The following is a 144,179-nucleotide window of genomic DNA, read 5'->3' on the forward strand; positions in this document are numbered from 1 at the left end:
CGTTGGGAAATGGTCAATGTGTTAAAAAAAAAAAAAAAAAAAAAAAGTAAAAGTATTAGGATAACATGTAATAATAATTATTATAATCAAGGGGGAAGCACTAAACCCGTAGGATTATACAGTGCCTGTGGGGGGGATGGAAGGTATTCAGAGTTAATTCAGGGAACTGGAGCACAGATGTAATAAGGTGTAATATTATAATCAGAATGATGTGCCAAACCCTTAAGGATCATACAGTGCTGAGAGAAGTGTAATAGAGTATGACCTGAGAAAGGAGAGGGCAATGCCTTTCACCAGCACCAAGATACCCTCTTTAACCCTTAAACAGTCCAAAGAGATCGACGTTCAAACTCGTAGTGCTACAAAAGTAATCTTTTTTTTACATATTTTCAAATATAACAAAAAAAAATGTAGATAAAAGTTTTTTTACACGTTTTCAAATGTAAAACAAAAAAGATGATCTACATTCTTTTACATACTTTCAGATGTTGAAAAAACGTATATGTACGTTTGGACTATTTAAGGGTTAAAGGGAGAGATTAAAATATAATAGTGTTCCATTTATTTTATTTTAGTCTCAATATTCCATTAAATAAAGTTTTGATTATCTGAGTAATTGATTCTACCTTTCCCTTCCTCAGGTCATACTCTATTGCACCTCTCCCTCCCCACTAGAGCTAGTGTGTTCTTGCTAGACACACTATCAATAGAACCTTGAACATTCAAAAAGGTGTTGAGAGAACCTCCCAAACTATTGCTCAGCTACATTTGTTTAAAGATGGATTAACTTTACCTATTTCAGTAATGAAATTACAGTATTCTTTACCATTCACTTTATTTACCTAAATATATGATTTATACACATTTTGAAGCAGCTAACTAAATTGCCAGTCAAATATCACAGCAATTTAATACAGAAGCATAGACTCTTTGTGCATTTAACCCCTATGGGTTTAGCCCTTTTTCCTTATACATAATAATATAACAGACACTTAGCAAGATTTTTAATGCTGCCGTCAGTTATGCACATAATTTATATTTTTATTTTGAGCAAACATTTGTACATTAATTGGGAAGCCCTATGAAATGTCTTATAGACTGGGCAACTCAATATTTACCAGTGATTTACCTTAGGAATTTATGAAAATATCAAAATTCCTGCATGCAGTGTAAATGGTGGATAATTTATTCACAAACAGAACCAATTATTATAATAGGAATAATAATTTATAAGAAATTGTCATAGTAGAAAACAAGCTCTTAACATGTATAGGTCATAGTGCACAATAGAACTTAAATATATACTAAAAAATATCAGCATATAATCAAACTACAGCTGTACCTGCAGTTATTATAACCATGTAACCTAATCACATTTCTGATGCATGCATGACTAAAAAATTCAGATTTTAATTGTATAGCTGTTAGATTTTCCCATATAATGTTTCAAACCTATGTTCTGATACTTAGCTACTAGTAATATTAGCATTTAAAGAATGTGACATGGTTTTATAATAGTTTCTCCAGCCTTGCCTGAAATATGTATACTATATTATGGTTTAAGCAATTGTACATTTTCATTATGCTATCCTGATATTGTGAAGTAAATTTTTTGCTTTGAATACGTGGTTCAAGGAATTTATTTTACATAACCAATTATTATACATAACACTAACATCAATAATTTTGTACAAAACAATTATTGAAATTGTGTATCTACATTCATACTAAAACTATTTATTGAAATTTATAATGAAGCTTGTTTTGATATACTGAAACTTGACTGAAATTTATATTTAAACTTTACTAATTTTTAATGTACACACATGGTAATTTGACCATTATCCTGAAAATAATATTTTGCAATAAACTTTATTTTATTTCAGTTAGATAAAAAATTATATGCAGGACTAACATATAATACATAACAGTCGTAGTCTAAAAAGAACAGGGCATAGTGACGAATAAGAAAATACTCAGTATTGTCTGGAACTTGAGTGAGAATAGGAATTTGGAGGTGGATATGATGAGGATGGACCCGCTGTTGGATAGCTAGTTGGATTAGTAGAAGCAGGTGGTGGTGCATAATATGAAGAGGAGGTAGACCCATGAGGAGGAGGAGGGTAGTGACTCTGAGGAGGTGGTTGATTTGTGGGTGGGGTGGGGTAATGTGTTGTGGTGGATGCTTGATGGTAAGAAGCAGGAGGATGATTTGTTGTAGAATAATGAGACGGTGGAGGTTGTGAAGTATAATGTGGAGGAGCAGCAGCAGCTTGGCATGTAGATGCAGCAGGTGGGGGGTAGTGTCTTTGAGGTGGTTGATATGCTGGAGGGGGTGCCTGAGGAGGAGCCTGTGGAGGTGGCCCTTGAGTAGTAGATGGAGGGTAAGAATATGGGTACCGCTGGGTAGCAGCAGTAGAAGTTCCCTGAGATGAACTTTGGGAAGGATAAGATGAAGGATAATTTGAATACTGGTAGGGGTACTGGAAGGATTGTGAGGGAGTAGTATTTTCTGTCTTGGCAGGAGAGGATTTCACTTCTTCTTTCTTAACCTTCTTGGCAGGAGGTGGAGCTGCACTGCTTGCCTGTGTTGGTGTTGATGGTCGTCGAGGAGTAGCTCCAGGCATGACGAGAGCAGTGTCACCAGAAGTTGATCCTGTTTCTGATCTATTTGGTGAGTAGAGATCAAGAACTTGGTGACATATATCTGAAAACATAAAAATAAATTATTTCATCTCCTAATAAACAAATACTGGATACAGCATCTGAAAAGGAATTATGTTGCTTAATAATAAGTAAATTCTTTCTAACTGTCGACACATACCAAACTACTGCATTTCTTCCAAGCCTCTTCCAAACTAGTCAGTGGCGATATTCCTGCTAAGATCAGCAAGACCTTCCCTTACCCATTTCCTACCTACAAGCCAAAATATGGCTGAAAAATAATATACCGTACAGCAGGTCCTCGAATAATGTTGTTTTGTTATAACATGGATGAGAAAAAATCCAATACAAATTACTGTAAAATAAAAATTCAAAGTATACAACACTCATACAAATGCATGACAAACAATGTGGTACAAAAACACTCAGCGAGCCCATCATATTTATTATTGTTTTTGAACTGCGTGATGGTAGGAAGTGCTCCTTACAATTTTAGCTTTACAAACATTTATTCCTTGATTTAACCCTGTTGTAATGAGTGCTAAAGATGCACTGTGCACCTGTCTGTGACCACAAAAAACAGAGAAAAAGTGTGACATTAGAAACAAAGCAAGAAGTTTCAATTAGCCTATGGTAAAACTGGTTTCATTATACTTCATTTGTTGTAGTTTCCAAGACCCTATTGATGATATTAAGAGAGGACTTGCTATACTTTACTTCCATTGTGAACTCCTTTCTGGCAAATCTACTTTTAAGATAAATCAAATGTTATTTCAGTAAAGGCCAAACAATAATTATGATATACAGTAGACTGTCCTTTAACATGAGTTTATTTGGCACAATTCGGTTATAGCACGACTGAAGAATTGCGGCACAATTTTATTCAACACTTCGTAAAATTTAACATGGTTCAGTTTGCGAGTGGAAAAAAAAAAATTTTGAGTGCGCAGTCACCCGCAGGATTGGCTGTGAGTTATACCACTGCTTCAACAAGGAAGACCTACTGCCACCCTCTGCAACCACCACCACCACCCTCCCAGCCTTCAATTCAGTTCATACGTGTGTAGGGCGATCCTCTGGGAGTTCGCTGTGTTTGTTTAGACACATATTTTAATTGCTATATCTAAAATCTGCCAAGCAATCATGGCACCCAGTAGGCATACAAGTATTCTGAAAGTGGCAAGAAAACGTATAAATGTTTAAGTCTTAGAATTAACAAAGAAAATAGAGATATTAGACAAGAGATAGCCAGTGGCCATAATGAAGCTCACTTTGTGCACAAAAGAATGAGGTAAATATATGACTGTACATGATGACTGACTTCACTGATTTACTGACTGAATTACTTACTGGCTTGACTGACTTTAAAATAGAACAGAAATCTATTACAGAATTTATGCACACTCCAGTACAACCGTTGACTTCAGTACCAGAACCTCTACCATCCACCTCAGCCCAGTAGGGCCACAGCATAACTCTCCACAATTATCCACAATTTAAGGTAAGAAATACTATTATTTCTATTGCATTTGTAATCTTAAGCAGTAAAAACAACATAATACATCACGACAATGAACTACAATTACATATTCACTTTTATTTTTGAAAGATGTGGCGGCCTAAAAAAAAGTTTTGGCTTTTGGGGCTCCAAGGAATGTAACCCTATTTTTCCTATAAATTCTTCAGTTCATCTAACACAGTTTTACCTAACACGACGTTTTCAGGAACATAACTACTGTGTTAACCCTTTGAGGGTTTTCGTCGTACTAGTACGTCTTACGCGTAGGGGTTTTTGACGTACTAGTACGCATAAATTCTAGCGGCCTCAAATCTCGCGCGAAAAGGCTGATAGGCCTAGGTGTGAGAGAATGGGTCTGCGTGGTCAGTGTGCGCGGTAGAAAAAAAATCTGGGACCCAGTGGTGCATTGTGGGAATGCCCTCTTAGTAAACAATGTCCACCATGCCTCGCGGTAAGAAGCTCCTCACTCCTCGGCGAATTGGGACACTTTTGTTCCCCAGTGACAGTTCTAATAGTGATGGAAGTGCCAGTGAAGATGAGTTTCGTGGTTTTAGTGAGGTTTTGACCGAAACTAATGACCATAATATCGGTAATAGTGAAGAAAACCCAGACGACCCTCAGCCTTCCACCTCTGGTGCTGGGCCCTCGTGTTCACGTTCAGTTGTTCCAGAACCCAAGAGGAAACTTCTATTTTCCCAAATCCCAGACTCAGATGAGAGCATGGGTGATGATAGTGATAGTGAATATGAACTACAAGCTCTTCAAACTAGTTCCAGTAGTGATAGTGAAGTGCAATATTCCCCAGTGAAGCGTCAGTATATACGACGATATATGCGCTCTGGAAGTGTGCCATATGTTATACCAAGGGGAAGGAGTGTATCTCGGAGTACATCCCGTGGCTGTACAACAGGAACAGACAGTGAAAATGACGAAGATACTGTTGCAATTGGGATGGAAAATGTGCGTGGTGGTAGTGGTGCCGGCGGTGAGGCACCAGCAGTGGGCCATGCTGCCACCCACGCTGCCAGCCACGCCGCTGCCTCAGCTGATCTAGAACAAAGGCCACCATCCCCCACTCCCCCACCACACCAGCCTCCACAACCACAACTTCCACAACCACAACCTCCACAACCACAACCACCTGTCATTGTCCAGTACCCACCAGCAGACCGCACCTGGGATTGGCAGGAAGCTGTCAATTTTGTTCCAAATCCCCACCAGTTTGATGGCAGCCAAAGTGGAATACGGCCATCTTGTGCACTTGGGAACAATGCCACTGAACTGGAATGTTTCGAGTTATTCTTTGACGAACCACTGATGAAAAGTATTGTCATGGAAAGCAACACATACTACGAGTACACCATGGCAAACACAATACTTTCACCAAAATCACGTCTACACCAATGGAAGGAGGCAACTGTGGCTGAGATGTATCTTTTCTTTGCCACAATAATGCTTATGCCACATGTGTATAAGCACAAAGTGAAATCATACTGGTCAACAGACCCCCTGATTGCAACACCAGGTTTCAGTGATATAATGCCAGTGAATTGATTTGTGCTAATGTTACGTATGCTTCACTTCTCAGATAAAACCAGGCCTGACAGAACTGACAGGTTATATAAGATTAGGAATGTGTTTGTGTATCTGAAACAGAAATTCAGTACTCATTTTTATCCCTTCAGGAAGCTTGTAATTGACGAGTCTTTGATTCTGTTCAAAGGAAGACTCTCTTTCAAGCAGTACATACCAAGCAAGAGGAAACGCTTTGGTATAAAGTTGTTTGTGCTTTGTGATTGTTACAGTGGTCTGGTATTGGATATTATTGTGTACACTGGAAGTTATACATTGCAAAATACCAGGAAGTTATTGGGCATCTCAGGTGATGTGGTTCGAACAATGATAGAACCATACCTTGGTAAGGGGCATATATTATATACAGATAACTGGTACACAAGCCCCTCACTCAGTGATTTTTTGCGAGTGAACATGACAGATGTGTGTGGCACAGTGCGTGCAAATCGAAAACGTATGCCCAGGTTTGATGCTGGCACTCGCAGAGGTGAGGTGCAGGCGTTTGCTGCCAATGACATCATGGCATTTCGGTGGCATGACAAACGAGATGTCACACTGTTGTCATCAATTCACCCTAATGAAATGGCAGACAGTGGCAGGCAGCATAGAGAGAGAAATGAACCCATTCTAAAACCTGCAGCTGTGATTGATTACACCTTCAACATGCGTTCAGTGGACAAATGTGACATGCAGATTGGGTTTGCTGATTGTGTTCGCAAGAGTTATAAGTGGTACATCAAACTGTTTTTCCATCTTCTGGACATTTCCATGCTCAATGCTTATAATATGTATAAGATGAGCACCAGAAACAAACCACAGTACGGCGAATTCTGTTTGTCTGTCATCAGACAAATAGTATTCAAGTACCAAGGAAATGCACCTGCAATTGACCGCCCACCAAATTATCAACAACTACCTGCTCGTCTGAAGCATGGTGATCACTTCCTGGTAAAACTGCCTGCTACTGCTTTGAAGAAAAAGGCTCAGAAGAGGTGTTACGTCTGTTCACATACAAAAAAACGCCCACGACAACGCAGAGACACTCGTTTTATGTGTGAGGAGTGCAAAACTCCACTGTGCATGACACCATGTTTCAAAGAGTTCCACAGGCTGCAGAACTTCTAGAAACATGTCCTGTGACTGTATATGTGTATATATTATTATAATCAAAAAGAAGCGCTAAGCCACAAGGGCTATACAGCGTATGTGTATATAAAATATAGAAAAATAGTAATAAACAACATTTCATATTGTTTGTTTGTGTAAATATTTTCTGTAAACAAAATAATGACAACAGTGTTTACGCCCTTATTGTGTAGTATTGAAAAAGAAATAACTTACAAAATACTGATCATGTTGGCCTCAGAGGCCATAAAAGTTACTCAGAAAAAGAAAAATTGAAAAAAAATTGAAAATAGTACATAAAAAAGTAAATAGAAAAATACCGGGTGACGGCAGTCGGCGATGTTACCATATGTTGTTCAATTTTGGCAAATTTCACACCTCCATATCTCGGTAAGTATTGACGTTAAAATTTTTTTGTTTAGCCTATAATGTTTAGAAAAAATACTATTTTTTCATAAGAAAAAATAATTTTTTTTTTTTTTGAAATTTGGCCGACCCTGAGAACGAGTTTCGGAGAGGGCCTGTCGACCCTCAAAGGGTTAAATGACGGTCTACTGTAGTAACAGAAAATTTCTTATTTGTACAGATATTCTTTGTTACAATTGTGACAGCAAATCTGCTGGCCTCTACAGTGACACTGTAGCTAAAATATACTAAATTATTACTACGAGGATCTATTCAAGGACTTTATTAATAAGAAGACTGGAGTAAGAGCCAGGCTACAATTGTGAAGGTATTTAAGGAAACTGGTTAGTTGGGCTTGAGATACAAAGATGGGAAAGAGAGTACTTGCCCTCTGATGAATGGGAAGTAATGTTGCAATTCAGTGGAGTAGTCCCCTCAAGGAAGGTTCCTTGATGTTGGTGAGGGGCTCTTGATTTAGGGAATTGGATCTGTGCTCCAGTTCCCCGAATTAAGCCTGAATGCCTTCCACATCCCCCCCCCCCCAGGTGCTGTATAATCCTCCGGGTTTAGCGCTTCCCCCTTGATTATAATAATAATCAGTGGAGCAGTTAAAATGTGGTGAATTTGTACTTCTTGCAAGGCAACTACTGAATCAGCAAAAATTAGTGTTTTTATTTCTTTGGGTTTCTGTACCATTGTGCATAAAAAAAAAAAAATGAAACCTCAAGCAGAGGTCTTCTTTCAACAAACCAGCTGTATCCCACTGAGGCAGGGTGGCCCATTAAGAAAAACAAAAGTTTCTCTTCATAGCTTTAGTAATGTATGCAGGAGAAGGGGTTACTAGCCTTGCTCCTGACATTTTAGTTGCCTCTTACAACACGCATAGCTTATAAAGAAAATTCTGTTCCACTTTCCCCATGGAGATCTAGCAAGAAAATAGAAAACCCAGAGGGATATATATATATTTATATATATGATTGTACATGTATGTGCAGTGTGACCTAAGTGTAAGGAGAAGTAGCAAGACGTACTTGAAATCTTGCAGGTTTTGAGATAGAAAGATACCACCAATCCCACCATCATGTAAAACAATTACAGGTTTCCATTTTACATTCGTTTAGTAAGGACAGTAGTACCTCCCTGGGTGAGTTGCTGTCTACCAACCTACTACTTATCTCAAATAGAATTATATACAGCAATATAATGTGGTATGAACTCACTTGTTGATTACAAGAGTCAACACAGCTTCAAGTCACTCATTCCAGGTTACTACAGTGTCAAAGTGGCACCTGAGATTTAGCTACATGCTTCTGCTGAGTGTTACACCCGTTTGTTCATTTTAAGTAGACTGTTTATCACAATGATATACTTTTATATGTTATTTTTGCTATTTCACTTAATATTATATTCAGGAGTAATTCCATTAGTAGCTAAAATGGATTTACTCTATAATATTATCTGGTCGTATTACTTAGCTTTGTATTTAGGTAGGTCGTTTAATTAGTGTCAACTGCTGGTGACCTGGCCAAGCACCAGTAGGTGTTTTGAGCTGCTCAACCCCTGTTCCGACCGAGACAAAGTGGGCTGGTAAAGCCTCACAGAGTTCAGTTCATACCTTCCTTTGGACCAGGAAGGGTCGAGGGAAGTATCCACCTCTAAACCACCATTCGCCTCCCTAGAAAATCCCAGGAATTTTCAGGAGCTTACTGCTAAGACTTATCTCGGTTGGAGAAGGCGGTCGAGAAGCTCTTAGAGAAAGTGAAGCCAAGTGAGCAAGCCTCTGTAGTGTATGAGGACTTATTGTAAAGTGAACCCTATCATAAGAAATCTATTAATGTGTTCGAGTTTTTAGGCAACGCCTGTGCATGTGCATATACTAATATTTCGTGACTCACTCAGAGCCATTTGTAAATACTAAACCCAGTACTGTGTTGTTTTAATGAGGAATGGTAAAAGTATTCTACTCATAGTGCAAAATATGAGAAGGTGAATTTAAGTGATTATTATGATTATTAATAAATTAAATAGAAACTAAGAAAATTCCTTTTCCTCTGAAGTGAGTACCTAGACGTACTAAGTTTATTTTGTTACGAAAAGCACTATAACCCAGGGACCAACTGACTATGTTCGTAACACCGAGTTATTCAACAATATTCACATCATTTTAGGCACTGTTAAATATATTTGTATTTACGTCTTGTTTACACTGGAAACAACACGTTCTGCAATTAGGGCTGTAGGATAATTATTCAGTGATGTTCAAATTTCATTGTTTAAAATACTCATTTGTACTTCATGTTGTAATTTGTTTACTGTAATTTTTACCACTGAATATATCATTGCTTAGTTAATCTTAAGTTAATTTTTAGCCTGCCCATAATGCTCTGCATACAAGGGGCTTTTGGCATGTACACCCAAATACCATAATTCCTTGTACAACTATGTATCAGGTCCAAATAAAAATTATTATTACAAGACTGCTATCCCAGCAACCCAATCTCTGACCAGGTCTCATAAATTAGAAAGGAAATATTACAAGAGTAAGAATAGTTAATAATCACTCAGGAAAGTAATGTTCTAAAGCCTTATCTGTCATTTTACAAATCTGAGACAAAAATAAGAGACCAGCATTCCTGCCAGACTGCAAAATACTGAATGAGCTTTTACTCTACACACACAACAGGATGGAAGTACAGGAGGGCCCCGCTTTACAGCGTTTTGCTAATACAGTGGTTTCCAATTACAGTAGTCTCCCCAAATTCATGGGGGTTACGTTCTAAGACCACCCCTAAATATGCCCCCAAAACACTTTAATTTCAAATTCAGCTTCACACATCACCCTAAAAAAAAAAAAATGAATGTAAAGATAAACCTGTATACAGCACTACACTGCTATGTCTCCCACAGTGCTAGAATGTAAAATACTGTTACTCCCATATGTACTGTAATTCATGCAAGCCCACTTTCTTTGGTATACTGTAATTCATGAAACCCCATTTTCTTTGGTATATGTACTGTAAATAAATGGTAATAATTTAATTTAGTAAAAGTAAATTTAAATGTAGGGGTACTTACCGATATATGGAAATTTTGCTGAATTTACGTTAATAATTGTTACAAAATTACTAAATTATATTTTTCTGATTATTTAGCATTTTTAAAAAGCATAAAATTTTTTTTTTTTTTTTTTCAACAAGTCGGTCGTCTCCCACCGAGGCAGGGTGACCCAAAAAAAAGAAAGAAAATCCCCAAAAAGAAAATACTTTCATCATCATTCAACACTTTCACCACACTCACACATTATCACTGCTTTTGCAGAGGTGCTCAGAATACAACAGTTTAGAAGCATATACGTATAGAGATACACAACATATCCCTCCAAACTGCCAATATCCCAAACCCCTCCTTTAAAGTGCAGGCATTGTACTTCCCATTTCCAGGACTCAAGTCCGACTATATGAAAATAACCGGTTTCCCTGAATCCCTTCACTAAATATTACCCTGCTCACACTCCAACAGATCGTCAGGTCCCAAGTATCATTCGTCTCCATTCACTCCTATCTAACACGCTCATGCACGCTTGCTGGAAGTCCAAGCCCCTCACCCACAAAACCTCCTTTACCCCCTCTTTCCAACCCTTTCGAGGACGACCCCTACCCCTCTTTCCTTCCCCTATAGATTTATATGCTTTCCATGTCATTCTACTTTGATCCATTCTCTCTAAATGACCAAACCACCTCAACAACTCCTCTTCTGCCCTCTGACTAATGCTTTTATTAACTCCACACCTTCTCCTAATTTTCACACTCCGAATTTTCTGCATAATATTTACACCACACATTGCCCTTAGACAGGACATCTCCACTGCCTCCAACCGTCTCCTCGCTGCTGCATTTACCACCCAAGCTTCACATCCATATAAGAGTGTTGGTACTACTATACTTATATATATTACTTATATATATTACCATAAAAAAAGGAGGGGTGTAAATGTTGCAGTTTAAAAACTGTGTAAAGCACCCTTCTGGCAAGACAATGATGGTGAAAGTTATTCTTTTTCAGGCCACCCTGCCTTGGTGGGAATCAGCCAGTGTGATAATAATAATAAAAAAAAATTCTGCAAATATACGGGGATTTCCGCGAGCAATTATTAGTTAGGTTTTAAGAAAAAAATCTGCAAATTACTGAAGCCCCAAATTCACGAGGGTTTACCATATACCCATTCTTCCTTTATTCAAACTTCCTACAATAAATATATTCACCACTCGCTATAAGCTAAGGATGAAAATATTTTAAGGTAAGTAATGTGTGTGTGCTGTATATCCACTTTTTAGGTCTAGCTATATTGCTCACTTAATATATGATAGCATAAACATATTTATCAGGCCTTTATATTTATTTGAAAGTTAAAAAAAGCTATGATTCATTTTACAGTGATTTCTGCTTTACAGTGGTAGCCTGGAACCTAACCTGCTGTACAAGCAGAGCCTGCCTGTACTTCCTTGGATAGTTACTGGTTACTAATCTACAAAAAACTGTACTAGCAATTCACTACCTACCTTATGCAATAAAAAATAGCAAGGTACTGAATAAAACATTTTTAGAAATGGGTTTTCATACTCCTTACAGACTAGATAATTTAGTTTTTCTTACCCTTGCAACAAAACTCTTTTTGACTGCTAATAAATACTCAGGGTGCATTACCTTCTAGAAGATCCATGGAGATGCCTTCCACATACATGTCCCACCAACGCTGGTGCCTGGCTGTCCTTCCATTCCAATCCGTTACTTCAAATTTACTTAATTTTCCTGCCAGATACATCAGTGCAATGGCAATGATCTCTGGTTCCCACTGGAGGCATAGTGTTGTGCACAGGCTTAAAAATAAAAAGTTATAAAAATACAGATTGTAATATATAAATTTAAATTCATTACAATATTCAGAGACAAGGTAAATGTAAATATTAATGCTAGATAAGACTTCTACAGTATTTATCTCTTGCTACCCCTCCTTCCTTTTCATTTATGCAAATGGGATATGAAATATTAATATTTACTAAAGGTGCTAAACTTGTCCATACACAACTCCAGAACCTTATTTCCAAAATGTGGCATTTACAAAACCTACAAAATACCATAAGTATTTAGTGTTCTTTGGAGACAGAACAAATTCAGGAGAAAACCTAGAAACCTTAAAAAGAGCAGACATTACTTTTTTTTCAGAGGCAGCAGCAGAGAAATTAAAAAAAAAAAAAAAAATTAGACATGTAGCAATATCACAAGTCTTTCAAACAGTTTATGAAAGCACTACCTGCAGCAAGCTCATGCCCATCACAACTACTGGTAATCACTTTATATATAAGGATTCATTTATGCTGCCTTTTGTGCTCAAGTGTCATTTATTGTTTTTTTTTTCTTGCTGTAATGATAGATACTTTGGAAGTATATATAGAAACTTCCAAAACAGAATATGTGGCTACAGGACCCTCACTAGATTAGCTAAACCTTTGTCAACTACAAGATTACATTCCGAAACTAAAGATCATCTGTTAAGTACCAGTAACTTTAAAGTTAGTTAGAGCACAAGATAACTGGATTTGAGAATTTTAGGGAGCTCAAACTTGAGCTCAGTGACTACACTTCAGTATTTGAATTGTTTACTTTGATAAGGTTGTGTCCCCCTGTACAGGTCTCCCTCAACATTCACGAGGGTTAGGGGATCAAGAGCCTCGCGAATGTTGAAAAACCGTGAATGTTTGGTGCCCCAAAATATTGTAGGGAAATATAATACAATACTGCTTCCTTAACTTGTTGAACCATGAACAATCATAAAATACATGAAAACATCGTAAATTGTACTAAATACATACGTTATGCCTTAACAACATGTATGTTATTAAATACCACTGCCTCCACCACTGCAAGTCCCTACTACCCTCCCTCTGACCCCCACAACTGGCAGCCAGCCCTCCCACCACTGTGTGGTGAGTGTTTTGTTTGTTCATTATTTGCTATTAAACTACAGTATAAATAATGTCAACCCATTTATGACTGCATATTGGAATGGCTATTCGGACAGGTATTGGAAGGTGACATCATGTGTTTACTCTTGAACACAGCAAAGAATCAAACATTTCTGCTACTGCTAATAATAATAATAATAATAATAATAATAATAATAATAATAATAATAATAAATACGATAGAATTGAAGAAGGAAATTGTACAAAAATACGAGGGTTGAAGCAGTGGTGGAGGAAGTGGTTGACGTAGCGTCAGTGTGGCTTTGTTTATGCTGGAGTGAGTATTAGTCTCCGTGCTCTTCCAAACATTTCACAATAATTCATTGTATTTGGTGCTTGTAGATTGAGTGTGACTGGAGTGGTTGAGGCAGTGGTAGAGGCAGTGGTAGAGGCAGTGGGTGAGGCAGCAGTTGAGGCAGTGGTAGAGGCAGTGGGTGAGGCAGTGGGTGAGGCAGTGGGTGAGGCAATGGTAGAGGCAGTGATATAGGCAGTGATAGAGGCAGTGGGTGAGGCAGTGATAGAGGCAGTGATAGAGGCAGGGAGGGAGGCAGTGATAGGGGCAGTGATAGAGGCAGTGGTATTTACTAACATATATGTTATAAATAATAATAGTACATGTTAATATTAATAACATTTATAATAATAATAATAATAATAATAATAATAATAATAATAAATGTTATTCATAATGTACTATTATTATTTATAATATATATGTTAGTAAATATCACTGCCTCTACCACTGTCTCACCCACTGCCTCTACCACTGCCTCTACCACTGCCTCTACCACTGCCTCACCCACTGCCTCTACCACTGCCTTTATCACTGCCTCTACCACTGCCTCTACCACTGCCTCACCCACTGCCTCTACCACTGCCTTTATCACTGCCTCAACCACTGCCTCTTCCACTGCCTCAACTGCTGCCTCACCCAATGCCTCTATCACTGCCTCTATCACTGCTTCACCCACTGCCTTTACCACTGCCTCTATCACTGCCTCAACCACTCCAGTCACACTCGATCTACAAGCACCAAATACAATGAATTATTGTGAAATGTTTGGAAGAGCACGGAGACTAATACTCACTCCAGCATAAACAAAGCCACACTGACGCTGCGTCAACCACTTCCTCCACCACTGCTTCAACCCTCGTATTTTTGTACAATTTCCTTCTTCAATTCTATCGTATTTATTATTATTATTATTATTATTATTATTATTATTATTATTATTATTATTATTATTATATTAATATTATTATTATTAGCAGTAGCAGAAATGTTTGATTCTTTGCTGTGTTCAAGAGTAAACACACGATGTCACCTTCCAATACCTGTCCGAATAGCCATTCTAATATGCAGTCATGGATGGGTTTACATTATTTATACTGTAGTTTAATAGCAAATAATGAACAAACAAAACACTCACCACACAGTGGTGGGAGGGCTGGCTGCCAGTTGCAGGGGTCGGAGGGAGGGTAGTAAGGACTCGTGGCGGTAACCTTAAATATGATTTGGCAGCTGGGAATTTGGCGGTTGGGAATTCACGAATGTGTGAAGCCCGCGAAAGTTGAAAACGCGAATGTTGAGGGAGACCTGTAGAAGTTTTCTCTCTGTGTTGACTTTGATCCACCCACTGTCCAGTTTAGTCAGTTTTGGCTTGCCCTCATTCATTTTATACATCTCTACTTCTTTAGTCTTTAATATTTTAACTTAGTGTTTGAATTATTCACAATTTTTATCTTGCATCATTGTTCAAGAATTACTATTAGATAATTATGGCAAAAATCACAGAGGCTTAAGAAGGAAAGCAAAATAAAGATGTAGTGTACATTATAAAGTTTTGATCCCCAAGTCTGACAGGCTAAACTTTGGAGAGAAAAAAAAAAAAAAGGGCAAAAATATCCATGGTAATAACAGTAATGAAGTTATGTTAAGTCTGAGGTCTAACGTATAAAAACACGTGCTGATGGTGCGTTCTGCATTTTTTATCACCGACGCAGGTGACTGGCAGGTTTGGGAGTCAGCTAAAACAAATTATCATACATAATAAAATGTGTATAAATTACCCAGGATAACTCAAAAAAGAGTCAGACAAGTGACTTATTTCCATTGGGGTCCTTCCTTGATTTTCACTTAATGATTCTTCAGTTTTCTTGTGCTTAGCAGTATTTTTGTGTCTTTCACTGTCACTTAATTTAGCTGCAACTGAACATTTGCAGGACACACTCAATTGAGTCACGTACAATACGTAAACTTCACCTGACTGACCGTGTTTTCTTTCTACTCTCTGTCTGGATGCATGCAAGTGGATGTGTCTATGGCTAGGACTGCATATTGATTTGTGATGGAGTTTTCATGCATTTTAAAAATATTTTGTTTTTAAGTTTACTGATTTTACTGTTTAATAAGATTACATTTTTACTGCAACATGACCAAAACAAACCTATGGCGTGCAAATGGCAGCTTCTGTGTATTACTGCCGTATCGTACTTTAACTAAGTGCCGTATCTCACTACTGTTTTTTAATGTATCTTACTGCCATATTTTACCATATCTTACTATCATTTGATGGTAAACAAGTGAACTGGCCTACCAATACTACTGTAGTTCATTCAACTCCATCACCTGGTTTACCTCGCCCTACTGCTGCTAAGTACCAACAAATTTTTTATGAATATTTTTGTTATTTATTCATAGTTTACACGATTCATTATTGGGTCATATACAGGAGCTTAGTTTACTGTTTAGTATCAAAAAATTTTTCTAGGTTTAGGTCGAGACTTCTGAGCAAAGCAGGTGTGACTTGGACCTGCCAGTATGGACCAGTAGGCCTGCTGCAGTACTCCTTCTTTCTCATATTTTTATGTAACCTTTGGGCTCCAAGATGCTGGGTAAGTGTATTTGACTTCTCTTAGAAGAAAAAATAGCATCTTTAATGTCATAAAATATAGTAATACATGAAGGTGAAAGCATTTTTTCTTGTAAAATATATTCATTATCAATGTTTCAGTGAAACAATCGCCATCAAGATCTGTGAAAAAATCATAACTCTTGAACAATGATGCAAGATAAAAAACTGTGAATAATTCAAACACTAAAATAAGTTAAAATATGAATGACTAAAAAACTAGATGTATTAAATGAATATGAGGGCAAGCCAAAACTGACTAAACTATACAGTGGGTGGATCGAGGTCGACACTGAGAGAAAACTTATACAGGGGGGGGGGGAGGACAACCATATCAAAGTAAACAATCCCAATATTGAAGTGTAGTCACTGAGCTCAAGTTTGAGCTCCTTAAAATTCTCAAATCCAGTTATCTTGTGCTCTAACTAACTTTAAAGTTACTGGTACTTAACAGATGATCTTTAGTTTTAGAATGTAGTGTAATCAACAGATTCTGCCCATTACTTCTGAATCGGGTGACCCAGCAGATTTAGTCTTGTATTTTTGAAGTCCATTAAGTCAAAGATTTCTTGCATGTTCCTAGCTATACACATGACTGGTTCCAATGGTTTTTTTACTCTCTCAGCTTAGCCTTAAACCAGAGTTTCCTGTTAGCTGCCTGATCAACCAGGCTGTTGATACCAATGCTCCAAGGACCTACAGGGCTATCACAACCTGGCAAATAAGGCACTCTGAGCATATAATGTTCCAGTTTCTTCATGAAAACTTCAACCTTTATTTTAACAATATTTTTTATATCTGCTGGTAGTAATCTAAAAATTCCTGGACTACAAATAACCTATAGGTGATGGAACATGGGTTGGATCATTGAAGATAATAGCAAGTGTGCATTCATGATTTGGTTAAAGCTGTAATTAAGCCCCACAATTACCCTTCATTCAACTGGTCCTCCACCACAAAAATGAGGAGATACAGTGCCTGCAAACGAAATCATTGAAAACATAGTTAACATTTTATTATACATGAAAAGCAATAAAAGAATTGAAATAATCTGAAAATTAACTTACTTTAATCTGTTAATCTAATGCTGGGTTATTCCGTCTATTGGTTTAATTCCTGAAGGCATACTATTAAGAGATTCTTGAAATAATCAGTCCACTGTGATCCAAGTTTCCTACATTTTGAGGGGAAAAAAAAAAAAAAGCCTTCTCTTTGACATTTAGCTTACAGGGCTGTCAAATAATCCAACAGGAAATTTCAAAATGGAATGGGAGGGGGGGGGGAGGAAGGGCACACAAAGATGCTGCCTCCTACAGCAATTCCAAAGTAACTGAAGGCAAAAGATGGATGGAAGTTGCTGCTGGCATGTGTATGAGCTGTCTGACAAACCATCAATTTATTTTTTTTTTTATTATCACACCGGCCGATTCCCACCAAGGCAGGGTGGCCCGAAAAAGAAAAACTTCCACCATAATTCACTCCATCACTGTCTTGCCAGAAGGGTGCTTTACACTACAGTTTTTAAACTGCAACATTAACACCCCTCCTTCAGAGTGCAGGCACTGTACTTCCCATCTCCAGGACTCAAGTCCGGCCTGCCGGTTTCCCTGAATCCCTTCATAAATGTTACTTTGCTCACACTCCAACAGCACGTCAAGTATTAAAAACCATTTGTCTCCATTCACTCCTATCAAACACGCTCACGCATGCCTGCTGGAAGTCCAAGCCCCTCGCACACAAAACCTCCTTTACCCCCTCCCTCCAACCCTTCCTAGGCCGACCCCTACCCCGCCTTCCTTCCACTACAGACTGATACACTCTTGAAGTCATTCTGTTTCGCTCCATTCTCTCTACATGTCCGAACCACCTCAACAACCCTTCCTCAGCCCTCTGGACAACAGTTTTGGTAATCCCGCACCTCCTCCTAACTTCCAAACTACGAATTCTCTGCATTATATTCACACCACACATTGCCCTCAGACATGACATCTCCACTGCCTCCAGCCTTCTCCTCGCTGCAACATTCATCACCCACGCTTCACACCCATATAAGAGCGTTGGTAAAACTATACTCTCATACATTCCCCTCTTTGCCTCCAAGGACAAAGTTCTTTGTCTCCACAGACTCCTAAGTGCACCACTCACTCTTTTTCCCTCATCAATTCTATGATTCACCTCATCTTTCATAGACCCATCCGCTGACACGTCCACTCCCAAATATCTGAATACGTTCACCTCCTCCATACTCTCTCCCTCCAATCTGATATTCAATCTTTCATCACCTAATCTTTTTGTTATCCTCATAACCTTACTCTTTCCTGTATTCACCTTTAATTTTCTTCTTTTGCACACCCTACCAAATTCATCCACCAATCTCTGCAACTTCTCTTCAGAATCTCCCAAGAGCACAGTGTCATCAGCAAAGAGCAGCTGTGACAACTCCCACTTTGTGTGTGATTCTTTATCTTTTAACTCCACGCCTCTTGCCAAGACCCTCGCATTTACTTCTCTTACAACCCCATCTATAAATATATTAAACAACCACGGTGACATCACACATCCTTGTCTAAGGCCTACTTTTACTGGGAAAAAATTTCCCTCTTTCCTACATACTCTAACTTGAGCCTCACTATCCTCGTAAAAACTCTTCACTGCTTTCAGTAACCTACCTCCTACACCATACACTTGCAACATCTGCCACATTGCCCCCCTATCCACCCTGTCATACGCCTTTTCCAAATCCATAAATGCCACAAAGACCTCTTTAGCCTTATCTAAATACTGTTCACTTATATGTTTCACTGTAAACACCTGGTCCACACACCCCCTACCTTTCCTAAAGCCTCCTTGTTCATCTGCTATCCTATTCTCCGTCTTACTCTTAATTCTTTCAATTATAACTCTACCATACACTTTACCAGGTACACTCAACAGACTTATCCCCCTATAATTTTTGCACTCTCTTTTATCCCCTTTGCCTTTATACAAAGGAACTATGCATGCTCTCTGCCAATCCCTAGGTACCTTACCCTCTTCCATACATTTATTAAATAATTGCACCAACCACTCCAAAACTATATCCCCACCTGCTTTTAACATTTCTATCTTTATCCCATCAATCCCGGCTGCCTTACCCCCTTTCATTTTACCTACTGCCTCACGAACTTCCCCCACACTCACAACTGGCTCTTCCTCACTCCTACAAGATGTTATTCCTCCTTGCCCTATACACGAAATCACAGCTTCCCTATCTTCATCAACATTTAACAATTCCTCAAAATATTCCTTCCATCTTCCCAATACCTCTAACTCTCCATTTAATAACTCTCCTCTCCTATTTTTAACTGACAAATCCATTTGTTCTCTAGGCTTTCTTAACTTGTTAATCTCACTCCAAAACTTTTTCTTATTTTCAACAAAATTTGTTGATAACATCTCACCCACTCTCTCATTTGCTCTCTTTTTACATTGCTTCACCACTCTCTTAACTTCTCTCTTTTTCTCCATATACTCTTCCCTCCTTGCATCACTTCTACTTTGTAAAAACTTCTCATATGCTAACTTTTTCTCCCTTACTACTCTCTTTACATCATCATTCCACCAATCGCTCCTCTTCCCTCCTGCACCCACTTTCCTGTAACCACAAACTTCTGCTGAACACTCTAACACTACATTTTTAAACCTACCCCATACCTCTTCGACCCCATTGCCTATGCTCTCATTAGCCCATCTATCCTCCAATAGCTGTTTATATCTTACCCTAACTGCCTCCTCTTTTAGTTTATAAACCTTCACCTCTCTCTTCCCTGATGCTTCTATTCTCCTTGTATCCCATCTACCTTTTACTCTCAGTGTAGCTACAACTAGAAAGTGATCTGATATATCTGTGGCCCCTCTATAAACATGTACATCCTGAAGTCTACTCAACAGTCTTTTATCTACCAATACATAATCCAACAAACTACTGTCATTTCGCCCTACATCATATCGTGTATACTTATTTATCCTCTTTTTCTTAAAATATGTATTACCTATAACTAAACCCCTTTCTATACAAAGTTCAATCAAAGGGCTCCCATTATCATTTACACCTGGCACCCCAAACTTACCTACCACACCCTCTCTAAAAGTTTCTCCTACTTTAGCATTCAAGTCCCCTACCACAATTACTCTCTCACTTGGTTCAAAGGCTCCTATACATTCACTTAACATCTCCCAAAATCTCTCTCTCTCCTCTGCATTCCTCTCTTCTCCAGGTGCATACACGCTTATTATGACCCACTTCTCGCATCCAACCTTTACTTTAATCCACATAATTCTTGAATTTACACATTCATATTCTCTTTTCTCCTTCCATAACTGATCATTTAACATTACTGCTACCCCTTCCTTTGCTCTAACTCTCTCAGATACTCCAGATTTAATCCCATTTATTTTCCCCCACTGAAACTCTCCTACCCCCTTCAGCTTTGTTTCGCTTAGGGCCAGGACATCCAACTTCTTTTCATTCATAACATCAGCAATCATCTGTTTCTTGTCATCCGCACTACATCCACGCACATTTAAGCAACCCAGTTTTATAAAGTTTTTCTTCTTCTCTTTTTTAGTAATTGTATACAGGAGAAGGGGTTACTAGCCCATTGCTCCCGGCATTTTAGTCGCCTCATACGACACGCATGGCTTACGGAGGAAAGATTCTTTTCCACTTCCCCATGGACAATAGAAGAAATAAAAAAGAACAAGAGCTATTTAGAAAAAGGAGAAAAACCTAGATGTATGTATATATATATATGCATGTGCGTGTCTGTGAAGTGTGACCAAAGTGTAAGTAGGAGTAGCAAGATATCCCTGTTATCTTAGCGTGTTTATGAGACAGAAAAAGAAACCAGCAATCCTACCATCATGCAAAACAGTTACAGGTTTTTGTTTCACAGTCATCTGGCAGGACGGTAGTACTTCCCTGGGTGGTTGCTGTCAAACCATCAACCTCAGTAAAATTGCCCTTAGGCTGTCTAGTGAGGCTGTTTAGTGTAAGGGAAAATATAGAAACCTTGAAAATGTCAATTTATTTAGCATTTTTGGACAGACTATTTCTTTTTGCAGGCACTGTACTTAATGTAGTTTTGAGTATAAGGGGTGGTGCATCCAGCATGCATGTATGAATATATTAGATCAAAGTGAGTGGAGACAAGTGATTTTTTGAGATTTGACATACTGCTGAAATGTGAGCAAGGTGACATCTATTTGAGGAATTCAGGGAACCCAGAAAGATGGCCTACAAGGTCTGGAGGTGGAAAGTACATTGCCTATACTCTGAAAGATGGGAGTTTGGATTTTTTTTTTAACACACTGATCATCTCCCACCAAAGTGAAGTGACTCCTCCCCCCCTCCCTAAAAAAAAAAAAAAAAAAACACATTTACCATAATTCCTTCAATCATTGTCTTACCAGAAGTGTAATGACATTACTATTAGCAGGACCTGCCAAACTCCAACATCCTCACCCCTCCTTTAGAGTGCAGGCATTGTACTTACCACCTCCACGACTAAAGTCCAGCAACCCAGTTTTCCTGAATCCCTTCATAAATGTTAGTGTGCTTACACTTCAACAGCATGGCAAGCCATAAAACCACTTGTCCCTATTTACTCCAATTTAATATGTTCATACAATATTCAAGACCTTGTTGACCCCTCTCTCCAACCCTTACCAGGATGACCTCTGCCCCCTCCTTAATTGTACCCCAAATTTATATCCTCTTAGTCATCTACTCTTATTATATATAAAAACTTTTAAACTTACAGACAAAAATTTCATAATACTATAGTATAACATACCTGTCATTGACAAATGTCCAGGCCATCTGTACCATATTGGGTAGTTTCTTTTTGTCTCCTGTTAAAACAAATATAATTGTGATTCACTGCAATGATGATCATAATAAACAATACAGGTCTCCAACTTACAAAATACACACATCCACAATTAAACACCATAAAATACACACATTTGCACTTGCATATGCCACAAGATACACACATCTACACTTACAAATGCAACAAGATGTACATATCCTCATTTACAAATGTCACAAGATGCACACATACATCAGCACTTACAAACACTATTAGTTAGAAAACAATTTAAAGTTGTACAACTGCCAAGTCCTGTTACTAATGTGTGAAACATAACCATACTTGGAACTCCTGTTCTCTATATAATTAACTCATTTTATATCAAAAACAAGAAATAAAACTCATTTGCATTTTGTGGACCTCCTGTACTTAATATCCTTTAATATTTTCTGTAGAATTACAATGCTTTATTGCCCCACTTTGCACTTTTAATTTATTTTAGAAACATTTCAGCAAATAACAAAGGTTATCAAAGAAGAATACTTTCATAATAATTTCCAACTAGTAACATTTCAGAAAACTATTATCACAACAATCTATCCCAATATTCAAAGCAATATCTGTTCACTTTAATATACAGGAGAGCCCCGCATATACAGCCCCTCTTTTTGGTGTTCCAGGTTTTCATTGGCTTTCAAATGAGCCACTGTTTATCATGTTCGGTGCTTTTACTGCTTTTCTGCCATTTTCCTACAACAGTTGCATTAGGGGAGGTGACTAGTGATGTATTTTAAGGTAAGCATTGTATGTACTGTGTATTTATTTTACGTTTTTATGTTTTTTTTACTCCTGGCTATATTGAGAACTTAATGTATTATAATGTGAACAAGTTAACAAGCATTATAGATGCATTCAATAATGAAAAAACTGCTCTTTTTCCACAAGCTGGCAATTTTCGTTTACCATACAGGGTTGGGAACCTAAGAGCTGTACAAATGGGACCCTCCTGTACAAGGAATAAAGTGCCTCGTGCAAATGTTCACAAAAAACATGTCAATCATTCTTAACCAACTGTTGCCATTCACTCCAGTTTGCTGTCAATTCTTGTGCTCATGCACCCTATATGTTCATCTTCTCAGTCTTCTCCTCCTAACCTCAAATCACTTTAACCCTTAAACGGTCCAAACAGATCGACGTTCAAATTCGTAGTGCTACAAAAGTAGATCTACTTTTTTTTGCATATTTTCAAATATAACAAAAAAAATGTAGATATAAGTTTTTTTTACACGTTTTCAAATGTAAAACAAAAAAGAAGATCTACATTTTTTTACATACTTTCAGATGTTGAAAAAACATATATATACGTTTGGACCATTTAAGGGTTAATATACCTGAGCTTCCTTTATTTCTTTAGCATCATCCTTTCTATCACAGAAGTTTCTTTAATCTTCCTCTCAGATGTTAGCATGACTTCCCAATAACTAACTCCAAATATTTATCCACAACTCTATGGATTAATACCATGTACTACTCTGGAGTAGATCATTCATTCAGCAATAAAAACATATGAACAATATATGTACAGTGCCAGCACTCTGAAGGAGGGGTCTGGGATATCTGCTGATTAGAAGGACATCTAAAGTGTAGTATCTGCATGCCTCTGGTAAGACAGTGATAGTGTGAATAATGGCGAAAGTGTTCCTATTTCAGGTCACCCTGCATCAGTGTGAGATGGCCAACATATTAAAAAGAAATAAAATTCTATCCTAAGTATTCTATAAATTTACACATTTTTCATTTATTAAGCTCACCCTAACTGATTCCCTACTTTTTTCATTATTATCATAATCAAAACCAAGCACTAAAGCCCACTAGTGTCATACAGCACTGCAGGGCATGGGGTGCTGCTGGAGCAGAGTAGCAAGGGTGGAGAGGATAAGAGAGGTAGAATTAGAGTATGTCAAATCTACTTCTAATAAGTAGATGAGGCAGGAAAATGACCCAGGATAAAATCTACTCAGAGCACAGAGGAACACTGCAGTAAGCCTAATGGCCATGCTAGGCAGGCAATCTACACCAATTAGCCAAATCCTAATCTACTCAGGTTCATCAGAGAGGCAGTAATCTAATCCAGTTAGGAAAAAATCTAGCCCAGTAGGTTGAAGACATTCAGAAATATATATGTATATCTTAATATTTGTGGCTTCATAAATGACTTGCATATTTTTGTTCTTTAAAAATCATTGCATAATTGGAAAGTTCACAGAACTTCCAGAACACTAAACCCTTATCTCAGGATGATCTTTGAACTGACCGGCGAGAGAAGCGTCATGGTCCCGCCAGGAAGAGTCACGATGAAGAGCGGGAACTTCTGACAAGAACGTGGAGAAAATAGTGTTCAAGGATGTCTTCTTTAGACAGGCAATAACAAATCTAGTGGAAAATACTAGAAACATCAGCTTATATACTCCAGCAGGGAAGGAGAAATTTTCTGAGGAGAGTATGAAGTGGGATGCTAGGGTGCAGAGTTGCTGGGGTGAAGTGGGTTGCTGGGGTGCAATGGGCTGCTGGGGTGAGGTGTACTGCAGGAATGCAGTGGACTGCTTAGGTGAGGTAACAGTAAATTACATTAAAGTCGTTTAAAGTCCAGCTTTTGTCAATGTCATTGTGGTTACCAACAGTACTATATTTTGTGACAAATACATTAAGATCAACAGACAAAAAAATGAATGAAGAAACTACATGCTAGGGTCACTGTCTAAATAAATAAGATATTTTGTAACACTTGCTATTCTAATCATGAAAATGAAATAAATCTACTAATGTACTTAAACCAATGAAACAAAAGGATACATAAATAGGACTTGGGAAAACACTTTCTAATAATCTACAACTAAACAAAAGACTTAAGAGCCACATAAATCTTTTCAATGAAGATATACTCTCAGCCTCAGCTACTAACAATGTAAACATGCAATACCTGCTTGTCCTTGCACTTGTACTAAACAAGGTAATGGTATAGCAAGGACCCAAACCTTAATTGTCTATACTTGTCATCAGCCACATCTCTGGAGGAAATTAAATTATGATATAAAAAATTTACAATAATCAAGCTGAAATTATCATTATGTGCAATAAAGCTGCACAAGAATAAGCATCAACTACTTAATACTATTACAACAAGCCCCTTTTAACATACCTTCCTAGACATCCTCAAAATAGCAAACCTTCCAACATTAAAAATCTTGGACAAAAAAATACAAGATTAACCTTTTCAAGGTCGCCAGGTCCTCTCCGAGACTTGTTCTCAGGGTCGCCCAAATTTAAAAAAAAAAAAAATTTTCTTATGAAAAGATAGAGAATCTTTTCCCAATCATAATGACACCAAAAGTATGAAATTTGATGGAAAACTTATGGAATTATGCTCTCGTGAAGTTAGCGGTCTCGACGATGTTTATGCATTGGCGATTTTGCCCACTTTGAGCTCTATTTCCGGCCAATTCCAGTGTACTAGTCATAACTATTTCGCTAGAACTCCATTTTTTCTATCGAATGAATGCAAGAAACCACCCATTTACCAATTTCAACTATCCAATAAGGTGGTCAGAATTTAGCAATTTTGCCAATTTCACACAAATTTCAAAAGATGCCAATTTCCGAATAGGGTCCAGAATAAACAAAGACATTCCTGGCACTAAAATAATAAGTTCTCTGTTTGTTAGCTACATCCCCAGGCCCCTCTTATGTTTCTTTGGCTTTCCACTTTGAATTTTTATTCTTACAAAAAATAGAAGATTTACTGTTATGCAGACTACTGCATTAGTGTAGAAATGGTATAAATAATATCAGTGCACTTGTGAAAGAATATTAAACTCACCAGTTGACGTGTATTGGAAGCTTGGCATGATTTGTTTACTTTTGAACTTTGGTAAAAATCGAACATTTCTGCTACTTTGAGCTCAATTTCAAGGTACTTTTCATTGTAAAACCAGTCAAAATCATCTCAATTTCTGTAATATGTCTTCCATTCTATAAAATGAGACCAGGAAAACTAGAATACAACCATAAATTCCATACGAAAATGCAGTGCAAAGTTGCTGTTTTAATCCAAAAACACGGTCAAAGTTTTTTTTCCCATTACGCACAGTGTGCTGCAGGATTTTTTTTATACTGCGCACACTGACCACATAGACCCATTCTTTCATATGTACGCCTACCAGCTTTCTCTCACTAGATTTGAGGGCACTAGAATTTAGGCGTACTAGTACGTCAAAAACCCTGGGGCGTAAGCCGTACTAGTACAGCCGAAACCCTGAAAAGGTTAACCAATATACCCCACAGTCGAAAGACTACCCAGTCGAGCACCACCATGCCAGAGATTGCTGCTACTGTAACTGGATTAACACTTAATTACTATCCTATGATTGCATCTGTGGCCATAGACATTACTGGAATCTGTGTCCAAAGATACCACCAGCCCCAACACCACACAAAAGCATTTACATTTTACCGCACCCTGCCATTATTCCAGCAAGTCATTTTATTTGACAAAGACCAATGACAGGTGATTCTTTCCTGATTAATAAAGACTTAATAAATAATCACAAAATGTTCTATCCCTATTGTAAGAAAATGTAAACAAACTACATAAAATGTGACAAGAATAATATAAAGATGAACTATTTATTAACCTGTTCAAAATCTTTAACCCTTTGACTGTCGCAAGCCCCTTTCTGAAACTGTCATTTTATGTCGCAAAATTTTTGGAAAAAAAAAAAAGTTTTCTCATGAAATGATAGAGAATCTTTTTCCGATGGTAATGACACCAAAAGTACGAAATTAGGTCAAAAACTCATGGAATTACGCTCCCGCAAAGTTAGCGGTCTTGGCGACATATACGCATCAGCAATTTCGCCAACTTTGAGCCCTGTTTTTGGTCAATTCCTTTGTTCCAGTTTACCAAACTCATAGCTATTTCATTAGAACTCCATTTTTTCTATCAGTTGAGTACAAGAAACCGCCCATTTACCGATTTGAACTACCCAATAGTGGTCAGAAATTGGCAATTTGGCCAATTTCACGCAAATTAAAAAAGATGCCAATTTCAAAATAGGGTCCAGAATAAATGATGTAGACATTCTTGGCACTAAAATAACATATCCTCTATTCATTAGTCACGTCTCTAGGCCCCTCTTATATTACTATTGCTTTCTATTTTGATTTTTTATTCATACAAAAAATACAAAATTTACTGTTATGCAGACTACTCCATTATTGTAAAAATGGTATAAATAATATCAGTGCACTAGTGAAAGAATATCAGACTCCCCAGTTGACATGTATTGGACGTGTGGTGTGATCTGCTTACTCCTGAACATTGGTAAAAATCGAACATTTCCACTACTTTGAGCTCAACTTCAAGGTCGTTTTCATCGTGAAACTAATCAAAACCATCTCTATTTCTGTAATATGTTTTCCATTTTATCACACGAGACCATGAAAACGAGAATATAACGATAAACACTATACGAAAATACACCTCAAATTCGGAGTTTTAATAAAAAAAAAAAAGTCAGTTTTTTTTTCTCATTATGCAGTGCGCGCTGCAGGATTTTTTTTATGTGGTGCACACTGACCACACAGACCCATTCTCTCACATGTGGGCCTACCAGCTTTCTCCTGCTTGATTTGAAGCCGCTAGAATTATTGAGTATATATACGTCCGAAACACTGGCTCATAAGACGTATATATACGACCAAAACAGTCAAAGGGTTAATACAACTTCTACTTAAAATTAATGAATTATGGACTATTTTATTCAATCTTAACGCCAGTGAAAGGCACCAACAGGTAACCCCTACAAATGACTATATTACACAAATCTTTTCACATCAAATGAATAGTATATGTGTACTGTACAGGGATCAACAGTTTTACAATGCATCAAACCAATAACAGCAAATCAACAGAATCAAATGATACAGTACTATATTCACAGAGACACATGAATATTATATGGCCATATAGCACCTGGGAAATGGGAGGTAAGAAAGTTTGATCTAGGAAGGAGATAGTTACCCTTCACCAGGTATCAAAGCACTTCCCTTGAAGGGAAAGCAAACTATATTAAATAGAAGAGTAGCAGCACACTGCTGATACATCAAATTTTGCTAAAAAGAAAAAACTAGTTATAGGCAATTAGACTTGCTACACATACGAATCATTCATTTGTTCTACTTCAGAACCATCGACTGTAGTTCAGAATTTTACTAATCAAGACTTGCAAACATTTCCTTTGAAAACTCCAGCAGAACCTACGAAGAACACCACAAAAATATTACTTCTTTGATATTCCATGCATATGACAAAATCTATGTAGAAATGCCATGCAAATTAAGGGATCAAAAATTTTCAATAGAATACTAGAGGAAACAAAAGCTGTACAAAATTAAAAAAGTTTAAAAGAAATCACAAAAAAACAGTATGAACATGTAATTGTGTTCATATATATAGTACAGAATAATAAATATATAGAATAATAATACTATTATTATTCTATATATTAATCATAGTTTGTTAATGTATAATTATCATTGCTATAGTATGAATAAATTTCAACTGCATCAACATATTATGGACTAAATATCTATCCAATCAGTGCCAAATTCATTACTGTTAATTATAATATAGTGCTATACATGTATATATCAAATGCATATCAGATTAATCCTTATACATACTGTTACCTCACTGCAAATTTCATCCTATGACATACATATTAAATTTGTGGCCAGCTCACCAATATAAATGATAGTGTTGCATTTTCATGTTTATTGGAATTCATTATTATTATGATAAGTGTTTTTTTACTGTTAATACTAGGTAAACCTTATCTTAATGTTACACATTATCTATACTATGAATACTGTACTGTAAAAACATGAAATTCAAGTTCTTGACTTAGCTTAAATTCTACAGTCCAACCATCAAACTGCTGTATCTTTTTTCAAATTGTTGTTTATTAACCCTTTGAGGGTTCAAAGGCCAAATCTCAGAGTGACAACTAGGGTCCAAGAATTTTCAAAACAAAAATTTCTTATTTTTTTTCTTATGAAATGGTAGAGAATCTTCTTCTGAAGGTAATAAAACAAAAAGTATGAAATTTGATGGAAAATTGACAAAATTAATCTCGCGAATTTTGCTGTGTAAGCGATATTTATGCATCAGCGATATTGGCAATTTTGACTCCCATTTTAAGCCAATTACATTAATCCAGTCAACCAAATTCTTATCTATTTCGCTAGTATTACTTCTATTTTATCGGTTGAGCATAAGAAATCACCCAATAAAGTGATCGGAAATCGGTAATTTGGCCAATTTAAAACAAACTTCAAAATATTCCAATTTCAAAATAGGGTCCAGAATAAACAATGCAGGCATTCCTGGTACTAAATTAACATTTCCTCTGTTTATTAGTTATGTTTTCAGGCTTGACAAATGAATTCCATTTTGATTTCTTATTCACACGAAATTTTATTCGCACCAAAAACAGAAGATTTACTGTTATGCAATATTGTAATAATTGTATAAATAATACCAGCACATTCGGGAATGTATATCAGACCCATCAGCTGACATGTATTAGACACGTGACATCATTTGTTTACTCTTGAACATCGGCAAAAAATTGAACATTTCTGCTACTTTGAGCTCAGTTTCAAGCCATTTTCAGTACTACCAATCAAAATCATCTCTATTCCTGTAACATATCTTCCATTCTATCAAATAAGACCAAGAAATCACGAATACAACTGTAAAAAACATACGAAAAAACACCGCAAAGTCGCTGCCTAAATCCAAAAATATGGTAGCAGTTTTTTTTCTCATTATGCACTGCCTGCTGCAGTATTTGTTTTATATGATGCACACTTACCACACAGACGTATTCTCTCATATCTAGGCCCAAATTTACCACTTACAGCTTATCTGAGTGAGCTGAGCTCACGCCGTAGTTCTACGGCTTGGACCCAGGCTTCAAAGCCAAAGAACTACGGGACGGACCCTCAAAGGGTTAACTTTTACCATATTTCTGCAAATAAAATTTTATTATTATAATTTATCATCATCTTGAAGGATCATTTCAGGATGACTTCACTATAGGAGATGCATGTCATTATCATGGCACATGGTGTTGGTACTACTGTTATTGTGCACTGTCTGCATTTTTGTATTTATCTAACCAAATATTTAGGGTGCATAAAGCTTTGACTTTATAAATTGTTACATCAGCCAAACAAGATCATGCAGATGTCAACTTTTGTATTCTTGGAATTTTGTAATCCTAGCAAAGAAGTACTAGGTATGGTAATTTGACATGTGACTTCCATTTTGCAGCTTCTCAGTGAATGAGTGATGAAGGAAGTGTTGCAGGTGGGCAGGATGATCCCTGTGTCAAATTCAATGAATATTTAGACAATTTCTAATGTCTGTAACTATATTTTATCCATCCTGGATAACATGGAAGGGAAATCCTAGCATATATCCCACTGATATATTGACTAAGGATTTTGCAAGAGAGATTTCATATGCTCTATGAAAGAAGTCAAAGATGAAACTGCATTTAGTTCAGTTAGTGGTGGACAAGGTTGTTCTTTTTCATGGGACTATGCTTGTTTAATGGGTAGTGTGTCCAAGAAGGAAAGGTGTCTTTTTTCCAAGGTGAATGGGATAGGTGGCTACAATGAATTCAGTCCCTGAAACTTCATAGACATAGGTAGTAGGTTGGTAGACAGCAGCTGCTCAGGGAGGCACTACCGTCTTGCTAAGTGAGTGTAAAACGGAAACCTGTAATTGTTTTACATGATGGTAGGATTACTGGTGTCTTTTTTCTGTTTCATAAATATGCAGGGTTTCAGGTACATCTTGCTACTTCTACTTACACTTAGGTCACACTATACATGCATTATTTTTGTTTTTCTTATTAACACATCGGCCGTCTCTCACCAAGGCAGGGTGGCCCGAAAAAGAAAAATTTTCATCATCATTCACTCCATCACTGTCTTGCCAGAGGTGCACTCCCACTAGTTAAAAAACTGCAACATTAACATCCCTCCTTCAGAGTGCAGGCACTGTACTTCCCATCTCCAGGACTCAAGTCCAGCCTGCCGGTTTCCCTGAATCCCTTCATAAATGTTACCTTGCTCACACTCCAACAGACGTCGAGTCCTAAAAACCATTTATCTCTGTTTGCTCCTATCTAAGAAGCTCATGAATGCTTGCTGGAAGTCCAAGCCCCTCACACACAAAACCTCCTTTACCCCCTCCCTCCAACCTTTCCTAGACCGACCCCTACCCCGCCTTCCCTCCACTACAGATTTATACACTCTCGAAGTCATTCTATTTTGTTCCATCCTCTCTACATGTCCAAACCACCTCAATAACCCCTCCTCAGCCCTGTGGATAATAGTTTTAGTAATCCCGCACCTCCTCCTAATTTCCAAACTACAAATTCTCTGCATTATATTCACACCACACATTGCCCTCAGACATGACATCTCCACTGCCTCCAGCCTTCTCCTTGTTGCAACATTCACCACCCATATTTCACACCCATATAAGAGCATTGGTATAACTATACTCTCATACATTCCACTCTTTGCTTCCATGGACAACGTTCTTTGTCTCCACAGACTCCTAATTTCACCACTCACCTTTTTCCCCTCATCAATTCTATGATTAACTTCATCTTTCATAGACCCATCTGCTGACAAATCCACTCTTAAATATCTGAATACATTCACCTCCATACTCTTTCCCTTCAATCTGATATCCAATCTTTCGCCACCTAATTTTTTATCCTCATCACCTTACTCTTTCCTATATTCCCTTTTAATTTTCTTCTTTTACATACCCTACTAAACTCATCCACCAACCTCTACAAGCATATATGTATACACACCCCTCTGGGTTATCTATTTCCTTACTAGTTCTTCTTCTTGTTTATTTCCTCTTATCTCCATCAGGAAGTGGAACAGAATTCTTCCTCTGTAAGCCATGCATATTGTGAGAGGCGACTAAAATGCCCGGAGCAAGGGGCTAGTAACCCCCTCTGTATAAATTACTAAATTTAAAAAGAGAAACGTTTGTTTTTCTTTTTAGGTCACCCTGCATCAGTGGGATATGGCCAGTTTGTTGGATAAAAAAAATTAATTGATTTAACTATATAGAGGGGAGAATAAATATATTGTTAATTTAACACTGTCAATGCAGAGTACTGTACAGGGGAAAATTTTAGCGAAGAGTCCAGTTTCAAGTGACTCAATGAAGAGACGGGCAAGGATAGCACAGAGTTAGGAGCTCACAACCATGGCAAATCTGTGTATTGAAAAGGTAATCAAAACTGAAGTAAATGAAGTTTATACATATGTCAGCTAAGTTGATAAGTTGTTGTGGGTAATGAATAGTAAAGTATTTTTGGAAGGAAGTCATTCTTTGAAGTCTTTTGGGATTGACCGTCAGGATCTCAGTAAATAAGCTAACAAACTGTGCAAGAATCAATGAGGACAATACAGCTCTGAGCTTGCAGCTGAAAGGACTGCAGTTCAGTCCCCAGTGCTCCCTACATAATTTCTTAATTTCATGATACTGTAGAGAAATTCTCATTTCAAGTCACATCAACCCAGGAATTGTTTTTTTACTCACTGGCCATTTCCCACAAAGGTAGAGTGACCTAAAAAAGGAAACAGTTCCATCACTCAATCAATAGCTGTCTTGGCAGAAGTGTGCAAACATCACAATTCATGTGACCCTTTCAGCTGCAACATTCCCACCCCTTCTTCAGAAAACAGGCACTGTACTTCCCACCTTCAGGACTTAAATCTGACTGACTGGTTTCCCAGAATCCAACAACACATCAAACCATAAAACCCCCTAGTCTGTACCTAAAATGGGCCACCTCTCTCAATGCCTAAACACCCTCAACAACCCTTCTTCAGTCCCCATTTATTAACCCTACCCTGTCTCCTAATTTCTACACTCTGAATTCTCTGCATAATATTCACACCACACACTGCTCTCATATATGACATTTCTACTCCTTCTAGCTTCTGAAATTATCTGTTTCTCTTGACCTGCTCTGATGTCACATCTGATCATTGCAAAGACTGTTTATTTTGTACGTGAATATGACTGCATCTATTATGAGCTTTATGTTGTTCTCCTATCATGTTTTCCAGGAAAGCAGAAATAAAGCTTCATGTGTATTAAGAAATACTGTAGTTAGCAGTGAACCTTACATGAGGAACATCCTGCCAATGGCAGCACTATGTACCTGCACATCACCCATACACTAAGTAGTAAAAATGTAAGATGATTGTTAAATGTAAGATGCTTGTCACACCAATAAGAAAATTTGAAACTTCACTAGGCCTACCCTCATTTCCCCCTTTCGTTATACCTTTTCTTTGGTAAATGTGACAAAATTTATATTTTCAAGACTTTTTGTAATCTAAAAACACTGCTGAACATAAACATGCATGCACTGTCACAACACAAGCAATGCTTATAGAATCATCATTATAACTGCATGCACCTGATTGTATAGGAAGACCCAAAAATTATCTTCAAAGTTGATTTGAAAACCCTGAGAAAATGTTTCAAGAGGCAAGTGTCATAAAATGCAGCAGCACCATCGAGGAAAATCAGAGAACATTCAGTAATCATCAGTCACTGGTCACTAAAATGTTGATAAAGGCATTGTTGAAAATGTATGTGATGTAAGCTTCCAGGAGCAATCCGCCAAACTTAATACAAAATGTTCCTCCACTGCTTTGATGAGGTATATGAACTCGTGTATCTTGAAGAATAAATTTAGTGTTTGTAACAATTCATAAAAACCATACAGATGGTGAATGAAGACTGGGCAATGTTTAAGTCTATCCTGAATCATTACATCTCTTGACTTTATAATGGTAGAGGACTGACCATAAAAGTCATCCAGTTGTTTTGTTTTCCAATTTATTTGTTTCTTGAAAACTGACCTTCCTTATAGCTTCCACTGACGTGTTAAAGCCTGTACCAAGCAAAATGTTGTGTAAGTAATGCCTCATCCTTGAACCATATTTTTTTTTTCAGTGGCCACTGAACTAAGTGGCCAATCAGTAGACATTCATCTAACATCAAGTTACCAGTTTTTCACATGATTTGCAGGGGATGGGTGTTCAATTTCTGGTAGTAAATATCTGTTTCCTTTAATAGGCTTCTGAATCTGAGAAAAGCAAATAAAGTTGGCAGAAGTCTAGAGTATAACTGCTATAATTAAAACTGTAGCTTCCTGTTCTTATTCTTGAGGGGCAGTTTGTCAAGAGGAGGTTATTCTAAAATACCACTAATAGTCAAACATTACATCAATTTCTGCCTTTTTGGTGTCATCACCTTTCAAAAAGATTATCATTTTAGGAAATATTTTTTAAAAATGCTAACACAGAAGGGGATTTTAATCTGGGAGGTCCCAACAGCTTAACCCACTAGTGTGTTACAGAATGGCCCATTTTAAGACTTTTTACTTTTGTGACTTTTGCTATATTTTTGATAATTTATTTATGAATTTTTGAAAAAAGGAGTTCAAACAGTCATTCTTTACACTTATGAGCAATTGTAAATGACTAGGTAACACATACTCCCAGGTCTAAAACTATACTGCTTCACATCTTTACTTGTCGCTCTGCTTGAAAAAGAATTAGGGGCTATTTGAGTTGTTACTAGAGGATGACAAAGAGTTGCTCTATTGGTGCGTAGCAATCTTAATTTCCTGTGCACTGATTAAGTTCTGCAAGGGCTCAAAGTAGGCCTAAAAATGTACCCTATTTGTTGTAAACAAACACTAAAGGGTTAAGGGTTAATTCAAGTTAGTTCCCTACCTGTCACTCAGGAATGTCTCCAGCTAATGTAGTACTTTCCTGTGTTTGTTAAAGCTTTCGTGTGGTTTGGGAACATGGAGTTTGCCCATCCCTCTATTTCCTACCTAGTCTCCATCAGCCTGTAGCAAGTCCATTAGGTTTGCAAGACATGACTTCTCATTCTTGAAACTGCACTGTTGTTCTGTGATGAAGTCTGTATTCTCAACAAATTCAACCCATTTTCTCTATTCTTTCCATTAATTACTACATCATAATCATTGCAAATACTGGTTTGTAGTTTAGTGCCTCCTATCTGTTAGCCCTTAATAAATATTTAGAGACAACTTCGCAGTCTTCCAGGAGTGTGGCAAATTCCCTCTATCTTGTGATTTGTTGATTTGAGCAGGTAACCTGTTCAGAGCTTTGACAAAGACTCTACATATCTATGGCAGTATTTTTGTCAGGTCCTGTTGACCTTGATATGTTGAAAACTTTAAAGATTCCCATTGCTTTCTGGTTCAATGTGTTAATATTTGCCAGCTCCACATGGTATGTTATTCTTTTCACTTATGACACTAGCTCATGTTTGACTGTGATGACTGAAATCTTTTAAAAGTTATTTTACATACTGTATATTCCTAATGTTGTCTTATCACCTCAACTTTCAATGACAAGTCTCCTATGTGGATATGGAGTAACTTTGACTGTTTTTGCATTAACTTCCATATTACAAATTTTAACTGCCTCTCTACTTGCCTCCTTTGAAATACTGTAGTTCTTTTTTTACTTTCCCATTTAGCTCTATTTTCTGCCATAGTGTGTTCTGTTCTAGATTCAATTGCTTCAATCATGTATCATGAAATGTTTGCTTTAGGCTATGCTCATTCCTTGCAATACAAAATTTGTAAATAACTTTATATTCTTCAACACTACCTAGTTTTTCTTGGATAAAAAAGCATAAACACTTGGCTTCATATTTAGGAATCAATGCTTCTTACCGTATTATAATTAAGGAAAATAGCCCAACCTCTTAAAGAGGTGTACAGCACCAGAGAAATGAAAGGAAATCAGCTTTGATCCAAGGAAGGTAGCTCTAATTTCTTGGGTCAAGAACCCTTCATCATCAAGGCAACCCCACTGAAGTGTGTTACAAGATGAAGTGTGTTACCAGATGTTGCTGCAACAAACACTAGAGCAACCTATCATCTAAGTATGCTACTGCTGATCAATAAGTATGACTGAGCCATATCCTAGAGCTTTTAATAATAACAATACTTATTAACAGAATAAATCTCTGAGGGTCATTCACCACTGAGAGAGTTAATAATACTCACCTTTGAGACATTTTGCATATTTCAATAAATAGGTGTATGGATGTTCAACAATAAAATCAAACTTAATAGTTTGCAAGAGGATTCTCTCCAAAGTCATAACCTGAAAAACAGTTAGACTTGAGTACATCATATATTAATGTAAAAAACTTCAAATACTCATTTAGTATACTTGGTTAAAAATGCTACAATCATCAATGTTAATAAACATTAGAATGTATACTGTATTTACAGACAGTGGACCCCCGAGTTTCGGCAGCCTCGACTTTCGTGAAATTCGACCTTTGGCGAGTTTTTTGGGAAAAATTTGGCCTCGAGTTTCGTGAAAAGACTCGTGTCTCGGCGACCGTCCGGTACCCGTCCACCCGTCACCGCACACACCAAGCCAGTCTCCCACGCCATTCACGCTCAGTGTGCTATTGTTTACCAACACGTGACCATCACCCCGCGGATTCATACAATACATTTCATAATAATCCATTGTTTTTTGTGCTTGCAACTGCTAAATAAGTCATCATGGATCCAAGGAAAGATAGTGCAAGCCCTTTGGTAAATAAAGTGAGTGACGGGGATGTGGAAGAGTTGGTGGAGGACCACAGGGAAGAGCTAACCACTGACGAACTGCAAGAGCTTCAACTGGAACAGCATCAGACCACAGCCGAGGAACTTGCTTCAGAGGAGGAGGAAGAGTGGATGAGGTGCCTTCTTCAGTGATTAAGGACATGTGTGGAATGTGGAATGAGTTGCAAAGTATTGTTGAAAAGTATCACCCTGACCAAGCTGAAACAAGCCATATCTGCAACATGTATAATGACAGTGTTGTGTCCCACTTCAGGCAGGGAAATCTTAAAGAAAAGCCAGAAAAAGACCTCTCTGGACAGATATTTTGTGCGACAGGGGTCCAGTGACTCTCAAGTTGTTCCCAGTGGCATTAAAAGAAGAAGGGAAGTAACCCCAGATAAGGACTTGCTACCGAAAGTCCTAATCGAAGCAGATTCTCCTTCCAAACAATAGTGTACACCTTCCTCCTATCCCCTCCTCCCGTCTTCCATCCACGCAGAAGTCTTCAGTAAAGGTAAGTGTAATGTTATTATTTTTTTTTAAATGCATGTACTTGATTTCTGATTGTTTTCATTATGTAAATCTTTATTTAATTTGAAAAAAAAAAAAATTATTTTAATATTTTTGTGTGTCTGGAAAGGATTAATTTTATTTCCATTACAGTGTAACCTCAAATTTCGAACGTATCACATATCGAACGTTTCAAAAATAGAACCCTTTTTTCTGAACCAACTTTGTCCCCATTATCGAACTCGCCCCTATTTTTGGACCGCCGGGTACTGACCTGTCCGCCAGCCCGCTCTGTCCGCGTCCCCGCGCAGGCGCCGTGAGCCAGTCTGGCTTTGTTGATGCTTGAATGAACACTAACCTGCACTCTCATTCAAACATTTTACGATTATTAAAAGACAGAAGGGAAGTAACTCCAGAGAGGGCTTTACCTGAAGTCCTCATGGAGAGGGATTCTCCTTCCAAACACTAACCCCAACTCCCTCTCTCCTCCTCCCTATCTTCTAGATGCCATCACCAATCTTCAATAAAGGTAAGTAAAAATGTTATTTTATATTTATATACATAATTGAACACTATAGTATTTGTTGTGTATATGTTAAACTGTAATTAACCTCTATAAAATGTATTTTTTTGTGAATATTTTTGGGTTTCTGAAACGGATTAATTGTATTTCCATTATTTCTTATGGGAATTATTGCTTCGATTTTCAGACTTTTCAAATTTAGAACTAGCTCCTGGAACGGATTAAGTTCGATATTTGAGGTTCCACTGTATTTCTTATGGGGAAAATGGTTTCGAGTTTCCTGAATTTCGACCTTCGGCGGGCTCTCTGGAACGGGTTAATCATGAAACTCAGGGGTCAACTGTACATCCAAACTTCTATTCTAAAATTAAATACACACTGCAGTATTATTATTATTGTTAATTTTATTACAGTATTATTCTTTCAACAAACTGGCTATATTCCACCAAGGCAGAATGGCCCTATAGGAAAAACGAAAATTTCTCCTTTTAAATTTAGTAATACATGTATATGCAGGAGAAGGGGTTACTAGTCCCTTGCTCCCGGTATTTTAGTCACCTCTTACGACTCGCATGGCTTACGGAGGAAGAACTCTGTTCCAATTCCCCAAGGAGAATTATTACACAATAATCATAAAAATGTGCCAAACTTATGCAGACTATACAATGATATTCTGTAGTAGATTACTGCATATTAATGTGTTAATATATTAATACATATTCTTCTCTTTACTCTAGACATTTCCTTACAAAACACACCTCACTCAAACTTCCCTTTGGTCTTCCCATTAATAAAACACATGGAAAGTAGTATCATTCAAAGGAATTTTCCTCTTTCTTAATATTAATACTCTTCCTACCCATTATATTTTTTAATTTTATTTTCCACTCTAGTGGTATACCTACAACAGCACACTTTTTTTCTTTTTTTTTTAACATATTGGTTATCTCCCACCGAGGTCCGGTAACACAAAGAGAAAACACATTCACCATCATGCACTCCAATCACTATCTTGCTAAAAGTGTGTCAACATCACTGTTCAGGTGACCCTTCGAACTGCAACATTTTCACCTTTCCTTTGAAGTGCAGGCACTGTATTTCCCATCTTCATGACTAAAGTTTGGCTAACCAATTTACCTAAATTTCTGCATAAATGTTATCTTGCTCACATTCCAAAAGCAGGTCAAGTCAGGAAAAACCACTTGCCTCCACTTTACTGCACTTACACAAGCCTGTCACTGAATTAGTTGACGGCTGACTTGTTGGGAAAAAAAAAAATCCTAAGGGTCTCCACTAGATATTTTGAAAAATTTAAGTTTTTTCCAGGGAAGAAAAATGTGAAGAAAAATCAAATTTGATTTTTCATTTTATCTATGTACAAATGATATTTCACTGGTTTAAAGTAAAAATTTTAAAGGAACATGAGCAGTGTTGATGTGTTTGCTACATGAGCCTACAATGTTTCAACTCTTTCCAGCTGTAATTATGTCGATTTCCTCTCATACCCACAAGACTGATTTTTTCCTGTATTCATATAGTATTTGTGCATTATGACTGTGTTCTAGCACTGATCACAGCTCCTGAACTCAGCAAGAGTGGAGAAAGTAAATCGTGTCCTAAGAGAAAGATCATGATGCAATTCAATAGGAAATTGGGGTTATCAGACATGCCAGCTGGTAGGAGGGATGGGGGGGAGCACAGTGCCACTACTCTTGGCAGACATTATAGTGCAGCTCATCTACCACAGTCACCACCACCAGTACATCAGTCACCATAACCAACAAGTAAGGAACAAACGATTCTTCTGAGGAATCATCTAAATGCCCTCCCATGGAACATCATCATCATTATCAAAGTAAAGTTATAAAGCAATACCTGTACTTATATTAGTTTGCATAACATGCACTGTAATAACTGTAAAAAGTGTAATTATACAGACAGAATTTAGTGTTACTGTATTCATGGTTCCTGGATTCTCTAAGCCCAATAAGAATGTAGGCCCATGTGAAATTGTAGGAAGCACTGTATAAGTCAACTATAATTGGATAAATGGACAATGCAACTTACATGATCTTTCTTCTCACTCACTGTCTACCTGCAAGTACTACATGCCATGGGATTGCTTATTGTTAAATATTATTTACATACATCCTTGTTTTAAATGGAAGTGGACTAAAGACTAATAACCCCCTCAAGTGCAATATAATTTTATTTAACTTTCCATTCAAAGGATTAACATATTTCCTTACGATAATTTTTAGGAATAATAACCAGAGCACCTCACCTCCTCCCGAGGGTCTGTGCCAAATTCGGCCCAAGTCAGGTCATCCATTAGGCTTTTAGCAGTTTTCATAATGTCTCGACACTTTTTGGGAGTTTCTTCAACCTTGCCAGCAAGAAAAAGGCAACAACAAGCAGTTACCTGAAAAAAAAATAGCAGGATTAGTGTTGCAAATAGGTGAAAGTCATATGAAATCAAGTCTTAAAATTATTTAGAGCACAGTACAGTGGACCCTCGACCAGCGATGGCATCGATTAACGATAAATCTGACTAGCGATACATTTTATCGCAAAAATTTTGCCTCGATTAGCGCTAAAAAACTCAACCAACACTATTCGTTCCGTCTGAGACGCGTCCACTTCTGGCCAGTGTTTACAAGCCAGCCAGCCACCGCGGTCGCTTCCAAGCATACAATCGGAACATTTCATATTATCACAGCCTTTTTAGTGATTGCACCTGCAAAATAAGTCACCATGGGCCCCAAGAAAGCTTCTAGTGCCAACCCTACAGCAAAAAGGGTGAGAATTACTATGGATATGAAGAAAGAGATCATTGCTAAGTATGAAAATGGAGTGCATGTCTCCGAGCTGGCCAGGCTGTACACAAAACCCCAATCAACCATCGCTACTATTGTGGCCAAGAAAACGGCAATCAAGGAAGCTGTTCTTGCCAAAGGTGCAACTATGTTTTTGAAACTGAGATTGCAAGTGATAGAAGATGTTGAGAGACTGTTATTGGTATGGATAAACGAAAAACAGATAGCATCTCTCAAGCAATCATATGTGAAAAGGCTAGGAAGTTGCATGACGATTTAATTAGAAAAATGCCAGCAACTAGTGGTGATGTGAGTGAATTTAAGGCCAGCAAAGGTTGGTTTGAGAGATTTAAGAATCGTAGTGGCATACATAGTGTGATAAGGCATGGTGAGGCGTGTGATAAGGCATGGTGAGGCTGCCAGTTTGGACCAAAAAGCAGCTGAAAAATATGTGCAGGAATTCAAGGAGTACATAGACAGTGAAGGACTGAAACCTGAACAAGTGTTTAATGGTGACACTGACAATGTTGTGAAACACTTTAGGAATGTCATAAAGGAACGGGAGGCACAGGCCTCTATGGGCAGATATGTTGTGCGACAGAGGTCCAGTGACTCTCAAGCTGGTCCTAGTGGCATTAAAAGAAGAAGGGAAGTAACCCCGAAAAAGGACTTGCCACCTCAAGTCCTAATGGAAGGGGATTCCCCTTCTAAACACTAAAACCATCAACACACTCCCCTCTTCCCATCCCATCAATCATCACCAGATCTTCAATAAAGGTAAGTGTTATGTAACTGTGCATGTCTTCTTCAATTTGTGTGTATTAAAATTAATATTTCATGTGTTAAATTTTTTTTTTTTCAATACTTTTGGGTGTCTTGCACGGATTAATTTAATTTCCATTATTTCTTATGGGGAAAATTAACTTGACTAACGATTATTCTGACTAACGATGAGCTCTCAGGAACGGATTAATAGCGTTAGTCGAGGGCCCACTGTATTAGAATATATGACCTAAGTAAACATGTAGATTCAACAAAAAAGATGCTAATTAACTAATTCTGAATTGAACACAGTGGAGCTTCAGGATGATTCACAAGATTTAATGGCATAGCTTGAAAAAGGCAGATGCAGTTCAATATAGGGAAATTTAAGGTCCAAACCTGGAAAAAAAAAAACAGACACCTATAAAATACTGTAATACAGAATAAAACTAAAACTGGAGGTTAAAAAAAAAAAATTCTGGTTACAGTAAACTAAAACCATGGCAACATAGAACAAATGCTTGCAATAAAGCAAGGAGAATACTTAATGTCAGATCAAGAAATACTGAACAGTACAGTATAAGTAACAAATCTCAAAGCTTACCCTACATGTTAGAGTACTAAAACTTTATATATTGCTGGAAAGGGCTCATTTAGATTATGGAATACAGTTCTATTCCTTTTTTTTTTTTTAACACATTGGCCGTTTCCCACCGAGGCAAAGTGACCCAAAAAGAAAGAAAAACCCAAAAAGAAAGAAAAAACTTTTATCATCATTCAACACTTTCACCATCACTCACACATAACCACTGTCTTTGCAGAGGCGCTCAGATACAACAGTTGAGACGTCCCTCCAAACTATCAATATCCTAAACCCCTCCTTTAAAGTGCAGGCATTGTACTTCCTATTTCCAGGACTCAGTCCGACTAACTGGTTTCCCTGAATCCCTTCACAAAATATTAACCAGTTCACACTCCAACAGCTCATCAGTTTCCAAAAACCATTCGCCTCCATTCACTCCTATCTAACAAGCTCACTCACGCTTCCTGGAAGTCCAAGCCTCTCGCCCACACAACCTCCTTTACCCCCTCCCTGAAACCTTGTCAAGGACAACCCCTACCCCGCCTTCCTTACTCAATAGATTTATACGCTCTCCAAGTCATTCTACTTTGTTCCATTCTCTCTAAATGACCAAACCACCTCAACAGCCCCTCTTCAGCCCTCTAATACTTTTAGTAAGTCCACACTTCCTCCTAATTTCCACAGTACGAATTCTCTGCATATTTACACCACACACTGCCCTTCAACACGACATTTCCAGTGCATCCAGCCGCCTCCTCGCTGCAGCATTTGCAACTCATGCTTCACACCCATATAAGAGTGTTGGTACCACTATGCCTTCATACATTCCCTTCTTTCCCTCCATGAATAACATTCTTTGTCTCCACAAATACCTCAACACACAACTCACCTTTTTTCATCAATTCTATGGTTTACCTGATCCTTCATAAACCCATCCGCTGACAAGTCAACTCCCAAATATAGTAAGGCCCCACTTATACGGGAGGTTCGGTTCCAGGTTACTGCCGGAAAGCAGACATTGCAGGAAAGCAGAACACCATTTTTTTCCACTTATAAATGCATATAAATGCCAGATAACAAGTTTACGCTAACATATATTATGTTAGCAATAGAACTAGGCATTAAAAACAATAAAAAGAAAAATACACACAAAGTACAACCATTACTTATCTCAATATATTTGTAGTCTTAATGTAGGGTGAGAGGTGAGTTTAATTTGTAGGAAGTCAGGTTTGGGAAGTATGGTAGCCAGCCAGGGAAATCCTCCCCACCCCACCCACACATAATATACTATGATATTTAATTAAAGCTCCCCAGAGCGATAAAATACATATACAGTACATTCATTAACTACCTTAAAATATCTGTAGTCTTAATGTAGGATGAGAGGTGAGTTATTTGTAGGAAGTCAGGTTTGGGAAGCATGGAATCCACCCAGGGAAGTCCTCCCCACCCCACCCACACGTAATGTAAACAAACCAAGCGAACGCGTCTGGTTTGCGTCACTTTACATTGTGTACAAGTTGTCTCCACATTGATACAGTAGAATAAATAAAGAGAAACACTCCCATTCTCATGTAACACCATTTTTAGAAGAAATGATGCCCTGAGTGAAGGCATACAAAAGGAATAATTTTCTAGTTACCCCCAGTAATATTGTAGTGTACACATCGTCTCTGATGTTGGACTACAAGTCGCCTGGCTACCACATCTCATATTTAAGTAAGTTTATTCGGGTATACACAAATACAGTTACATAGATTATCATACATAGCAGCATATGTGTAAAGTACCTAGGATAACCCAAAAAAATTAGACAGTGACTTATTTCCATTGTGGTCCTTTGATAATTATGTTAATCTATTCTACTGTGGGGTGTATTTAGATGGATTAAGCAAAAATGTCTATACAGTGGACCCCCGGTGTTCAATGGCATTGGTATTCAATAAATCCGGTATTCGATGCATTACATAAAGGAACGGGAGGTACAGGCCACTAAAGGACAGATATGTTGTGCAACAGAAGTCCAGTGACTCTCAAGCTGGTCCTAGTGGCATTAAAAGAAGAAGGGAAGTAACCCCAGAAAAGGACTTTTACCTCAAGTCCTAATGGAAGGGGATTCCCCTTCTAAACACTAACACCTCTTCCCTCCTCCCATCCCATCAATCATCACCAGATCTTCATTAAAGGTAAGTGTCAATTATTCTATTGTTATTGTTGTTATTGTAATTATTCTATTGCATTAAACTTAGTATTTCATGTAGTAAAATTTTTTTTTTTTCATACTTTTGGGTGTCTTGCACGGATTAATCTGATTTCCATTATTTCTTATGAGGAAAATTGATTCGCTTTTCGATATTTTCGGTATTCGATGAGCTCTCAGGAACGGATTAATATCGAATACAGGGGGTCCGCTGTAGTATTAATGTTTTATACGATATTTATTGCTCATCAGAGTGATTATTATTAAGTGTTATTATTATTATTAATATGGTGTCTTCAAGACTAATAAGACACTCTTAGTGATTTTAATGTGTACCTGCATGCCAGCACAGTGTGTAAATTTACTTAGGTACAGGTACACATAAGTATAATTATCAGTTATAACAATAATATAGGTGTATAGTCCACCTGGGCTACATAGCTACACCTACCTACATAGTTACACGATATTTAATGTGGCCCAGAGCCGTAGTATTACCATCGACATACCATGTTCACTGAGTTTAATCATTTCTAACAACTACCTTTAGATGCCATCATAAACAAAGGGAGAAGTAATGAATAATTCATGCCAAGAATTGTAAACAAAAGTGTTATGTATTAAGGGGAGCGACGTAATGTTTTCCATCCGCCCAACTACCACACAACCATAGTATATAAACATAAAATGTTTATATGCTATGCAACATGTTTCTTATATAATTTTGAAGTAAATGTCGTAGTTGGATTAATGAAAATGTCTATATTGGCATAAAATAAGACATTTAACCCTTACTCTCTAAACGTAGATCTACGTCCACGTGCGGGGGGGAACTCCGAATGTAGATCTACAATTTTTTTACATGCTTTCAAATGGGGAAAATCAAGGACGGAGTGCTACGCATGTGAACCTAGATCTACGTTTAGACAATTTAAGGGTTAATGTGCCCAAGAGTGATTATTATTAGTACAGTAGGGCCCCACTTATTCAGCAGGTTAGGTTCAAAGCTACTGCCGGAAAGCAGACTTCGCTGGAAAGCAGAGCTCTATTTTTCCATTTATAAATGGAAACTTTTATAACTTAATATAGATTTACACTAACCTATATTAAGTTAGCAATAGAACTAGGCATTAAAAAGTAAAATACATACACAGTACACTCATTATTTACCTCAAAATATTTGTAGTCTTAATGTAGGGTGAGAGGTGAGTTTTATTTGTATGAAGTAAAGTTATGAAGTATGGGTAGCCAAGAAGGGCAGCCCTCACTGCCCCACCCCACCTACACAAAATGTAAACAAACCAAATGAACGTGTCTGGTTTTAGTCGCTTTACATTGTGTACAAGTTGTCTCCACGTTGATACAGTAGAATAAATAGAGAGAAACACTCCCATTCTCACGTAACACCATTTTTAGAAGAAATGACACCCTGAGTGAAGGCATACAAAAGGAATAATTTTCTAGTTACCCCCCAGTAATATTATAGTGACACATTTCTGATGTTGGACTACAAGTTGCATGGCTGCCACAAGTCCTACAAGTTGCCTGGCTACCACAAGTCCTACAAGTTGCCTGGCTACCACAAGTCCTACAAGTTGCCTGGCTACCACAAGTCCTACAAGTTGCCTGGCTACCACAAGTTCTACAAGTTGCCTGGCTACCACAAGTTCTACAAGTCGCCTGGCTACCATAAGTTCTACAAGTCGCCTGGCTACCACAAGTTCTACAAGTCGCCTGGCTACCACAAGTTCTACAAGTCGCCTGGCTACCCCAAGTTCTACAAGTCACCTGGCTACCACATCTCATATTTATGCTAATTTATTCTACTGTGGGGTGTATTTAGATGGATTAAGCAAAGTGTCTATACATGTATTAACGTTTTATACGATATTTCATGCTCCTTAGAGTGATTATTATAATCATTAGTAATACGGCATCTTCAAGACAGTGTGTAAGTTTACTTAGGTACAGGTACACATACATATAATTATCAATTATAATAATAATGTAGGTATGTAGTCCGCCTGAGCTACGTACTTACCCATACCTATATAGCTACACGATATTTAATGTGGCCCAGAGCCATATTACCATCGATACCATGTTCACTGAGTGTAATCATTTCTAACAACTACCTTTAGATGCCATCATAAACAAAGAGAGAAGTAATGAATAATTCATGCCAAGAATTGTAAACAAAAGCGTTATGTATTAAGGTAAGTGACGTAATGTTTTCCCTCCACCCGGCTACTACACCTCCATAGTATATAAACAGCACGTTTATATGCTATGTAACATGTTTATAAATAATTTTGAAGAAAATATCATAGACGAATTAATGAAAATGTCTATATTGACAAAATTAGATATTTAACCCATTGGGGGTTGACAGGTCCTCTCAGAGACTTATTCTCAGGGTCGCCCAAATTTAAAAAAAAAAATTAAGTTTTTCTTGTGAAAAGATAGAGAATCTTTTCCCGATCATAATGACACCAAAAGTATGAAATTTGATGGAAAACTTATGGAATTATGCTCTCGCGAAGTTAGCGGTCTAGACGATGTTTACGCATCGGCAATTTTGCCCACTTTGAGCCCTATTTTCGGCCAATTCCAGTGTACTAGTCGACAAAAATCATAACTATTTCGCTAAAACTCCATTTTTTCTATCGAATGAGTACAAGAAACCACCCATTTACCGATTTCAACTGTCCAATAAAGTGGTCAGAATTTAGCAATTTTGCCAATTTCACACAAATTTCAAAAGATGCCAATTTCTGAATAGGGTCCAGAATAAACAAGAAAGACATTCCTGGCACTAAAATAACAAGTTCTCTGTTCGTTTGTCACATCCCCAGGCCCCTCTTATATTTCTTTGGCTTTCCACTTTGAATTTTTATTCTTGCCCAAAAAATAAGATTTACTGTTATGCAGACTACTGTATTAGTGTAGAAATGGTATAAATAATATCAGCGCACTTGTGAAAGAATATTAGACTCACCAGTTGATGTGTATTGGACACCTGGCATGATTTGTTTACTTTTGAGCTTTGGTAAAAATCGAACATTTCTGCTACTTTGAGCTCAATTTCAAGGTACTTTTCATTGTAAAACCAGTCAAAATCATCTCAATTTCTGTAATATGTCTTCCATTCTATAAAATGAGACCAAGAAAACTAGAATACAACAATAAATACCATACAAAAATACAGTGCAAAGTTGCTGTTTTAATCCAAAAACAGGGTCAAAGTTTTTTTTTCTCATTACGCACTGTGTGCTGCAGGATTTTTTTTATACTGCGCACACTGACCACATAGACCCATTCTTACATATGTAGGCCTACCAACTTTCTCTCACTAGATTTGAGGGTGCTAGAATTTAGGCGTACTAGTACGTCCGAAACCCCCAAAGGGTTAATGTGCCCAAGAGTGATTATTACATAATAGAGAGATGTGCTCATGGAGAATGTAAACAAACTGGGTGGCGCATGCCATATTTGAAAGACCGCGTGCAGTATAGAAAGTTTTGGTCATAATTTGAGATCGCCGTATTAGCGGAACGCTGTAATGCATAACTCCAAAAAGCGGGGCCCTACTGTATCTGAAAACATTAATTTCTTCCATACTCCCTCCCTCCAATGTGATATCCAATTTTTCTTTATCTAAATCATTTGATACGCTCATCACCTACTTTTAGCTATATTCACTTTCAACTTTCTACCTTTACATACCCTCCCAAACTCATCCACTAACTTTTGCAACTTTTCTTTAGAATCCCCCAAAAGTACAGTATCATCAGCAAAAAGTAACTGTGTTAACTCCCATTTTGTATTTGATTCCTCATAATTTAATCCCACCCCTCTCCCCAACTATTTATAAATATGTCAAACAACCATGGTGACATTACACGTCCCTGTACATAAATGAGGTGAAACCTACACAGAAGGATGACAGGGTTAATCCCCTGTATCACAAGTCATTCATAAAAAAATAGATCAGTAATATTTATAAGAAATAACTAATTTAGTATGGGAGCAAGAGGCTAGTAATCCCATCTCCTGTATAAATTACTAAATTTAAAAAGAAAAACCTTGGTTTTTTCTTTTTAGGTTACCCTGCCTCGGTGGGATACGGCCGGTTTGTTGAAAATAAAAAACTAGTTTAGTAAACGCCTATGCTTGGAACAAACTGTCAGACACATTGGTGTAAATACCTTAAGAAGTTTTAGAGAAAAATTAAACATACATGAGTGAGAAGGTTGGTATTGGGTAGAAACTGCCTAGCATAAAACTTTACACACCTGCTTGATAGAACAGCCAAGTAGTAATAATGAAATGTAGTGATAGGAAATACTGTTCACTCTGACTTACTTTACTATATGTTCATTATAAACATATCTGGGATAAGGGGACTGCTGTCTTCTTATCAGGAAGGTGGTGAAATAACAAAATATGGTACAGTGGAACCTCATTTTTCGGTCGCTCTGTTTATCGGCCGATTCGTTTTTAGGATGGTTTTTCAGCGGAAATTTTGCTCCGTACTTCGGCCATTGCCTCATATATCGGCCATATTAGATGCGTTAGCCCGTCTCTCCCGCTGGGACGCCAGGCTTTGGTAAGTCTGTCTCCCTTTGTCTGTCGGCGAGTGAGCATATACTCTGTGCATTCATCCAAACTTTTCCTTAAAATACACTGTTTTTCATGGTTTTTATTAAGTGCAACTGTGAAATAAGTCACCATGAGCCCCAAGAAAGTTCCTAGTAAAGTTCCTTTGGTAAAGAAAGTGAGAAACACGATGGAATTTAAGAAGGAAGTAGTAATAGAAAAATATGAGAGTGGTGTACGGGTGCTGGAGCTTGCCAGGATGTATGGCAAAAACAAATCAACAATCACTTCTATCACGGCAAAGAAAGAACAAATCAAGGAAGCTGATGTGGCAAAAGGGGTTAACCCGTTAACAAAAAGGAGATCACAAACTAATGAAGATGTAGAGAAGCTGTTGTTGTTGTGGATCAGGAAAAAACAGTTAGCAGGAGATAGTGTGTCAGAGACGATCATTTGTGAAAAGACAAGGCAATTGCATGTGGATTTCGTAAAGAAAATGCCTGGTACAAGTGATGATGTTAGTGAATTTAAGGCCAGCAGAGGCTGCTTTGAGATTTAAGAAGTGTAGTGGCATACACAGTGTTGTAAGGCATGGGGGGGCTGCAAGTTCTGACAAATGTGAAGCTGAAAAATTTGTGCATGAATTCAAGGAGTACATACAGACTAAAGAATTCCAACCCCAACAAGTGTTCAATTGTGATGAAACAGGCCTCTTTTTGGAAGAAAATGCCAAAGAGGACCTATATCATGGATGAAAAGGCACTGCCATGACACAAGTCTATGAAAGACAGGCTAACTCTTTTGTTCTGTGCTAATGCTAGTGGGGATTTCAATGTGAAGCCTTGACTCGTACATCACTCTCAAAATCCCCGAGTGTTCAAGAAAAACAATGTCATCAAGAGTAGACTGTGTGTGATGTGGAGGGCTAACAATAAGGCATGGGTCACAAGGCAAATTTTCTTTGACTGGGTCCATGAAGTGTTTGGCCCAAGTGTGAAAAAATACTTCCTGGAAAAGAAATTGCCACTCAAGTGCCTCCTAGTAATCAACAATGCTCCTACTCATCCTCCAAACTTGGTAGACCAATTGTCCAGGAATTTCAGTTTTATAACACCACTCCTCTCATCCAGCCCATGGACCAGCAGGTCATTTCTAACTTCAAAAAGCTCTACACAAAAGCAGTGTTTCAAAAGTGCTTTGAAGTGACCTCGGACACTGAAATGACCCTTATAGGTAAAATTTGGCAGGGAGTGACTTCCAGGACTTTGAACTCTTCTTGGAGACAACTGTGGCCAGACTGTGTCCTCAAGAAGGATTTTGAAAGGTTTGAGGCTGACCTTGACCCTGTCGACCCTCTGCCTGTTGTGGAATCTATTGTGGCATTGGGGAAGTCCATGAGGTTGGATGTGAGTGGCAAGGATGTGGAAGAGTTGGAGGAGGACCACAGGGAAGAGCTAACCACTGAAAAGCTGCAACACCTTCAACAGGAACAGCAACAGACCACAGCTGAGGAACTTGCTTCAGAGGAGGAGGAGGAAGAGGGAGAGGGAAGGATGTGCCTTCTTCAGTGATTAAGAACATTTGTGCAAAGTGGAATGAGGTTCAAAATTCTGTGGAGAAATATCACCCTGACCAAGCTGAAACAAGCCAAATCTGCAACATGTTCATTGACAAAACTTTGTCCCATTTTAGGGAAATCTTAAGGAAACACCAGAAATAGAGCACTCTGCACAGTTATTTTGTGCGACAGGGGTCCAGTGACTCAAGCTGATCCTAGTGGCATTAAAAGACAAAGAAGGGAAGTAACCCCAGAGAGGGACTTGCTACCTAAAGTCCTTATGGAGGGGGATTCCCCTTCCAAACAATAATCTGCCCTCCCTATTTCCTCCTCCTTGTCTTCCATAAGCCAACAAGTCTTCAATAAAGGTACGTAATAGTGATTTAACCCTTAAACGGTCCAAACAGATCAACGTTCAAATTCGTAGTGCTACAAAAGTAGATCTACTTTTTTTTTACATATTTTCAATAACAAAAAAAAATGTAGATAAAAGTTTTTTACACGTTTTCACATGTAAAACAAAAAAAAAAAAGATCTACATTTTTTACATACTTTCAGATGTTGAAAAAACGTGTATATATGTTTGGACGATTTAAGGGTTAAATATTCCTAATTTATTTTATTTAGTTCTCATTGTTTTATGTATGTAAAACTATAATTAATCGTGAAAAAATGTATTTTTTGTGAATATTTTTGGGTGTCTGGAACGGATTAATTGTATTTACATTAATTCTTATAGGAAATATTGCTTCGAATTTCAGCTTTTTCGAATTTAGGCCAACTTTCTGGAACAGATTACGGTCAATAAACGAGGTTCCACTGTACGTGAAATTACAACAGTTTATAGTCAATAAACATATCAATAAAACAACGTCACCAAATCAGGTTTGGAACAATTCACAACTAATCCATGTCATATATTTCCTCTCAACACTGCGAGTATCTACTGTGTAAACTATTCAAGAGAGGAAAGGTAATACCAAAGATACACTCCATCAATAAAATTATCCACAAATTTCTCCATTAAATTAAAGTTTTGAAGATATTAAAATAAATAAGACATTGATCTTTTCTAAATTATAGTATCAAGAAAGCCTGGAAAATTTCATTTAAGTTTCCTTTTCAAGAAATTTTAAAACACAACAGAACCTTACGTGTCTGGGAAAGGACTGAAATGTATGAACCATATAGAATCGGTGGAAGTAAACAACACCAGTCGCCATTGTCTCGTAGCGGAGTCCCATTTTGTTTCCAACCTGGAGAATGAAGCGAGCACCTTCACGACGATACTGAACTTCCTGTTCGACACTGAGGCCTGCAGCAATACTAGGTGTGTGTCGTAACTCCCGCTTCTCATAGTACCAACCTGACAACTAGTAAAAAATAAAACATGATTAGCATCTCTGTAAAGAAGAATAAAAGTCACAATTCTTTGTCTGGAACAATTCATAACCCACAAACTAGAGATAAACCTTTAGATGATACATTATTTTAATGTTTATTGGAGGTGCCAGATCAACCAAGCTGTGATGAATATGTGGGGCAGTGGGCCTCCAGCATCAACAGCCTGATTGACCAGGGAAGCATCAGACAAGCCTGGCCCGTGGCCAGGCTCCGAGAGCAGTGAAACTCTCGAAACTCTTCAAAGGTATATCAAAGGTACTGGACCCTAATGCAGTCACTATTTTAACCCTTAAATGGTCCAAACGTATATATACGTTTTTTCAACATCTGAAAGTATGTAAAAAAATGTAGATCTTCTTTTTTGTTTTACATTTGAAAACGTGTAAAAAAAACTTTTATCTACATTTTTTTTTGTTATACAGTGGACCCCCGCATAACGATCACCTCCGAATGCGACCAATTATGTAAGTGTATTTATGTAAGTGCATTTGTACGTGTATGTTTGGGGGTCTGAAATGGACTAATCTACTTCACAATATTCCTTATGGGAACAAATTCGGTCAGTACTGGCACCTGAACATACTTCTGGAGTGAAAAAATATCGTTAACCGGGGGTCCACTGTATTTGAAAATATGTAAAAAAAAGTAGATCTACTTTTGTAGCACTACGAATTTGAACGTCAATCTCTTTGGGCCGTTTAAGGGTTAATACTAATATATAATGTTAGATAACAAGTGCAGGTACTCCTTAACTTAAGATGGTTCGACTTACAATATTTCAACTTTACGATGGTGCAAAATCAATTACAGTGGACCCCCGCATAACGGACGCCTTGCATAGCGGACAATCCGCATAGCGGACGCTTTGATCGCTAAAATTTTGCCCCGCATAGTGGACAAAAACCCGCTCAGCGGCCTTCGTCCGAGACGCGTCCAATGTGCGCTTGAGCCACGCTCACATGTTCCGCGGGTGGCATTGTTTACCAGCCAGCCTCCGCGGTAACATCCAAGCATACAATCAGAACATTTTGTATTATTACAGTGTTTTTGGTGATTTTTTTCTGGAAAATAAGTGACCATGGGCCCCAAGAAAGCTTCTAGTGCCAACCCTACAGCAATAAGGGTGAGAATTACTATGGAGATGAAGAAAAAGATCATTGATAAGTATGAAAGTGGAGTGCGTGTCTCCGAGCTGGCCAGGTTGTATAATAAACCCCAATCAACCATCGCTACTATTGGTGGTACAGCTGCTGCTGCTGCTGTATCACCGTCAGCTGCTGCTGCACTGTCAGCTGCTGCTGCTGTACCACCGTCAGCTGCTCCTGCTGCTGTAGTACCGTCTGCTGCTGCTGTAGCATCGTCTGTTGCTGCTGTAGCATCGTCTGTTGCTGCTATACCACCGTCAGCTGCTGCTGCTGCTGTAGCATCGTCTGCTGCTGCTGCTGCTGTAGCATCGTCTGCTGCTGCTGTAGCATCGTCTGTTGCTGCTGTAGCATCGTCTGCTGCTGCTGCTGCTGTAGCATCGTCTGCTGCTGCTGTAACATCGTCAGCTGCTGCTGCTGCTGCTGTAGCACCGTTGTTGGTGTGGCTTATTGAGAATACCAAGAAACAATTAACCCCAGAGGATTTGCCACCCAGGATAGCCCAAAAAAGTCAGTGTCATCGAAGACTGTCTAACTTATTTCCATTGGGGTCCTTAATCTTGTCTCCCAGGATGCAACCCACACCAGTCGACTAACACCCAGGTGAACAGGGAAAATGCCTGGAACTAGTGCTCATATTGGTGAATTTAGAGCCAGCAAAGGTTGGTTTGAGAGATTTAAGAATCGTAGTGACATACACAGTGTGATAAGGCCTGTTCTGGAAGAAAATACCAAACAGGACCTACAGTACTCAGGAGGAAAAGGCACTCCCAGGACACAGTGTCTCATCAGTCATTGCTGCATCTTCAATAAAGGTAAGTGTCATTTATTCTTCATTTAGTAGAGTAGTACATGCACAATATATATTGTGCATGTACTACTCTACTATTGTGCATGTATCCTTCTCTTTGTGTGTAGGAAAATGTATATTTCATGTGGTAAAATTTTTTTTTTCAAACTTTTGGGTGTCTTGCACGGATTAATTTGATTTCCATTATTTCTTATGGGGAAAATTCATTCACATAGCGAACATTTCGCATAACAGCCAGCCCTCTTGCACGGATTAAGGTCGCTATGCGGGGGTCCACTGTACTTTGGAGATGAAACACAAGATACTGTAATTACCCAGCCTGAAGGCAGCAAGACCGAAACTTGTATTCATTTATTTACTTTTTAATACTGGTATGTACTTACACTAATTATTTATTTATTTACTTATTCAGTGACAGTAGTTGTTCATTTAACTATCTAGCATATCATAATCATATTCAACTTACGATATTTTTGACTTACGATGGGTCTGTCAGGACATAGCCCCATCGTAAGCCAAGGAGCACCTGTAGACAGTATACATGTATATACAGCCTCTCCTCACTTAATGACTGAGGTCCGTTCCTAAGACCATGTCATTAAGCGAATTCGTCGCTAAGTGAGGAGCATACTATAATGGTAGCGGATTTGTGTCAACCATCTTTGATACTGTTTTAATGTCACCTCTGCACCATTTATAGCATTTCTGATATATTTTTAAATGTTTATATAGTAGTGTACTGTACAGTGGACCCCCGGTTAACGAACTTTTTTCATTCCAGTAGTATGTTCAGGTGCCAGTACTGACCGAATTTTTTCCCATAAGGAATATTGTGAAGTAGATTAGTCCATTTCAGACCCCCAAACATACACGTACAAACACACTTACATAAATACACTTACATAATTGGTCGCATTTGGAGGTGATCGTTAAGCGGGGGTCCACTGTATATTGAAATAAACAGAATAGACGAAATCAGCTATAATATACATTATTTAGATATAAATACTGGTCAGAGAGCCCGTCGTAAGTCCAAGGCATCTGTAAACGAGTGCAGTAGGGCCCCGCTTTAAGGTGTTTCACCTTACGGTGTTCCGCTAATACGGCAATTTCAAGTTATGACCAAAACTCGCTATGAGGCGAGTGGTCTTTAAAATATGGCGTGCCCCACTCAGTTTATTTACTTTCTCCGTGAGCACATATAGTGGTACCCCAAGCTTCGTACTGCTCCCAACTCAATCAATTATGTAAGTGTATTATTGTAAGTGTTTTTGTAATTATATTTTTGGGGGTCTGAAACAAACTCATCTAATTTACATTATTCCTTATGGGAACAAATTCATTCGGTAACGGCACTCGAACAGCCTTCTGGAATGAAGAAAGTTCAAAACTCGGGGTATCACTGTTTTAAAGTTATTGCGTATTTTATATATACATGTACAGTGGTACCTCGCTATACGAATTTATTTCGTTCCAGGAGGCTGTTCGAGTGCCGATACCGAACAAATTTGTTCCTATAAGGAATAATGTAAATTAGATTAATCCATTTCAAACCCACAAAAATACACTTACAAAAGCACTTACATAAGTACACTTACAAAATTGTTTGAGTTTTGAGCTGTTCGTATCCCGAGGTACCACTGTACAGTGGACCCCCGCATAACGGACGCCTTGCATAGCGGACAATCCGCATAGCGGACGCTTTGTTCGCTAAAATTTTCCCCCGCATAGTGGACAAAAACCCGCTCAGCGGCCTTCGTCCGAGACGCGTCCAATGTGCGGCCTGAGCCACGCTCACATGTTCCGCGGGTGGCATTGTTTACCAGCCAGCCACCGCGGTAACATCCAATCATACAATCGGAACATTTTGTATTATTACAGTGTTTTTGGTGATTTTTTCTGGAAAATAAGTGACCATGGGCCCCAAGAAAGCTTCTAGTGCCAACCCTACAGCAATAAGGGTGAGAATTACTATGGAGATGAAGAAAAAGATCATTGATAAGTATGAAAGTGGAGTGCGTGTCTCCGAGCTGGCCAGGTTGTATAATAAACCCCAATCAACCATTGCTACTATTGGTGGTACAGCTGCTGCTGCTGCTGTACCACCGTCAGCTGCTGCTGCACTGTCAGCTGCTGCTGCTGTACCACCATCAGCTGCTGCTGCTGCTGTAGTACCGTCTGCTGCTGCTGTAGCATCGTCTGCTGCTGCTGTAGCATCGTCTGCTGCTGCTGCTGCTGTAGCATCGTCTGCTGCTGCTGCTGCTGTAGCATCGTCTGCTGCTGCTGCTGCTGTAGCATCGTCTGCTGCTGCTGTAACATCGTCAGTTGCTGCTGTAGCATCGTCTGCTGCTGCTGTAGCATCGTCTGTTGCTGCTGTAGCATCGTCTGTTGCTGCTGTACCACCGTCAGCTGCTGCTGCTGCTGTACCACCGTTGTTGGTGTGGCTTATTGAGAATACCAAGAAACAATTAACCCCAGAGGGTTAGCTACCCAGGATAACCCAAGAAAGTCAGTGTCATCGAAGACTGTCTAACTTATTTCCATTGGAGTCCTTAATCTTGTCTCCCAGGATGCAACCCACACCAGTTGACTAACACCCAGGTGAACAGGGAAAATGCCTGGAACTAGTGCTCATATTGGTGAATTTAGAGCCAGCAAAGGTTGGTTTGAGAGATTTAAGAATCGTAGTGGCATACACAGTGTGATAAGGCCTGTTCTGGAAGAAAATACTAAACAGGACCTACAGTACTCAGGAGGAAAAGGCACTCCCAGGACACAGTGTCTCATCAGTCATTGCTGCATCTTCAATAAAGGTAAGTGTCATTTATTCTTCATTTAGTAGAGTAGTACATGCACAATATATATTGAGCATGTACTACTCTATTATTGTGCATGTATCCTTCTCTTTGTGTGTAGGAAAATGTATATTTCATGTGGTAAAAATTTTTTTTTCATACTTTTGGGTGTCTTGCACGGATTAATTTGATTTCCATTATTTCTTATGGGGAAAATTCATTCGCATAGCGAACATTTCGCATAACAGCCAGCCCTCTTGCACGGATTAAGGTCGCTATGCGGGGGTCCACTGTACTCTGATAATTATACTTGTGTGTGCCTGTACCTAAATATACAGTGGACCCCCGAGTTTCAGCAGCCTCGACTTTTGTGAAATTTGACCTTATTTTTTGGAAAAATTTGGCCTCGAGTTTCGTGAAAAGACTCGTGTTTCGGCGACCGTCCGGTACCCGTCCGCCCGTCACCGCGCACACCAAGCCAGTCTCCCACGTCATTCACGCTCAGTGTGCCACTATTTACCAACACGTGACCATCACCCCGCGGGTTCATACAATACATTTCATAATAATCCATTGTTTTTTGTGCTTGCAACTGCTAAATAAGTCATCATGGACCCAAGGAAAGCTAGTGCAAGCCCTTTGGTAAATCAAGTGAGTGATGGGGATGTGGAAGAGTTGGTGGAGGACCACAGGGAAGAGCTAACCACTGACGAACTGCAAGAACTTCAATGGAACAGCATCAGACCACAGCCGAGGAACTTGCTTCAGAGGAGGAGGAAGAGGGAGTGGATGAGGTGCCTTCTTCAGTGATTAAGGACATGTGTGGAATGTGGAATGAGTTGCAAAGTTTTGTTGAAAGGTATCACCCTGACCAAGCTGAAACAAGCCAGATGTGCAACATGTACAATGACAGTGTTGTGTCCCACTTCAGGGAAATCTTAAAGAAATCCCAGAAAAAGACCTCTCTGGACAAATATTTTGTGCGACAGGGGTCCAGTGACTCTCAAGTTGTTCCCAGTGGCATTAAAAGAAGAAGGGAAGAAACCCCAGATAAGGACTTGCTACCTAAAGTCCTAATCGAAGGAGATTCTCCTTCCAAACAATAGTGTACACCTTCCTCCTATCCCCTCCTCCCGTCTTCCATCCACGCAGAAGTCTTCAGTAAAGGTAAGTGTAATGTTATTATCATTTTTTTAAATGCATGTATACTTGATTTCTGATTGTTTTCATTATGTAAATCTTTATTTAATTTGAAAAAAAAATAAAGTGTCTGGAACGGATTAATTTTATTTCCATTATTTCTAATGGGGTAAATGGTTTCGAGTTTCGTGAATTTCAACCTTCGGCAGGCTCTCTGGAATGGATTAATCACGAAACTCGGGGGTCCACTGTACTTACACACTGTGCTGGTGTGCAGGTACACATTAAAATCACTAAGTCTCTCTCTACTCTTGACATCATATAATCTCTTGGGCGTATTAAATGTCTTATATTATGTTAATACAGACATTTCCATTAAACCATCTATGATATTTTTTTCAAAATTATATAATAAATACGCTACATAACATATAAACATGATATATACACCCACAGCATAAAAATTGACATAAATATGAGATATGTTTACCAAACGGTTTGTATGGGTGCCGAAAGAATTACGTTTTCTCTAGTCAAACACCAGTTACTTAATTGTAGAAAAATATTCCTTTCGTATGCCTTCACTCTATCTATAGCTATTCCTGACCCTTGTGGGTTTAGTGCTTCTTTTTTATGATTATATAATAATAATTTGTAATAATAATAATTTGTAGTAATAATAATTTGTAGTAATACAATTTGTAATAATAATAATTTGCAATAATAATAATAATAATTTGTCAAAGCATCATTCCTTCTAAAAATTACATGAGAATGGAAGTGTTGGTCTTTACTTATTCTACTGTACCACTATGGAGATAACCTGTACACAATGTATGGTGTTTGTATGAATGTGTATCAACCATAACCAGATTGTAGAAAAATATTCCTTTCATATGCCTTCACTCTATAGCTATTCCTGACCCTTGTGGGTTTAGTGCTTCTTTTTATGATTATATAACAATTTGTAATAATAATAATTTGTAGTAATAATAATTTGTAATAATAATAACTTGCAATAATAATAATAATAATTTGTCAAAGCATCATTCCTTCTAAAAATTACATGAGAATGGAAGTGTTGGTCTTTATTTATTCTACTGTACCACTGTGGAGACAACCTGTACACAATGTAAGGTGTTTGTATGAATGTGTATCAACCATAAACCAGATGGTTTGTTTACATAAGTACTCTGCGGTTGTCACCTTACTCATTCTCTCTCTCTCTCTCTCTCTCTCTCTCTCTCTCGTTTATTCGTTTTTATCTCGCTTACTCACCTCTCACCCTACATTAAGACTACAAATATTTTAAGGTAAGTAATGAGTGTACTGTATGTGTATTTTATCACTCTAGGGCACTTTAAATGTCATAGTAGGTGGGGTGGCCAGGCGGGCTACCATACCCTACCTCCCACATGACTTCCTGCAAATCAATACTTTTCACCTCTCACCCTACATTAAGACCATTAAGATTACAAATATTTTAAGGTAAATAATGAGTGTACTGTATATACATTTTATCATTCTAGGGTGCTTTTAAGCATTGTAGTATATTATGTGGGTGGGGTGGCCAGGTGGGCTACCACACCTGACTTCTTACAGTACATACTCCTCACCTTTTGCCCTACATTAAGACTACAAATATTTTGAGGTAAATAATGACTGTACTGTGTGTGTATTTTACTTTTTATTGTTTTTAATGCCTAGTTCTATTGCTAACTTAATATATGTTAGTGTAAACTTGTTTTCTGGCATTTATAAGTGGAAAAAATGGCATTCTGCTTTCCGTCGATGTCTGCTTTGTGGTAGTAGCCTGGAACCCTGCCATATAAGTGGGCCCCTACTGTACGTCACTAAGGGAGGAGAGGCTGTACTGGTGAATGTGCCAAACAAGAAATGTGTGTCCCATACTTAACTGTAATAGATTTCAAAAGGAATATTGAAATATTAACAATGAACCCCTCTGTTTAATGAGCTTCAATTTACCCGACTTTAGAAATACAGAACAAAATCCACAGGGTCAACCAATTCGGAAACAACGAAGTCCACTAGCTGTAGAACTGTCCAGTATTGATACGATCATGGCAAAACAATTTTATCTCTAACCAACACATTCACTATTAATCTCCACTCACTTTCCCCTGTTAGTCTGTTAAATGGAGGATTTACTAAAGGTAGATTTCATCCACTATTTATAGTTTTAAAGTTAGTTTTACAGCTGAGATATTATTTCATTGTGCAAATGGTACAAAATGTAACTTAACAAAAATCCATTTAAACTAACCCAAAATAACCTGGTTTAATCTGACTCTGCCACCAGCAGAGTGACACCACTCAATACAAACTCTGGTTCAGACATGCTGCACAACCAAAATTAAAGTATTATTTTTGATATCTCTCAAAACAGCCATTTGAACAAGAATAACTTAACTTATTCTGTTGTGTACATTCGTTGAATGTTTTGTAAAGTGTAAACTAATGCCCATGTTCTGCCTAGTAGTAATTGTGAACTATAGCACATTATCATTATCATCTCTTTTTTTTTATATGCAAGTGCTCAATCTTTAGGAAGACATACAGCACCTCAAACAATGGAATACAATCAATCTGATCCAAGAAAAAGGGAGTGTAGCTCAAAATCCTTAAATCAAGATTCCTTCACTGACATCAGTTGCATTATTATATTATTATTATTATTATTATTATTATTATTATTAATGCCTCTGGGGTCATGCAGCACATGAGGGAGTTATTAAAGGCAATGGTTGGTTGGTTAAAACCTATCAACTACATGAGGGTCATTATTCACGTTTGATCAAAGAATGGGGAGGATAGGTCCACTTCCTTGGATGAAGGATACACTTTGACTGTAACCTGAAATTCAACACACATCTAACACTAAGAAAATTTACAAAACTCTGGGTATTTAGTAGAAAAAAAACCTACTTTATTTACCAAATAACACTGCTCACTTTATACTATTTTCTAATCTATCCTTACCTCACTTACAGTATTTGTACTCGGCGATCTACTAGAGCAAATCACCTAATACCCAGAGTTACTCACCAAAAATTGGCTAGATAAAGATTTTCTTCGGATTTTTAACCCTGGAGGGTTTGCCACCCAGGGCCCAGGTTCGATTCTTGGCGGGTGGAAACATTTCGACATGTTTCCTTACACATATTGTCCTGTTCACCTAGCAGCAAATAGGTACCTGGGTGTTAGTCGACTGGTGTGAGTCGCAACCTGGGGGACAAGATTGAGGACCCCAATGAAAATAAGTTATACAGTCCTCGATGACATACTGACTTTCTTGGGTTATCCTGGGTTACTAACCCTCCAGGGTTAAAAATCCGAACAAAATCTTACGCTATCTTGTCTTAGGTATAATTGTACCTACCTGTACTTGTACCTAAATAAACTTACTTATTATACTTGTCTCATTTCCTAGTAGTTATTATTACAATCAAAATTAAGAGCTAAATCCACAAGGGTCATAAAGCGATTCTCTAATAAGTTAATTTTAATTAAGGCTGCCTGAAGCGCCCTCGTAAGGAGGGGTACTAAAAAAATCAGTTTACACATTTCAGTTACTCCGATATCAATCTGTATACCACATTCCACTTTACCGAAACAAAAGTTGTTTATTTGTTTTGCTTTGTTTTTGTTTGTTACAAGACCAATAGATACTGCCAGCAACGTACCTTGGATGCCTTGGTCATGCTGCTCCAGGCACCAAAACCTGTGATAATTCAAGAAATATCTTGTTCCTGGTTATGTTTGAGTACTTCTCCTCCTCCCCGGTGATAACACGAGCTGTAGGGCTCCCCCAGAACGACTATAATTGCTATAATTACTACAATTACTGCGATAATAAGAGAGAAAGAGAGACAGTGTGTGAAGGCAGCGTTGTTGTGTTGACAACAGCTGGAACCTCAGGCACAACCAGCTTATCTTTTATTGAAAAACAAAATATTAAATCAAATCAATGCATATTACACATTGTGAACATCAAAATGGTATACAATACCGACAGGTTGTTAGGTAAGACACATATGCAACAGTTAGACAACTTTATTCCGAAACGTTTCGCCTACACAGTAGGCTTCTTCAGTCGAATACAGAAAGTAGGCAGGAACAGTAGAGATGTGAAGACGATGTAATCAGTCCATCACCCTTAAAGTCGTAGAATTTGAGGTTGTCAGTCCCTCGGCCTGGAGAAGTTCAGTTCCATAGTCAGGAACTATCTGATAGTTCCTGACTATGGAACTGAACTTCTCCAGGCCGAGGGACTGACAACCTCAAATTCTACGACTTTAAGGGTGATGGACTGATTACATCGTCTTCACATCTCTACTGTTCCTGCCTACTTTCTGTATTCGACTGAAGAAGCCTACTGTGTAGGCGAAACGTTTCGGAATAAAGTTGTCTAACTGTTGCATATGTGTCTTACCTAACATATTACACATTGTTTATTTATATAATATTTATGAGGGCGCAGAGATGACGTTAGCAGTTAGCCAGTTAGGTTAGTAATAGGTTATTACAAGAATTCCAGTCGAAATAAGTCACATAGTTAAGTAGATTAGTTGTTTTAACTTTTAAGGTTTAAGTAAGATATTACAAGGATCCCAATGGAAATAGGTCACTTTGACTTTCGTGGGTTATATTAGGTAATCTACACGTGCTGCTATGTATGATAATTTATGTAATTGTATTGATGTGTCCCTGTACCTGAATAAACTTACTCTGTTAAGACGTTTTTTGGGTTATCATAGATCAAATCAAATCAATCAAAGTTTATTCTCTATAAGGATTACAATGCGGGGTTTACAGATTTTGGTTACTGTGTGGTTTACATGTAATAAAATACTAATTACAGAGGGGGCCACTAGAACACCTAGCAAGGCTAGGCATTTCGGGCAAACTTTGATTAATTCTTAATCCTAAATTATTACAAATTGTGGAGTAAGTTGACTAAATACTAAGTGACTAAATACTAAGTGACTAAATACTAAATGACTAAATACTAAGTGACTAAATACTAGTTTGTGAGTTTAGCAATGTGAATGCTTTTGTTTTGGCACAATACATAGTTTCTATATTGGAGTATCGCAGGCAAAATTGTGACTAGTTAGGAATCATTATTTTAAGATTAAGATACATATTTCTGTGCTTATAGACAAATGGGTGAGTGAGTGAGTGTGTAAACCACCAGGTGGTTTTTATGTAGTTAGTTGACGGGGTGTATCAGGGAGATATGTTTTCTAACGGTAGTTTTGAAGGTGATGAATGTGTCTGCAGTTCTAGAGTTTTCAGGTAGGGTGTTCCAGATTTTAGGTACCTGGGTGTTAGTCGATTGGTGTGGGTCGCATCCTGGGGGACAGGAATTGAAAAACAAACAAAATGGCAAAAAGGCATAGTCCTCGATAACGCACCAACTTTCTTGGCTTATCCTGGGTGGCTAACCCTTCCCGGGTTAAAAATCCGAACAAATCTTATATTATCTTTACTAACCATACCACGGGTGGAGATAGAACCCATGATCAGAGAGTCTCAAAACTCCAGACCGTCGCATTAGCCACTGGACCAGCTAGCCACAATAAGTGTGGAAAATACTGTATATATTTTCCAGAAATTCAGTATTTATATGTAAATAGATGGCCATACTGTATTTAATAATATTTATGTCATAGAAAACGGAAAGCCTGCGTCTGCGCAGACGAGACTCGCCATCTTGGTTTTGAATTTTGTACAACGTTAATATAATGGGAAGAATTTTTCGTGCTCTAGAGGTTAAACTGGGACTGACACCTCTCAAATAGGAGGCGAAATTGTTGGATGTGCATTCCTGCATAACTTGAGATATCAGACGACTGGACAAGACAGCTCCATGAACCTCAGATAAGCTCTATAGATTTGTGTATAATTCTGGCCAGTGTTTTCATAAATTTAGTTAGTGAGGTTTTTCTGAGCATGATACAACTTAATATCCAGTCAAATTGGTGAGTGATATTAAGATATATTTTCCTTTTATGTATATGTGAATTTATATATAGTCATTTTTTAATATTCAGTCCACAAATTTATATATTTACGAGAATTCCTGATGTATAATTCATTTAATAATAGGTCCAGAGCAACTTGAGGATATGACAGTGGTAGGTATCGAAGGGGGACATTTTTGCGACCTAGGTGTCCCAAATTCCTACTTGTCTAAGTGATAAATAATAATTATCTATGTTTATTTACTGTCATGTACATAATTATACATACAGATAAATGTAATTTTCCACAATAAGATTCGCTATGGAAATATAAACGCATATGCAGTATAATGTGATCCTTTATTAACGTTTCGCCCACACAATGGGCTTTTTTAAGTCACAAACAGATCTGTTTGTGACTTGAAAAAGCCCACTATGTGGGCGAAACGTTGTCAATAAAGGATTACATTATACTGCATATGTGTTTATATTTCCATTGTGTCGGTATTTTATACCATTTATTTCCAAGATTCGCTAGCTGGAGATTCGTCTGTAAAAATTTGCATTTGTGGTCACAGTGGTGCCTATGCTAACATGGCGTAGAAATATACCTAGTTGGCAAATCTCATTGTGGCTAGCTGGTCCAGTGGCTAACGCGACGGTCTGGAGTTTTGAGACTCGGATCGCGGGTTCAAACCCCGCCCGTGGTATGGTTTGTTTGCAGTCGTGTCATTATGATTTCGTGAGTCATTATATTTACTTTACTTACTTGCTTACTTACAAAATATATTTAAAAACAATGTGGCAAGATGTAACCATAATTAAATACTTTAAAATTTTAAAGCATAACAATTTTCACTTTCATAATACATTAGGAAACAGGAGATAATAAAAAAATATGTTATTTAAGAACACTGGAGTTCTTGTAGTGTTAATGAAGAACAACGCATTTCAAAGAAATACTGAGGCCTATTTTTATTATTATTATTATTGTTGGTGGTGGTGGTGGTGTTGTTGCAGGAATTTTGAGATGCCTGCACTCTGAAGGGTAATTAATATATTTTGTGATGCCAGCACACTGCAGACAGAGCAGCAATTGAATGAATGATGGTGAAAGTTGTTTTCTTCTTCGGGTCACCCTGCCTTGGTGGGAGACGGCTCTTGAAGGAGACATAAAAGATGATATACTTTTTTGAGGACACTAAAAATCGAGAGAGTCATATGTACAGTGTAGAAGGATAAACTTGACTGGTATAATTAACAAAGTCCCTTCAGCTTCATCATACTTGGCAAGAGATTTAAATAAACGAGGTTAATTATTACCTGAAGATTATAAAAGCATAAGAGAGTGATTTATTATGAAATGAGAGCTATCTGAATTATGAATGACATTAAAAAAATTGATGGTTTATAGCAACTGGAAGGAGCACTGCCAGAAAGGTACAATGAATATATCAAGGAAAATAATTAATAAGACCAAACAGGGCAAAATATGCTAGTTCTTGCTATATAGCCATGGTAATTTATCAGTCTCTGAAACGACCCACTCTTCTACCTCAAAAGAATAATGTAATCAATTGTAATGAGAAAGTTTTATATCATCTTTCATCCAGCAAACACAAACTGGCTTATAATGAAGTGAACCCGCGCTGCTACTTGAGAATATTCCTATGGAAATATAAACACAAATGCAGTATAATGTGATCCTTTATTGACAACGTTTCACCCACACAGTGGGCTTTTTCAAGTCACACACGGATCTACCTGGGGTTGGAAGGTGTGTGACTTGAAAAAGCCCACTGTGTGGGTGAAACGTTGTCAATAAAGGATCACATTATACTGCATTTGTGTTTATATTTCCATTGTGTCGGTATTTTATACCATTTATTTCCAGAATATTCCTATGTTCAAGATACGATTTATTACGAACACAGTGAAAATAAATCTAAGAATCAGAAGATTTCAATGTAAGCTAGTGTAGAAATGAAGCGATGTTGTATTGTGTAGATGTATCAATGTAGAGACTGTGCAACAGATGTGACAGTTGCAGGTACACAGCTGCAGCAGGCAATTATTACTATTATTATATTGAACAAAACTGCTGACAGTGAAGGGAAAGAGAGATACGATAGATAAATGTGGAACTGAAAATCGTGGTAAAAAAAAAATGTGGGTTTGTTAAAGATTTTTTTAGAAGACTTAAATGATTCAAGTTTATCGAATGATCAATGTAAGCAATCAAAAGATGTGTTCGGAAAAGGTGGAGAAACAACTGGCGAGTCATTGTGAATTAATTTTGGAGGGAATAGAAAGGAAGCATGTAAATAAGGAGTGCTAATAAAAGTAGGTTAATTGTGTGATTTACTAAGCACTTGATCAAAAGAATGTTAACAAGCCTTAACCTGTAAAACTGACGTGAAAAAAAAAAACTCCATTTTCTTGGATCGAAGCTGAATAATTGCAGATTAAATATGCTACAAAGTAATTCACTGCTTAGATCTATTATTATTCTATTCAGATTTGAGCCACGGAAGGGTAGCTCCAAGTCCTTGGATCAAAAACCTTTCAGCAGTATCAAAGGGACGAGATCTATTAGTTAAGAATGAGAGACAATGGTGGGATGGTGAAGGCAGGTAGAGTGTTGGATTTATTATTATAAGAAAGAAGCGCTAAACTTACAAGGGTCGGGGAGTGTTAGACTGGTTGTTGTATGACAGCAGTGAATGTGGATTATTATTATAATCATTTTATTATTATTATTATAATCAAGTGAATGTGGAAAAAGTCCACATAGCAAGAACTCACCTAATTGTGGTTGCAGGGGTCAATTCCTAGCTCCTGGCCCCGCCTCTTTACTGGTCGCAAGTGTAGGATGGTTGGTGTAACTGTGGGAATAAGACATTCAGTTGAGAGTTATTGGAGGCCTTTCGTCACAGGTGGCTTTTTCATTCCTAATACTGTACTTTTCTGGAACTTGGAGTCCCCGAAACAGTAATGATTCTTGATCACCACTGTTTATTTTAGGGCAAAAGCCACCAGAGACGAAACGTCTTTTCTAATAAATGTCTTATTCCCATAATGTGTCGGTATTACCATACCTGTGCTTGTACAAGCTGTTAACACAGCACAAGAATAGATGTTTTATATGGAAACTGTCTTTATCTCTCACTATCATCTTAAAGCCTTCACGACCACTCTGCCTTTCTTCCCAACTATAAACCCAAACTATAGTCAAACATTTCGAGGAGGTTGAAATTATTGCTATATTCATGGACGGGAGCAAGACAGCTAGCAAATGAACAATGGTGAATGTTTTCTTGTTTGGGTCATTCTTCCTATTGCCTTTTTTTTTATTTTAATCTAGAAGTACTATATCGTAGGGGATATTATATCGACTTGGGAATGCGAAGCATTCAGGTTCAATCTAAATTATCAAAACTAAGCGCTGAACCCGCAGGGGTTATAAAGAGCTGCAGGGTACGGTGTGCTGTTTAATATAATTGATTTTATCTCTTATCTGAGACTAATAAGGGTGGCCTGGTCACAGACCGGTCCGCGGGGACGTTGACCCCCGACACCCTCTCCAGGTATAACAGAGGTAGAGTTAATAAGGGCATTGAGGTTCAATCTAAAAAAAATAGTGAGTATAGGGAGAGTATAATTCCCATTTCTTGGATTAAGAGCTCTGAATGGAATCAAGGTACTTGAGGAGGTTTTGGATGTATAATTCGAGTGGCATCATGCTTTCAATGCTGATATGTCTGAAATAGCTTTGAAGTATGCTAGACTGTATTGAAATCAATTTGCAACCCCTTCGCCTGGACATACCTCCCATGGCATAGGTTTGAAAGATGTGTTTCTTAAAAATCTCAGACTTTTTCTCCTATAGGATTGTATATGTATAGATTTTGTTATATTCGTTGTGGGAGAAGGGGTTGAGAGCATTAAACACGCACAAGTCAAACAGCGCCTGAGTATAATGGGAGGCATTTAGGCTTGATTCAAGGAATTGGATAACGGAACAAATTCCTCCCCCGAGGGAATATAACATGACGAAAGAAACACTTATTAAAAACTAAGTTTTTATAGTTTCATATTTTCATAAAACTATTCCCAAGCTGGCACCTACGCTCTGGTACATAATTATTACATTTATTAGTGATGAACCCATAGAGGTCATACAGCAGCAAGGGATGATAGTAGGTATTAAGATTCAATCAAAATTATTATAACCATGGGGAGCACTAAACCCGTAGGATTTTGCAGTGCCTGTGGGAGGATGATGGAAGGCATTCAGGCATAATTCAGGGAACTAGAGCACAGATCCAATTCCCTAGATCAAGAGCCCCTCACCAGTATGAAGGAACCTCCCTTGGGGATGCTCGGGTAAAGTATTCTTCCAAAAAGATTTTCATTTATCACTCATTTAGCCATTATCAATATAAATTTGCCAGTTAACCAACATAGTTAATAAAACTAATTGTTGGATTCTGGGCAATATCTCAATTATTATTTATTATAATCAAGGGGGAAGCGCTAAACCCGGAGGATTATACAGCGCCTGGGGGGGGATGTGGAAGGCATTCAGGCTTAATTCGGGGAACTGGAGCACAGATCCAATTCCCTAAATCAAGAGCCCCTCACCAACATCAAGGAACCTTCCTTGAGGGGCAATATCTCAAGAATGCTTCTTCTGATTAGATTACAATTTATATAACTGATTTTGAGTCATGTTTTCAGAGAAATAATTGGAGAACATCTCTTCTGACAAGCTTCAAACCTAAGCACTGGTGTATCACACTTAAGATAAATAAATACTGAACAGCGTTATAAATTTATAATGCACTGTCCTTATCTTTTTTTGTATGCATCTCAGTAGATAGGGTTGGGCTTATGGGATATGAGGATGCCTGTCATGTATCGTGCAGGACGCAAAATGTACCTTCCCTATATTCATAGAGAAGAACTAAATGCATGTCATACAATGCCTGTAGAGCAAAAAGTAAAGGTACGACCCACAGAACAAGAGAGTAACTCCAGTTCTTTGAGCCTTTCACCAGCATTTGATATTTAAGAGTTGTGTAGTGTTCCGTAACTTCTTACAATCACCAAGAGCACATACAAGTCAGTTATAAACTTTTACAATAAATTCAGTAATCCATGGGCATTTCCAAGCTTTTGACTAGTATGTAGAAATGGCAGTGGTTGTGGGTTTGAAAAAATATCACTTGACATTTTTTTATTTTTTAAAATAGTACAAAAAGTATCTTGATTGTCACCCTATATGACACTGATAGCAATGTCAGGTACACCATCTTGCTCTGAGCAAGACACTTTTATTGAGTTTAACAAATTATCTGGCAATGAGGGTTGAGCTATTCAATTCTCATTTTCATTCTCATTCTCACTCTCACTCTCTCTCTCTCATCAGAATAAAACAATTTATGAGTACTTTAAAAAAATTAAATCTAATAGATTTCAGAAAACATACGATCTTCAAAAATCTCAAATGCATAAATATTTTAAAACATCCAAGCAAAACTAGCAAATGCATTAACAGTGGGCATGACTGATCGGCACCAACACACTAATGACAACACTCATTTAGTCCGTGTTATTTAAACCATCAGGTAATATGCCACAATCTGCTTTAAAAGCATTCATCACATTCAAACTGCATTGCAGCAATAAATCTTAGTAAAAAATATAAAATTGTTTCCTATCAAAAAGACTTATAAATAGCTTTTCATTAAGAAATTAAAATATGAACACATACAGTACATCACACCTGAAGTCATCACACTATCATTCATGAATTGGTTAACTAATAATTTTGGCAATGTTAAGCCAACAACTATCAGACGAAGTAGGCAAACGATTAAAAAATACCACAGTCAAATGTTTGTATCACTAATGAGCCTTACACTACGAGGGAGAGGCAGCATGGGCATCCCAGTCAACAGATCTAATATTCAGATCATCACTGAAGCGAGTGTGTGTGCTTTCCCCGAGCGGCACTATAAATAAGTACTTGTGAGCCTACTGCCAACACCTATGTAGACTTTAATTACTCCACCAGGATGCTGGTGTTTGGTCTTCCATAATCCTGGTTAATGTAGAGATCGTTCGGTGTGTTAAATTTGCCCTTGGGTCCCATACTGATGTTAGGTTTTCTGTTACGAAGGTTGTCCTGATTTCTAGCATGAACGGCTCTATCAGCTGGGTCCTCTAGCATAGTCTTTATAAGTTCTGGGTCTGAGAGTCGTGTTAAGAGCTCGTAGAACCGTGCATGGCTCAAGTGTTGCTTCAGACGGTATAGTAAATAAACATCACCAATTTTGCAACAATTGACAACAGAAACTATAGTGTTGCTCACTGTGTCTTTGGCATTGAGAGGCTTGGCCACCTTAAGCATCATCAGACGGAAATACGGAAGCCACATAAAGCCTAAGAATATCAAGTATGCACATGTGATTGTAGTCAGCAAGATGAGCCATACCCATACACCAAGAAAAACTTTTTCATACAACTCCATCACTGTTAAATGACAACCAAATTTCTCTGTCCTTTGGCCAACTAGCTTGTTTACAACACCCAATTCACACTTGGCAAAAGGAGGAAAAGTCCTGGACATGTAATCCGAAAAATTAACAGGGTCACGGTCATAAGGATAGGCCATCCACCCATAATGGAGAAAGCGCCCTTGAAATACAAAATCTAAAAACTGGAAACTGATAATATCTACAATCAATGCTATAACATTACAGGTGACAAATTTGTAATAAAGTCCATTGTGAGTTTTAAGATTACAAGCAATATAGCGAGCTGCTCTGTCTACTAACTCTTTCTCGATCTGATCGTATCGATGAGAGTTCACGGCAAGGTCCTCAATAAGCTTCTTTACCTTGGGATTTTCTGAATTCTTGGAGATTTTGCGGGGGATGTAGTAAATGCCAGCTAGCACCAGTAGAGTCCAATGTATCCATCTGTAGAAGAGAAGGAATCTACGGTCTGAGCTGCCTTCCTCAACATATGGGTAGGAGAGGCATATATTTATGTAATCCAGACGGACCTGGGTTTCAGCATTGAAATGAGATACACACGTGATCACGTCACGATGGTACCAGGAATACCAAACGGCAGAAAACCCAGCCAGTAATAGCCAGAAGGTCCACTGGTAGTGCATCTTGAGAATAAGTCCATCGCAAGGGGAGGTGCATGGAGCACGTTTCTTCTTGAAGATATTCACTACATTGCCCACCAATTGGCGGATAATGTCGGTGCCACCGTGACCTATGATAGCCATCTTTCAGTTCCTGAAAAATCAATTCATTGAAATTAGGCTCCTAATCTCTTCCTACTTGATTATATCTGAAACAAAAGAGATGTTAATAGCCTTTCATAGTGTACCATATCAGTGCCCACAACCATGCCACTGTGCATCTGTCAAAAGCGGAGCCCATGCTTAAGAGGGGAGAAAATGAAAAAACAAATACTGTTCACATTTTATTAAAAACTGACTGAAGCAGAATTGTCTCAACTTGCAGATCCTTCCCTTCCCTTCCCTCCCCTCCCCTCTCTCCCTTCCCCTGAGTCTTGAGAATAAAAATGTCAACATCAAGTCTCTTAACAGAAAAGCTTAAATGCAACAACTACAATAAAATGCCAAAGACATAAATGCATAACCTGGATGTCAGCTGTTTTCTACATAAAACAAACCTTAAGTACAATAAGCATTGCTAACTATAGATTCATACATAATTACAACTTAACAATCTCCAACATTAAAACAAATTCTGTTATTCTCAATCACTTCTAATTTACACATACATACACTCTAAAAAATGTTCCCTAAATTATCATCACAATGTTCAAAATTTGAGAAAAATTCCACCAAGAGCTTTTTAAAAGCCAGCCAGCTGGTTTCACTGAACATTCTCCATTTGTACTATCCACTGATAAGTACCAAAGAATTAACTGGGCTGAAGATGTAGTTTTAAATTACAGGCTTCTAGGCTTTTTTCCCCTAATTTATTCAACTAAGATACTGGAGTTGGGTAGATATCCCCCTTCACCAGGTGTGTTAAAGAGGACATCCTGAAACTTGCCTGGGGTTTTCGGGTTGTTCTTGCGTTGACGGAGGTCCTGTCCCCCAACACCTTTGTTGTGGCCATGGTGGTCGATGGATACACTGTCAAGCATTGTGCGGAGGAAGTCAGGGTCTGAGAGACGTGTTAACAGTTCATAGTACCGAGCATGACTAAAATGCTGTTTCAGGCGATACAGAAGATATACATCTCCAATTTTACAAGTACTCACTATGTTGCAGATTGTATTCCGAATGGTGTCTTTTGCACTAACTGGTTTTGCAATCCTTAGCATTAGTAGTCTTGCCCAAGGAACCCACATTAGTGCCAAGAAGACTAAGTAAAATGCAGTCATTGTTGTCATAACTATAAGCCAGAGCCATAAAACCAAGAACACCTTCTCGTACAGCTCCATCACAGTTAGGTGACAACCCAGTCGTTCAATACGTTTATTAGTCAGCTGTACTTCATTGTGCAGTTCACAGTTGGCAAAAGGCGGGAACATTTCAGACATATAGTCTGTAAAATGCTGTGGGTCACGATTGAAGGGGTATGCCTGAAAACCATATCTCAGAAATCGCCCTTGGAATAGAAAATCAAGAAACTGGAAGCTAAAAATATCAACCAACAGAGCAACCAAGTTACATGTAACGTATTTGTAATAGAGACCATTGTGAGTCTTCAAGTTAAATGCTATGTATTTAGCAGTTCTTTCAACAAGCTCTCGTTCCAGACCATCATAGCGATGAGCATTAACAGCAAGATCTTCAATGAGCTTCTTTACTTTGGAATTCTCTGAAGTCTTGGAGATCTTCCGTGGTATGTAGTAGATGCCAGCCAGTAGCAGTAGTGCCCAGTGGATCCAGCGGTAAAAGAGGAGATAGCGTCTCTGGCCACCTTCAGCTTCCCCAGCATCTTCCCCTGCCCCCTCAACAAAGGGGTATGAGAGGCATATGTTGATGTAATCTAATCTAACCTGTGTCTCAGCATTAAAGTGAGAAGCACATGTGATGACATCTCTGTGGTACCATGAATACCAAATGGCAGAGAAGCCTCCTAGAAGGACCCAAAAAGTCCATTGGTAGTGCATCTTAAGCACCATGCCATCACATGGTGCTGTACAGGGCGATGCCCGCTTATTGAAGATATTGACAACATTGCCGACAATTTGCCGGATAATGTCAAAGGACCTCCCACTCTGGCCTGGCATTACCATTCCTCTATCTCTGTAAAGGGAGAACTACATTACTGGTTCGATCGCATCTTCCTCCATCTTCTGTATTTCACAGTATGTCAATTTCTCAATAAGCTATTTACCATTAAAATGAAAGTCTGAAAACAAATCTACTTTTATTTATCATAAATAAAAATGCTGAAAACAATTCTACTACCAGCAATATTGTCAACATAAAACTTTATCCCTTAAATAAATATATAAATATTTATATATAAACAGATGAAGAAATGAAATTAGCACATGCAAGTGAGCTGAACTGAGAAGATACACCCAATACTACAACATGCAGAACATAAAATTGACATTTACCTATTTAATTTATTTAATTCTGGTTTCTAGTGAACCTCGTTAAAGGTTCTTAAAGCCAACTGTAAAAATGAAAGGTGCATATATTAGCATTAGATTATAATTCTAGCCTAAAAAGCATCAGCTTTAAGGTTTTTGAAGATTATTTTTATCCCCTATCTGTAAGTTGAATTGTCAGCTACAGCAGATCTCTTGACTAAAGCTTTAAAAAATGGCATAGCAGCCAGCATAACAAGACAAGAAACCCTGCATGGAGCAAGACTAACATTTAGCACTATGAAGTGGGCACTAATGTGGTAACTATGGAGCTTTGCTGACACCACCCTAGCTTCAATAAAAAGCAACTTTTAAATGGGGTGACTGCATTCTAAATGACTTGTTTATTCTTGCCCCTATATTAAGAGCAAGTTTTCTGGCTGGGAAGTCTATACCACACACATACAAAAAAAAAAAAAAAAAAAAAAAAAACTACAGTACATAGCCATTTTTAAATATTTCCTGGGGTGGCATCAGCCTAGCACAATATATTGTGGTACATCTTAACATCGGTGGCAGCACATATCTACATCTGATTTAGATGCAGGGTTTCAGCTCCCAACGACATAAATCTTTGATCTTAGGTTTAATCAGGAAATGAAGTGTTCACAGTGAGAGCTGCAGGTGATGCTCTTAAGGTGAGTGCACAGAGCAACCAACCACCAGTTGTGGCAAGATACAGCCTCCAGTCATGCCACATTCCACTCACCCTTATTCTTCCCAACACAGTGGACTTGTGTCCTCACCCTTTTCCCTCGCCCACTCTTGCCACAATTTATCACACCCCTTTACCACTTTACTGTTTTAACAGCATAATAACACACAACATGCGCATCCTCTACAAACCAGGATATTGCGCATTAAGTACTTTTTTAATCATTTCAAAAAATTTAATTGGAATAGTTTGAAAGAAAATTCCTATACACAAAAAAATAAGATAATCTCAAGACTAAAATTTTGTTCATTAATAAATTTTATCAATACTTTACCTTGTCCAAATTTCTCCCTTTAATTCTAATTTCCCATCCCTAATTTTGAACCTGCAATGGTGGGACCAGCAACATTAATGACAATGAGCAATATCAGAATTAATAAAAGCTTCCATCAAGCTTATTATTATTAATTATTATTAAGCAAAAACATGTGTAGCACTGTATAGTAAAATGGAGAAGAAAAATAATTTGATAACATGGCTCATTTTTTATTTAAAAAAAAATCTGGTTTAATATAAAATATCCAACATTCCAGAAATTATATGTGTACTCTAATGTTTGGCAGTACGACTCATTGCCATCTGTCCAGTAAATATTTTTTTTTCTTCTGTTGTGCAGGATAATCTGTTGTTTCAAGCAGGGAAAATTTTTCAACATCCATGCTAATGAATATCAAAATACAGTACTATAAATTATAAAAAAGCTAGAATAAGATAATCAATAGCCATTAAAACAGAAAAATGCATTTTTTTATTCGTAGGTCTGAATTGCCAATTAATTTTGTTTTGACAATATGAAAGCATAGTATTTTCTACTTCTCAACATAGGAAAGATAATTTACTTATGTAGTTTTAGTATTTTATTATCCCCACGAATTTATTCAAAGCAGAATTAAAATAAAGTTAAGTGGGCACATAGCAGGTAACAAAAAATTGTGCCTTCATTTATTTTTTAATTAACTCAAATATATTATTCTGCCAAAGTTTCAGCAATAGGTTTTTCTTACTGAGCAATTAATTTGGAACTTATTTTTCACTCCCACACTAACTACTGAACTTCTCTCATTTACCAAATTAGGTAATAGTATAAATTTAATGACTGAAAAGATGGTTCATAGCTAGTCTTGATTAACGTGTGATAAATTAACCGTCAATTGGCCAAGCATGGATGCTGTACACTAATGAACATGCAACTTTTGTCAAGTGAGTATCAGAACTTTGAACCATCTTTTTCCATGCATGTGCTTCAGTGTGTCAGCAGTCACTGCAGTTCCTAACTAACCTTTGGGGTTGAGGCTGTTTAGGTTTGGTGGATGCCGAGTCGTAGGATGCCAGAAGCTGACGCAGGCTGAGGTCGACGTCACTCATGTGCTGTGATGTGGTGGAAACATTGCATCAGTGTAATGACCAATACGCCATCGGGACCTGCGTCTCACCGACGCTCCGTTTATCTCCAAGCTCCTCCACTTTCTCGCCTCTTCTTGCTGTCAGAAGTACCTCATCACGCCTGCAAAGCACGAGAAGCTATAGTATGCATTAAGCACCTGCTGTATTAATTAAATAAAACATGCTTATTATATTGGCTGTTCAATAGCTTATGAATATTCAATGACAAATGAATCCACAAGAATACTAAGTACCTTATATTTCAATCACCAATGAGACCTTTTCACCAGATCCTATTTTCTGTTTTATTGTTGCATTATTGACCAGTGTTTGGAGGTAGTATACATTAAGATTACATTGGGAAATTTTGAGCTTACTAAAGTTTAAAGATGCAAAGAAAAAAGTAGAGAATATTTTCATTGGCCATCTACTACTGCCAAACAACAGCAGTACCTTCTGTCCAAAATCAACCTGAGGTGATTATATAGGTAGCAAAGATGTGAGAAAGGTGGTAGATACTACACAGGTGTAAAGATATCAGAAGGTTACCAACGAGACTGCAAACCTACCCTTCATAAGGCCATTCAAGTACAAGCATTTAGTTTTGCTCATATTTACTAAAAAAAAGCTCTTTAATAATAATAATAATAATAATAATAATAATAAATAATAATAATATCTTTATTTACAACAAGTACATATACATGGTATACAGTCCTAGCTGACAACAATGACATACTACTATATAGAAAGCCGCTTGTTATGTATGCTCCGCATGTCGGGCAAATTAGGTCAGTGTCCCAGGATGCGACCCACACCAGTCCACTAACACCCAGGTACCCATTTTACTGATGGAGAACATAGACAACAGGTGGAAAGAAACACGCCCAATGTTTCTACTCTGGCTGGGAATCGAACCCAGGCCCTCGCCGTGTGAAGGGAGAGCGTTAGCCACCAGGCCACCAGAGCCCCATTAAATTAAAATACCATGTATACTAGGATTTGGTATAAAATGTAGCAACAATCACTGCCATTTGGTTTGCCTCCTCTGAACCACATTTCTGCAAGCACTCTCGGCAGTTCCCTCTCCTTCATATTTCCAGCATATGTCAGCAATACACAAATAACCCGCACATAAAAGAGAAGCTTACGACGTTTCGGTCCGACTTGGACCATTGACAAAGTCAATGGTCCAAGTCGGACCGAAACGTCGTCGTAAGCTTCTCTCTTTTATGTGCGGGTTATTTGTGTATCGTTCCAGTCACGGTATTGTGCCTTTTTTTGTTATTTATGTCAGCAATTACCGCAGTTCCTGCGCGGTATGACCCTAGTGGGTTTACCGCTTGGTTTTGATTATAATAATATCCTCAATTCCTATATCTATTGGGACACCATTGTCCAACACTTTCCTTATCACCATACATACTATACCCACAGTAAGAACAATGGAGCAATACACTACACATCAGACATTAGCATAAATCCCCCAGATTTCAACAAAGAAACTGTAAATATGCCCATACATGCAACACCTGGGTCTGATTCATTGAACTATAAAAGTGCAAAATACTACAGTAAGTCCACTCTATTCCCCAGACTTCGCTAATTCATGTAACAAATGCAGTCATGGGGTATAATCCATAAAATAAGGAGAATAGGTATAAGAGGAAAAGGTAAACGTATATTAAATTGTGAAAAATAACTATTATTATTAATCAAAAGAGAGCGCTAAACCTATGAGGGTCATAAAGAGCCAAAATAACAAAATCTGCCCTTAGCAAGGTAAAAAGTTCAGACCCCAAGGCACAGTCCTGGCACCTTCACTTTTCTCATTCTTATAAAAGACCTAGATAAAAATAATAGCCATACTTTCTTATCTTATAATGGCAATATCAAAGTAAATATGAAAGTCACTAGTAGAAGATAGAAAAATTGCAATCAGATATCAGTCAAGCTTGCAACTGAAAATAAGGTGTTCTGGGGTGACAAATTCCAACTGTTTTGCTATAAAAAATAAGGCCACCCGTGGGGAGAAGTTTCCTTTAATAAATGCCTGAACTGTGCACCGGTATCCTTATCCACAGCTTGTCAGGATCACCACACCATTTACAACCAAACACAAACATGCTTTCAAAACCGGGTTTGAATAACTTTGCTGCTGAGTACAGTAACTCACATACCCACTTATAGGACAAAAGCCAAATTATTATTATTATAATCAAGGGGGAAGCGCTAAACCCGGAGGATTATACAGCGCCTGGGGGGGGGATGTGGAAGGCATTCAGGCTTAATTCGGGGAACTGGAGCACAGATCCAATTCCCTAAATCAAGAGCCCCTCACCAACATCAAGGAACCTTCCTTGAGGGGACAAAAGCCAAAGCAGTCATTAAAGGGGTTGACAAATTCAAGAGTTTAGAAGCTGCTCCCATTACAGTTTCTAACATAACCTCAAAATTTAAGTTTTTTAATTGGTCAAGCTTCTGGCAATGTAATTGTTGACCCCCGCATATTGTAGTGGCCAACCAACCATCTAAGAGAATCTTATTACTAATATTACCGCCTATATATCGCTATTTCCAGGTTTCTCTATAGATCTGCACCCTTCAAGGTAGATTCCTTGATGCTGATGAGGGGCTCTTGATCCTAGGGAATTGTATCTGTGCTTCAGTTCCCTGAATTGAGCCTGAATACTTTCCATATCTCCCCCCCCCCCCCAGGTAAAACAATCTGACGAACACGTGATTATATTTTAGGTCGAGCCTATATGACCGGCAGCCAGAAGTGTCTTGTTCTTTTATTTTTTGGGGCAGACGTGTCTATAAGTTCTTATGAGACATGTACAACAGTTAGGTATATTTATTCCAAAACATCTGGCAATCTTTATTGTGGAAAAGTTTCGTCGGCCAGTGGCCTCTTCAGTCCAATACAGAGACGAACGGTGGAAAATGAGGAGTTTGAAATAATCAGTCCCTCAGCCTGGAGTCAGTGTTCAGTCCATCTCGAGAAATGTACAACATAAGAAGGAAGAAGAGGCAGGACCCACTAGTAGCAAGACTGTAAGCATGTGAAAGCTCCCTCCTTCTTAGGTGGATGTGACCTGCACCTGACTAGCTTGGGTCAGTGGCTTAAGCCGGTAGGTGACTTGGACCTGCTTCGCATGGGCCAGGGGAAGTGCTGCAGTTTTCCTTCTTTCTTATATTCTTATGTAAATGTGCTTTTACATGCTTATGTAAACTTAAAGGTATGCGACTACCGTGTAACTAGTCTAACGAACATCACCACCCGACTGCCAGCCAATTATATTGCCAAAAAGTCACATCATTAATCTGCATAGCTGGAGTCTACCAGACAACTTTCTAGAAGCATTCACGTCCATTCTAACATCTAATAAATATTAAATGAAACTGGTTTGCCGTTTTACCATAAATGTTCTCATAAGGTTGACGAGAACAAAGGTGCAACGTTGCACTGCTCCGTTTTGATGCCCGAATGCATATACATGTAAATGGAATAATCTATAAAAAACTGATAATTTCAAGATTTTATTATTAATTATTATTATTACTATTAATTATATTATTATTATTACCATTAATGGGAAGCGACTGGGGAATGGAAGGCAATCTGTTTAATCCGAGGATCGAACAGATTGTATCAAAATCTAACTTCCCCTGATAAGTCAAGATATAAATCACTGGAAGGGGAGGACAATTCAGACTATTCGGGTCAAGAACAGACTCTTCGGGTCAAGAACCATTCACCAGCATCAAGGCAAACCGTGGTTAAACACACATGAATACACAGAACATTGTATTATGGAAAAATTTCTGTCTGGGACTGTTCACTCCATACATGGAACATAAACAAGGTCCCAGGACCGAAAACATTTCCACAATAGTGTCCCAGGTGTTTGTTCATGTGTCTTGAACAACAGGTCCTCACCATGGCAAATTCCAGTGATGGACCTGATAATGGTCCAGCACGCAACGAAACATCCTCTGAAGCATTGTGTTAACTGTTCAAGCCACGTTATTATCACTTACGTTTCTGCATATTAATGGTATTATATACCGACAAGGATGTTAACGAGACAATATGCGGTCTATGGCATTTTACCGAGACGTTATTGCGCCAGGTCGACTCCGCCAGGAACTTTCCTCAATTCTCGAGAATGGATCAAATCCCCAGTGCACCAATAAATAAAAGGCCACGAACCGCCTATAGTCTTGTAATTTATCCACCAATGTTAAATAATGTCCAGCTCCGCAGTGGCGAGTGTTCAGAATTAAATACTCGAGCTTAAATGATATTCACACTAACTCCTAGCCAGGCAACAGCACTACAGAATGTACTTACTGGCAGTAATATCGACTACAGTCTGGTTAATATACACACGGTAAATTAAGGGGTCATTTATATACTGGGACATATACGTATATATTAAGGCAACAACATTCCGCCTACCTGGGGGTTTTGTCAAGACAATATAATCGTTACTTAAAAAATTTATATAGGGAAGCGTGTGGAAAGTATTAGATAGTAGGCGGTGGTAGATAGTAATATTAGTAAACAGTTTTTACTACTAGTAATAGTAGACGTAGTAGTAGTAATAGCAAGAAATAATATTAATAGGTAGCACTATAATAGTAGTAGTAACAGTAGTAGCACAGCAGTAGTAGTAGTAACAGTAGTAGCATAGTAGTAGTAGTAGTAACAGCAGCAGCATAGTAGTAGTAGCAGTATAGCAGTAGTAGTAACAGGATAGTAGTAACAGCATAGTAATAGTAACAGTAGCAGCATAGTAGTAGTAACAGTAGCAGCATAGTACTAGTAACAGTAGCAGCATAGTAGTAGTAACAGTAGCAGCATAGTAGTAGTAACAGAAGCAGCATAGTAGTAGTAACAGTAGCAGCATAGTAACAGTAGCAGCATAGTATTAACAGTAGCAGCATAGTATTAACAGTAGCAGCATAGTAGTAGTAACAGTGACAGCATAGTAGTAGTAGTAACAGTAACAACATAGTAGAAGTAACAGTAGCAGCATAGTAGTAGTAGTAGTAACAGTAGCAGCATAATAGTAACAGTAGCATCATAGTAGTAATAACAGTAGCAGCATAGTAGTAGTAGTAGTAACAGCAGCATAGTCGTAGTAGTAACTATCAGCATAGTAGTAACAGCACAGTAGTAGTACTAGTAACAGTAGCAGCGTAGTAGTAGTAGCTGTAACAGTAGCAGCATAGTAGCAGTAGTAATAACAGTAGCAGCATAGTAGCAGTAGTAATAACAGTAGCAGCATAGTAGCAGTAGTAATAACAGTAGCAGCATAGTAGCAGTAGTAATAACAGTAGCAGTAGTAATAACAGTAGCAGCATAGTAGCAGTAGTAATAACAGTAGCAGAATAGTAGCAGTAGTAATAACAGTAGCAGAATAGTAGCAGTAGTAATAACAGTAGCAGCATAGTAGCAGTAGTAATAACAGTAGCAGCATAGTAGCAGTAGTAATAACAGTAGCAGCATAGTAGCAGTAGTAATAACAGTAGCAGCATAGCAGTAGTAATAACAGTAGCAGCATAGTAGTAGTAGTAATGACAGTAGCAGCATAGTAGCAGTAGTAATAACAGTAGCAGCATAGTAGCAGTAGTAATAACAGTAGCAGCATAGTAGCAGTAGTAATGACAGTAGCAGCATAGCAGTAGTAATAACAGTAGCAGCATAGTAGCAGTAGTAATAACAGTAGCAGCAGTAGTAATGACAGTAGCAGCATAGTAGCAGTAGTGATAACAGTAGCAGCATAGTAGCAGTAGTAATAACAGTAGCAGCATAGTAGCAGTAGTAATAACAGTAGCAGCATAGTAGTAGTAATAACAGTAACAGCATAGTAGTAGTAACAGCAGCAGCATAGTAGTAGTAGTAACAGTAAAAGCATAGTAGTAGCATCAGCATAGTACTAGTAGCAGCAGTATAGTGGTAGTAGCGGCACAGTAGTAACACAACAGTAGCATAGTAGCAGCAACACAGTAGTATCAGCACGGTAGTAGTAGTAGTAGTAGTAGTAGTAGTAGTAGTAGTAGTAGTAGTAGTAGTAGTAGTAGTAGTAGTAGTAGTAGTAGTAGTAGTAGCAGCAGCAGCAGCAGCAGCAGCAGCAGCACTACCACCACTACTAGTAGCTGTAGTAACAGCAGTAGCAGTAGTATTAGTAGTGGTAATATAGTAATATAATTATAGAAGTACAACAGTAGTAATAGCGGTATGGTGGTATAACAATTATAGTAGAATTATTACTATTACAGTAGTAGTAGTATTTTATAGTAAAGTAGTATTTTATAGATTAGTAGCAGTATAGCAATAGTAGTACTAGTTTTATAGTAGTAATACTAATATAGAAGTAGTAATTTATTAGAGTAGCAGTAGCTTTTTTCCAGGGCGAAGTGCTAAACTCTTAGGGGTCCATACACAGCCTGTGGAAATAAAAGGCACATCAGGTTCGATCCAAGAAATGGGAGGACAGGTCCAATTTGCACCAAGAGCCCCTTACCGGGATCGAGAAACCTTCCTCTTTAGAAGTGGTAGCAGGCAGTATTATTACAATCAAAACTAGGCGCTAAACCCACAGGGGTCTGTAGTAGTAATACCTGTCACAATAAAATGTCGCAATAGTTGCTCACGTGTCCTTTTACCTAACATTGTCGGTAATCCTACCAACATTATTACGGATAGTAAGTCTCCATCGAGGAGCTTTCGATCCAAGAAACTGGACCTAACCTCCCCTTCCCTGGCTCGAACCCGAGTGCCTCCCATTCCCCCGGAATGGTAGGTGGGAGAAGTAGGTAGCAGAAATTTACGGTAGTAAGTAGTGGTAGTGAAGCAGAATTCCTACTAGAATCAGGGTAATAAAGCTGCGCTTATTGGACTGCACTGGTGGGAGCCTTTGTTTCATAACTAGTGAGGTCAAGATGGGACCTTGCTGCGCTAGATAAATATTTAAACAATGAGGAGCATCCACTTGCAGTCGTATGAATAATATATCGACGCTTTAGCGCCTGCATAAAACCGCTAATAAAAATAAATGATAATCGTTTCTAACTTCCACAATTCGTTGTGAAAGTATTTCTTTTATATTTTGGAAATTATTGTTGACCAGGCTAGTTTAAGAGCGACGTACACACAACAGCTGGAGCTAAAACTGGGAATTTGTCACTGCTTCACAACTTATCACAACATTCTCACTTCACCAGATGAATTACGCGATGAAAAACACTATATGACAGAGGCTCAAGCTTGGATATCCTCAAGCCTAGACATACAATGCCTCAATTATGGCCACCACTTGAAAACTGCTCGCAGTTACACTTGCCTTCTGAGCAGAGGGCTTGGCCAGCAGTAAGTTCGGCCATCACTGATCATTATCAGCTGAAACAAAGTGTACAGATGCTTGCCTCCACCAGTACTTTACATAAGAATCACCTTCTAAATACACTTCACATTAAACAAACTAGTGACTTCTTTGTCTCCAAGCTCATCCCCCGTTTTCTGTGGCTTTGTAAGGCTCGACCAGAGGCGGTCGCCAACCTCAACACCGTACACTTCCATCCACAGTATCTAGATGGATCACTTACACAGCTACGAGTACTCCGTATCCACTATTTTCACTGGCCAGCGAGACAACACCATACGCGTCGATCTACAAGACTTCAATGCCACACTGCAAATAATCTTTTTGAGGTTTGGGGGGGGCCGAGTCGCACAAGCTTACCTGTACCGTACTGGGCTCGCCCTCTAAAGTGTGACCGGCGGAGGCAACACCCAGAGCTCGGCTCTGCCTGCTGGAATGTATTCCCTGGTGCCAGTCAGCATTTTTAGCCTTCCACTAACTCTAGTGCAATCCGGGGATTCAAGAGTGTTACACTGTCAGTGGAACTGGTCATATACTTCATTGTGTTAAGCTCAGAGTGAGAGAATCACTGTTGTACAGGCAGTTTCTGTATAAATTATAAAATCCTTGGGCTACTGAATCATTTGAATCCCTCCACTTAGTACTGAGATGGCTGTGATTGGCTGAGGCTCAGCCAGGGGTGGAGCCAGGCTGGAGGAGGGGGAAGGGAACTCTGGGGAGAGGGTAGGAGAATATGAGAGGGAACATGGAGGGCGCTCGCTACAGTATTACTACCGACCGCATTACTATTGCCAGGCTTGAGAGTCCTTTTAATCTATCTCGTTTAATTTATATTACTCATGACTAAGTTAGCTCACATCTCTCAGCTCAAACAAATCACGGTTGGGATATTATGTTAGGAAATGTATAGAGACGGAGAACGTGAGGGAACAGAATGTGGGTAGAACTTTCGGCCTGTAACATTGCCTACGATTCGCAGGCAGGCCAGGCTTTTGTGTAGTCAAGAATACGGAGATAATATTTCCTCACTGGCCCAGTACAAGTACAAACATTTCCGATGCACTTCCTTCGTTTGAGATAGTCGTGAGATAGTGAAAGTAAACCTAGTTATCATTAATGACATCCACTGTTATGATGATGCGACAGATTGCAATGTTGCATCACAAGGAGAGAGGAGCTGTACGGAAATCTTGAGAAAATGAATTTGCATACCTCTACGTATTTGTTATTTAGATATCAGTATGAATACAAAGGCACGTGAGTGTACATAAACACCTTGCAATAATTAACAGGACAACAGTTGAATACATTATTATTATAAGGTTGACTTTATTGGGTTATCATAAGTACATAAGAAAGAAGGAACACTACAGCAGGCCTACTGGCCCATGCGAAGCCATTGACCGAACCTAGTCAGGTCAGGTCACACCCACCCACACCCACTCACGTATTTATCAAACCTATTTTTAAAACCCACACAACGTTTTAGCTTCTATGACGGTACTCGGGAGTTTGTTCCACTCATCCACAACTCTATTACCAAACCAGTGCTTTCCTATATCTTTCCTGAATCTAAATCTTTCCAACTTGAAACCATTGTTGTAAGTCCTATCATGGCTAGATATTTTTAGCACGTATTTTACATTCCCTTTATTTATTCCTGTTTTCCATTTATACACCTCAATCATATAAGAACTTAAGAATGGAGGAACACTGCAGAAGGCAGGTCCTTATCAAAACGACCCCTTCTCAAAGCTTCCCAATAATATCCTCCCGTACCCAATGACACCAATCAAACCCAGCCCCTCCCACACATGTATTTGTTCAATCTCTTTTTAAAGCCACCCAAGGTCCTAGCCTCGATCACCCTACTCAGGAGATTGTTCCATACCTGGAGGTTACCTGGAGGTTATTCCGGGGATCAACGCCCCCGCGGCCCGGTCCATGACCAGGCCTCCCGATGGATCAGGGCCTGATCAACTAGGCTGTTACTGCTGGCCGCACGTAGTCCAACGTACGAGCCACAGCCCAGCTGATCCGGCACAGACTTTAGGTATCTGTCCAGCTCTCTCTTGAAGGCAGCCAGGGGTTTATTGGCAATTCCCCTAATACTTGATGGGAGGCTGTTGAACAGTTTTGGGCCCCGGACACTTATGGTGTTTTCCCTTAGTGTACCAATGGCGCCCCTACTTTTTATTGGCGGCATTTTGCATCGCCTGCCCAGTCTTTTACTATCGTAGGGAGTGATTTCTGTGTGCAGATTTGGGACCATTCCTTCCAAAATTTTCCAAGTGTAGATTATGATATATCTCTCCCTCCTGCGTTCCAACAAGTACAAGTCAAGTGCTTCCAAGCGTTCCCAGTAGTTAAGGTGTTTGACAGAACTTATACGTGCAGTAAAGGATCTCTGTACACTCTCTAGATCTGCGATTTCACCTGCTTTGAATGGAGATGTTAATGTACAGCAGTATTCCAGCCTAGAGAGAACAAGTGATTTGAAAAGGATCATCATGGGCTTGGTATCTCTCGTTTTGAAAGTTCTCATTATCCATCCTATCATTTTCTTTGCACGTGCGATCGTGGCACTGTTGTGATCCTTGAAAGTGAGAGCCTCAGACATTACTACTCCCAGGTCCCTTACATTATTTTTCCGCTCTATTGTATGGCCGGAGTCAGTAGTATACTCTGTTCTAGTTATTATCTCCTCGTTTTCCATAACGGAGTAGTTGGAATTTGTCCTCATTGAACATCATATTGTTTACCGTTGCCCACTGGAAAACTTTGTTTATATCTTCTTGGAGGTTAACCGCGTCCTCAGCAGATGACAGCCTCATGCAGATCCTAGTATCATCCGCAAAGGATGATACGGTGCTGTGGTGTATATCTCTGTTTATGTCTGATATGAGGATAAGGAATAAGATGGGGGCGAGTACTGTGCCTTGTGGAACAGAGCTCTTCACTATGGCAGCCTCCGATTTAACTCTGTTGACCACTACTCTTTGTGTTCGATTTGTTAGGAAGTTGAAGATCCATCTCCCCACTTTCCCAGTTATTCCTTTAGCACGTATTTTATGGGCTATTACGCCATGATCGCATTTGTCAAATGCTTTTGCAAAGTCTGTGTATATTACATCTGCATTCTGATTTTCTTCCAGTGCATCCAAGGCCATGTCATAGTGATCCAGTAGTTGTGAGAGGCAGGAGCGACCTGCCCTGAACCCATGTTGCCCTGGATTGTGCAGATTTTGGGAATCCAGGTGATTTGCAATCCTGCTTCTTAGCACTCTTTCAAAGATTTTTATGATGTGGGATGTCAGAGCTATTGGTCTATAGTTCTTAGCTAATGCTTTGCTGCCACCTTTATGGAGTGGGGCTATATCCGTTGTTTTAAGTGACTGTGGAATTTCACCCATGTCCAAGCTCCTCCTCCATAGTGTACTTAGGGCATGCGAGAGGGGTTTCTTGCAGTTCTTAATGAAAACAGAGTTCCACGAGTCTGGGCCCGAGGCTGAGTGCATAGGCATGTTGTCAATGGCTTTTTCGAAATCTATAGGAGTTAGGGTAATGTCGGAAATCTGGCATACATTTATGGAGTTTTGAGGCTCATTCATGAAGAAATCATTTGGGTCGTCGATCCTCAGACCGATTAGTGATTCACTAAACACAGAGTCGTACTGGGATTTCAATATTTCACTCATTTCCTTGTTGTCATCTGTGTAAGTCCCATCCTGTCTGAGTAAGGGCCCGATACTAGATGTGGTATTTGCCTTGTTTTTGGCATATGAAAAGAAATATTTTGAATTTCTTTCAATTTCACTAATAGCTTTAAGCTCCTCCTGCCTCTCCTGGTTCCTGTAAGAGTCATTTAGCTTAAGTTCGATAGTTTCTACTTCCCTGGTGAGTGCCTCCTTTCGTGTATCAGATATTCTAGCACTCCTGAGGAGCTCAGTGACTCTTCGTCGTCTTCTGTAGAGGGAGCGTCTTTTTCTCTCCAGTTTGCTCCTGCTCTTCTTCTTTCTTAGGGTAATATGCCTAGAACATGCTTCGGCTACCAGGAAGTTGATCCTTTCAAGGCACTGGTTTGGGTCCATGTCATTTAAGACATCTTCCCAACATGTTTCGTTTAGGACATGGTTTACCTGGTCCCAGTTGATGTTCTTGTTGTTGAAATTGTATTTTGTGAAGACACCTTCACAGGTACATGCATTCTGCTGTTCAGGACCCCTATGCATGTACGTCTGGACTTCGATTAGATTGTGATCGGAATTGGTTGTTTTTGATATTCTTATGTCTCTTATCAGGTCCTCATTATTTGTGAAGATAAGGTGAAGTGTGTTTTCTAGTCTTGTTGGCTCCACTATCTGCTGGCTTAAGGTGTGTTTTTCGCAGAGACTTAGTAGCTCATGTGTGTGACCTTTCATCTGCGCTACCTCCGGGGATTGTTTCAGTTATAACATTATTTGCTACATTCTTCCATTTTGTATGCCTTAGGTTGAAATCACCAAGCAGTAAGATGTTTGGGGATGGAGCTGGAAGGTTTTCCAAACAGTAATCGATTTTCAGTAGCTGTTCCTTGAACTGTTGTGAGGTTGCATCTGGTGGGTTGTATACAACCACAATGACTAGGTTTTGGTTCTCGATCTTTATTGCTAGAACTTCAACTACCTCATTTGTGGTGTTCAGCAACTCCGTGCAGATAAGGGACTCTTTGACATACAGGCCAACCCCCCCTTGTTGCCTGTTTTTTCTGTCGCATCTAAAAAGGTTGTAACCACTTATCCATATTTCACTGTCAAAGTGATCTTTTGTGTGAGTCTCTGTGAAGGCTGCAAACATTGCATTAGACTCCACTAGAAGTCCACTGATAAAAGGTGTTTTGTTGTTGGTGGATGGCTTAAGGCCCTGTATATTAGCAAATATGAACGAGGTTGTATTCTGTGTTTGTTGGGGGGATTTTGTTATTGGCATCAGTAGTTGTAATTCTGGAGGGCCATGGGTGGCCACTGGCTGCGCCTCCAGTCCAACAAGGCTCCAAGGTGGTGGACTATTTTTGTTATTTCCTTCCATTTTCTTTTTTCGTTTCCTGCCACTAAAAAATCACCTGGAGTTGGGTTGTCGTGGCTACTATTGTTTGTCTTGTGGGGTCTGTGCCTCCTGGTCCCTTTTAGATGGTATGCAGGGCACTCGATGTTGTAACACTGCTTCTGGAGGATCGAGGAGTGGCACATTTTTGGGTGAAAGAAAGTACAGGAAGAACGACACACTCCTTTAGACAGGAGGTCGCTACATTTTTTGGGATGGTCAAAGTTGCATGTCCCATTTTTTTCCCCTGTTATTCCATGCTTACAGATGCCCCAAGCATAATATTTGCACAAATTCACCTTTGGTTGAGAATTGTTGGGAGATGTGTTGTCAATTTCTGCAGGTTCTGGGACTGCACTATAATCCTCAGTATCCAAGGCAGGGCCACCCCGTCCTGGATTCCATCTACTTTCCCCAGTAGAGGAAGAAGGAGGAGACTCCTCTCCAACATCTGTACTGTGGGCCACGGTCTTGTGTAATGATGGTTGTATATTTACGGTTTTAGATGGTTGTATATTTACTGTTTTTGTGTTTTTGTTAGAAAACCAGTACTTACCTATGTCCTTTCTAAATCTAAATTTATCCAACTTAAATCCATTATTTCTGGTTCTTACCTGGTTCGACACCCTCAGTACTTTATTAATATCACCTTTGTTTATACCCATCATCCACTTATACACTTCAATGATATCTCCCCTCATTCTACGTCTCTCCAGAGAGTGGAGATTCAAGGCTCTAAGTCTGTCATCATACGGGACATTCCATACACAGTAAATCATTTTAATAATTCTTCTTTCTATATTCTCCAATGAGTCTATATCCATCCTGTAGTAAGGAGACCAGAACTGAGTGGCATAATCTAAATGAGGCCTCACTATTGACGTACAGAGCTGTAAAATAACTTTCGGACTTCTGTTACTTATACTTCTTGAAATAAATCCTAGTAATCTGTTAGCCTTGTTGCACACACTGAAGCACTGCTGTCTTGGCTTTACATTTCTGCTTACCATGACTCCCAAGTCTTTTTCACATTCTGTATGATCAAATTCTACTTCACCTAGTTCATAGATTCGAGGGTTATTTTCATTCCCAAGGCCTAGTACTTTACACTTGTCCACATCGAACTTCATCCACCATTTTTCAGACCAAAACGTTAATTTGTCCAAATCCTCCTGGAGTTCATTGGAATTCTCCTCAGAATGAATCATATGGCCTATCTTTGTATCATCAGCAAATTTGCTCATGTCACTAATAATTCCTTCATCAAGGTCATTAATGTAAATTATGAACAACAGAGGGCCCAAAACTGATCCTTGTGGAACGCCACTAGTGACTAATCGCCATTCAGATTTGGCCCCATTAATGGAAATTCTCTGCTTTCTGTTGGTAAGCCATGCCTCTATCCATGCTAGAACTTTACCTCCTGTACCATGAGCTGCCACTTTTCTTAAGTCTCTTGTGAGGTACTGTCGAAGGCTCTACTAAAATCCAAATAAACAATATCATATTCTTTATCTCTGTCTACTGTCTCAAATGTTCTACACACTACACACTCGTTAATGGCTGACTAAGTTCCATCTTGCATTCTTTAAGTACCCTGGAAAACAACTCGTCAGGTCCTGGGGACTTATTTTGCTTCAGTTTCTTTATCTGTTTGATAACCATGTCCCTCGTGACAGTAATATTAGTTTATTTGAATTCATCAGGAACTGAATTATCGTTAATTTCTGGAATCTCATTTATGTCTTCCTGTGTAAACACTGACAAAAAATAGTCATTAAATAGGGAACACATTTCCAGTTCGTTATCCGTCAGCTGTCCATTCCCAATTTTCAGAGGCCCCACTTTTTCCTTCACCTTCGTCCTATACACTTGAAAGAACCCCTCTGGATTAGTCTTTGATTCATTAGCAATTCTAATTTCATAGTCACGTTTAGCCTTTGTAATCCCTTTTTTACTTCTCTTTTAAGCTGAACATATTGGTCAGTAAGGTTAACCTCTCCTCTTTTGATGCGCCTATAAATTCCCTTTTTCTCCCCTAATAGATGCTTTAGCCTCCTGTTAACCCATTTTGGATCGTTATTATTAGACCTAATTTGTCTCTGGGGAATGTATATACTCTGTGCACGTTGTACATTATTAAGAAAGAAATCATAAACACAGATCCCTTCGTAATCGTATGATCATCGTCAATAAAATCATTAGCTAGATTGCCCCAATCAAGATTAGACAGGTGTTCCTAAGTCCATTAAAATCGGCAGAACGAAAATCAGGGACCTTTACCGTATTATCATTATTCTTGCATTCCCAGTTAATGCTAAAAGTGATGGATTTGTGATCACTTGCGCCAAGCTCTTCAGTTATCTCCAGATTATTCACGAGTGTTTCCATATTTGACAAGACTAGGTCTAGCAAATTATTACCCCAGGTAGGCTCTGTTACACACTGCTTCAGAAAATAGTCCTGAACTGTTTCCATAAAGTCACTGGACTCCAGATTACCGGTCAAAGAAGTCCAGTCAATTTGACTAAAGTTAAAATCTCCTACTATCACCACGTTATTGTGTCTAGAAGCCCTAACAATTTCGTCCCAAAGAAGTCTCCCTCTATCGTGATCCAAGCCTGGAGGTCTGTATATTACACCTAGAATTAGCTTTTCTTGACCTTCTACAAACTCTACCCAAACAGATTCTGTTACTATTCCATCTATTTTTATACCTGTTTTCATGCAACAATTAATATTTTCTCGGACATATAATGCAACTCCTCCCCCCTTCCCATTACGTCTATCCACATGGAACAACTTAAACCCTTGAATATTACACTCAACAATCATATCCCGACTCTTTAAATCATACCACGTTTCAGTTATTGCAATGACATCAATGTTCCCAGCACGCGCTATCAAACGTAGTTCATTAATCTTATTTCTTGCACTTCGACTGTTAGCATAAAATATCATCATATGTTTTTTCTTCTGCACATTTTTCCTATTCACCTTTGTTTTTACACAATTTCTGAAATTATCATTACCCAGGATTATTACATGACTGTTATTATTAAGATTCATAATATCAAAGCCTAAGTCAATATATCCATACTCATTATTTTTCATTTCTAAACCCATACCTCTAACTAATCCTAGTTTAAAGTCCTAACAACCCCTTCAACTGAACTAGCAAGAAAACCCACACCTGCCCTGGATAAGTGAACCCATCCCTGGCATACATGTTATTTCGGCCACAGAAGTGGTCCCAGTTGTCAATGAATGGTACTGCATTATCCTTACAGTGTTTGTCCAGCCAACAATTAATACCAGTTGCTCTGGACAACCATTCATTTCCAACACCCCTTCTTAGCAAAATGCCACACATATAACAGGGCAGCCCACCTTCTTCCTAATTGTCTATTGCTGTCCAGAACCTTCTAACTAAATCTTCACTTCTATGCTTGCCTACATCATTGCCTCCAGCACTGAGGCACATAATAGGATTGATCCCATTACCGTTCATGATGTTGTCAAGCAGACTAACAATAACCTCCATCCCAGCCCCAGGAAAGCAAACCCTCTGTCTCCTAATCCTATCCTTTAAGCAGAAGGCCCTATCCATATTCCTAACCTGGCTATCCCCAACAACAATATTTTTACCTTCCTTAGTGTCCTTTGTCGTGACGTTTCCCTAATTCTATGCCTTTCTAGAGTGCAGATTCAGGGCCCTCAGTCTATCCTCATAGGAAAGATTTCTGATACATGGGATCAAAAGTTATATCAACATAATGTAAATAAGAACATAAGAACAGAAAAACACTGCAGAAGGCCTACTGGTCCATACAAGGCAGGTCCTTATCAAACCACCCCTACCCAAAGCTACCCAAGAATTTACCCCCATACCCGATGAACACCAATCAAACCCAGCCCATCCTCTCATATATTCGTTCAATCTCTTTTTAAAGCTACCCGAGGTCCTAGCCTTGATCACCCTACTCGGAAGATTGTTCCACACATCCACAAATCTGCTTGAAAACCAGGACTTAAGAACATAAGAAGGAACACTGCAGCAGGCCTCCTGGCCCATGCAAGGCAGGTCCAAGTTTCCTACTGGCTTAAGCCAGTACCCCAACCTAGTTAGGTCAGGCCACATTCACTTAAGGAAGGATCACGGCATCTGACCTAGTAGCACAAGCTAATCAGGTCCAACTCACACTCACCCACACCTGCTCATGCATTTATCTAACCTATCTTTAAAACTACACAATGTTTTAGCCTCTATAACTGTACTGGGGAGCTTCTTCCACTCATCCACAACTCTATTACCAAACCAGTGCTTTCCTATATCCTTCCTGAATCTAAATTTTTCCAACTTAAAGCCATTCCTGCAAGTCCTCTCTAGGCTAGATATTTTTAGCACGCTATTTACATCCCCTTCATTTATTCCTGTCTTCCATGTATACACCTCAATCATATCCCCCCTAACTCTACACCTTTCTAGAGAGTGCAGATTCAGGGCCCTTAGTCTATCCTCATAGGAAAGATTTCTGATACATGGGATCAACTTTGTCATCCTCCTTTGTACGTTTTCCAGAGCACTTATATCCATTCCGTAATACGGTGACCAAAACTGTGCAGCATAATCTAGATGAGGCCTAACCAAGGATATAGAGTTGAAGAACAACCTGAGGACTCCTATTAATTATACTTCTTGATAAGAAGCCAAGGATACTGTTCACTTTATTGCGAACACTTATGCACTGTTGTCTTGGTTTTAGATTACTGCTAACCAGAACTCCAAAATCCTTTTCACAACCTGTAACATTAAGATCTATGTCCTTGCTAAATTTAAATTTATCCAACTTAAATCCACTATTTCTGGTTCTTACCTGGTTCGACACCCTCAGTACTTTACTAATATCACCTTTGTTTATGCTCATCATCCACTTATACACTTTGATGATATCTCCCCTCATTCTACATCTTTGATGATGTAGAATGACGTCGGTTTTCAAAACAATTCATCACATTCTACGTCTCTCCAGAGAGTGGAGATTCAAGGCTCTAAGTCTATCTTCATACTGAAGATTCCATATACAGTAAATAATTTTAGTCATTCTTCTCTGTATGTTTTCCAATGAGTCTATATCCATCCAGTAGTAAGGAGACCAAAATTGAGTGGCATAATCCAAATGAGGCCTCACTAGTGATAAATAGAACTGTAAAATAACTTTTGGACTTCTTACTTATACTTCTTGAAATAAATCCCAGTAATCTGTTAGCCTTATTCCGCGCACTTAGGCACTGCTGTCTTAGCTTAAAATTTCTGCTTGTCATGACTCCCAAGTCTTTTTCACATTCTGTATGATCAACCTCTACTTCACATAGTTTGTAACATCGAGGGTTATTTTCATTACCAAGGACTAGTACTTTACACTTGGCCACATTGAACTTCATCTCTCATTTTTCAGACCAAGACATTAATTTGTCCAAATCCTCCTGGAGTTCATTGGTATCCTCCTCAGAATGAATCATACGGCCTATTTTTGTATCATCAGCAAATTTGCTCATGTCACTTTTAATTCCTTTATCAAGGTCATTAATGTAAATTACGAACAAGAGAGGGCCTAAAATTGATTCTTGTGGAATGCCACTAGTGACTAATTCTCACTCAGATTTGACCCCATTAATGGAAACTCTCTGCTTTCTGTTGGTAAGCCATGGCTCTATCCATGCTAGAACTTTACTTCCTATACCATGAGCTGCCACTTTAATTCAGTCTCTTGTGAAGCACTCTATAGAAGGCTTTACTAAAACCTAAATAAACAATATCATATTCTTTATCACTGTCTACTGCCTCAAATGCTCTATTGAAGAAAGTCTAAATTTGTCAGGCAGGAAGTAAGTTTGTCAGGCAGGAACAAGTACATTTGTCAGGCAGGAAAGTAAACTTGTCAGGCCTAAAACTGATCCCTGTGGAACACCACTAATGACTAATCCCCATTCAGATTTGACCTGGAAACTCTATGCTTTCTGTTGGTAAGCCATGCACCTATCCATGCTAGAAATTTACCTCCTATGCCATTAGCTGCAAATTTTCTTAAGTCTCTTGTGACGTACTCTATCGAAAATGAATGCCCACAATGTTTATATGACTGCAGAACAACTGTGGAAATAAATAGTATAAATGGGCAAAACGTTGTCAATAAAGGATCACATTATACTTCTTAAGTGTTTATATTTCCAGAACCACTGTACAAATTTATATTAATTTAAAATTATTTTTAAAAGTTACTGGTTTAGAACAGAGTTGAGTAAAACAATTTAGCAAATAGTTCCAAGCTACGAAAGGAGGCGCACTGCATGTAGCATGCCCACTAGCCCATGCTAGGCAGGTCTAACATCCTCCCACACCCACTCATATATAAATAACAAAAAGGCACAATACTGTGACTTGAACAATACACAAATAACCCGCAAAAAGAGATTATGAGGTTAAAGTTGCACGAGAAGTGAAGGATAACCCAAAAGGATTCTTTCAGGTATGCAGAAGTAAGATCAGGGACAAGATAGGCCCATTTAAAAGTTACTTGGGTCAGCTCACTGACAGTGATAAGGAAATGTGTAGAATTTTTAACACATACTTCCTCTCTAGTTTTTACACAGGAAGATACTAGCGATATTCCAGAAATAATAAATTATGTAAAACAGGATGATAATAAACTATGCACGATTAGGGTCACAAGTGACATGGTCCTTAGGCAAATAGATAAATTAAAACCTAACAATTCCCCAGGCCCTGATGAACTGTATGCAAGGGTTCTAAAGGAATGTAAAGAGGAACTTAGCAAACCTTTGGCTAATCTTTTCAACATATCACTACAGACTGGCATGGTGCCAGATAAGTGGAAAATGGCAAATGTGATACCTATTTTCAAAACAGGTGACAGGTCCTTAGCTTAGAACTATAGACCAATAAGCCTAACCTCCATAGCGGGAAAATTTATGGAATCAATAATTGCCGAGGCAGTTCGTAGCCACCTTGAAAAGCATAAATTAATCAACGAATCACGGCATGGTTTTACAAAGGGACGTTCCTGCCTTACGAATTTATTAACTTTTTTCACTAAGGTATTTGAGGAGGTAGATCATGGTAATGAATATGATATTGTGTATATGGACTTCAGTAAGGCTTTTGACAGGGTCCCACATCAGAGACTATTGAGGAAAATTAAGGCACGTGGAACAGGAGGATAAATTTTCTCCTGGATAGAGGCATGGTTGACAAATAGGCAGCAGAGAGTTTGCATTAGTGGGGAGAAATCAGAGTGGGGAAGCCTCACCAGTGGTGTTCCACAGGGGTCAGTGTTGGGCCCCCTGTTGTTCACAATCTACATAAACGACATTGATGAGGGCATAAAGAGCGACGTAAGCAAGTTTGCCGATGACACCAAAATAGGCCGTCGAATTTATTCTGACGAGGACATTAGAGCACTCCAGGAAGATTTGAATAGACTGTTGCAGTGGTCGGAGAAGTGGCAGATGCAGTTTAATATAGACAAATGCAAAGTTCTAAATGTTGGACAGGAAAATAACCATGCCACATATAAACTAAATAATGTAGATCTTAATATTACGGATTGCTAAAAAGATTTAGGAGTTCTGGTTAGCAGTAATCTGAAACCAAGACAACAGTGCATAAGTGTTCACAATAAAGCTAACAGAATCCTTGGCTTCATATCAAGAAGCATAAATAATAGGAGTCCTCAGGTTGTTCTTCAACTCTATATATCCTTGGTTAGGCCTCATTTAGATTATGCTGCACAGTTTTGATCGCCGTATTACAGAAGAGATATAAATGCTCTGGAAAACATACAAAGGAGGATGACAAACCATACCACGGGCGGGGACAGAACCCGTGATCAGAGAGTCTCAAAACTCCATGTATCAGAAATCTTCCCTATGAGGATAGACTGAGGGCCCTGAATCTGCACTCTCTAGAAAGGCGTAGAATTAGGGGAGATATGATTGAGGTGTATAAATGGAAGACAGGAATAAATAAAGGGGATGTAAATAACGTGCTGAAAATATCTAGCCTAGACAGGACTCGTAGCAATGGTTTTAAGTTGGAAAAATTCAGATTCAGGAAGGATATAGGAAAGCACTGGTTTGGTAATAGAGTTGTGGATGAGTGGAAGAAGCTCCCGAGTACAGTTATAGAGGCTAAAACGTTGTGTAGTTTTAAAAATAGATTAGATAAATACATGAGTGGGTGTGGGTGAGTGAGAGTTGGATCTGATTAGCTTGTGCTACTAGATAAGTTGCCGTGTTCCTTCCTTAAGTGAATGTGACCTGACCTGACTAGGTTGGGTGCATTGGCTTAAACCGGTAGTAGACTTGGACCTGCCTCGCATGGGCCAGTAGGGCTGCTGCAATGTCTACCTGGAGTCTACCTAGAGGGCATTCCGGGGATCAACGTCCCTGCGGCCCGGTCCACGACCACGCCTCCCGGTGGATCAGGGCCTGATCAACAAGGCTGTTACTGCTGGCTGCACGTAATCCAACGTACGAACCACAGCCCGGCTGATCCGGCACCGTCTTTAGGTATCTGTCCAGCTCCCTCTTGAAGACAACCAGGGGTCTTCCCGTAATGCCCCTTATTGCTGGTGGGAGGCTGTTGAACAGTCTTGGGCCCCGGACACTTATTGTATTTTCTCTTAGTGTACCAGTGACGCCCCTACTTTTCACTGGGGGTATGTTGCATCGCCTGCCAAATCTTTTGCTTTCGTATGGAGTGATTGCTGTGTGCATATTAGGGACCAGCCCCTCCAGAATCTTCCAGGTGTAGATTATGATATATCTCTCTCGCCTGCGCTCCAGTGAGTACAAGTCAAGTGCTTCCAGGCGCTCCCAGTAGTTAAGGTGTTTGATGGAACTTATACGTGCAGTAAAGGTTCTCTGTACGTTCTCTAGTTCTGTAATTTCACCTGCCTTGAATGGAGATGCTAATGTACAGCAGTATTCCAGCCTAGAGAGAATAAGTGATTTAAAAAGGATCATCATTGGCTTAGTATCTCTTGTCTTGAATGTTCTCATTATCCATCCTATCAGTTTCCTAGCAGATGTGATAGTGGCATTGTTGTGATCCTTGAAGGTGAGATCCTCTGACATTACCACTCCCAGGTCTCTCACATTACTTTTCCTCTCTATTGTGTGGGTTCCTTCTTTCTTATGTTCTTATAACCCGCACATATAGAGGAAGAGGAACTTACGACAACGTTTCGGTCCGACTTGAACCATTTACAAAGTCACACAGGGTGACTTTGTAAATGGTCCAAGTATGGGCCTACTTGGCCTACTGTCCAACAGGAAAACATGGGAACGAAATATTTCATAATGGATCTTCTAGTTTCTCTCTAGAAAACTAGACGATGTTTCCTAGAAGGAAACTAGTGGGTAGTTACTCTAGTAGTGAGGCCTGTGAAAGAAAAAGTGGCACTATCTAACCACTACTACACCGTTCCACTCCTTCCACTACGAAAGGCTCCGTTATAATGTCATTTATAAATAACAAAAAGGAACAATACCGTGACTGGAATAATGAACAAATAACCCGCACACAGGAGAGAGTTTACGACGTCGTTTTGGTCGACTTGAACCATTTACAAAGTCGCACGGTTCAAGTCGGACCGAAACGTCGTCGTAAGCCCCTCTCTTTCCTATGTGCGGATTGAATATCAAAATGGTATACAATACCGACAGGATGGTTGTTAAGACACATAGGCAACACATAAGCAACTTTATTCCGAAACGTTTCGCCTACACAGTAGGCTTCTTCAGTCGAGTACAGAAAGTAGGCAGGAACAGTAGAGATGTGAAGACGATGTAATCAGTCCATCACAGTATTTAAGTCTCAACACTGTCGCTTGATCTTCAGTTAGTTCTAGACTTTGGAACAGAACTTCTCCAGGCTGAGGGACTGACAACCTCAAATCTACGACTTTAAGGGTGATGGACTGATTACATCGTCTTCACATCTCTACTGCTCCTGCCTACTTTCTGTACTCGACTGAAGAAGCCTACTGTGTAGGCGAAACGTTTCGGAATAAAGTTGCTTAAGTGTTGCCTATATGTGCGGATTATTGGTAAAGCCCTTGGTGAGCGAAACGTTTCTCAATAAAGATTTCAAAGTTTTGCACAGGTGTCTTATTCATCAAGGATAAGTCTGACAGAAAGCAAATATTTACTGAGGCCTCGTGTACATGACATACAAATATTTTTTCGAGTGGTTTTGAAGGCACACATGACAGTCCAGTAAAATAAATAAGAACATAAAGAAGGAGCACTGCAAAATGCCTACTGGCCCATGCTAGGCAGATCAAAGTCACCCTGACTTGTACTCGTTGGAACGCAGGAGAAATATCATAATTTACACTTGGAAAATCCTAGAAGATACGGTCCCGAATCTGCACACAGAAATCACTTCCTACGAAAGTAAAAGACTGGGCAGGCGATGCAAAATGCCCCCAGTTAAAAGTAGGGGCGCCATTGATACACTAAGAGAAAACACCATAAGTGTCCGGGGCCCAAGACTGTTCAACAGCCTCCCACCAAGCATAAAGGGAATTACCAATAGGCCCATGGCTGCCTTCAAGAGAGAGCTGGACAGATATCTAAAGTCAGTGCCGGATCAGCCGGGGTGTGGTTCATACGTTGGACTACGTGCGGCCAGCAGTAACAGCCTCGTTGATCAGGCCCTGATCCACCGGGAGGCCTGGTCGTGGATCGGGCCGCGGGGGCGTTGATCCCCGGAATAATTTTCAGGTAGACTCCAGGTAGGTAGACCTACTGGCCCAAGCTACTGGCCAAAGCCTGTCTTCCAATGGGGTCCGTAAACAGTTTTACACCCTTGGGATAAGTTGAGCTTGGAGTCGCTTCCGGGGGTCACCGCCCCCCGTGGTCCAGTCCCAGACGAAGCTGAGGACCAGATAACCTCAGATCCACCCCTCCCCCTTCCACTGAAACCCCAGGTCCAGGCCCAGTCTCACCAGGCTCATCTGTAAACAGCGAGGTCAGCAGCACACTGATCGACTACCATAACTGCTGAATGAACAGTCAATCGTCAATTCCCCCCACATCCCCCCATCCTCCCTGGAAGGGCATTCATTCTTCTGTAATTAGTGGTACAGCTGTACTCAAAAGGGGCACACTGGTGCAGGCAAGGTCCCCAGTTGTACTTAGAAGAGGCAGAGTACTGCATAACAATGATACAGGAAAAGAACTCCAGACATACTTATAACAACACTGAAAGGCAAGGAGATCAATACAACAACAACAACAATAATAATAATAATAATAATAATAATAATAATAATAATAATAATAATAATAATAATAATAATAATAATAATAATAATCCTTTCAGACAAGTGGTCCGGATATATACCTGGATAGGTCAGACTTCTTATCTCAAAGATATTTTTATTATTATTATTATAATTATTTAGCGTACGTTTGTGTGAACTGAATGTAAATCCACGTTTTAAATATTAATCAGTCAAATGATTTTATTAATCGGTCGTAAAAGATTTCTTCTCCCCCGTTGATCCTCCTTGGTCCAGACGACAGAGGATCAGGCCAGAGTAATTCGAACCCTTTTGTGCCTATACGGCAGACAGGCTTCGATTCTCTCGCTCACACTTCATTAATTTCTAACATTTTTTTATATTCGAAAGCATATATTAATTTTAATTTGGTTCATTTAAGGGCGGCTAATATGGATAACAAGGAAATTATAAGGAAAGTGTGATAAACAGTTAGAATTATTGGCCAGCATCGCTACTTAGCAACTCGCAGTAATGTACAGCGTGCGAGGAAAATTGATCTCTGGGGAAAGAGTGAGTAAGGGTGATTATCGTCTGCCTCAAACCCACCCCAGGTGTTTATTGGGATGTAGACAAAAGGCGGGAAAGCGGGCATAAATTCCTGCTGTGCCACATCTAAAAAATATTTTGCATTTTCTGTCCCGCTTATGCAAGTGATAACTTCATTAGTGCCACAATGCTCCAAAGTAGTGAAAAAAAAGACGCTTAGACAGGATGCTTGACTTAAATAAAATGATGGATTAATTCTGGGTCAGCAGAGTGGAGGATGTGGCAGTGGTAAGGGAGGTGAGGGAGGCGGAGGATAAAGGTAGGAGGGACAGGAGAGGTGAGGTAGAGAAGGTGGAGGTAGGATCTGCTGGAGGTAGGAGAAGGGAGGTTACCACTTTTGTTATTCACGTTGGTACAGCTCTGTACACTGTTTTTGTAGCCTTTTGTTATTTAAGTCTGAAATACAATTAAAAGGCATAAATTGCCATAGAGCTGAATTAATCGACATTTGCTTAGTCATTTACATGGGTTTAAATTTACTTAGATATATATTAAAAGTTGTTATGTGCAGAGCCTAAACGTGGCATAGCATCTGTAAGAATAATAACAACCACAATGACTACAGCTACGCGAACTACAACCACAAGAACTACAACAACCACAAGAACTACAACAACCACAAGAACTACCACCTCAACAAGAACTACCACCTCAACAAGAACTACCACCTCAACAAGAACTACCATCTCAACAAGAACTACCACCTCAACAAGAGCTACAACAACCACAACAAAAACTACAACCACAACAAGAACCACAGGAACATGAACTACAAGAACTACAACCACAAGAACTACAACAACCACGAGAATTGCAACTACAACCAAAAGAACTAACACAACCACAAGAACTACAACCACAAGAACTACAACCACAAGAATTACAACCTCAAGAACTACAACCTCAAGAACCATAACCACAATAAAAAACTGCAACAACCACACAGTGTCGTAAAGAAAATCTATCAATGAAAGCGCTTCCAGGAATGTTTAATTAGTGTCAAACTGAAAAATCTGAACTCGTCCCTGGCAATTAGGGAGGTTGACGAGGTGGGTGGCACGCTGGGGGTGGGTGGGCTGGTGGGCTCGCTGGGAGGGTGATGGGACAGGGTGGGCGGGTGGGTGGGGCGGTAAGTAGGCTGGTATAAGTAGTGTGGGTGGGCGGGTAGTGGTGTGGATGGGCGGCCGAACGAGGCTGTTTATCTCGTCGTCAGGATAACGGGACACACACATCCTTCCCTACAAGCCAACTCCTTACCATTCAACGCCCTGTTACAACAGTAATATTTCCTGTTATGTTACTGTTGGTTCAGTACGGACATTGGATGATCGTCTTGTACATAGATTAGATCAAATAAGATAATTTCCAGTCACTGCATTTACAAAACACAATACCCACACAACTCACAGGATGTGTACAGCATTTCAAACAAAAGCGCTTACTTCAGGTAGGCTCCAGGAAGTAGGAATAGTTCTGAATTTGTCTTGGACTCCAGTGTGTGTGTGTGTGTGTGTGTGTGTGTGTATGTATATATATATATATATATATATATATATATATATATATATATATATATATATATATATATATATAGAGATATATATATATATATATATATATATGTCGTGCCGAATATGTAAAACTGGTCAATTAGCAAGAACTCATTTAAAATTAAGTCCTTTCTAAACTTTTCTCTTATACGTTTAAAGATATATTTTTTTCATTAATGTTGATGTAAAAATTTATAATTTTGCACCAAAAGGAACTTAGAAAACTTACCTAACCTTATTATAACAAGCGCAATTTATTTTAGCCTAACCCAACTAAATATATTTTAGATTTGTTTACAATAATTTAATACTAAAAAAAATACAGTGAAATATATTTTTTTCGTTAGGTTCAGAATGATTTTGGCGAAATTATTGCATACACAAATTTTCACTTGTCCTATATGGCAAGATGAGCGTTGCTATTTAAGCCAAGATGGCAAGTTCTGCCTATTCGGCACGACATATATATATATATATATATATATATATATATATATATATATATATATATATATATATATATATATATATATATGTGTGTGTGTGTGTGTGTGTGTGTGTGTGTGTGTGTGTGTGTGTGTGTGTGTGTGTGTGTGTGTGTGTGTGTACTCACCTAGTTGTACTCACCTAGTTGAGGTTGCGGGGGTCGAGTCCGAGCTCCTGGCCCCGCCTCTTCACTGATCGCTACTAGGTCACTCTCCCCGAGCCGTGAGCTTTATCATACCTCTGCTTAAAGCTATGTATGGATCCTGCCTCCACTACATCGCTTCCCAAACTATTCCACTTACTGACTACTCTGTGGCTGAAGAAATACTTCCTAACATCCCTGTGATTCATCTGTGTCTTTAGCTTCCAACTGTGTCCCCTTGTTACTGTGTCCAATCTCTGGAACATCCTGTCTTTGTCCACCTTGTCAATTCCCCTCAGTATTTTGTATGTCGTTATCATGTCCCCCCTATCTCTCCTGTCCTCCAGTGTCGTCAGGTTGATTTCCCTTAACCTCTCCTCGTAGGACATACCTCTTAGCTCTGGGACTAGTCTTGTTGCAAACCTTTGCACTTTCTCTAGTTTCTTTACGTGCTTGGCTAGGTGTGGGTTCCAAACTGGTGCCGCATACTCCAATATGGGCCTAACGTATACGGTGTACAGGGTCCTGAACGATTCCTTATTAAGATGTCGGAATGCTGTTCTGAGGTTTGCTAGGCGCCCATATGCTGCAGCAGTTATTTGGTTGATGTGCGCTTCAGGAGATGTGCCTGGTGTTATACTCACCCCAAGATCTTTTTCCTTGAGTGAGGTTTGTAGTCTCTGACCCCCTAGACTGTACTCCGTCTGCGGCCTTCTTTGCCCTTCCCCAATCTTCATGACTTTGCACTTGGTGGGATTGAACTCCAGGAGCCAATTGCTGGACCAGGTCTGCAGCCTGTCCAGATCCCTTTGTAGTTCTGCCTGGTCTTCGATCGAGTGTATTCTTCTCATCAACTTCACGTCATCTGCAAACAGGGACACCTCAGAGTCTATTCCTTCCGTCATGTCGTTCACAAATACCAGGAACAGCACTGGTCCTAGGACTGACCCCTGCGGGACCCCGCTGGTCACAGGTGCCCACTCTGACACCTCGCCACATACCATGACTCGCTGCTGTCTTCCTGACAAGTATTCCCTGATCCATTGTAGTGCCTTCCCTGTTATCCCTGCTTGGTCCTCCAGTTTTTGCACCAATCTCTTGTGTGGAACTGTGTCAAACGCCTTCTTGCAGTCCAAGAAAATGCAATCCACCCACCCCTCTCTCTCTTGTCTTACTGCTGTCACCATGTCATAGAACTCCAGTAGGTTTGTGACACAGGATTTCCCGTCCCTGAAACCATGCTGGCTGCTGTTGATGATATCATTCCTTTCTAGGTGTTCCACCACTCTTCTCCTGATAATCTTCTCCATGATTTTGCATACTATACATGTCAGTGACACTGGTCTGTAGTTTAGTGCTTCATGTCTGTCTCCTTTTTTAAAGATTGGGACTACATTTGCTGTCTTCCATGCCTCAGGCAATCTCCCTGTTTCGATAGATGTATTGAATATTGTTGTTAGGGGTACACATAGCGCCTCTGCTCCCTCTCTCAATACCCATGGGGAGATGTTATCTGGCCCCATTGCCTTTGAGGTATCTAGCTCACTCAGAAGCCTCTTCACTTCTTCCTCGGTTGTGTGCACTGTGTCCAGCACTTGGTGGTGTGCCCCACCTCTCCGTCTTTCTGGAGTCCCTTCTGTCTCCTCTGTGAACACTTCTTTGAATCTCTTGTTGAGTTCTTCACATACTTCACGGTCATTTCCTGTTGTCTCTCCTCCTTCCTTCCTTAGCCTGATTACCTGGTCCTTGACTGTTGTTTTCCTCCTGATGTGGCTGTACAACAGTTTCGGGTCAGATTTGGCTTTCGCTGCTATGTCATTTTCATATTGTCTTTGGGCCTCCCTTCTTATCTGTGCATATTCGTTTCTGGCTCTACGACTGTTCTCCTTATTCTCCTGGGTCCTTTGCCTTCTATATTTCTTCCATTCCCTAGCACACTTGGTTTTTGCCTCCCTGCACTTTTGGGTAAACCATGGGCTCATCCTGGCTTTTTCATTACTCCTGTTACCCTTGGGTACAAACCTCTCCTCAGCCTCCTTGCATTTTGTTGCTACATATTCCATCATCTCATTAACTGGCTTCCCTGCCAGTTCTCTGTTCCACTGAACCCCGTTCAGGTAGTTCCTCATTCCTGTGTAGTCCCCTTTCTTGTAGTGTGTGTGTGTGTGTGTGTGTGTGTTACTCAGCCTGGAGTCAATTACATGGACTCCAGGCTGAGGGACTAATTACCTCATACTCATTCTGATCATCATTCTTCTTTGTATAGGACTGATGAAGCCACTGTGTGGCGAAACTTTTCCGCATTAAAGATATCCAAGTGCTGAGGATTAAGACATATGTGCAACAGTTTGGTGTCTTTATAGACGAAACGTTTCGCAGGAGAGAGAGATATATCATAATCTGCACTTGGAAAATCCTGGAAGGAATGGTCCCAAATCTGCACACAGAAATCACTCCCTACGAAAGTAAAAGACCGGGCAGGCGATGCAAAATGCCCCCAGTTAAAAGTAGGGGCGCCATTGGTACACTAAGAGAAAACACCATAAGTGTCCGGGGCCCAAGACTGTTCAACAACCTCCCATCAAGCATTAGGGGAATTGCCAAATAAACCCCTGGCTGCCTTCAAGAGAAAGCTGGACAGATACCTAAAGTCAGTGCCGGATCAGCCGGGCTGTGGCTCGTACGTTGGACTGCGTGCGGCCAGCAGTAACAGCCTGATTGATCAGGCCCTGATCCACCGGGAGGCCTGGTCATGGACCGGGCCGCGGGGGCGTTGATCCCAGGAATAACCTCCAGGTAACCAGGTACACAGTAGGGATCTTCAGTCAAATACAGAGTGAGCAGGGTAGTAGTGAAATAAAGGTGATGTAATCAGTCCATCAATCTTGAAGAAAAAATATTTGAAGTGGTCAGTCCCTCAGCCTGGAGAAGAGTTCAGCTCCATGGTCTGGGACGACAAGAAGCTGAAGTATGAGAACGGGGTCTTAAATACTGTCGAAGGTGAGGTGGAAGATCTCACCTTCGACAGCAACGAGGATGAGATGAGCTCAATGACACTAGATGCATACTCCAGACACACCGTTACTAAGAAGATACAAGTTAGAATGAGACGTGCCTTCTACAGGAGAAGACGACGGAACATATAATAATATAATACTATCTTAATTTACTACAGGTACATGTACAAGGTACACAGTCCTAGCTGACATCAATAACATACTACTATATAGAAAGCCCCTTGTTATGCAGAGCATTTTGGGCAAATTAGGTCAAATTTGTCCCAGGACCCACACCAGTCGACTATCACCCAGGTACCGATTTTACTGATGGGAAACAGGCAACCAGTGTAAGGAAACGCATCCAATGTTTCCACCCTTCGCCGGGGTTCGAACCCGGACGATACCGTGTGAAGCAAGAGCTTTTGCCACCAGGCCACGGAGCACCTGAAACGCAGTGGACTCTCTGAAGAAGGGAAAGTAGCACACTAGTTAGATAATTAAAAAAAACATTTCGCTCAAACTGAATACATCATTCAGAGCACAGGAGAGACAGAGGACGATAGACGCCACAAGTGAAACTGAGAGAAATAAAAAATACTTCGCACAATACTTCGGCACAAATGCAGGTCAGTGACATCTAGTATCGGGTCTCTGATTAAAGGAGATAAGACATACACCGACGACAACAAATAAATGAGTGAAATACTTGAAGCTCCGAGACGACTCAGTGTTCAGTGAGCCACTAATCGTCCTTATGATTGAGGATCCATACGAGTTCTTCATGAATGAGACACACAATGCTGCAGACATCTCCCTCATCTGATATAACTCTGACCCATTTGACTTCGGAGCCACTGATTGCATGCCCATAAACTCCGCCCCCGGCCCGGACTCGTGGAAATCCTTATTCATCAAGAATTGCAAGAAACCCTTATCACGTGCTGGAATCATCTCAAATGATATTCTATGAAGCAAAAACTAAAACAGTCCTAACACAAATATCTGCAAGATTATCATCTCACAGTCAGTCAATACACCACGACAGATATCGCCCTTTATTTCGAAACTCCTACAAAGGTGGTACAGTGATAGAAGCAATGATGTAAAATCACCCTACAGCCTGTCTGGAGAAACAGTCTGAAACAATATGAAGTTAACACCTTTATATAGTCCAAATATCTAGTAGAGAATATTTGAAATAGCAGTGTCCCTCCAGACTGAGGGACTGACCACCTCAAAACTTTAAGGGTGATGGACTGATTACATCGTCTTCAAGTATCTTCTGCTTCTATCAACTTTTCTGTACTCGACTGAAGAAGCCTACTGTGTAGGCGAAACGTTTCGAAATAAAGATACCTAACTGTTGCATATGTGTCTTACCTAACACCACGGGTGGGGATAGAACCCGCGATCAGAGAGTCTCAGAACTCCAAACCGTCGCGTTAGCCACTGGGCTAGCTAGCAATAATAAGATTCATCCAGCTAGGTATATTTATACACCATAGGAAGGTTAGCATAGGCACCACTGATTTCATGAGTCATGTTGACAACTCGGGTCAACATGCTAGACCATTATGATATGGTCTTCGATGCTCCTGAAGACAGAACTTATCACAGGCAAAAACCTGTTTTAAGTTCGACAATGGGATTATTGCACACAAAATACGTGCACAAGAAATAACTGGGAAGGTGCGCAGATGGATATTTAACTTCCTAACTAATAGAACCCAAAGAGCAACAGTAAAATCAGGGGCTGCCACAGTAAAAAGTTGTCCCCATAGCCACGGTTCTCACCCCAGTGATATTTTTCATTTTCGTTTCTGACAAAGGTTGGGACGTAAATCATAGTGCTGTATCATCCATTACAGACGATACTAAAATCTGCATGAAAGTGGCATCCATTGAAGACACAACGAATCTCCAAACTGATATAAACCAAATCTTGCAGTAAGCCACAAACAATATGATGCTTATATTTTTCAGTTATTACGCCAAGAAAGAATGGAGGAAATAAAAACAAGATCGGAGTACTAGACAAACTCAAACCACTCAAAAAAAATTCAGATTCAGGAAGGATATATATACTATATAGGAAAGCACTAGTTTGGTAACAGAGTTGTGGATGAGTGGAACAAGCTCCCGAGTACAGTTATAGAGGCTAAAACGTTGTGTAGTTTTAAAGATAGGTTAGATAAATACATGAGAGGGGTGTGGGTGGGTGTGAGTTGGACCTGACTAGTTTGTGCTACTAGGTCAGATACCGTGCTCCTTCCTTAAGTGAATTTGACCTGACCTGATTAGGTTGGGGCATTGGCTAAAGCCGGTAGGAGACTTGGACCTGCCTCGCATGGGCCAGAAGGCCTACCGCAGTGTTCCTTCTTTCTTATATTCTTAAAAGAACATAAGTCAAATGTAAGAGACTTGGGAGTTATAATGTTAGATGTCATGTTCAAGGAGCACAAAAATATTACTATCGCAACAGCAGACTAATTACAGGTTAGATAACAAGAACCTTCTTAAAAGGAGATGCCAAGATAATGATGACACTCTTCGGGTCACTTGTTCGCTCTAGGCTGGAATACTGCTGCATACAAACCCCCTTCAAGGGGGAAAAAATTGCTGAGCTGGAAAATGTTCAGAGAACCTTCACAACTTGCATACTCAGGGAAGCACCTACCTGGAGGGTATTCCGGGGATCTACGCCCCCGCGGCCCGGTCCACAACCAGGCCTCTTGGTGGATCAGTACCTGACCAACCAAGCTGTTACTACTGGCCACATGCAGTCCAACGTACGAATGACAGTTCAGCTGATTCGGCACCGACTTTTAAGTATCTGTCCAGCTCCCTGGAAGGCAGCCAGAGGTCTATTGGTAATTCCCCTTATTCATGATGGGAGGATGTTGAACAGTCTTGGGCCCCGGACACTTAGTGTTTTCTCTTAGTATACCTTACTATTGGGTAGCGCTAAACCTGTAGAGATTATATATTCTTAGTGTACCAATGGTGCCCCTACTTTTCACTGGGGTACGTTGCACCGCCTGCCCAGTCTTTTACTTTCGTAGGGAGTGATTTCTGTGTGCATTATTATTATAATCAAGGGGGAAGCGCTAAACCCAGAGGATTATACAGCGCCTGGGGGGGGATGTGGAAGGCATTCAGGCTTAATTCGGGGAACTGGAGCACAGATCCAATTCCCTAAATCAAGAGCCCCTCACCAACATCAAGGAACCTTCCTTGAGGGGATTTCTGTGTCTAGATTCGGGACCATTCCTTCCAGAATTTTCCAAGTCTCGATTATGATATATCTCTCACCTAAATTATTTACTTTACTTTTTAGAACGCTGGCGAGGATACTTCACAACCTACACCTGGAGGATACTTCAGGGACTGGACCCCACCATGCACACCGAAATTATTGCTTTAAGAGACTTTAATGCTTAAAGGAGATTACCAACAACCCCCTAGGTGTCTTCAAGAGGGAACTCAACAGATTCCTAGAAATAATTCCTGATCAGCCGTTGAACTGCAGGCGGCGGGTACTAACAGCTTGATGGATCAGGCCAGCAACCATGAGACCTGGTTTGGGACCGGGCCGCGGAGGCGATGACCTCTGGATGCTACTCCGGGTAGAAATAAGACATTCCAGTAAACTGGAGTTATCTAACACATTTTCCCCCTGGATGCGACCCACAATAGTGGGCTACCACACCCCTGTTGCCCATGCCACCTAGCAACAGTGGTGCTAGGAAACTTGCCCAAACATAAGTGTCCGGGGCCCAAAACTGTTCAACAGCCTCCCATCAAGCATTAGGGGAATTGCCAATAAACCCCTGGCTGCCTTCAAGAGAAAGCTGGACAGATACCTAAAGTCAGTGCCGGATCAGCCGGGCTGTGGCTCGTACGTTGGACTGCGTGCGGCCAGCAGTAACAGCCTAGTTGATCAGGCCCTGATCCATCGGGAGGCCTGGTCATGGACCGGGCCGCGGGGGCGTTGATCCCCGGAATAACCTCCAGGTAACCTCCAGGTAACATTCCTCCCTACCTGAGAATCGAACACAGGACCTTGGGATTTTGAGTCGAATGCTTTCACCGGGGACCGAAGCGGCATCTATGGGCAGGGAAACTGATGGAGGAATGTTGGGGAGGGGAGACTGGGAGGGTGAAGGATAAGGATGGATGCTGGGGGAAAAAATGAGATGGGGAGGATGAATTGGTATGGGAAGAGGGGTCAGAAGTTGAGTGGGTGGAAAGGATGAGCATGAAAGTTGACGAGGTAAAACATAAGAGGGAAGAGAACAGGAAGGATAGAAGGGAAGGGAAGTAGATAGGACAGGGGAAGATAATAGGTAGGACAGGAGAAAAGATAGGGGTAGGATAGGGGAAGAAAAAGAGAATAGGTAGGAAAATGGGAGGGGAGCGAGAAGGAAGGATAGGGAGAGTAGACAGGATAGAAGGGAAAATAAGGAAGGATGAAAGAAAGTGAGTAGATAGGATAGAAGGGAAGAGTGAGGGAAGCAGAGAGTAGGCAGGATATAAGGAGTAGGCATATAGTGGAAGGGGAAAGAGTAGACAGGATAAGGGAGAGGGTAGACAGGATAAGGGAAAGGGAGAGAGTAGACAGGATAAGGGAAAGGGAGAGAGTAGACAGGATAGGGGAAGGGGAGACAGTAGACAGGATAGGGGAAGGGGAGAGAGTAGACAGTATAAGGGAAAGGGAGAGTAGACAGGATAAGGGAAAGGGAGAGAGTAGACAGGATAGGGGAAGGGGAGAGAGTAGACAGGATAGGGGAAGGAGAGAGAGTAGACAGGATAGGGGAAGGGGAGAGAGTAGACAGGATAGGGAGGGTAGATGGTGGGTGGATGCGGGTGAGGTGACCAGCCCTCCTCAACCAACTAGTTACCAGTTCGTTCTTTCTGCTTTCAACCTTAAAAGTCAAGTCAGCCAAGTTTCCCTTCACTTAAATTCCTGCGGCCATGACTAATACTCCCACAACAAACGGGAAGGTAACAAGAAACAAGTTTTACGTTAACTCTCAAATAACTCACACTGGGTTAACCTGAGTTAGATTTACACACTAATTATATATAAATGTATGACAACACTGCGACTATCCAAGGATTCGAACCCATGCTGCTGTGGCCCTCCTCATGGTGAGCGAAAATCCATGACCCTTTTACCCACAGGATCATGCAATCCTAGGATTGTATGGTCCTGTGGGTTAGAGTGTCATGAGTTTTCGCTCACCATGAGGCGGGTCAAAATACCATGGGTTCGAATCCTTGGCTAGTCGCAGTGTTATTTTTGATCAATACCACTTGTTAGTGGTCACAATAATTATATGTGAGTGTGTGTGTCTGTGTGTGGTTTCAGGGGTCGATTCACAGCTCCTGGCCCCTCCTCTTCCCTGATCGCTACTAGGTCCTCTCTCCCGGCTCCAAGAGCCTTATCGTATCTCCTCACGCCTCTACTACTGTGTGTGTGCGCCTGTGACACTGCTCTTTAGATCACTGATTTTCTTTTTACTGTTTTTGTAAAATATAAGTAAAAACAGAGTTTACAACACTGGTAGGTACTAGTGGTGAAGGAGCAACTGCTAGGATCCTGATATGTGGAAACATGGCGCAAGGTGGTGCAAGTTTAAGGAGACAAGAGAACTTGAAATTCCGTTCCCTGTGGCGAGGGCTGGAGGGAGGATAGGAGGGAAGGAAGCAGTGAGGGAGGGAGGGAGCTGTGAGGGAGGGAGGGAGGGAGCAGTTCTCTCAATGAGTTGCCCGCGGCCTGTCAAGCCCACACACACACACACACACACACACACACACACACACACACACACACACACACACACACACACACTCACACTCCTGGCTATATTATTATTATAATCAAGGGGAAGCGCTAAACCCATAGGATTATACAGCGCCTGGGGGGGATGTGGAAGGCATTCAGGCTTAATTCGGGGAACTGGAGTACAGATCTAATTCCCTAAATCAAGAGCCCCTCACCAACATCAAGGAACCTTCCTTGAGGGGCTCCTGGCTATAGACATGAAAGTGCCTTGGTGACGGTAACAAGCACTTCATCCAAGAAACTGAAACTATCATCCACTTCCCTGGATCGAACCTAATCACCTCCCATTCCTCCTAATAGTTTAGTGATTCCTTTAAAATATAATACCAAGAGGTGTAAGACGGAGGGAAGTCGAGGAAAGACAGCAGTAACTACTGGAAGTGCAACACTAGGGTACAATTATACACTCCAGAAGTACATTAGAAAACTCTTATTCAACCTGAGAACACTACGGGAGTTTAGCGAGTTAAATAATGACACAGTAGCAGATTCCAGACAGGGAATCAATTGTAAATACGGCAGCTTATTTACGTCAATCACTCGAATGTTCAAGAAACTGGCTCGTGTTAGCCTTCACTCCTCTCCCCTGTAAACTTAATTGGTAAATGGGTAACAAGACGCACCTTAGCAACCAGGACCCCGACACAGGGAGCGTCAATCGTTGCGTCCACCAGAGAGGTATATAGAGTGATGCAGTAGTGGTGGTGATGGTGTGATCACTGTGGCAGCAGCCTCACCACGCTCCCGGCGACATCAACACGCTTTTTCCTTCTTCAAACACCGAACACGCATCTAATACACCTTGTTTTCTCCGACTGGGTGCACTACTGGGTAGCAGTACCGAGCATAAAGTTCGACTTGGGACTTGTACGTTCATGAGTAGCAAAAAGAGTAACTGGCTGGAGTTGATCTTTGGTTGGGTTGGTATACGACCGCTCACCCGACCCGCCGTGTTTGTGCCGTTACTAATATATTTTTTACGATCTTCCCATTATCTGTGACGTCGCTAATAAAGTTTTGCCTTGATATGTGTTTTATTTATAATCCCATCTAAGAAGGCTTCACTAGAAAATCAATTTCACTACGTACATAACGCTAGACACTCAGACTATTCAACATGTGGCACCACTGTAGTTGGGAGACTGGGGGTAACGGAGGGGGTGGGGGGGAAGCGCTGCCTCTAGGCGAGCTTCTTCAACAACTTTGTTTTGCTTGTATCGGAATGAAGACTCGACTGATAACCGCTATAAGTAAACATCACCACACCTTCCACCACTTTTCACCACAGAGTTGTCGAGTAACAGTATCCACGGCCTGTACATTAATCTGCACCAGCTGATATTATTTTTTATTAGATATTATCGTACTGAGGTAGTGGGCAGGGCGACTGGCAAGCCAGGGGTGAGGCTGGCTTGTCTCAGCTACATATGCACCACATTGTCAGCATCTAACACCAAGCCTCCACTAATATGCCTAACACCGCCTTACCAATAGAACTATGGGGTACTGCAGGAGGCCAAGCACCTCTTGTGACAACAATCACAGGGTGGTTTATCTTAAGTAATTTACACAAGGTTTTTTATGTATGATAATTGTACTTATGTGTACCTGTACCTAAATAAACTTAGTTACCTGTAATAACTATTGTTGAGGTTTCAGCAGAATTATATAAATATAAACCCGAGATAAATCACACTAAACGACTGTCAGATCAATATACAGAAGAACAGACTTTAATAAATCATAATAAAGGGGATGTAAACAGCCTGCTAAAATTATCTAGCCAAGACAGGGCTCGCAGCAATGGTTTTCAGCTGGAAAAATTCAGATTCAGGAAGGATATAGGAAAGCACTGGTTTGATAATAGAGTTGTGGATGAGTGGAACTCCCCCCAGTACGCCATAGAAGCTAAAACGTTGTGTAGTTTAAAAAATAGGTTAGATAAATACATGAGTGGGTGTGAGTTGGACCCGACTAGCTTGTGTTGGTAGGTCTGATACCGTTCTCTTTCCTAGAATGGGTGTGACCTGACCTGGCTGGGTTGGATCGTTGGCTAGGGCCGGTGGGAGACTTGGACCTGCCTCACATGGGCCAGTAGGCCTGCTGCAGTGTTCCTTTTTTCCTGTGTTCTTATAGCACTGTATGATCCTTTGTTTTCTTTTTGATGATGATAATAATAATCATAATAATCCTTTGCAGACGATTCTAGAATTTATATGACAGTGTCATCCACAGGAGACACAGCGAGTCTCCAAGCTGGTATGAGTCAAGTCTCCCAGTTGGTCACTGAAAACAATATGTTCTTCAATGAAGAGAAATTTCAGTTATTACTCAATGTAGGAAGGTGGAAATAAAAGCAAGATCAGAGTACAAGAAAAACTCAAACTACTCAATAGAACGTAAGTCAAATGTGAAAGACCTGGGAGTGATAATGTCAGCAGATCTCACGTTCAAAGAGCACAATAATGTTATGATCCTAACTGCATGAAAATGATAGGTTGGATAACTAGAACCTTCAAAATAAGATATGCCAAGCCAATGATGATACCTTTCAGGTCATTCGCTCTCTCTCTCTCTCTCTCTCTCTCTCTCTCTCTCTCTCTCTCTCTCTCTCTCTCTCTCTCTCTCATTTTCTGTGTTTTTTTATCCTGTGACTTCATTTTAGAATTACTTTTTTATCCATATAATCTTGGTTCATGCTAGGCAGGATACTCATACATTTTTAAAGCAAGCCACTAAATTATACTGTATATTACATGACAATCTGTTCCACTAGAAAACCAAAACAAGTGCTTTCCCACATCATATACAATTTTAAATTTGTAATTTTTCTCGTTTATCGCCCTATCTTGGTTAGATATTACCTGGAGGTTATTCCGGGGATCAACGCCCCCGCGGCCCGGTCCACGACCAGGCCTCCCGATGGATCAGGGCCTGATCAACTAGGCTGTTACTGCTGGCCGCACGCAGTCCGACGTACGAGCCACAGCCCGGCTGATCCGGCACCGACTTTAGGTATCTGTCCAGCTCTCTCTTGAAGGCAGCCAGGGGTTTATTGGCAATTCCCCTAATGCTTGATGGGAGGCTGTTGAACAGTTTTGGGCCCTGGACACTTATGGTGTTTTCTCTTAGTGTACCAATGGCGCCCCTACTTTTTATTGGCGGCATTTTGCATCGCCTGCCCAGTCTTTTACTTTCGTAGGGAGTGATTTCTGTGTGCAGATTTGGGACCATTCCTTCCAAGATTTTCCAAGTGTAGATTATGATATATCTCTCCAACGAGTACAAGTCAAGTGCTTCCAAGCGTTCCCAGTAGTTAAGGTGCTTGACAGAACTTATACGTGCAGTAAAGGATCTCTGTACACTCTCTAGATCTGCGATTTCACCTGCTTTGTATGGAGATGTTAATGTACAGCAGTATTCCAGCCTAGAGAGAACAAGTGATTTGAAAAGGATCATCATGGGCTTGGCATCTCTCGTTTTGAAAGTTCTCATTATCCATCCTATCATTTTCTTTGCACGTGCAATCGTGGCACTGTTGTGATCCTTGAAAGTGAGATCCTCAGACATTACTACTCCCAGGTCCCTTACATTATTTTTCCGCTCTATTGTATGGCCGGAGTCAGTAGTATACTCTTTTCTAGTTATTATCTCCTCCAGTTTTCCATAACGGAGTAGTTGGAATTTGTCCTCATTGAACATCATATTGTTTACCGTTGCCCACTGGAAAACTTTGTTTATATCTTCTTGGAGGTTAACTGCATCCTCAGCAGATGACAGCCTCATGCAGATCCTAGTATCATCCGCAAAGGATGATACGGTGCTGTGGTGTATATCTCTGTTTATGTCTGATATGAGGATAAGGAATAAGATGGGGGCGAGTACTGTGCCTTGTGGAACAGAGCTCTTCACTATGGCAGCCTCCGATTTAACTCTGTTGACCACTACTCTTTGTGTTCGATTTGTTAGGAAGTTGAAGATCCATCTCCCCACTTTCCCAGTTATTCCTTTAGCACGTATTTTATGGGCTATTACGCCATGATCGCATTTGTCAAATGCTTTTGCAAAGTCTGTGTATATTACATCTGCATTCTGATTTTCTTCCAGTGCATCCAAGGCCATGTCATAGTGATCCAGTAGTTGTGAGAGGCAGGAGCGACCTGCCCTGAACCCATGTTGCCCTGGATTGTGCAGATTTTGGGAATCCAGGTGATTTGCAATCCTGCTTCTTAGCACTCTTTCAAAGATTTTTATGATGTGGGATGTCAGAGCTATTGGTCTATAGTTCTTAGCTAATGCTTTGCTGCCACCTTTATGGAGTGGGGCTATATCCGTTGTTTTAAGTGACTGTGGAATTTCACCCATGTCCAAGCTCCTCCTCCATAGTGTACTTAGGGTACGCGAGAGGGGTTTCTTGCAGTTCTTAATGAAAACAGAGTTCCACGAGTCTGGGCCCGGGGCTGAGTGCATAGGCATGTTGTCAATGGCTTTTTCGAAATCTATTGGAGTTAGGGTAATGTCGGAAATCTGGCATACATTTATGGAGTTTTGAGGCTCATTCATGAAGAAATCATTTGGGTCGTCGATCCTCAGACCGATTAGTGGTTCACTAAACACAGAGTCGTACTGGGATTTCAATATTTCACTAATTTCCTTGTTGTCGTCTGTGTAAGTCCCATCCTGTCTGAGTAAGGGCACGATACTAGATGTGGTATTTGCCTTGTTTTTGGCATATGAAAAGAAATATTTTGAATTTCTTTCAATTTCACTAATAGCTTTAAGCTCCTCCTGCCTCTCCTGGTTCCTGTAAGAGTCATTTAGCTTAAGTTCGATAGTTTCCACTTCCCTGGTCAGCGCCTCCCTTCGTGTATCAGATATTCTAGCACTCCTGAGGAGCTCAGTGACTCTTCGTCGTCTTCTGTAGAGGGAGCGTCTTTTTCTCTCCAGTTTACTCCTGCTCTTCTTCTTTCTTAGGGGAATATGCCTAGAATATGCTTCGGCTACCAGGCAGTTGATCCTTTCAAGGCATTGGTTTGGGTCCATGTCATTTAAGACATCTTCCCAACATGTTTCGTTTAGGACATGGTTTACCTGGTCCCAGTTGATGTTCTTGTTGTTGAAATTGTATTTTGTGAAGACACCTTCACAGGTACATGCATTCTGTTGTTCAGGACCCCTATGCATGTACGTCTGGACTTCGATTAGATTGTGATCGGAATTAGTTGTTTTTGATATTCTTATGTCTCTTATCAGGTCCTCATTATTTGTGAAGATAAGGTCAAGTGTGTTTTCTAGTCTTGTTGGCTCCACTATCTGCTGGCTTAAGGTGTGTTTTTCGCAGAGACTTAGTAGCTCATGTGTGTGTGACCTTTCATCTGCGCTACCTCCGGGGATTGTTTCAGCTATAACATTATTTGCTACATTCTTCCATTTTGTATGCCTTAGGTTGAAATCACCAAGCAGTAAGATGTTTGGGGATGGAGCTGGAAGGTTTTCCAAACAGTAATCGATTTTCAGTAGCTGTTCCTTGAACTGTTGGGAGGTTGCATCTGGTGGCTTGTATACAACCACAATGACTAGGTTTTGGTTCTCGATCTTTATTGATAGAACTTCAACTACCTCATTTGTGGTGTTCAGCAACTCCGTGCAGATAAGGGACTCTTTGACATACAGGCCAACCCCCCCTTGTTGCCTGTTTTTTCTGTCGCATCTTAAAAGGTTGTAACCACTTATCCATATTTCACTGTCAAAGTGATCTTTTGTGTGAGTCTCTGTGAAGGCTGCAAACATTGCATTAGACTCCACTAAAAGTCCACTGATAAAAGGTATTTTGTTGTTGGTGGATGGCTTAAGGCCCTGTATATTAGCAAATATGAACGAGGTTGTATTCTGTGTTTGTTGGGAGGATTTTGTTATTGGCATCAGTAGTTGTAATAATTCTGGAGGGCCATGGGTGGCCACTGGCTGCGCCTCCAGTCCAACAAGGCGCCAAGGTGGTGGACTATTTTTGTTATTTCCTTCCATTTTCTTTTTTCGTTTCCTGCCACTAAAAAATCACCTGGAGTTGGGTTGTCGTAGCTACAATTGTTTGTCTTGTGGGGTCTGTGCCTCCTGGTCCCTTTTAGATGGTATGCAGGGCATTCGATGTTGTAACACTGCTTCTGGAGGACCGAGGAGTGGCACATTTTTGGGTGAAAGAAAGTACAGGAAGAAGAACGACACACTCCTTTAGACAGGAGGTCGCTACATTTTTTGGGATGGTCAAAGTAGCATGTCCCATTTTTTTTCCCCTGTTATTCCATGCTTACAGATGCCCCAAGCATAATATTTGCACAAATTCACCTTTGGTTGAGAATTGTTGGGAGGTGTGTTGTCAATTTCTGCAGGTTCTGGGACTGCACTATAATCCTCAGTATCCAAGCCAGGGCCACCCCGTCCTGGATTCCATCTACTTTCCCCAGTAGAGGAAGGAGGAGACTCCTCTCCAAGATCTGTACTGTGGGCCACAGTCTTGTGCAATGATGGTTGTATATTTACGGTTTTTGTGGTGTGATGAATGGTTTGAAAAACCGACAAGTTGAAGATTAAGACACTTATGCAGCATATGGAAATCTTTATTCAGGAAACGTTTCGCCACACAGTGGCTTCATCAGTCCAATACAAAGAGTGTCACAACTGTCAGACACTGCAGCATCATGGGATCTTGTTACAAAGAAATCTTCAACACTTGTTCAACCTTTGGACAAAGACCTACTTCGACTAGTGGATGGTACCACTATGACCCCGCCTCTGCCTGCTTCACCTCACCTCACTACAGTATATAAGCCACGTCTACGGCCCTATGCTGTACATTCTACAAGATTGATGTACTGAACACATCGACTCCAGGCTGAGGGACTGATTACCTCACACTCCTCCTCTCCTTACGCCTTCCTCTTTGTATTGGACTGATGAAGCCACTGTGTGGCGAAACGTTTCCTGAATAAAGATTTCCATATGCTGCATAAGTGTCTTAATCTTCAACTTGTCGGTTTTTCAAACCATTCATCACAACTGTCAGACACTGCAGCATCATGGGATCTTGTTACAAAGAAATCTTCAACACTTGTTCAACCTTTGGACAAAGACCTAATTCGACTAGTGGATGGTACCACTATGACCCCGCCTCCGCCTGCTTCACCTCACCTCACTACAGTATATAAGCCACGTCTACGGCCCTATGCTGTACATTCTACAAGATTGATGGACTGAACACATCGACTCCAGGCTGAGGGACTGATTACCTCACACTCCTCCTCTCCTTACGCCTTCCTCTTTGTATTGGACTGATGAAGCCACTGTGTGGCGAAACGTTTCCTGAATAAAGATTTCCATATGTTTTTGTGGTGGTTTGGGTAGTGTCCCTAGGAGAGTCTGGGCTGGCAGTAGGGCTGGGGCCTGGGTCTGGGTCAGCACTGGGGCTGGGGGGTGGGGCTGGGTCTGGGCCAGCACCAGCACCTTATTTATAAAATCTGAACCTTCTATGTGTTTCTTTCGTTAGAACGAGTAGGGCCTCGTCCCCCGTTACCAATCAGCCTACGACATTCGAAACACAAAAAAGGCCCAAAACATTGCAGGTTGAACACTGCAAGCCCTCAGCCATACATCAACAACAAGAATTCTTCGCTTGCCTAACCCTTGGGCACGACCTACTTCCACATTGAACAAATGTGACACCACCTACGACTGCTGCACCTCTCCTGCCTACGGTTTATAAGCTCCTTCTCCACACTTATGCCGTATTCTATTCAAGATTGATGGACTGACCACATCGACTCAAGGTTGAGGGACTGATTACCTCATTCTACTCCTGTTCTTCATGAGGAGAGGGGCTATTAAGAAATCGATATATTCAGTTAGAGAGAGAAATAAAAAAAAGGAATTAGAAAAGCAAAAAGAGATTATGAGGTTAAAGTTGCAAGAGAATCGAAGACTAACCCAAAAGGATTCTTTCAGGTATACAGAAGTAAGATCAGGGACAAGATAGGCCCACTCAAAAGTTCCTCGGGTCAGCTCACTGACAGTGATAAGGAAATGTGTAGAATTTTTAACACATACTTCCTCTCAGTTTTTACACAGGAGGATACCAGCGATATTCCAGTAATGATAAATTAAGTAGAACAGGACGATTAGGGTCACAAGTGACATGGTCCTTAGGCAAATAGATAAATTAAAACCTAACAAATCCCCAGGCCCTGATGAACTGTATGCAAGGGTTCTAAAGGAATGTAAAGATGAGCTTAGCACACCTTTGGCTAATCTTTTCAACATATCACTACAAACTGGCATGGTGCCAGATAAGTGGAAAATGGCAAATGTGATACCTATTTTCAAAACAGGTGACAGGTCCTTAGCTTCGAACTATAGACCAATAAGCCTAACCTCCATAGTGGGAAAATTTATGGAATCAATAATTGCCGAGGCAGTTCGTAGCCACCTTGAAAAGCATAAATTAATCAACGAATCTCAGCATGGTTTTACAAAGGGGCGTTCCTGCCTTACGAATTTATTAACTTTTTTCACTAAGGTATTTGAGGAGGTAGATCATGGTAATGAATATGATATTGTGTATATGGACTTCAGTAAGGCTTTTGACAGGGTCCCACATCAGAGACTATTGAGGAAAATTAAAGCACATGGAATAGGAGGAGAAATTTTTTCCTGGATAGAGGCATGGTTGACAAATAGGCAGCAGAGAGTTTGCATAAATGGGGAGAAATCAGAGTGGGGAAGCGTCACGAGCGGTGTTCCACAGGGGTCAGTGTTGGGCCCCCTGCTGTTCACAATCTACATAAACGACATAGATGAGGGCATAAAGAGCGACATCGGTAAGTTTGCCGATGACACCAAAATAGGCCGTCGAATTCATTCTGACGAGGACATTCGAGCACTCCAGGAAGATTTGAATAGACTGATGCAGTGGTCGGAGAAGTGGCAGATGCAGTTTAATATAGACAAATGCAAAGTTCTAAATGTTGGACAGGACAATAACCATGCCACATATAAACTAAATAATGTAGATTTTAATATTACGGATTGCGAAAAAGATTTAGAAGTTCTGGTTAGCAGTAATCTGAAACCAAGACAACAGTGCATAAGTGTTCGCAATAAAGCTAATAGAATCCTTGGCTTCATATCAAGAAGCATAAATAATAGGAGTCCTCAGGTTGTTCTTCAACTCTATACATCCTTGGTTAGGCATCATTTAGATTATGCTGCACAGTTTTGGTCACCGTATTACAGAATGGATATAAATTCTCTGGAAAATGTACAAAGGAGGATGACAAAGTTGATCCCATGTATCAGAAACCTTCCCTATGAGGATAGACTAAGGGCCCTGAATCTGCACTCTCTAGAAAGACGTAGAATTAGAGGGGATATGATTGAGGTGTATAAATGGAAGACATGAATAAATAAAGGGGATGTAAATAGTGTGCTGAAAATATCTAGCCTAGACAGGACTCGCAGCAATGGTTTTAAGTTGGAAAAATTCAGATTCAGGAAGGATATAGGAAAGTACTGGTTTGGTAATAGAGTTGTGGATGAGTGGAACAAACTCCCGAGTACAGTTATAGAGGCCAGAACGTTGTGTAGCTTTAAAAATAGGTTGGATAAATACATGAGTGGATGTGGGTGGGTGTGAGTTGGACCTGATAGCTTGTGCTACCAGGTCGGTTGCCGTGTTCCTCCCTTAAGTCAATGTGACCTGACCTGACTAGGTTGGGTGCATTGGCTTAAGCCGGTAGGAGACTTGGACCTGCCTCGCATGGGCCAGTAGGCCCTATGCAGTGTTCCTTCGTTCTTATGTTCTTATGTATGGACTGATGAAGCCACTGTGTGGCGAAACGTTTCCTCAATAAAGATACCCAAGAGTTGCACATGTGTCTAATTTATCAACATGTCGGTTCTCTGAACCATTCATCTACAAGATCACAGTATTAACAGCTTGACAGTTCCAGCTCCCCACCTACGTCGCAGTCAGGGGGTCAGGACCTCAACCTGCACACTGCCATAACAACTCATTGGAGTCAGAGATAAGGGAGGAAGTGTGGGACATACCCAGTTAAAAGCATGTGGTGCCAGAATCACAATTAAGAAAACACTGTACCTACATGTACATAAATGGCTTGCAGTACCGACAAGATGTAGAATTAGACGCATGTGCAACATCTAGGCATCTTTATTTGTAGACGTTTCGCCAACCAATGGCTTTATCAATACAATAAAAGGGCATAATCTGAAGAATGTAGAATTATGGTATACAAAAGATAAGGTAATTAGTCCCTCAGCCTTGGCTGAGGGACTAATTACAACGGTAGTTTTTAAGAGGAAACTTGTTCAGTGTTCACTCTGGAGCTTCAACGCCAACTAGTGAACAAGATACAACGTAACACCTACAGGTGGGCGTTTTATGTACGTACTTGAATGAAACTTAAATGAAACGTCTTAAGGACGTCGCTGCTATTAGTGAATTTTGGTTTACTATATACCGAAAGTGCCTGATCAGCCTGGCTGTGCTGCCTATATGGGCATGTGAGCAGCTAGGAGCCACAGCCTGGTTGATCAGGGAGTCAGCAACTAAGCTTGACCTCAAATCGGGATGCAAATGTAAAAGAACCCTCGAAATCCATCACAAGCATGTCATAGGTATGACTTGACCAGACATTTGTACAATGATGATATTCTTCGTGATGTGACAATATCAGCATCACCGTCTGTGTCACCAGGATCAGCATTACCAGCCTGTCTGTATTGTATACCATTTTGATATTCACCAGCATTATTGTCTATGTTACCAGGACGAGCATTACCGTACGGCTGTCACCTGACCAGACTAAGAGGTGCGTAGTCCCGGGACAGTAGATGCATAGCGCAAGGCCAACAAGTGGAAAAGATAAATAAACACAGCTTGCAGAGAGGAAGCTGCCTACTTCTGCGCACTGACTGATGAAGTCTCTTCTACAGGAGAAATATCTCAGCACTTTTCCAGACCTTGCCCTCATACCGTGCCTTCCACAACAATGAAATAAAAGGGAATCATCACTGCACCTTTCAAAAGACTGCTATAAATTAATGTGATACTAACTGGCTACTATAAATTACAGAATGGATGGTACATTCTCACACGTCAAGCTCACCTCCATTTCTTATTATTTAACACTTAAACCAACGTGAAAAATATTTGCACAGGCTGTATTGTTTATGTCTTTTTTTTCCATTAGAAGCGATACAAATCCTGGAGCTGCGAGAATATCCCGTTGCTTGGTGCCCCACTTATGACTAAAATACCTAGGTGATCTAGTCAGATATTTGCTTCACAGGTTCCCCTGATGATATAGGGGAAGACGGTAAGACGAAACGGCCTTGAGGGCCATGCATGATTAATAATGCATTACTCCTAAGGCCAACGAACTGTGATTGCTTGTATAACTTTTTGTGTTGAATCGTTAAACAGGTGTGATCTCGGAGAGGCAGATGGGCAAACCATCGTGTTGCTGGTCGTCAGAGTGGAGGCTGCAGGGTGCTCCCGGTCAACACAAACATTGGATGGCTTATCTCTGGTTGCCATCTTGCACTGACGTCACTATTACCCTAATCCATGGTCGCCTTCAGAACACTCATCATCACACATTATCTTAGATGGTCCCTGACCGACGCATCTTCACACTCGGCGGTCTTTGGACGCCAGCTGAAATTTGCTTGGGAATTGCTCAGGGTAGCTATGGGTAATAACTCCCAACATATCCCTAACTACTCTCAGGAAGGCAACTGACCATCTTTCAAGCAGTTACTGATTTGCCGAGCTGTGGTTGGACTGTGTGGATCTAGCTTATATGGCCTTATTTGCCAGTTCATCAGTGAGGTCTGATTCATGACTGGGACACTGGGGTGATGATCCCGAAACCAAACCACAAATTGTAAATGAAAATTAGTCAACGTTTCCGACCGTCTAGAGCCATTATCCAACCGCAACTTAGAAATGAATCAATATGGACCGAAATCATGGCTAATTTCCTTTCTAATATGCGAGATGATGGGAACGTTCGAGGAAATTTGGGCCGTTTCACTGTTGCATTGAGCTTGGCGGTGAAACAGCTTAGTTGACTGGGTAACTAGATCTGTCTCGTGGTTCTGTGGTAACGCCAGCTGCAACCCACCACCCATTATTCAACCTGATAAAGTGTATAATAACTAGCCACTGACGTTCGAGGCGAGGTAAGTAATTAAGCAGCAGGTACGCTTCGTTACTCAGCGTAAGATTGGAGAAGGAGGGGAGGGGAGGGGAAGGGAAGACGGGGGAAAAGAAGGAGGGGGGGGGTGATCGGCATCTTGCGCTACTCATGTTATCCGAAGGAAGGTCGTCGCCAGAAGTCGTGTTGCCGGGATAGTAGTGAAGAGTAACCCAAGGACGTTGATTCCTACAAGCAACAGCAGTGACAACTCGAGCAGTTATCTGGATAAAGAGGAACCTCTAAACAAAGTGTACATATTCTGACGACGACGACGACAACGAAGAAGAAGAAGAAGAAGAAGAAGAAGAAGAAGAAGAAGAAGAAGAAGAAGAAGAAGAAGAAGAAGAAGAAGAAGAAGGAAGAGGAGGAGGAGGAGGAGGAAGAGGAGGAGAGACGGTCGTGAGTATTAAGCCAAAATCAGAGACCACAGAGATGCCCACCATTCCTTTCGCTTGGCTGATTTCATAGGACTGAAAAATCGCTTAGGTGGGCTGAACTGGAATGACCTGACTAAGGGTCAGGTAGGTGGTGATGGCTGCCGATACGACGCTTTCCAGGGCATAGTTCTAGCTGCTCAGTCAAATTATGTTCCAAATAGGGAAATCAGATCAAACAAAAATGATCCTAAATGGATGAACAATAGATTAAAATATCTGATTGGTCAAAAAAGAGGCATATATAGGCAAATCAAAAGAGGAGAGGGGCAATTAAGAAATCGATATATTCCTGGAGTTTACCTGGAGAGAGTTCCGGGGGTCAACGCCCCCGCGGCCCGGTCTGTGACCAGGCCTCCTGGTGGATCAGAGCCTGATCAACCAGGCTGTTGCTGCTGGCTGCACACAACCCAACGTACGAGCCACAGCCCGGCTGGTCAGGAACTGACTTTAGGTGCTTGTCCAGTGCCAGCTTGAAGACTGCCAGGGGTCTGTTGGTAATCCCCCTTATGTATGCTGGGAGGCAGTTGAACAGTCTCGGGCCCCTGACACTTATTCTATGGTCTCTTAACGTGCTAGTGACACCCCTGCTTTTCATTGGGGGGATGTTGCATCGTCTGCCAAGTCTTTTGCTTTCGTAGTGAGTGATTTTCATGTGCAAGTTCGGTACTAGTCCCTCTAGGATTTTCCAGGTGTATATAATCATGTATCTCTCCCGCCTGCGTTCCAGGGAATACAGGTTCAGGAACCTCAAGCGCTCCCAGTAATTGAGGTGTTTTATCTCCGTTATGCGCGCTGTGAAGGTTCTCTGTACATTTTCTAGGTCAGCAATTTCACCTGCCTTGAAAGGTGCTGTTAGTGTGCAGCAATATTCCAGCCTAGATAGAACAAGAGACCTGAAGAGTGTCATCATGGGCTTGGCCTCCCTAGTTTTGAAGGTTCTCATTATCCATCCTGTCATTTTTCTAGCAGATGCGATTGATACAATGTTATGGTCCTTGAAGGTGAGATCCTCTGACATGATCACTCCCAGGTCTTTGACGTTGGTGTTTTGCTCTATTTTGTGGCCAGAATTTGTTTTGTACTCTGATGAAGATTTAATTTCCTCGTGTTTACCATATCTGAGTAATTGAAATTTCTCATCGTTGAACTTCATATTGTTTTCTGCAGCCCACTGAAAGATTCGGTTGATGTCCACCTGGAGCCTTGCAGTGTCTGCAATGGAAGACACTGTCATGCAGATTCGGGTGTCATCTGCAAAGGAAGACACGGTGCTGTGGCTGACATCCTTGTCTATGTCGGATATGAGGATGAGGAACAAGATGGGAGCGAGTACTGTGCCTTGTGGAACAGAGCTTTCCACCGTAGCTGCCTCGGACTTTACTCTGTTGACGACTACTCTCTGTGTTCTGTTAGTGAGGAAATTATAGATCCATCGACCGACTTTTCCTGTTATTCCTTTAGCACGCATTTTGTGCGCTATTACGCCATGGTCACACTTGTCGAAGGCTTTTGCAAAGTCTGTATATATTACATCTGCATTCTTTTTATCTTCTAGTGCATTTAGGACCTTGTCGTAATGATACAATAGTTGAGACAGACAGGAGCGACCTGTTCTAAACCCATGTTGCCCTGGGTTGTGTAACTGATGGGTTTCTAGATAGGTGGTGATCTTGCTTCTTAGGACCCTTTCAAAGATTTTTATGATATGAGATGTTAGTGCTATCGGTCTGTAGTTCTTTGCTGTTGCTTTACTGCCCCCTTTGTGGAGTGGGGCTATGTCTGTTGTTTTTAGTAACTGTGGGACGACCCCCGTGTCCATGCTCCCTCTCCATAGGATGGAAAAGGCTTGTGATAGGGGCTTCTTTCAGTTCTTGATGAACACGGAGTTCCATGAGTCTGGTCCTGGGGCAGAGTGCATGGGCATGTCATTTATCGCTTGTTCGAAGTCATTTGGCGTCAGGATAACATTGGATAGGCTTGTGTTAACCAAATTTTGTGGCTCTCTCATAAAAAATTCATTTTGATCTTCGACTCTCAGTCTGGTTAGCGGCTTGCTAAAAACTGAGTCATATTGGGATTTGAGTAGCTCACTCAAAGGGAATTAGAAAAGCAAAAAGAGATTATGAGGTTAAAGTTGCAAGAGAATCGAAGACTAACCCAAAAGGATTCTTTCAGGTTTACAGAAGTAAGATCAGGGACAAGATAGGCCCACTCAAAAGTTCCTCGGGTCAGCTCACTGACAGTGATAAGGAAATGTGTAGAATTTTTAACACATACTTCCTCTCAGTTTTTACACAGGAGGATACCAGCGATATTCCAGAAATGATAAATTATGTAGAACAGGACGATAATAAACTGTGCACGATTAGGGTCACAAGTGACATGGTCCTTAGGCAAATAGATAAATTAAAACCTAACAAATCCCTAGGCCCTGATGAACTGTATGCAAGGGTTCTAAAGGAATGTAAAGAGGAGCTTAGCAAACCTTTGGCTAATCTTTTCAACATATCACTACAAACTGGCATGGTGCCAGATAAGTGGAAAATGGCAAATGTGATACCAATTTTCAAAGCAGGTGACAGGTCCTTAGCTTCGAACTATAGACCAATAAGCCTAACCTCCATAGTGGGAAAATTTATGGAATCAATAATTGCCAAGGCAGTTCATAGCCACCTTGAAAAGCATAAATTAATCAACGAATCTCAGCATGGTTTTACAAAGGGGCGTTCCTGCCTTACGAATTTATTAACTTTTTTCACTAAGGTATTTGAGGAGGTAGATCATGGTAATCAGGGCCGGATTACCGCATAGGCAAACTAGGAATTTGCCTAGGGCCCCGCGCATTTGGGGGCCCCACGGTCCAAGGGGTTCAGAGGCTCATCCAAGACTGCGCACATGGTGCAAGTGCAAAGGGGTCCCTACCTAAAAAGTTCAAGTGTTTGGAGAGTAAAATTGATTTTTAAAACTTAATCAAAACAAAAATAAATAATGAAATAAAATAAAATAAAATAAAAATAAATAAACCTAACCATAGATGGCAACACTCAACACGCCTTTGTTTACATCAGAACAGCTGTGTTTTCCCGCTAATGGGTGAGTATGGGAGATTCGTCTCCAATTTTCTGTAGTTTATATGATTTGACAGTCTTATGTATGATGCAATGATAACAATAATGGTCAGTGATTTATAAAGGGAATAATAGTGCTGTAGTGGTTATGCTGAATATAATAGGTACATGATGTCACTACTTTAATAGCCTAATCTAGTAATACTATGCTGTCTTGAGTTTATTCTCTTTAAAATGCATGATTTAACAAGATAGTTATAATGGCTGTTGGTAAATGGTTTTGGTTGTCTTGATGTACTTTCCCTATTAAATTTAATCTAAATAGCCAGAATGTATTTAATTAGACCTTAAACAGGCTCACACCGACACCCCCCCTACCCCCAAGCTGGAAGGGGTCGCCTCGCTTACCCGTAACTCAAAGGGGCCCCGCCCATCTGAATAGCCTAGGGCCCGGAGACTTCTTAATCCGGCCCTGATGGTAATGAATGTGATATTGTGTATATGGACTTCAGTAAGGCTTTTGACAGGGTCCCACATCAGAGACTATTGAGGAAAATTAAGGCACATGGAATAGGAGGAGAAATTTTTTCCTGGATAGAGGCATGGTTGACAAATAGGCAGCAGAGAGTTTGCATAAATGGGGAGAAATCAGAGTGTGGAAGCGTCACGAGCAGTGTTCCACAGGGGTCAGTGTTCGCCCCCCTGCTGTTCACAATCTACATAAATGACATAGATGAGGGCATAAAGATCGACATCAGCAAGTTTGCCGATGACACCAAAATAGACCGTCGAATTCATTCTGACGAGGACATTAGAGCACTCCAGGAAGATTTGAAGAGACTGATGCAGTGGTCGGAGAAGTGGCAGATGCAGTTTAATATAGACAAATGCAAAGTTCTAAATGTTGGACAGGACAATAACCATGCCACACACAAACTAAATAATGTAGATCTTAATATTATGGATTGCGAAAAAGATTTAGGAGTTCTGGCTAGCAGTAATCTGAAACCAAGACAACAGTCCATAAGTGTTCGCAATAAAGCTAATAGAATCCTTGGCTTCATATCAAGAAGCATAAATAATAAGAGTCCTCAGGTTGCTCTTCAATTCTATACATCCTTGGTTAGGCCTCATTTAGATTATGCTGCACAGTTTTGGTCACCGTATTACAGAATGGATATAAATACTCTGGAAAATGTACAAAGGAGGATGACAAAGTTGATCCTATGTATCAGAAACCTTGAATATTAAAATGGTATTAAATACCGACAGGTTGTTAGGTAAGACACATATGCAACAGTTAGGTATCTTTATTTCGAAACGTTTCGCCTACACGGTAGGCTTCTTCAGTCGAGTACAGGAAAGTGATAGAAGCAGAAGAGACTTGAAGACGATGTAATCAGTCCATCACCCTTGAAGTTTTGAGGTGGTCAGTCCCTCAGTCCGGAGAAGAGTATTGTTCCATAGTCTGAAACAATATGGAGTTGAAGTAAGCAAAGCAAAGCAAACAAGTTCAGGTAAGATCCCAATGGGATGAGCGGGGAAGACGGGACAGATGAAGAATAGCTCTGGAGAGGAGTGTTCTTAGTCAGAGAAATAGAGCCAGGGCTTAACCCAGCAGCTAAGGCGATCGTGGGGCAGTTTGGTCTGTCGTAGGCTGATTGGGACAGTAATCCCAACATGTGGATAGTCTGTTGCTGCCTTGGCTGCATCAGCTGCCGCCTCATTTCCCCGGATGCCAGCATGGCTGGGGATCCAGTTCAATGTTGATCTGTTACCCTGAACTTCTAGGGCTGTCATTATGCTCAGGATCAATGTGATGAGGTGAACATTGTCCTGTGGTTGAGGATGGGAGAGGGCATTGATTGCAGAGGTGGAATCAACATGTATGACAGGTCGGAGTCGATGTCGTAGGGCATGTGACAATGCCTGCTGAATCGCCACCAGCTCAGCTTGAAGGATCGTGCAGTGGTCAGGGAGTCGCCAGCCTTGTGTGTGACCATTGTGGTACGGTCCAGCTGCTGCTCTCTTCCTGTCAGGGTCGACAGAACCATCTGTGAAATACACTGCACATGTGCCTCCCTCTGCCAGTGCCATGTTTGTGTCAGCATGATTGCTGAGGGTGTCTTGACTGCAGAGACGCTTAGAGATGGGTAGCTGCATGATGCAAACATCGGCTGGATCTGGGCGCCAGGGAGGTGGTGGATGGTACCCAGCAACAGGAAGGTCACAATTCTTCTCAAGGAGTAGTTGTATAGGCAGCAGCTTCCGCCCAGCAGCACAAAACGAAGGAATCCAGGAGTAGTCCGTGAAGAGTGTGGGATCTTGTGTCATGGTTGTTAATATCCGTCTCCTTAGTAGGGTACCTTGCTGCCGGTGCATAATCGTGGCCACTTTGCAGGCGTTTATGCATCTTACTCTGTCAGCCAAGGAAGGAAGCCGGACCTCAGATCTGAGACGTTTGAGTGGTGATGTGTACTTAGCTCTGTGAAGACCTGTTTGTGTGCTCTCTGTGAATCTGTACCAGGATGCCCTCTCTTGAGCAACTTTACCAGCAGCTGAGAGAAGAGCTCAGAGTTGCTAAGATGGAGATACGGCGATTAACGGAGGAGAACAAGAGGATTCATAGTAATCCTTCTGTTGTGAGTCCCCAGGTTAAGAGGGGAGCTTGGTCAGTGGCCGGGCAACATGGAACCAAGCTGAAGATCAAGAAAACGGTTGGAGAGGCAGAAACAACGAGAAACCAGAAGACTACCGTGGAAACTTCCAACTCATTCTCGGTGCTACCTGACGAATGTGAGTGTTCTACTGTGAATACCACAACGAGCACCAAAGAAGCATTGCCAGACGTGAGTAAGACATCCCTAGAAACCCCAACGAAGACCATCGAGAACGTCTTGACGAATTCTACAAGTGGTGTAATGCTACCTGGCGAATGTGAGTCGACTACTCAGAACATCACGACGGACGACGCCAAGGAAGGTAAAAACATTGTTGTTGTTGGGGATAGCCAGATTAGGTACATGGATAGGGCATTCTGCTTGAAGGATAGGAGTAGGAGGCAAAGAGTGTGTTTTCCTGGGGCTGGGATGAAGGATATTGTTAGCCGTCTGGATGACATCATGAGAGGTAATGGGAGCAATCCTATTATCTGTCTCAGTGCTGGAGGCAACGATGTTGGCAGACGTAGGAGTGAGGACCTGATTAGCAGGTATAGGTCAGCAATAGAGATAATTAGGAGGAAGGGTGGGAAACCTGTCATATGTGGCATTTTGCCAAGGAGAGGAGTTGGAAATGAATGGTTGTCCAGAGCAATTGGTGTCAATTGCTGGCTGGACAAATACTGTAAGGAAAATGCGGTAACATTCATTGACAACTGGGACCTCTTCTATGGCAGAAATGACATGTATGCCAGGGATGGGGTTCACTTATCTAGGTGTGGGGTGGGAGCACTGGCCAACGCAGTGGAGGGAGCTGTTAGGTCTTTAAACTAGGAATAGTTAGTGGTATGGGTTTTGGCGGGAAAACTGTGAAGTCGCAGGGTAGTAACATGAGTACTAGGAGAACTAGTAATAGGCAAAATGAGGTGGATATTGGAAAGCCAGTGGCACTAATTGACAAGGACAGTAATAGGTTTAGTGGAATAACAGAAAGGAGCAGGAAGGGTAAAGAGAGAGGAGGGTCATTAAAAATTTATTACACAAATAGTCACAGTGCTAGGAATAAGATAGACGAGTTGAGACTAGTTGCTAGTGCAGGTAACATAGATGTATTTGCCATTACTGAGACGTGGTTTAATTCAAAAAGTCGGGACATGCCTGCAGAATGTCACATTCAGGGTTTTAAATTGTTCCAAGTAGATAGAAGTATCGGGAAGGGGGGTGGGGTGGCATTGTATGTCCGAGATCGCTTGAACTGTTGCATAAAAACGGGTATTAAGTCTGAAGTAACACATACAGAGTCTGTTTGGATAGAATTTTCAGAGGGGCATGAAAAATTAATTTTAGGTGTGATATACCGTCCCCCAAATTTAGATAGGGACCAAGGGAGACTACTATGGGAGGAAATTGTTAGGGCCACAAGGCACGATAATGTAGTAATTCTAGGAGACTTTAAATTTAGTGATATTGATTGGAATTTCTTGACTGGGAATTTAGAATCATACGATTTCTTAGAAGTAGTTCAGGATTGTTTTTTGAAGCAGTTTGTGACAGAACCTACAAGGGGAAATAACCTGCTTGACTTAGTTCTGGCAAACAATGAATCCCTTGTTAATAATTTAGAAGTTTCAGAGGAACTGGGTGCTAGCGACCACAAATCAATTACATTTAGAATTGAATGGAAGTATGATAGTAGGGATAACTCAGTAACAGTCCCAGATTTTCGCTTAGCAGATTACGATGGGCTTAGAGAACACTTATCATCTGTTGACTGGGGTAACGAAGAGAGCTATCAATATGACAGTTTTCTGAACACAATACATGCTGCTCAAAGAACGTTTATCCCTTATAAGGAAATTAGATCAAATAGAAATGACCCAAAATGGATGAATAATAGGCTGAAATATCTACTAGGGCATAAGAAAGGAATTTATAGGCGTATCAAAAGAGGCGAGGGTCATCTTATGAATCAGTATATTGACATTAAGAGGGACATTAAAAAGGGGATAAGAAAAGCTAAAAGGGACTATGAAATTAAAGTTGCTAGGGATTCTAAAACTAACCCAAAAAGTTTTTTCCAGGTATATAGAACAAAAGTCAGAGATAAGATAGGTCCCCTTAAAAATAACTATGGGCATCTTACTGACAAAGAGAATGAAATGTGCTCGATTTTAAATAATTATTTTCTCTCGGTTTTTACACAGGAAGACACTAATAATATTCCGGTAATTAATTTTTATAGTGGATCAGAAGAAGATAAATTATGTAACATCACAGTCACTAGTGAAATGGTTGTGAAGCAGATAGATCGACTGAAGCAAAATAAGTCACCGGGTCCTGATGAGGTTTTTTCAAGGGTTCTTAAGGAATGCAAAATGGAAGTCTGTGAACCATTAACTAATATTTTTAATTTATCTCTTCAAACAGGTGTAGTGTCTGATATGTGGAAGATGGCTAATGTAATTCCTATTTTTAAAACAGGGGACAAGTCGTTACCGTCTAATTACCGCCCAATAAGCCTGACCTCAATTGTAGGCAAATTACTAGAGTCAATTATAGCTGAGATTATAAGAAGCCATCTCGATAAGCATAGCTTGATTAATGATACTCAGCATGGATTCACAAGAGGCCGGTCTTGTCTAACTAATTTATTAACTTTCTTCAGTAAAGCTTTTGAGGCGGTTGACCACGATAAAGAATTTGATATTGTTTACTTAGATTTTAGTAAGGCATTTGATAGAGTTCCACACCAAAGACTGTTGAAGAAAGTAGCAGCTCATGGCATTGGGGGAAGGGTGCTCTCGTGGATCGAATCATGGCTCACAGACAGGAAGCAGAGTGTCCATAAATGGGGTTAAATCTGAGTGGGGATCGGTAACAAGAAAAACAGTTGAAATTAACACAGAGTTCAATCAAGTCAACAAAATCTCCGGGAGGTAGAGGAAGATTAAGGTCCTGATTGACTTTATGTCGTAGAACCTCGATGGCTTTTTTGGTAGGTACTTTTGTGAAGAGGGAAGTCACATCCAAACTGCTTAGTTTCTTGTTATGGATGGAGAGGTTACAGATGCAGTTGAGAAGGTCGCCTGAGTGTTTAAGATGAGCGGGGCTGATGGTCCCCAGAAGGCAGGAAAGATGTTTGGCAAGAACTCCGGCTAGTTTGTGTGGAGCACTGCCTATTCCTGACGTGATTGGTCTAACCTAACTATCAACTCAATGTAGTTACCAGGAACCATAGACACAGTGACAGCAACTTCCAGAAGGGTTATGTACAGGGCCTTCTCACTGCAGCTTTATGTGAACCTTCTTCTTCTAACCTTCCTAGACGATACATCACTGCCCTTAAGAACCTCGCCAACGACCCCAACATTATCGTCACCACCGCCGACAAAGGAGGTGGAGTCGTCATACTCAACACCAGTGACTACAACACTAAAATGATGGACCTTTTGAATGATCAATCTACATACGAACCCATCAGCACTCAACAGTGGGAGACGTTCACCAAAGATTTTCTATACAAAACCAGACATGTGTCTTAACTTTCATATTTGTCGGTATTTTATACCTTTCTTGCACAACTTGTCAGACACTGCAACATCATGGAATCTTGGTTCAGAGGACATCTACTAGACCTTCTTCACGGCTGCTGCAACTAACCCATCACTTTGGGAAGGACCTACTTCCACTGGGGAATCCCGCCTACTAGTGACTATGCCCTCGTCTGCTGCTCGTCCTTATCCACTGACGCCTATATAACCGCCAGTTTTCTTGCCTTTGCTCCAGATTCTCCTCCACCACGATGCTGTGAACACTAACTCCAAGGCCGAGGGACTGATTACCTCATCTTTTGTATATAGTTCTACTGTCTTCCTATTATGTCCTAGAATCTGTATTGATAAAGCCACTGGATGGCGAAACGTCTACAATAAAGATATCCAGATGTTGCACATGTGTCTTAACTTTCAAGTGTTGAAGAATTCTTTGTAACTTTGTTCAACCTTTGGACGAAGACCTACTTCGACTAGTGGATGGTACCACTTTGACCCCGCCTCCGCCTGCTTCACCTCACCTCACTACAGTATATAAGCCACGTCTACGGCCCTATGCTGTACATTCTACAAGATTGATGGACTGAACACATCGACTCCTGGCTGAGGGACTGATTACCTCATACTCCTCCTCTCCTTACGCCTTCCTCTTTGTATTGGACTGATGAAGCCACTGTGTGGCGAAACGTTTCCTGAATAAAGATTCCCATATGCTGCATAAGTGTCTTAATCTTCATCCAGACTGAGGGACTGACCACCTCAAAACTTCAAGGGTGATGGACTGATTACATCGTCTTCAAGTCTTTTCTGCTTTTATCAACTTTGCTGTACTCGACTGAAGAAGCCTACTGTGTAGGCGAAACGTTTCGAAATAAAGATACCTAACTGTTGCATATGTGTCTTACCTAACAACCTGTCGGTATTTTATACCATTTTATTGTTCACTTCTACCCGTGCCGGGGATTGAACCACGAACACTAACTGTATAAGGCAAGAGTGTTATATCAACGTAGCTACGTATGCAATATTACATTAGGCGATGACACCTGATATATAATGTTGCCCCAAAAAGAACTTAATATACCGTTGAAGCAGATAAATAATAGACTTCGAGAAAAAAACATTTGGATCTCTCCCCGTGGCTGCGTGAATATACCACCTCTCCTCTCTTCCCGTCTTTTATTATTGTATAAATAGGTATACTTTATTATGTAATATGTTGGAACATACGTACACTGTACACAGTCTGAGGGATACTAGTATACCGTTTAAGTAAAAGGACACAAGTGCAACTAATGGACCTGCCTCGCATGGGCCAGTAGGCCTGCTGCCGTGTTCCTCCTTCTTATGTTCTTAATGCGATATTTTATTTTGGTAACCTGTCGCTCTGTCCAGGAGCTTTGTCAAGCCGAAACGGTGCCAAAATAAAATGTCGCATTAGTTGTACTTGTGTCCTTTTACTAAACATGTCAGTAATTCTACCAACGTTAATATAAGTATAGTGTTTGCAAGAGTTCCCTGCTAGGTGGAGGTTAATATAAATACCACTACTCATGTATTTTGTATGCAAGAAGTCGATCTCATATGTAAAGCAAACAATGAAGCTAAGGAAGTGATGAATGTATGTGCTAAGGGTATGTGTCAGTCAGTGGTACAATAAACGCCAGCTTATTAACACATAGCGGAACACAACAACCTACTTACAGTGTCTGACTGATATATAAATGACATAGAAACCTGATAAGCTTGAAGAATATGAGGATGAGGAATTTGAACACATCGACACATATCTAGCCTGGACAGGACTCGTAGCAATGGCTTTAAGTTGGAAAAAATCAGATTCAGGAAGGCTATAGGAAAGCACTGGTTTGGTAATAGAGTTGTGGATGAGTGGAACAAACTCCAAAGTACAGTTATTGAGGCTAAAACGTTGTGTAGTTTTAAAAATAGGTTAGATAAATACATGAGTGGGTGTGGGTGGATGTGAGTTGGACCTGATTAGCTTGTGCTACTAGGTCAGTTGCCGTGTACCTTCCTTAAGTGAATGTGACCTGACCTGACTAGGTTGGGGCATTGGCTTAAGCCGGTAGGAGACTTGGACCTGCCTCGTATGGGCCAGTAGGCCTGCTGCAGTGTTCTTTCTTGAAAATAAATGGTATAAAATACCGACACAATGGAAACAAACACATATGCAGTTTAATGTGATCCTCTATTGACAACGTTTCGCCCACACAGTGGGCTTTTTCAAGTCGTAATAAAGTTGGTAGAATTACCGACAATATGTAAAGTAAAAGGACACAAGTGCAACTAATGTGACATTTTATTGTGGCAACGTTTCGCTCTCCAGGAGTTTTATCAAGCCATTACCAACCTATTTTTATGTTACCCAAGTAATAGCTTTTATATCCTTTTACTCATATATGAATTAATTGCTCTACCATATTGTATTACTTTTGTCACTACTACTATTACTACTACCACTAGTGAACATCGAAATGGTACCTCACTAGTATTGCACCTCATTCTGAGCCTTTATATACCCTCTGTGTCCAGTGATGTAGTGATGCGATACCCGCTGATGATGCCCATCGAGGCAGTAGCAGTTCACCCCAGTGTGGTGTCAGCTCAACGTCTCAAGGCAAAGACGGCAGGCAACGCACCAACCCGACTGGTCCTCATTCAGCATGTAGGACCACTGCCATCCCAGCTGGACCTCGGTTCTTGGGGCAGGTACGATGTCAGGACCTTCACAGCAGAACCAGTTCGCTGTTTCAAGTGTCAGCATTATGGACACCTGGGTGCACTCCGAACAGAGTAATCTGCGGTGTCTGCAGCCAGCACCACCCTACCGAGGAATGCATCACCAAGCTGAAAAATGCATCGCCACCCACTCCACAATGCCCGAACTGCAGGCAGAAACACCATGCCTGGAATCCTCGATGCCCCGAGAGGCTCGCCAGAATCCAAGAAGTCTGGAAGACGCCAAAAACTCGGCAACAGGCTACGACGGATCATCACTCTCAGCAAACGATGGGTGCAGAGAACCCTGCCATACCGCAGATCTCTCAGCAGCTAACCCAAGTCAATGCCCAGGAATGCCCAACCCTCGAAGCCTCAAGGTCAAGGTCAAGGTCAAGAACCTCCTGCACCCCTACCTCAACGAAGAAACAGAAACAAGAGGAACAGGAGGCGTCAACAGGGTGCATCTGGTCAATGCGATCAGCAGGCGGCACTAAACGAGCCCCCACCGGCCATAGCACGACAACGCAGGCACTCCTTACCCGACACAGGCGCTTTGCAGACTCAACTGGCACCTCACCAGCAGATCCCGGCTACCCAACCTGGTATACAGCAACAGACCACGGTGCATACAATAAAGAAATCCAACCCTCAGCAGTCCCTACAGACCACAACAGCCCAGATAATATCCACTTTTTCGAACCCAACTCCAAAGCAGGCCCTCACCAGGGAGGATCTCGTAGCACTCATCAAGGTGTTCACAGATCTTATTTGCAACACAATCAACTCCATGGAACAACAGAGCGCATTCTGGCAGATGGTCAGTACGCTCCTGAGAGTGTGCTTTCTGACCGAAGAGGAGACAGAGGATGCCATGAATTTGCAGGTTCTCAGAGTGGGCAGGACTCAGTCTCTAGCTCAGGAAACAACAGCGATGGAATAACCTCGGTACCAAATCACATCAAGGTCCTACAATGGAACATTCAGGGCCTGAGGGGCAAACAGCACCTCTTGCTGGAAGCATTAATTCGGGATCGGGTTGACATCATCTTGCTACAAAAAACTCTGACTGTCCCGACTATGTGCCCAAGACTACCCGGTTTTGCTGGGTATTTTCGGCACATGGACCCGGGCGTTCACTGCAGAGGCACAGCTGTATTTGTATCCAATACAATACCTCACGAGGTTATAGCCAACCCTGTGGGCTGTGGGGAGGATGTCGAGGTACAGGCCATCCTTGTGCACATACCTGGGGCGCCCATTACCATCTATAACACCTACAAGAACCCAAGACACACCCTCGACATTGCAGAGCTCCTCACACTAGCACACACTGAGTGTATTATTGTGGGTGGAGATTTCAATACACATCACCCAATGCTGCACTCTCACTCAGCAACCAATGCTGCTGGCAGACACATAGCAATGCTCCTACACGATATTCCAGAGGTAAAGTTGCTAAACAATGGAGGCCCCACACACCTGTTGGGTGGCTGCCTCGACCTTACCTTCGGGTCAAGACAACTCGCAGCAGGAGCCACATGGGAAACTCATCCTCACCTTGTCAGTGACCACTTTGCAGTGATCACCACCTCCAACATCAACAGGCCTCCCACAGTTGTGCTGCCTCTTAGATGGGACGTAAAGAGGGCCAACTGGAAGGTGTTCCAGGATTATCTTCATGACTGGTGGTCCATATACTCTATCTGAAGACTGTGATACGGCTGAACAGGAGCTAATCACTGTTCTCATCCAGGCAGCAGAGTGCGCAATTCCAAAGAAGTCCGCAGGACGCACTCACAAAAGAGACTGGTGGTTCTACAACGACGAGGTGCGGGAGCAGAACCACTGCATCAACTCTTTTAGGAAGCTATGCAGGCATAACCCTACAGCAGAGAACAGGGATACTCAGAGCCATTGTGCAGCATGCCTGCAGAGTCTCTCTCAGAGTAAAAACTGAGAAATGGCTGGAGTGGTGCTCAACACTTGGGCATCACACCACCTTATCTGAGATATGGGGCAAACTCAACATAGCAACTGGCAAGAGCAAGCCGAGACCACCAGCACACCCGAACCCATCCCAGGAAGCTGAGAAACTAGTGGAGCTTTTCACTTCCAGGGGAGGCTCCACTCAGCTCCCACAGGACATCCAGAATATACAGACGGATCTTCTGCCACAGCGCCAGCTAACGATACAAGCTGCATGCGAGTCGGAAGATGTGACTGATGAAGACCTCACGGACTTGGAACTCCGACGTGCCATTAAGAACACAGGTGACACTGCCCCGGGCATCGATGGTGTTACATACTCCATGATTTGCACGGGCTGGGCAGAGTGGATGGGAGGCCATACTAGATGTCACTAACAAGTCGTGGAGGGCCAGGACACTCCCAGCAGCTTGGAAGAAAGCTACCATCGTACCAATTCGAAAGCCCAAGTACCCAGGCAGTATGAGACCCATATCACTGACCAGCTGCTTAGCCAAGACTGCTGAGAGGATGGTGTTAAACTGCCTCCTATGGAAACTTGGACCCTCTCATCATCAGATATTTGGCTTCACCAAAGGAGTGGGTACAGCAGAGTGCATAACCACTCTACTAAGCCAGATTGCTGACAGTAACAAAAAACCTAGTATTGTCGTCTACCTCGACTTTGAAAAGGCATTTGAGCTAGCCAGCCCCACAGCAATTCTGGCAATACTAGCTTGGAAGGGAATCAAAGGACGCCTCCTGGCCTGGATAGAGTCCTACCTTAAGGGCAGGCAGGCCTGTGTCAGCTTTCAGGGACACTACTCTTCCTTTAAATCCCTGGAAAACGGTATGCCACAAGGAATTGTGCTCAGTCCTACCCTGTTTAACATCCTTATGCAGGAACTTGTGAGCCTTCTCTTTCATAGTGGTACACAGCTCCTCAGCTATGCTGATGATCTTGCACTCGTAGTGAATGGGAAAGGCAATTTAGAATGACAGTCTCAGAGAGCTTTGGACCTAATTATGCAGTCTTGCAAGGAACTAGGCCTCAAGATCTCGGCCAAGAAATCTCTTGCAATGATGTTCAAGGGACCAGATCCTGTGAATAGATTACGTATTCAGGATATAGAACTTAAGTGGACAGGCTCCTACCTGTACTTGGGAATCTACGTTGATAAAAAGCTGCTGACCTTTCAGAAACAGACCGAGTATGTCAGGTCACGTGCTCTACTCAGACTCAACGCCATGAGAGCCATGACGAGGCACCGTGCAGGGGCAAGCAAAGATGTACTTTGCTTGTACTATATACAAGCTATACGCTCGCTCATTGACTACGGTGCACCGGCGTTAGCTCATCTCTTCCCGCAGAGCAGGCAAAGGGTGGAGGTCGTACAAAATCAGGCGATAAGAACTATGCTTGGGGCCCCCATCTGGACCAACACAGTATGTCTCAGATCTGAGGTCCGGCTTCCTTCCTTGGCTGACAAAGTAAGATACATAAACGCCTGCAAAGTGGCCACGATTCTGCACCGGCAGCAAGGTACCCCACTAAGGAGACGGATATTGACAACCATGGCACAAGATCCCACACTCTTCACGGACTACTCCTGGATTCGCTCGTTTTGTGCTGCTGGGCGGGAGCTGCTGCCTATACAACTACTCCTTGAGAAGAGTTGTGACCTTCCTGTTGCTGGGTACCATTCACCACCTCCCTGGCACCCAGATCAAGCCGATGTTTGTATCATGCAGCTACCCATCTCTAAGCATCTCTGCAGTCAAGACACCCTCAGCAATCATGCTGAGACAAGCATGGCACTGGCAGAGGGAGGCACATGTGCAGTGTATTTCACAGATGGTTCTGTCGACCCTGACAGGAAGAGAGCAGCAGCTGGACTGTACCACAATGGTCACACACAAGGCTGGCGACTCCCTGACCACTGCACGATCCTTCAAGCTGAGCTGGTGGCGATTCAGCAGGCATTGTCACATGCCCTACGACATTGATTCCGACCTGTCATACATGTTGATTCCACCTCTGCAATGAATGCCCTCTCCCATCCTCAACCACAGGACAATGTTCACCTCATCACATCGATCCTGAGCATAATGACAGCTTTAGAAGTTCAGGGTAACAGATCGACATTGAACTGGATCCCCAGCCATGCTGGCATCCGGGGAAATGAGGCGGCAGATGATGCAGCCAAGGCAGCAACAGACTATCCACATGTTGGGATTACTGTCCCAATCAGCCTACGACAGACCAAACTGGTGGCTGTCAGAGCCACGAAACGTATGGGGGAGGTCTTAGGTGATACCCCATCTCAACAGTGGCACCGAGCAGCGACTCAGGGAGAGCCCCCTCCATATGATAGAAGCTGGTCCAGAGCGCAGTGTACCACCATCCATCGGCTTCGTTTGGGCTTTCCCACAGCCAAGATGATGGTAGACAAGGCTGAGGAGGAGATGTGCCAGTACTGTCAGCACGTTGTCCAGTGGCCCCTAACACACTATCTTCTGGAGTGCGAAGTTACTGAGACACTCCGCAGGCAACTAGGAGTGATATTCCCTCCCAAAGAGGAACCAGAGATGACTGCGGCCACACTAGTGTACCATGGGGTCAACGAACCAGACAAGCTGTTACCTGTGATAACGACATATCCTCCTCCTCGCTAGTGTCCATAGTTAGGAGTACATATGGTGTCGCTTATGAGATGCACCAGTTGAACTGACCAGAAGAGTGCTTGAGTAACATACGTCGCATCATTGTAGAAACCTTTCTCCATCGGGAGCCAGAGACGGGTCATCGGGTCATCGCAAGATTGAGACCTGTGCCAGGACTACGGTCTTGGCGAACATTGTACATACATACATATTGTTTGTAATGTTGTTGAATTAGACACATGTGCAACTCTTAGGTATCTTTATTGAGGAAACGTTTCGCCACACAGTGGCTTCATCAGTCCATACAAAGGAGAAAAGACACATAGGCAACAGTTAGGCAACTTTCTTCTGAAACGTTTCGCCTATACAGTAGGATTCTTCAGTGGAATACAGAAAGTAGGCAGGAACAGTAGAGATGTTCCTGACTATGGAACTGAACTTCTCCAGGCTGAGGGACTGAACCTCAAATTCTACGTCTTCAAGGGTGATGGACTGATTACATCGTCTTCACATCTCTACTGTTAAGAACATAAGAACGAAGGAACACTGCAGAAGGCCTACTGGCCCATGCGAGGCAGGTCCAAGTCTCCTACCGGCTTAAGCCAATGCACCCAACCTAGTCAGGTCAGGTCACATTGACTTAAGGGAGGAACACGGCAACCGACCTGGTAGCACAAGCTATCAGGTCTAACTCACACCCACCCACATCTACTCATGTATTTATCCAACCTATTTTTAAAGCTACACAACGTTCTGGCCTCTATAACTGTACTCGGGAGTTTGTTCCACTCATCCACAACTCTATTACCAAACCAGTACTTTCCTATATCCTTCCTGAATCTGAATTTTTCCAACTTAAAACCATTGCTGCGAGTCCTGTCTAGGCTAGATATTTTCAGCACACTGTTTACATCCCCTTTATTTATTCATGTCTTCCATTTATACACCTCAATCATATCCCCCCTAATTCTACGTCTTTCTAGAGAGTGCAGTTTCAGGGCCCTCAGTCTATCCTCAGAGGGAAGGTTTCTGATACATGGGATCAACTTTGTCATCCTCCTTTGTACATTTTCCAGAGAATTTATATCCATTCTGTAATACGGTGACCAAAACTGTGCAGCATAATCTAAATGAGGCCTAACCAAGGATGTATAGAGTTGAACAACCTGAGGACTCCTATTATTTATGCTTCTTGATATGAAGCCAAGGATTCTATTAGCTTTATTGCGAACACTTATGCACTGTTGTCTTGGTTTCAGATTACTGCTAACCAGAACTCCTAAATCTTTTTCGCAATCCGTAATATTAAGATCTACATTACTTAGTTTATATGTGGCACGGTTATTGTCCTGTCCAACATTTAGAACTTTGCATTTGTCTATATTAAACTGCATCTGCCACTTCTCCGACCACTGCATCAGTCTATTCAAATCTTCCTGAAGTGCTCGAATGTCCTCGTCAGAATGAATTCGACGGCCTATTTTGGTGTCATCGGCAAACTTACCGATGTCGCTCTTTATGCCCTCATCTATGTCGTTTATGTAGATTGTGAACAGCAGGGGGCCCAACACTGACCCCTGTGGAACACCGCTCGTGACGCTTCCCCACTCTGATTTCTCCCCATTTATGCAAACTCTCTGCTGCCTATTTGTCAACCATGCCTCTATCCAGGAAAAAATTTCTCCTCCTATTCCATGTGCTTTAATTTTCCTCAATAGTCTCTGATGTGGGACCCTGTCAAAAGCCTTACTGAAGTCCATATACACAATATCATATTCATTACCATGATCTACCTCCTCAAATACCTTAGTGAAAAAAGTTAATAAATTTGTAAGGCAGGAACGCCCCTTTGTAAAACCATGCTGAGATTCGTTGATTAATTTATGCTTTTCAAGGTGGCTACGAACTGCCTCGGCAATTATTGATTCCATAAATTTTCCCACTATGGAGGTTAGGCTTATTGGTCTATAGTTCGAAGCTAAGGACCTGTCACCTGTTTTGAAAATAGGTATCACATTTGCCATTTTCCACTTATCTGGCACCATGCCAGTTTGTAGTGATATGTTGAAAAGATTAGCCAAAGGTGTGCTAAGCTCCTCTTTACATTCCTGTAGAACCCTTGCATACAGTTCATCAGGGCCTGGGGATTTATTAGGTTTTAATTTATCTATTTGCCTAAGGACCATGTAACTTGTGACCCTAATAGTGCACAGTTTATTATCGTCCTGTTCTACATAATTTATCATTACTGGAATATCGCTGGTATCCTCCTGTGTAAAAACTGAGAGGAAGTATGTGTTAAAAATTCTACACATTTCCTTATCACTGTCAGTGAGCTGACCCGAGGAACTTTTGAGTGGGCCTATCTTGTCCCTGATCTTACTTCTGTATACCTGAAAGAATCCTTTTGGGTTAGTCTTCGATTCTCTTGCAACTTTAACCTCATAATCTCTTTTTGCTTTTCTAATTCCCTTTTTTATTTCTCTCTTTAACTGAATATATCGATTTCTCAATTGCCCCTCTCCTCTTTTGATTTGCCTATATATGCCTCTCTTTTGACCAATCAGATATTTTAATCTATTGTTCATCCATTTAGGATCATTTTTGTTTGATCTGATTTCCCTATTTGGAACATAATTTGACTGAGCAGCTAGAACTATGCCCTGGAAAGCATCATATCGGCAACCATCACCACCTACCTGACCCTTAGTCAGGTCATTCCAGTTCAGCCCACCTAAGTAATTTTTCAGTCCTATGAAATCAGCCAAGCGAAAGTCAGGGACGGAGACTTGATTGCCATTATTAGGGGAATTCCATGATATATTAAAACTGAGTGATTTGTGATCACTTTCCCCAAGCTCATCATTAACCTCAAGATTATTAATTAGTGTTTCCCTACTGGCAAGAACCAAGTCAAGGAGGTTATTTCCCCTAGTTGGCTCTGTCACAAACTGTTTTAAAAAACAATCCTGGATCGTATCAAGAAAGTCACCTGACTCTAAATTTCCTGTCAAATTGCTCCAGTCAATCTGTCTATAGTTGAAATCTCCCATTAGCACAACATTTTCGTATGTAGATGCCTTACGAATTTCGTCCCATAGAAGTTTACTGCACTCCCTATCAAGATTTGGGGCCCTGTAAATCACACCCAAAATTAGTTTTTCTCGGCCCTCGAGAATTATTATTATTATAATCAAGGGGGAAGCGCTAAACCCGGAGGATTATACAGCGCCTGGGGGGGGGGATGTGGAAGGCATTCAGGCTTAATTCGGGGAACTGGAGCACAGATCCAATTCCCTAAATCAAGAGCCCCTCACCAACATCAAGGAACCTTCCTTGAGGGGGGCCCTCGAGAAGCTGTAACCAAACAGATTCAGTGGCTGACGCTTCTAATTTAATATCTTGTCTAACAGAACAATTTAAATTGTCTCTGACATACATCGCTACTCCACCACCTTTCCTGTTGACCCTGTCAGTGTGGAATAATTTATAGCCTTGTATGTGACATTCAGAGGACATCTCTCTATCTTTCAGATTGAGCCAGGTCTCTGTTATAGCAATAATATCTATGTTTCCTGCACTTGCAATTAATCTTAGCTCATCTATCTTATTTCTTACACTCCTGCTATTAGTATAGTAAACCTTAAGGGAGCTAGTCCCTTGCTGCCCTCTGCTGTCCCCCTTTGTTTGCTGACCTGATCTATTGTCTTTATTTATAACTTCATGCTGAATGTCTTTTATACATTTACTGTTTCCAACCCTAGTGTTGCAACCTGCTTGTTTCCCACACTACTTTCTGACAGGATGGTAGATGAAGCTGCTTCTCTGCTCATATGCCGTATTCTATGTAAGATTGATGGACTGACTACATCGACTCAAGGCTGAGGGACTGATTACCTCATTCTCCTCCTGTTCTTCAAGTTTCTCCTTTGTATGG

General features: G+C 40.4%; 2 protein-coding genes across 15 annotated transcripts in view; both read right to left on the minus strand.

Moving 5' to 3' along the window:
* Positions 1–818: 818 nt before the first annotated feature.
* On the minus strand, positions 819–61,637 carry CycK (cyclin K). 3 transcript variants are annotated; one of them, XM_070086961.1, is made up of 8 exons: positions 61,415–61,637; positions 51,573–51,791; positions 40,182–40,319; positions 36,307–36,406; positions 24,390–24,443; positions 22,058–22,115; positions 11,993–12,165; positions 819–2,707 (listed from the first exon to the last, which is right to left on the minus strand). In XM_070086961.1, the coding sequence occupies exons 1-8, from the start codon at positions 61,430–61,432 to the stop codon at positions 1,977–1,979; spliced, it is 1,491 nt and encodes a 496-aa protein (XP_069943062.1). In that variant the 5' UTR covers positions 61,433–61,637; the 3' UTR covers positions 819–1,976. The 3 variants fall into 3 exon arrangements, with proteins under 3 accessions (XP_069943062.1, XP_069943061.1, XP_069943063.1); XM_070086960.1 differs by having other exon boundaries at positions 1,840–2,707; positions 24,390–24,446; positions 61,415–61,581; XM_070086962.1 differs by lacking the exon at positions 24,390–24,443 and having other exon boundaries at positions 1,840–2,707; positions 61,415–61,581.
* A 7,286-nt stretch (positions 61,638–68,923) lies between these two features.
* The window catches only part of LOC128700726 (innexin inx2), a 240,758-nt gene continuing 165,502 nt past the window's right edge, over positions 68,924–144,179 (minus strand). Inside the window, exons 1-4 of one of the 12 annotated variants that reach the window (XM_053794118.2) lie at positions 111,507–111,824; positions 75,358–75,582; positions 71,806–73,010; positions 70,841–71,013 (exon numbers count right to left, since the gene is read on the minus strand). In XM_053794118.2, coding sequence (XP_053650093.1) covers positions 70,991–71,013; positions 71,806–73,010; positions 75,358–75,443 — 1,314 coding nt within the window. In that variant the 5' untranslated portion in view covers positions 75,444–75,582; positions 111,507–111,824 and the 3' untranslated portion in view covers positions 70,841–70,990. The other 11 variants (XM_053794128.2, XM_053794138.2, XM_070086967.1 and 8 more) reach the window with 11 other exon arrangements.

Source organism: Cherax quadricarinatus, chromosome 20 (assembly GCF_038502225.1).
Source record: "Cherax quadricarinatus isolate ZL_2023a chromosome 20, ASM3850222v1, whole genome shotgun sequence".
NCBI classification, from domain to species: Eukaryota; Metazoa; Arthropoda; class Malacostraca; order Decapoda; family Parastacidae; genus Cherax; species Cherax quadricarinatus.

What these genes read in the sequence shown, in the direction of transcription:
- CycK (XM_070086960.1), bottom strand. An exon ending in GCACAGACCCTCGGGAGGAG is followed by an intron (nt 36,407 to 40,181) that starts GTGAGGTGCTCT and finishes ACTGTTTTTCAG; the next exon opens with GTTATGACTTTGGAGAGAAT. An exon ending in CCATGACGCTTCTCTCGCCG is followed by an intron (nt 22,116 to 24,389) that starts GTCAGTTCAAAG and finishes TTGTTTTAACAG; the next exon opens with GAGACAAAAAGAAACTACCC.